At 43.6% G+C, this 141662-nt stretch overlaps 7 protein-coding genes across 10 annotated transcripts in view; 3 read left to right on the forward strand and 4 right to left on the reverse strand.

Annotated features, from left to right (window-relative positions):
* Positions 1-5976: 5976 nt before the first annotated feature.
* LOC111153756 (ATP synthase, H+ transporting, mitochondrial Fo complex subunit G) lies at positions 5977-13012 on the reverse strand. Its single transcript, XM_022512974.1, has 3 exons — positions 12848-13012; positions 7431-7591; positions 5977-6182 (listed from the first exon to the last, which is right to left on the reverse strand). Exons 1-3 carry the CDS (start codon positions 12897-12899, stop codon positions 6084-6086), a joined length of 312 nt encoding a protein of 103 aa, XP_022368682.1. The 5' UTR covers positions 12900-13012; the 3' UTR covers positions 5977-6083.
* A 3116-nt stretch (positions 13013-16128) lies between these two features.
* Positions 16129-56625, reverse strand: LOC111153725 (ubiquitination factor E4A). Its single transcript, XM_022512907.1, has 20 exons — positions 56576-56625; positions 50340-50501; positions 44959-45132; positions 44274-44386; positions 43102-43254; positions 42418-42577; positions 41965-42167; positions 41569-41760; positions 40335-40668; positions 39267-39387; positions 36752-37056; positions 34932-35064; positions 33744-33931; positions 31142-31242; positions 30913-31026; positions 27194-27368; positions 22326-22506; positions 21730-21877; positions 19389-19546; positions 16129-18252 (listed from the first exon to the last, which is right to left on the reverse strand). Exons 2-20 carry the CDS (start codon positions 50458-50460, stop codon positions 18123-18125), a joined length of 3204 nt encoding a protein of 1067 aa, XP_022368615.1. The 5' UTR covers positions 50461-50501; positions 56576-56625; the 3' UTR covers positions 16129-18122.
* Positions 56626-62176: 5551 nt separating this feature from the next.
* Positions 62177-70720, reverse strand: LOC111153842 (CD3g molecule). Its single transcript, XM_022513108.1, has 7 exons — positions 70622-70720; positions 65384-65407; positions 64697-64918; positions 63967-64098; positions 63304-63347; positions 62841-62924; positions 62177-62202 (listed from the first exon to the last, which is right to left on the reverse strand). Exons 1-6 carry the CDS (start codon positions 70674-70676, stop codon positions 62859-62861), a joined length of 543 nt encoding a protein of 180 aa, XP_022368816.1. The 5' UTR covers positions 70677-70720; the 3' UTR covers positions 62177-62202; positions 62841-62858.
* Positions 70721-71968: 1248 nt separating this feature from the next.
* Positions 71969-77356, forward strand: LOC111153823 (CD3d molecule). Of its 2 annotated transcripts, XM_022513076.1 has the most exons (6): positions 71969-72162; positions 74199-74411; positions 74847-74978; positions 75275-75318; positions 75537-76428; positions 76638-77356. In XM_022513076.1, the coding sequence occupies exons 1-5, from the start codon at positions 72108-72110 to the stop codon at positions 75600-75602; spliced, it is 510 nt and encodes a 169-aa protein (XP_022368784.1). In that variant the 5' UTR covers positions 71969-72107; the 3' UTR covers positions 75603-76428; positions 76638-77356. The 2 variants fall into 2 exon arrangements, with proteins under 2 accessions (XP_022368784.1, XP_022368785.1); XM_022513077.1 differs by lacking the exons at positions 74847-74978; positions 76638-77356 and having other exon boundaries at positions 71993-72162; positions 75537-76064.
* Positions 77357-80858: 3502 nt separating this feature from the next.
* Positions 80859-93803, reverse strand: LOC111153962 (CD3e molecule). Of its 2 annotated transcripts, XM_022513318.1 has the most exons (8): positions 93740-93803; positions 93517-93628; positions 91390-91413; positions 89763-89780; positions 85467-85682; positions 84338-84505; positions 83738-83784; positions 80859-82852 (listed from the first exon to the last, which is right to left on the reverse strand). In XM_022513318.1, exons 2-8 carry the CDS (start codon positions 93563-93565, stop codon positions 82796-82798), a joined length of 579 nt encoding a protein of 192 aa, XP_022369026.1. In that variant the 5' UTR covers positions 93566-93628; positions 93740-93803; the 3' UTR covers positions 80859-82795. The 2 variants fall into 2 exon arrangements, with proteins under 2 accessions (XP_022369026.1, XP_022369027.1); XM_022513319.1 differs by lacking the exon at positions 89763-89780.
* A 28609-nt stretch (positions 93804-122412) lies between these two features.
* LOC111153959 (myelin protein zero like 2) lies at positions 122413-131028 on the forward strand. The gene is made up of 5 exons (XM_022513315.1): positions 122413-122778; positions 123832-124001; positions 124482-124692; positions 127854-128001; positions 130965-131028. The coding sequence occupies exons 1-5, from the start codon at positions 122724-122726 to the stop codon at positions 131026-131028; spliced, it is 648 nt and encodes a 215-aa protein (XP_022369023.1). The 5' UTR covers positions 122413-122723.
* Positions 131029-136173: 5145 nt separating this feature from the next.
* LOC111154024 (myelin protein zero like 3) overlaps positions 136174-141662 on the forward strand; it is a 22405-nt gene continuing 16916 nt past the window's right edge. For both annotated transcript variants that reach the window (XM_022513372.1, XM_022513373.1), the window contains exon 1: positions 136174-136246. In XM_022513372.1, coding sequence (XP_022369080.1) covers positions 136174-136246 — 73 coding nt within the window. The remainder of the gene's footprint in view (positions 136247-141662) is intronic.

Here is a 141662-nt window from a genome sequence, read left to right on the forward strand (position 1 = left end):
AGTGAGACTAGCCAAACTTCGTTGTTTTCTCCAGCTACACCAGTGCAAGGGCAGAACACGTAGACTTAGCCGAGGATGTGGTTTGGCAAATGAGCACAACGAAGGGAGTGAGAGGCAAGGATGTTGGGGGGTATATTCACGGGCGTGACCGTGGAATATATGTAAGGTGGGTGAGGAAGAAAAGAAGGACATCAGGATGGTGAGGGAGATGGTAGCATCCACTTATCGGTGGTCACAGGAATTCCAAATTAATGTATGAGGGGAAATGGGCTGGCAAGACATAGGCAGTCAGAGAGAGGGATGCATGAAATTCAAACTATGGAGTGGTTGAAAAGACTGGTAATGACTTGGGAATGAGTGCCCAAGGAAGGGGAAAGATCTAGTCAATGGACTTTAACAAGAACCAGGAGGCTGGTTTGTTGGATCATTTGTGTCAGTGGTTTTCAGACTTTAGCCTATGTCAGAATTACACGAAGAGCCAATAAAAACACAGATATCCTACCCCCAGAGTTTCTAGGTCTGAGTCTGAGAATTTTTTTTTTTTTTTAAGATTTTATTTATTTGGGACGCCTGGATGGCTCAGTTGGTTGGATGACTGCCTTTAGCTCAGGTCATGATCCTGGAGTCCCGGGATCGAGTCCCGCGTCGGGCTCCCAGCTCTGCGGGGAGTCTGCTTCTCTCTCTGACCTTCTCCTCACTCATGCTCTCTCTCACTGTCTCTCTCTCAAATAGATAAATAAAATCTTAAAAAAAAAAAGATTTTATTTATTTATTTGTCAGAGACAGAGCGAGCGAGAGTAGGAACACAAGCAGGGGGAGTGGAAGAGGGAAAGCAGGCTTCCCGTCGAGCATGGAGCCCAAAGTGGGGCTTGATCGCAGGACCCTGGGATCATGACCTGAGCCGAAGGCAGATGCTTAACGACTGAGCCACCCAGGTGCCCCTGAGCCTGAGAATTTTCATTTCTAAGTTTCCTAGTGATGTTGCTGCTGCTGTGGTCCGGGGACCACACTTTGAAAGCTACTGATCTATGTGTATGTTGAAACTGCCAATTATTAAGATCTAAGTAGTTCTGTAGAATGAGTGAGCAGGGAGGAAAAAAAACTGTCAAGAAATAAAGAATGGGGCGCCTGGGTGGCTCAGTCAGTTCAGTGTCCCGCTTCAGCTCAGGTCATGATCCCAGAGTCCTGGGATCAAGTCCCACATCAGGTTCCCTGCTCAATGGGGAGCCTGCTTCTCCCTCTGCCTCTGCCTCCTGCTCCCCCTGCTTGTGTGCATGCTCTATCAAACGAATGAATAAAATCTTAAAGAAAGAATGATTGGGGTGCCTGGTGGCTCAGTTGGTAAAAGCGTCCCAACTCTTGGTTTTGGCTCAGGTCATGGTTTGGGGGGTCGTGAGATAGAGCCCCGACAGGGAGTGGGGCTCTGCTTTCAGTGGGGAATCTGCTTGAAGATGTTCTCCCTCTGCTGTACCCCGCCTCCTGCTAATGTGCGGGCTCTCTCGCAAATAAATAAGATCTTAAAAAAAAAAAAAAACCTTAAAAAAAATGAAATAATGATTTGGTGACTGATGAGCTGCAACTGTTAGGGATAGTCGAGCAATCATGTGATTAAAAGCTGGCTTTTATGGGGCTGGTTGGAAACTGGGGGGCTGAAGCAGAAGCTGGTAGCAGCATGAGATTAAAACAAAGCTACAGGCTTCATGGCAATGTTTTGTTGCGGTAGGTTTACAGGTTGGTGAGTTCCTGCTAAGGGACTCTGGAGGAACTGCTGCTGTAGTTACCTTGAGTGATCACAACTGGCCCAGTTCATTTCTGGTAGAAGTAAAAACTATACTATTTAGGAAATACTAAGTGTCACAAAGCTGGATATCACTTTACTTGAGATTAGGCGGGATGACAGCTGATGGGACAATAAAGCTTAAGTAGCTTGGTAGTAGGGCAGGTGAGCCTGCGAACAGATAGAACAGTAATACAGAATGGAACTGTGGAGATGCTACACAGGGAGGTCTCCAAGGTGGTCAGGCATGAAGTCAGGGCATAGATGACAACATGGGGTCATTACCTGGGCCCAGTTTGGGGTGCCACTTACTACTCATGGGGTCCTAGCCAAGTCATTTAATGTTTCTGTTGAATTCCTGTCAAATGGGCGTGTCATTGATGCCACATAACTCAGGGGAAAGTCAAGGATGAAATAAGTCCGTGCATATGGTTTGAAGATGTGAAATGCTGTACAAACATGATGAAAGTAAATTGCATTGAGCTGTCCTTAGAAATGAGAGCAGAAGAAACTTAGGAATGTAAGAAAGGAGTGGAAAAGAAAGGAGAAACTGTTATCCAAGGAGAGCGCGAGGTACATAGAACAAAGAATTAAGTGTGCAATGTGGACAGTTTCACATTCAATGTGGTCCCTTATAAAAAGGGTCTAATATTTATTTTTAGATTTTATTTGAGAGAGAAAGCAAGCTCAAGCTGGGGGATGGGCAGAGGGAGAGGGAGAAGCAGGTTCCCCACTGAGCAGGGAGCCCTGTGACAGGCTCAATCCCAGAACCCTGGGATCATGACCTGAAGGCTCTGGTATTTATTGACATTCATGTGGAGAAATTTTTTTACATAGTTGTTTCCTCAGAAATCCTACCTTTAGGGCGCCTGGGTGGCTCAGTGGGTTAAGCCGCTGCCTTCGGCTCAGGTCGTGATCTCAGGGTCCTAGGATCGAGTCCCGCATCGGGCTCTCTGCTCAGCAGGGAGCCTGCTTCCCTCTCTCTCTCTCTCTCTGCCTGCCTCTCCGTCTACTTGTGATCTCTCTGTCAAATAAAGAAATAAAATCTTTAAAAAAAAAAAAAAAAGAAAGAAAGAAATCCTACCTTTAGACCATAGTTGCTGACATACATGAGTAATAGGCTTGAACTTGAGCGGCTGTCCTCTCCCCTCTTTGTTGTCACCTTGTGCTAAGAATGTCTGGGCTTCTACATAGTGAGCAAAGGGCAGGGGGGGGGGCGGGGGCGGCACCTGTGCTCTCAGATGCACCCCGTGCAGGTTTCTGTCCTGGCTTCTGTTACCTGGAATTGAAAGTGCCTGTGCTGCTAGACCAGACAGACGGAGGGGAGAAATTGTGCCTTGTCAAAATCTTTCTATAGTTTTCCATGCACTGGCCTTAAGATAGCCCAATCCCTGGTATGGCAGAAAAGACACTTCATGATCTGGTCCCCATTCTCCGACCTTACATCACTACTTCCACCTGGAGAGTCAGCCAGATGTATGTTCCTTCACAACCTCCAATGTGTCTGATTTCTTCTGACTTGATAGCTTTTTTTAAGATTTTATTCGATAGAGAGCCAAAGAGCACAAGCAGGGGGAGCCGTAGAGGCAGAGAGAGAAGCAGGCTCCCCGCTGAGCAGGGACCACCCCCCCATGCAGGGCTCAAACGTAGGACCCTGGGATCATGACCTGAGCTGTAAGGCAGAGGGGTAACGACCGAGCAAACGAGGCACCCCTGACTTAATAGCCTTGACACAGGCTGTTCTACCTGCCCAGTGTACCAGGTTCTATTCTTGGCTCTTACTCTTCTGATTCACTTTTTTTTTTTAATTAAAGATTTTATTTATTTGACAGAGAGAGAGATCACAAGTGGACAGAGAGGCAAGCAGAGAGAGAGAGAGGAGGAAACAGGCTCCCTGCGGAGCAGAGAGCCCGATGCGGTACTTGATCCCAGGATCCTGAGATCATGACCTGAGCCGAAAGCAGCTGCTTAACCCACTGAGCCACCCAGGTGCCCCCTGATTCACTTTTGACATTGGTTCCTCGGACAGCCTTCTTTGAACCCCCTTCACAAGTCTGGGTCAGACTCTTTCGAGCATGCCTTCCACTTCCCTCATTATAGCACTTTTCACATTGTAACTGCACGCTTAATTACCTGTCTCACCAAACATTGAAACAGGTAACATTCAGTCTTGTCCATGAACGTCTGTCTCTACTCTCTAGCATAGTGCCTGGATTTAGGAGTTACATGAGTATCTGAGGGATGCTGAGGTTGTCTGCTAATGACTCAGCACCCACAAATTCAGTAAAAGCCAGCCTCAACGGTTCTTCACTAGGAGAGAAAAGACTTTTGGGGTTCAGGAGGGCAAAAGGTAACTGGCTAGTGAGGTGAAGTTGCCACTTTGAGGAGCCCCCTGCTATTCTAACTTAAGAAAATACTGTACATGCACTATTAACCACCACACACTGGAGATGCGCTGGATGGCAGAGGAGGAAGTTGCAGTGGAGTGAGTAGTAAATGTTTATTTTGAGGACTTTTTGGGGGTGACCAGATGGTTACCAAAAAAATCACATGTCATGAATCAACTAGGCCTTGTAGGTTATTAGTGCTAGCTGATCTCATACCTTTAAATTTAATTCTCACTCTATGAAATAGAGAAACCCCTGAAGATTACTAGGACTGTAGTAGTAATTTTCAGTCTTTTGCTATGCATATTTTAAGTTACCGAATGTCTTTTGAAGAGGTAGTTTCAGTTTTGACCACCTGTGATTACTGCAAACAGCAGTAAGTTAGGCGTGACTTCATTTCAGAAAAGCAGCAGCTGCTGTGGAGACTTTCCTGCTGATCACTTAGGAAAACTTCCCCTGATTAAACTAATGCAGTGGTTTTCTAAGTGGATAAATTTGGGACTGACTGGATGAATGTTCAGTACTGCTAAAGGATTTATACTGTACCGTGAGCCATGCTTTTCCAGTGTGCAGCTAGCCTTTGGTCGCCGGCTGGTGACGCATGTCTTGCCCTGGCTGCAGGGGTTATGATGGATTTAGAAATGTACCAATAAACCATTCAAAGATGGTAAAATCCCTAGAAGAGCCAATGAATGATTAAGTCTCTCCTACATCCTCAATAATAACAGCACAAGAAGACAGATAGCAAGCATTTGTATTTATTTCAGGACATAATGTGCTATTTAGAACAATGGAGAATACTAAAATTTTTTAACTATTTAAATATCCATAGGGTATTTTATTTTTGTTAAGATAGGTTCTAAAAATCATGAACTGGACAGATTAATAATTTAACACACATCAAAATTAGATTTAAAAAGGAGGTGGTGGGGGCGCCTGGGTGGCTCAGTGGGTTAAGGCCTCTGCCTTTGGCTCAGGTCATGATCCCAGAGTCCTGGGATCGAGCCCCGCATCGCGCTCTCTGCTCAGCAGGGAGCCTGCTTCCCTCTCTCTCTCTGCCTGCCTCTCTGCCTACCTGTGATCTCTGTCTGTCAAATAAATAAATAAAATCTAAAAAAAAAAAAAGGAGGTGGTGGCTATTAGTAGCTCTGTCCTGGTGTTAAAGATGGTATAAAGATACTTACTTAGAATACCACAAAGTACTCTAACATTTATAAATGCAGGTGTTATCAAAAGGTTTATCTCTGGGGTGCCTGGGTGGTTCAGTCGTTAAGCGTCTGCCTTCAGCTCAGGTCATAATCCCAGGGTCCTGGGATGGAGCCCTGCATTGGGGTCCCTGCTCTGCAGGAAGCCTATTTCTCCCTCTCCCACTCCCCCTGCTTGTGTTCCCTCTCTTGCTGTGTCTGTCAAATAAATAAATAAAATCTAAAAAAAAAAAAAAAAAAAAATCTCTGTAGCAAAAAGAAACCATCCAAATTTTATTATTTATATTATGGACATGATTTAACTATATCACTATGGCATGTGGTATTACTATTTTTCTTACTGTAGCAAGTCGTAGTTTTCCCAAGACCTTTTCCCTGACTATTCTGGAAATAAAATAAATTTATCATGTATTTCAAACCTTCAGGTTAGAATGTTATCCTCATAAATGTATTTGCCAGGTTGGTATATTCACATATATCCTTTCCGATTTTAGGCTAAGCAAAAGACATGCCCTTAGAGCTGTATTAATGTATTAAAGCAAGACAATCCATCTTATTATCAAGAGAAACTGTAATCCTTCCATGTAGTGTCTGATAGAGAAAACACTGATTTTTACACATTATCTTCTTTTATTCAAGTACCAGTCTGATCACACATGGTCCAAGAACCCTCAAATAATAAGCCACATATAAACAGATGTTAAAGATTGGTCTTCAAACATTATAGCCAATGATGCCACGCTTGCCTATGATCTCGCCGACATAAAACCACATCCACACCTCGGTGGCCACCAAACCATTCAGCAGAGCTTCCTGAAAAAAGCAGCACAAATTTTAATGTACATTGTTTTTCTTATGTATTTAAAAGTACTCTTCTCCAGGATCAAGTAACAGAGAATGTAAGGATGCTATTCATTTAGAGAGCAGTTTTAGCCAAAGTCAAGGTTTACTGATGTTAACTTTGTTCAACTGCTGAGACACTTGCACTTTCATTTATGTAAGGTAAGTAGTCCAGAGCTTATAAATTCTTTCAAAGCATTCTTTAAAGACCTGAACTGACTTAACCCTTTCATTATTAGTTTATGAGACACTTTATGAGCCCTAGAACAACCCACATCCTGGAAATAGCTGACACATTTAGACAGGGCATTCATATGAAAGGATGGCCATAGTAAGGTAAGTCTCTGAACAGACATTTCTGTCTGGCCAAAGAGAATTCGTTGACAGATGAAGAGCTCTGTCTTCCCCTTTCTTCATTTATTATTTGGTTTAACTCTTTCCAAGTATTCAGTAAGGACTCAGTTTCACAGATCAATGTTTTACCGCCCTGAAAAAGCACGCTGAGTGCAAGTGCAACTAAAGATCTTGAAACTCCAGTTGAAGTACTCCTCTACAACAAAACCAGGCCTTTCCTTTTGGTACTTGGATGTGAATTTTAATTTTCCCCTTCAAACTAGACCAGAAATACTGGAGGTCTGAAAAACAACTGTATTTTCCAGGATGTAGATTCTAAAGCCAGAAATAATTTAGTTGTTTGGCTCAAACAAGCAAACATAAAATCCAAGTTCCAGTTCTTAACAGCCTTTAGATTTTATCTTAATGCAATTCAGTAACCCTTCATATTACATGATATGCTTGCTAGGTTTTGATATTTTTATCTTCATGAAAGTGTTAGCTGCCTGACAGTCCAAGGGATCTTTTGGCTAAACCGGGAGTATTTCCAGGCCTTCGGATGAAAAAAAGTACAAAATCAGCAAAGTAAGCCATCCTATTTTAGTATACTAACCAAAATAGGAGAGGGAAAAAAGTTGCCCAGAAAAAATGCTCCTTTCTTTGTTATAAGACTAACAGGAAACAAAGACATATAATAGCTGAATTATTTCAACCCAGATGACATTAGAAAGGTAAGTATCTTTCTCAGCAGGCAAGAAAGAAATTATCTTTCATTATGTAGGTTTTAGTCTCACTGGAAAATACATATATTAATCAAAACAATCAGAAAAATCCCAAGGGAAGACATTTTCAGTTACGCACATACGTTTTCATTTAGCCCATAGTTACCTTAACTGTGAGCTGTTTGAAGCTACCAGTTTGAGCACTCTTGACTATTTTTTTCAAGCTCTGAATAGCTGTAGGGATCTCAGCAGGGGTTGGAGGAACCAGCTCAACTTTGGCATAGTGCCAAAATGTGGCCAATCGAGGCTTCGAGTAAGTCACAGCAGCTGGAAAACAAAACAAAACAAAACAAAAAACCAGGATGAACTCACAAGAGACCGAAAGAAGCAGATGTGTGGGCTGGACACAAATATTTATTCATGCATCACATTCATTCACTGCTTGTACCAAATGTGCACCCGGTGTGAAAAAGTCAAAGCTGCTCCCTGGTAACAAGAGGCTTTTAAAGATGCAGAACACCTGTGTCACAGGGACGTTTCAATCAGGCAGGAAGCTGTAAGCACATTCAATTATGTCAGGACTTCACTAGTGGCCAGCCAGTACGGTTACTTCATTTACGAATGGCAAATCTGGTTAACTGTAAAGTTATGAGAAGTTGGATTCAGAAGCAAGAAAACAGCAGCAATGTAGCTGTATTTTCTTGGTAGAGCGAGCAGAAAATTTGGAGGGAAAAAGTGTGGAAGGGGAGGGAAGGAGCTACACAGAACAGCATCCTTAAGAATAAGATTAAAACTTGTCAAAATGTTGGCTACAAATCCAGATGGAATTATACCAATTAGTGCCCATTTTTGGTATCCTCATCAATATGTGAATTAAATCTTTCCTTAACAAAAGCCCAGCTGCTCCTCCTTCAAAACAGTACAAATAATAAAAATAAAACCTACATGTATTGTTCAGAGCAGCCAAACTCAAATCTGTTACTCTGGTGAAATTCCTCAAGGTAGTTACTATTTCAGAGAAAAAAAAATTCTTAATAACCCAAGTAGATGTAAGATTATGGTAGTGATTTCAGCAAGAGAAAGGCATTTTTTTTAATTTTTTTTAAAAAGATTTTATTTATTTATTTGACAGTAAGAGAGCACAAGCAGGGGGAGCAGCAGAGGGAGACGGAGAAGCAGGTTCCCTGATGAGCAAGGAGCCTAATTCGGGCCTCGATCCCAGGAACCTGGGATCATGACCTAAGCCGAAGGCAGATGTTTAAGGGACTGAGTTACCCAGGCATCTCGAGAAAGTAATTTTATAAAAAAAAGTTACAACAAGACAAATGTGATAGAAACAGCACACATGCATGAACATCCATAAACTGTCTACTATTCAAAGATGGGGGGGGGGTGCCTGGGTAGATCCTGCAGTGAAGTGTCTTTCTTCAGTTCAGGTTATGATTCCAGGGTTCTGGAATCCCGCACTGGGCGCCCTACTCAGCGGGGAGTCTGCTTCTCCCTCTGCCCTGCCCTCATGCTTGTGCATGTACTCTCTCTCTAAAATAAATCTTAAACAAAAACAAAAAATTAAAACAAACCCCAAAACACGGCAAAGATGGATTATCCAAGGTTTTTGGTACTTCTATTATTAGCTTCCTGGATTTGGGTATTCACTACTCTTAGAATCAATATCTGCATCATCCTTTGTGCTCAGGGCCATGGGTAAATCTTTAAGGAGACACAAGTTCTACGTAGAACTGACAGTGCCTGGAAGATGGGGCTATCACACACAAAAAAGTGGGTTCTATCACAGAGTACAAAATCTTGTGTAATTGTCTTTATAGTTATCTTCAACACAGATATTTCATCCTTTAAAAAAAACCAGTACTTTGTACACAAGTACTATACTTTAGTTGGTAAATTTGTTTTTCAGGGAGTACAGGTTAAAAAGTTTCAAACTGCTCTATGTATGTACAAGGGATGAATAAAACAGAAGTAAATGAATGGTGGATGATGGGAGCCAGGTTTCTCACTGTAAGAAAGTTACAAATAGGCAAGAAAAGAAGCAAGAATAAATCCCATAATACCGGATTAGAGTTGAAGACATTCATATGAACTCACCTGTAGTTCAATATATATACAGATGGATAGATACAGAAACAATCATGTATATGCATACATACACATGGGTTACCATACACACACACCCTTAAGAGGCCCTAGAAGTGATGACATTCTAGCAGTCTAGTAGCAAGAAAGATATTCATTACCTAGATCTTAGTTTCAAAGTACGTTATCCAACAAAAGAAACTAGGACTCCTTGGAGAAATGGCTGATTCTAAGGCTGGGCAGGAAAATGTAACATGACTTTGAAGGATTTTGTAGTACAAGAAAGGCGGTACTCAATGGGACAGAGGAGCCAACCTAAAAGGGTTCTCAATGGCCAAGGCTGCAACAATTTGAACAAAATGAATAACATACTATTGAAGGTAAGAAGGAGGAAATAAATGTACATGAGTCCATACATGACTGAATAAACACACAGGGAAGAACAAATCTTTCTCATAGAATTCCATTTAATTATATGTAAATACTCCTTCCTACAGGAGATGGGATCCCTGCTGTTGGCAGCTGCTCCCTGCCCCCTCAGCACACACCACTGAGAAGACTTGGTTACTTGCTTCTAGGGAACAGGTTATGGGAAGGGAAAAAACAGTAACTTTACAGTGAGAAACCTAGCAACACCACCATAATCAAATGATGAAAACTATTTCACCATTGATGTTACACAGGTATCACGTACATCCTGATATGTGATTATAGCACTTCACTTTTGTAATATTCTTTCTCAAAACCCATAGCTCGACTAATCATGAGAAAAATACCAGACAAATCCAGATTGGAGAACATCTTTATAGGACACCTAGACAGATATCTATAAAAATACTTAAAAAAACTGTCAAAGTCATGGAAAGTAAGAAAAACTGTCATTAAAGTGTCAGTCAGAGGAATCTAGGGAGATTAACAACTCAGTATGATGTGGAACCTGGATGGGCTCCTGGAACAGGAAGAGATTAATGGTAAGACTGGTAAAATCTCAATAACGTCTCAAGTTTAGTAACCATGAAAAAAATTTAAACTCTTATGACTTCTTTGGGGAATTCTGATGATAAAGTTACTCATTTCTGTTAGCTTCTTTGTGCCCCCAGGTGAATCAGCAGATATAGTCAGTAATTTTTTTTTAAACATAAACTCTCTCTCTATATATAAAAAAATAAATTCTGTGCTGAACATGGGGCTCGAAATCACAACCCAGAGATTGAGAGTCATGCTCTACAGACTGAGCCACCCAGATGCTCCTATAGTCAGTTTTTTTTAAAAGATAAGATTATGTATGTATGTATGTATTTATTTATTTGACACAGAGAGAGAGAGAGATAGCCAGAGAGGGAACACAAGCAGGGGTAGACAGAGAGAGCAGGCTATCCATCAAGCAGGGAGCTCGATATGGGACTCAATCCCAGGACCCCGGGATCATGACCTGAGCCTAAGGCAGATGCTTAACCAATGAACCACCCAGGCAAGCCCCCCCACTTTTATTTTTTTTTGAAGATTTATTTATTTGATACAGAGAGCGCATGGGGTTGAGAGTGCACATGGGGGAGAGAGTGCACAAGCACGGGAGCAGCAGGCAGAGGGAGAAAGAGAAGCAGGCTTCCCCTGAGCAGGCAGATGCCTAACTGACTGAGCCACCCAGGCACCCGGGTAGTAGGTTTTTTTTTAAAGAATTTTTTTTTTTTTTAAAGATTTCATTTATTTATTTGACACAGAGAGAGAGATCACAAGTAGGCAGAGAGGCAAGCAGAGACAGAGAGGAAGGGAAGCAGGTTTCCTGCTGAGCAGAGAGCCTGATGCAGGGCTCCATCCCAGGACCCTGAGATCACGACCTGAGCTGAAGGCAGAGGCTTTAACACACTGAGCCACACAGGCGCCCCCAAAGAATTGATTTTTAAGTAATCTCTACGCGGAGCTTGAACCTGCAACCCAAAATCAAGAGTTGCAGGCTCCACTGACTGAGCTAGCCAGGTGTCCCAACTTTTATTAGACATTTAACATTCACATTTAATACACTGAATTATGTTACAAAGCAAAATATATTTCACATTTAACAGCCTGGCCCCAGCTGAGTAGTTCTGAGTACTTCTGGAAGAACAACAACTGTTACTTTTAATTACAGTAATACAGGAAAGAGTTTGCTTCTTAATAAAATTTCCTTTTGGTATTACTCTTCTTTTGCATTTTATTACTAAATTAGTTTGCAATCCCACCACCTCAAAAATGTGAATGCCATGCCCCAGGGGAAAAAAAATTAATCCGAAACTTAAAAAAAAAATGTTGCTTCGAATCACCCACAAAAGTCTAAAGGATGAAGCCACAATTCCATCTCTTTTTATTCATGTAAAAAAGTGTAGAGCTCTATCAAAACAGGTACCGTGATGATCTTATTAACACTGCAAACTTAAGCTCTTTAGGAAAATGTGTAAATTAGTCGACTGTGGGGTTGTGTAGGAGGAGAGGCTCAAACATTATTGTATTTGGCACCCTAAGGCCTTCAATAATCCACTGGCTGCTGATAGGAGCAAAGGAAGAAGATAAATCGATCACAGTAAAATAGGTTCAAAAATATCACATAATTCAGAAAATTCTTTCCACTCCCATTTCAGAATCAAATTTGAGTGAAAACTATCTAGAGATACGTGCTTCAACCGCTCACCAGAATATAGCACTCCAGAGAAGACGCTCCCCTCATTTTATTTCATCTCACTTTGGAAATAAAATGGAAGAGCTTGCTACCCTGCAGACAACTGCGGTATTTCCTGACGGAAGAGGCTACTTCTCAGGGCTGTTGACTATTCAGGGTCGTTCTCAAGTACAGCGGTCTGCCAGTAAGACATCGGTTTTTTTTCAAACTGAAAAGCTCCATGAATATTAACGCTAGAATGATAAAGATTACTGTTCATACACCTCCCTTTCTATGTTTGTGGGAGCAGGGATACTCGTCCACAAAGTCCAATTCCACCTAAAATTTCCATTAGATTAAAGAAGCATTTCATAATCTGGCCAGGACAGAAGGCAAAGTCGACGTTCAAAAAGCATGCCTACCACTAAAAACCTATGTAGACTTCCAGATACCCTATTTGAGAACCAGACAACCTGGTGCAGCCGAATTTACGGTACTTTCACCTGCCTCTGCCCTCCCTTTCCCTCGTTCGGCCGCAGGGCCCTACCCTTGACACCCACACGCCTCGACATCTAAGGGGGCGTCATGGCGGCAGTGGAGGGCGACTCCAGCCTTCCCACACAGCCCTCCCCTCCTTCACTGTGGCGGTTAGAATTCCGAACTTCTTGAGTGTACTGAGAACCCCAGCTGCAGGCCAGGCGGACGGAAAGGCTAGAGGAGTCACAGCCTGGCCCCTGCTTTCCCCCACGAGCCCCCGAACACCGGCCGTCCCGCCCCGGCTTCCACGGGGCCCTCGAGGCACCACCGCCCGCGTCGTCCCCTCAGACCCTCCCGCTCCGGCAGTCCGCCGCCGCGCTCACCGTTCACCAGCGCCGGGGCCTTCTCCGCCAGGTTACGGACAAACTGGGCCATAGTTCCAAGCTGGAAGGTCCGGCGCCCCGGACGGCCGCTGAATGTCACCCCCCCCCCGGAAGGACCCACCGCAGGACCCCGTTCCGCTTCCAAGGTCAGGCCTCCTCTTTCCGCGCCGGTCCAAACTATTTAGGCGTCCTGTTACCTTTCCGGAATCTAGCTAGCCACATTATTGTCTTCAGCCGCGGAGGAGAAAGAGCAGATGAAAAGGTGAGGTCAGAGAACATGTGGAGAGCGGTGGGCTTCGGCGGAGGAACAGGCATCTCTTGGGGCAGCCGCTCACAGAGGCCCGGAAGGCCGGCCCTCGGAGGGCGGGCGCATGCGCTGTGGGCCTCCCGTGCCGGCCTTGGCGCGGGCCGGATCCGGAGTGCGTGGTGTGTTGGCGACTTTCTGAGAAAACGTGGGAAGTTAGGCTTGGAAGGCGTATGTAAGGTTTTCCTAGGCCAGGACGATCGTTTTATAAGGGCAGACAGCCCAAACATGTGGAGAGTTATGGGCAGAGCCGGCGCCACTTAACCTCTCATGTGATTCAGTCCTTTGCTTTTCTTCAGCGGATCTTTCCTAGTCCCGATCTCCCCTTCATTTTGTATCGGGATCGGAGTCCAGTCCCTCTAATTCCCTAGTGAGTCGCAAGGAACTATGGAGATGGGAGCAACAAAACATTTACTGAGGGAGGGCCTCCAGTATGCCAGGCCTTTTGGAATTTAAGAAAGCCTGTATTAGGCAGTGTCCCCCATTTAAGACTGGGATTGATAAATGGCCACGTAGCTAGTGAGGGGCAGAGTTGAGATCTGACAAGATTGCCGTGTAAACAGGTAAGAGGCGAATGCGATTAGGAGTGGTGGTGATCTGGAAAGATTTCTAGGGAAGACGTATAACAGAACAGCTCTGTACTACAGGGTTGAAACTTTAATACGACTGGGAGAAAAGATTTATCTAGGGAAGTGGCATTTGATGTGAGAAGCATAATTATAAGTAATGTACCCTGGAGAAGCCTGAGCAAATCTGATTGATGAGATAGTCAGGTGGAAAGAAAAATTGGGGGTGACATCAAGGAGCCAAGAGCATCGTTTCAATGGCAATGATTCAGGTGCCAAGTACTCCAGAGAGAAGTCACATTAAGGCTGGGAAAGTTAATTTACCAATATGGAAATATTAGCTACAGCAGTTTCCGAAAATTAGGATAGAAGCCAGAGTATGTCTATAAAGGACTGTAAGTCGGAAAACCAAATGAGGGGTGATTGTGTGGGTCAGTCCTTAGGCATCTGACTTGATTTCACCTTAGGTTATGATCTCAGAGTTGTGCCATGAGCCCCCCGTTGGGCCCTGCGCTGGGCTCAGCCTGGGCATGGAGCCTGCTTAAGATTCTTTCCTTCTCCCTCTGTGCCCTCCTCCACTCAATAAGACCAAGTAAGGATGTGGAACTTAAGGTGGACGCTGAAGATAGAGAAGGAGGATTGATAAAATATCTGAAGAGAGAAGAAAGAAGATTGGGGGGATCAGCCTTGGAACCGTGGGGCCTCTTCACAGATGGGATGATGGGAGAGAAATCTGAAAGTGGAAGTTCTGAAATATGTATCTTTCTATTTAAGTGGAAGGCAAGATCTTCAGTGAAGTTCAGAAAGATTGGCGGAAAGGTTCAAGTTTGGATTGGTGCTGAGTTTCTGGACACACAGGGTTGTTGGGCAGTGTTAGCAACCACTGATTTGTGGTCACAGCACTCTAAAGATTGTGTCATTTTTCTCCAACAGTGGTCTACAGCTTGGATACTGGAACAGAGAGGAATGACTGGGTCAGTCTAAACTGAGGTCTCACAGGGAAAGGGTACAGAAACTAGGGGCAAGACAGGGAATGTGGGGGCACCTGGGTTGCTCAGTGGGTTAAAGCCTCTGCCTTCGGCTCGGGTCATGATCCCAGGGTCCTGGGATCGAGCCCCACATCGGGCTCTCTGCTCAGCGGGGAGCCTGCTTCCCCCTCTCTCTGCCCGCCTCTCTGCCTACTTGGTGATCTCTGTCAAATAAATAAATAAAATCTTTAAAAAAAAAAAAAAAAAGCAGTAAATGTTAAAAAAAAAAAAAAAAGGAATGTGATAATGAATGATTAAAATGAAAGACCTGGGGTTTAGGCCAGATAAAGAAAAGCGAAGCCGGACATGAACCGATGAGGAAAAAATATGCCCAAACACTCTTCTGCGTAACTTGGGTCCAGAAGCCTGGTAAGGGAGGTTAGCTCAGCCGGGCGACCCACATTTGATACCACCTTAAAGAGAAGTGAAGGTCAGAGTCCTCTCAAATTTCTGAGAAACTGCCACTAGCTTTTCATACTGTAATGAAGGAAGTGATAACAAAGGTTGTAAGTCATGTGTTCATTTATTAAATACAAGCTTTGAACAAACACCCCCAGGCAAGTTTGACAAGAAGTAACCTTCCTGGAATGTTTCAAAATACAGTTATGTTGATCAAATTTTATTTCAATCAACCTTTTTGTTGTTTTATTTTGTACTTTTTTTTTTTGTCTAGGTTTTCCTGTGTAGCAGTCAGAGCATGTGCATTATTTCCTCACATGACACCAAGAGTGCAGCATCAGCCTCTCTGGCTTGTAAAGGCACCCAGTAGACTTAGGCTCTGGGCAATGGCTGCTTAGCAACCAGCATCAAATAAAGTAATGAAGCTTTTGTAGACTGTGATACCAAATAGCAACTGGCACCTTCACCTGCACCATTAAAAAACCTTTAATGTTTGTTTTTACATATCCATTACAAACTATACTAAAAAAAAACAAAACAAAACCCAACAACAACAAACCAAGATTGCTTGATAAAGCCTACTTAAATAATTTTCCAAGTTGAGTTATCACCCTCTTGATAAGCAATACCAGAGCTGATAAAGAGTCTTCATTTTCCTATCATACTCCAGCAAAGCCAACACATGAAACTGGGTATATCAGAAAGTCTGCTCTAATAGATTTAGAGCTGTTTCTGAGTTCCAGGTAACAAAACATCTCTTTAAGCTTCTAAGCGCATATACACACCATGGTGTATACCAAGATGATAATTTTTTAGTCTAATTTTTGGGATGTTCTTAAATTACTTCAAGGAAAGAAAAAAAGGCACAGAGGACACTTGGTTTCCTTACCAACAGTGGCCTTAAGCTATACACTTGCCTTTGTGATGAGTTTAAAGATACTCAGCAGCATTAATGGTGCCGTAGCCATTCATAAAAAGTTTCAGGAAAAAAAAAAAGCTTGCCAGGAAAGGCTTACAATCTGAAGACCACAGAAGTAGAATACAGACACAGATACAAGAGGCAGCATAGAGGTTGTTAACTAGAAAGCTGCTGGGAACAGCTGCCTTCTGAGGTTTTGTGCCCATTTTCCCTCCAATTTCCTCCTATAAAACTCTGGTGTTTTCCCCACTTAAAAAAAAAAAAATGGAAACATCCCATTAGATTGGGTTTGGAAGATAATTTTAAGTAGACAGAAGCTATTTTATACACAGTTCATTCTCAGAAAAGTAAAGGAGGATAATAAATATGAAATGAAGCTCATTTTAAGAAAATAAACAAATCCTGGTAACCCAAGCCTTAAAGGCCCAGGTGCACATTGAATTAGTATCTTACATTCCGGCATTTCTAAGAGTCCTAGACTCCTTTTTCATTTATAAGCACAGCAATAGGCAACATCTACTTTATACCTAGTGTGGGATGCCCTGTGATGTGAGGTTTTCCAAGTGATGCCATCAAAAGCACATTAAGGACTGCTTATAGCAACTCGTGCTAGGATATCCTAACACTACCATCTTACTTGAAAGAGGCCATGGTTAAAGATGAAAGTGCCCCTGTTTCTAGATCCTTTCACTTCCCTTGTCACTTACGGTATCTTTAGGCTTACAGGGATAGCCACATAATCCAAAGGAGAATGTGCCCCACTTAGCAGTTGGTAAGCTGTGCAACTGAGTAGGGAGTGCAAGCTCAACTTGCAAAAGTGGGGCCCATCCGCCTACTAACTCCAGGGGGCCATGTGGATATTTAAAACAGCTGTGGAAAAGGTTGTGCTCAAATTCCTACTTTATTAATTGATGACCTAAGGCTGAGTTAGACGCAGCTCTTGGAAGTTAGGTCACAAGCCCAAACAAACATTAACTATATACATGTTATAGTCTCAGAATTTTGTCTAGAGTGTGTCAGTAAACATGGCCACACAATGCATACATCTTACCATGGAAGAGACAATATAAAGTTGTACTCAGTTTACACTAGACCAATATAAAAATGCACATGGTGTCTATATATACTGAAATATATTGTTGATAAGAGTGTCTCAAAATGACATCTTTCATAGTTACAATATTTGTTCCCTAACTTTTCCACTCAAGCCTAGTCCTTGTGGCAACAGATTTCCATAAGATAAAGAGGGCCAAACAGCCTTCTTTTTTCTTTCACCTCAGAATTTTCTGAATTATCAAATATTCACGTTTGTCCTACCAATCCTAAAAATATTACGAAGCTAAGTTTTTTGTGGTGATGACAGCCCTAGGGGAGAATGTTTGTCCTCCACTGGATCTCTGAGTGATGAGATAATGCAAAATTAAATACTATCAACAGAAACTGCATTAAGATTCCTTTTTGAAAATCTCATCTATTCTATTCAAAAGCCCACTCAAACAAATCAAGTTATCTGCTTTTGTGTGAAAGGTTATTCTGTAATATAGCAGAACTGTAACAAGAAAAGGGCCGACATCCAGGTCATGAAGACCAGTAAATACCTCGATGACACAGGACTTTCTGATGGTGTCAGCTGTCACCAAAATATGTGACATCATATACTTAAAAGCTGGGCTCACCAAAGGTATTTGAGCAGTTCTTGACAGAGCAACAGTAAGGTGGCAGGAAGGTTTAATAGTTGAAGTTAATATAACTTAAGGAAGGAAAAGAATGAAGAGTAGGAAGAGAGAACAAAGGGTACAAATGAGTGGTCATTTCTAAACTTGGTGCTGCTCTAATCAGCATAATTTCCTGCAAGCCAGGAGAGGATTGTAAAATTCTTAGGAATAAATCTAAATTGTCATAATTTCAGCAAGAGCAGTTCTCTAGTTAAAAAAAGAAAGAATCAGAGAAAGAGAGAAAGAAAGAAAGAGAGGAATGGAACCAAAAAGAGAGAAACCACAAACAATTGCTTATCTACATTCTGGGGTTGGTTGTTTTTGGTTTGTTTAGTTCACAGTATTTATTCAAGTTGCTCCTTTTGTTGTTGTTTCCTCTCTGCAAGCCACCGTTGGATTTTTTCTTTTAGTTCTGTGTTTGGCCGGATCTGGTCCATGGTGAGGGGACTACGGTTAAAGGGATCGGTTTGGTCACTGGGACAGAGAGAGAGAAAGGGAAAGTGGTTATTTCTGTAAGTTCGAACCGCCAAAGCCCAAGCTAGAAAAGCGGGCCCATCTCCCTCTGAGAATGAAGCCAGACGTGCTGTAAGTCTGAGTCAGGCGCTGCCTTGAGGTTAGAAAGAAGGAGACAAGAGTGATTCAGGAGGTTCCTAGGTTCTGCAGATTATTTCGCTACTTTGTCTCTCTGTCCCTTAACAAACTTGATTTTCACATTGCTACTCAGATCATACTTGGCTGGACTGCAGAGAGCCTGCACACTCACGTCAGCGTACAGAGCTGCTGGTAGTGTTACTGACAGTCTCTCGAACAATCTAAGGCGTTAGGGGATAAAGCTTTGGAGAATGACACCTGATTCAGTTAGCTGACTGCTGCACAAGTAAACGCAGATTATGGCTTCCTGACAGGTAAGGGGGTTTACAGTATACTTCAAGAGCTGATTCTATCTTCTATCTGTATCCTGAGGCCACAATAAAATATAAATTCTCACTGACATTTTGGAAAAGAGAGACTGCCTACTACAGCATTATGTGTGTAGTGAATGCTTAATACCAAATACCACAAAGTAGAAAATTCCCTTTCGCAATGTTTAAAAAATTGTATTCCCTTAAATTTGGGTCAACTTATAGAACTTCATTTTAAATAGGAAGAGCTTCTCAGTATCCATGTCAACCTAATGAAGCAGGCCCCAGCTGGACTCGCTGGCCACCGTGGCTAAGTGAGAGAGCAGCAGAAGCTGGCTTAACCTATGCATGATGGCTACAGCGTACACCGGACTTAAACAAAACAAACTTCTCATATTTTTACACCTTAAACATAATTAAAACAAGTTCAAGTCTTCAGGTTGCCATAATTTATAACATCTGATAGAAATGATTTCTTCAAGGAAGGAGCAGGTAAGGGGTTAGGGCCACCATTTCTCAACAAAGTGTCTTGTTTTGGATGTTTTTAAATCCTTAACAGTCAACTGATATACCTCTCCTGAAATGCCTCCCTAACTCATTTATAAATCAACAATATGAATCACATCCTGGGTGTATTAGGAACTGGGGAAAAAGGAGAGCAAACACACACGTCTATAGTCTTGAGGCTGCTCTTTGGGGCTTGCATACCTGAGCAAATGTCTGGCAATGGTGGATCTATCCACAGTGACTCTGGAGGATGGCAGCACCACAGGGTCAGACATGAGTGTGCTCATGATGGGATCCAGGAACTCATCACAGGCATCTGCGTAGGTCTCCTCCTCCTGTTGTTGGAGGTCAGCTAGAGACTAAGCACAAACAACTGGTCGTTAAGGTGAATTCACAGAGCAGCTGAATTCCAAATATTCAGTGACTATAACCTTAAAAGGTCATTGAGGACCCTTTAGAGTAACAATGGCAATTATCAGCCTTTTTTTAAAAAAAGATTTTATTTATTTGACAGAAAGAGACACAGTGAGAGAGGGAACATAAGCAGGGGGAGTGGGAGAGGGAGAAGCAGGCATACCCCTGAGCAGGGAGCCCGAAGAGGGGCTCGATCCCAGGACCCTGGGATCATGACCTGAGCCGCAGGAAGCCGCTTAATGACTGAGCCACCCAGGTGCCCGGATTCTCAGCTTTATTTTCTAAAGAGGCCAAGGACGTTATAAAAGGAAGCTGAACATTCAACCCCAACTCCCAAACCTCAGTGTGGCTCAGCGGCTGGCAGTCATGACCAGAGATGGGTTTAAGTGTTAACAAAGAAACATATCACACACAAGATCCTCCTGACAGCAGTCCTACTGTAAATGTCATCATTGCAAAGGGGACGGTGGTAAGAGAGTTATTTGCAGAGCCACTCATGCAGTCAGTGTATGAAAAGCAGCTTCTGGTTTTAGGTACAAACAGGTATGGGAGGAGTTTAAAAGTAGCTTCAACATTTTGATCCCTTCATGACTCTAGTTCCTCAGGGACCCATCTGGCTAAGCTCTAGGCAAGATGGAGCTCAACTCAATAAAAAAAGTAGTTCAGTGAAGGGAACATGCATGTTAACATGCCTGCCTCTCTCTGCCTACTTGTGATCTCTGTCAAGTAAATAAACAAAATCTTAAAAAAAAAAAAGAAAATCTATACAAATCAAAAGACTAAAAACAACTGATCTTGAATTCTATCTGAAAAAGTTCTGCGTTAACAATATAGATTTTCAAGTCTATTGGTAACACTGTGCAGAAAAGTTTTCATAGAAACAGTCTACAAAAGGCTGTATATTCTTCTCTCCTAGTAGAAGCTTCTTTTTTTTTTTTTTAAAGATTTTATTTATTTGACAGAGAGAGAGAGATATCACAAGTAAGCGGAGAGGCAGACAGAGAGAGAGAGGAGGAAGCAGGCTCTCTGCTGAGCAGAGAGCCCGATGAGGGGCTCGATCCCAGGACCCTGGGATCACGACCTGAGCCGAAGGCAGAGGCTTTAACCCACTGAGCCACCCAGGCGCCCCTCCTAGTAGAAGCTTCTTAAATCATTTTCTGTTCTTCTGTTTTCACGTTGAAAAGAGAATTAAGAATATGGCAGTGATGATACGATGATATGATACGGTGATGGATGGAATTCTTTAATTACTGTCTTGTAAACCTGAAACTAACACTGTATGTGAACTAACTGGAATTCATTTTTTTTTTAAAGGTTTTATTTATTTGACAGAGAGCGAGAGATCACAAGTAGGCAGAGAGGCAGGTAGAGAGAGGGGAAGCAAGCTCCCTGCCGAGCAGAGAGCCCGATGCAGGCCTCCATCCCAGGACCCTGGGATCATGACCTGAGCCCCAAGGCAGAGGCTTAACCCACTGAGCCACCCAGGCTCCCAACTAAGTGGAATTCAAATAAAAACTTAAAAAAAAACCCCCAAAACCCAAATAAGGCAGTTCTAGTTATTCACTGAGCAGGAAGAATCATCCGTTTATATTTTCTCAAGGCAATATCCCCCCCTTTTTTTTAAATTTATTTATTTATTTGATAGATCACAAGTGGGCAGAGAGGCAGGCAGAGAGAGAGAAGCAGGAAGCAGGCTCCCATTGAGCGGAGAGCTGGATGTGGGGCTCAATCCCAGGACTTTGGGATCACGACCTGAGCCGAAGGCAGAGGCTTTAACCCACTGAGCCACCCAGGCGCCCCAAAGCAATACCCTTTTTAACCCTTGAAATAGGGTAACCAAGGACGCCTGGGTGGCTCAGTTGGTTAAGCCGCTGCCTTCGGCTCAGGTCATGATCCCAGCATCCTGGGATCGAGTCCCACATCGGGCTCCTTGTTCTGTGGGGAGCCTGCTTCTCCCTCTGCCTCTGCCTGCCACTCTGTCTGCCTGTGCTCGCTCGCTCTCTCTGACAAATAAATAAATAAAATCTTAAAAAAAAAAAAAAAAAGAAATAGGGTAACCAGCAGAACAGTTGAGTGAACACAGTGATTTCTACTGAATAAGTTAATAAACAAATCCTCCTTGCCTTACCTTGATTCTCTCTGCTAAGTTGCTGAAAGCCACAATCATATTCCCGGGCTTATTTATTTTCTTGAGGACTCGGACTGTCTGTGCAAAGAGAGTTGGGGAATAGGAACGTCCATCCTTGGGCACCGTAGCACAGAAGTTCTCCTCATCCCTGGAAGGTCAGCATCAGAAAGAAACTGAGCATCAGAGGAAAGGTCCTGAGGAACAAGGTTCCCCATCACTTACATGCCATCAATGTTCTTTTTTTTTTTTTTTTTTTTTTAATGTTCTTTTGATATAGAAAGATTTCTTCTAATTTTTAGGAAGGAAGTCTATCAAGTATTCTGTAACCTTAAAAAGAATACTGCTTTTCTAAACACTGGTTACAAGTAGTAAAGTTTACCTTTGCACAGATATAGGCAGAATGCTGAAAATTTTAAACAGTGTCCCAGAGGTCAGACAAAATTTCATGATTAAAACTACGTAAAATTCTTTCATCAACCAACTAGAAATGAACCATTTCTTTTCTATTTCCACATAATTACCAGTCATTCCATTATCCAAACCCCAAATTAAAACATCAGCATTCCCTCTGGCTTGCCCAATTAAATCTCAGGTACCCAAGATTTAAGTAGATTGTGCAGATATCTGATACGAGCTGCTGGGGTTTGAAGTCAAATTCACTGAAGTCCTTGACTTTTAAGGCCCCCATCTTGGGGCCAACCAGGTGCTGCAGGAAGTAGTTCAGCATGGAGATGATGCGCTCAGCCAGGAAAGGATGCACAAAAAGTGATTTGATCTCTAGAAAAAAAGGCAGTCTGTGAAAGCTCAACCTATAAGCCATCTTTTACTTATTATGTCTTAATGTTTCACTTGGAGACCTCTGGGGAATATTTTAAAAATTATATGAGTAATACATTTTCATTGTAGGCATGTCACAAAACATTGGTGAGCAAAAACAAATTATCAAACTACCACCCAGAAATAAACACTGTTAACATTTTTAAATACATCCTTCTAGCTTTTCCATATTTACAAACATACATATTTTTATTTATTTTTTTTTAAGATTTTATTTATTTATTTGACAGACAGAGATCACAAGTAGGCAGAGAGGCAGGCAGAGAGAAAGGAGGAAGCAGGCTCCCCGCGGAGGAGAGAGCCCGATATGGGGCTCGATCCCAGGACCCTGGGATCATGACCCAAGCCGAAGGCAGAGGCTTTAACCCACTGAGCCACCCAGGCGCCCCCAAACATACATATTTTTAAAACAAAATGATGATCGCATGTATATATTCTGTAACTTACTTTTTCATTAACCATATTATAAATATCTCACCATTTTGGTAAATATACGTCCCTGTGTGACAACGTGACACGACAGCCAGTGGCTGGCCTGACGTGTCTATTTAAATTAATTTCAAAATTCAGTTCCGTAGGCACACTGACCTCACATCTCAAGTGTTCAATAGCCACACATGGCTAGTTTCTACAGTATGAGTCCAGATTTATAAGCTTTTCCATAAGACAAAGTTCTGTAGGGTAGCAATGATTTGTACTTTTTAAAAAGAATTTTCCTCTTCTTCCTCCTCGATTTGCATTCTTTTTAATGGCCACACAATTTCCAAATGTGTGTTACTTATCTTTATTGCTAGATGTTATTTTTACTGCTAGACATTCTATTATAAACATCTCATATCTATTTACACAAGAAAGATTTTATTTTATTTTTTTAAATTTGTTTTTTGAAGATTTTATTTATTTATTTGACAGACAGAGATCACAAGTAGGCAGAGAGGCAGGCAGAGAGAGAGGAGGAAGCAGGCTCCCTGCTGAGCAGAGAGCCCGATGAAGGGCTTGATCCCAGGACCCTGGGATCATGACCTGAGCCGAAGGCAGAGGCTTAACCCACTGAGCCACCCAGACGCCCCGAAAGATTTTATTTTTGAGGAAACTCCATACCCAGCGTGGGGCTCACACTAACAACCCTGGGACCAAGAATCATATGCTCCACTGAATGAACCAGCCAGATGCCCCACCATTTCACTTATTAACTTCACTATGTACATATTTTGTAGACTTATTACTTCCTTACAATGATTTTGTAAGGAATTGCTAAGGGCACAGGACGTAAACTCCAAAAATTAAAAAAAAAAATACATTAACACATGCCTTGTGTTGGTAAGTTAGTTTTAGTTTTAGTCAGTCTATTGACTCCACTACTGACGAGAGTTTAGCTCGAATTTCCTGTCCTTCTCTTCCAAATAGAAATTCCAGTATCTAATCAAATCTTTGGTTAAATAATTTAGTTTATGTCATGAAGACTGTAAAAATATCACTCACAGCAGAGCCACATAGTATCCTAATGATTACATATATAAAATAATATATATACTAAAAAAAAGGATTTATCTATTTGAGAGACACAGAAAGAGCAGGTGTGCGAGTGGGGGGAGGGGCAGCGGCAGAGACTCTTAAAGCCAACTCTCCACTGAGCACTGAACCCAATGCGGGGCTCGATCCCACAATCCTGAGATCATAACCTGAGCTGAAACCAAGAGTTGGATGCTCAACCGAATGAGCCACTCAGGCACCCTGGTAATATATATACTTTTTAATGTAACTTTGTAAAAATCTGTTTGCTTATTTTCAGAGTACCAATCACTAAATCTTTCTAACCTCTCCACCAGAAATGTAAAACTCTCGAGAGAATTTTTTTTTTTTTTTTTAAAGATTTTATTTATGGGACACCTGGGTGGGTCAGTCAGTTAAGCCGCTGCCTTCAGCTCAGGTCATGAGCCTGGGATCGAGTCCTACATCGGGCTCTTTGCTCAGTGGGGAGCCTACTTCTCCCACTCCCTCTCTCTGCCACTCTGCCTGCTTCTGTTCTTTCTCTCTGTCAAATAAATAAATAAAATCTTTAAAAAAAAAAGATTTTTTATTTGATACAGAGAGACACAGAGGGAGAGGGAACATAAGCAGGGGGAGTGGGAGAGGGAGAAGCAGGCTTCCCACAGAGCAGGGAGCCCGACGCGGGGCTCTGTCCCAGGACCTGGGAATCATGACCTGAGCCAAAGGCAGACGCCCAATGACTGAGCCACCCAGGAGCCCCTCGATAAGATCATTTCTAGCAGTTCCGTACTTTTTGGAAATACTCCTTCTGGAAGCTCCCATCTGTCACTCCAATCTGGACTCCTTGCTCTATCAGCCTGTTGCATGGTGGTCATACAAGCTCCTTTTACCACCATCCTGGACACTTTGTCTCCTATGGGATTCTACCTTCCTCCTCTGGATTTACTCTCTCACTTTGATGGAATATATCTTTTTTTTTTTTTTTCAAAGATTTTATTTATTTATTTGACAAACAGAGATCACAAGTAGGCAGAGAGGCAGGCACGGAGAGAGAGGAGGAAGCAGGCTCTCCGCGGAGCAGAGAGCCCGATGTGGGGCTCGATCCCAGGACCCTGGGATCATGACCTGAGCCGAAAGCAGAGGCTTTAACCCACTGAGCCACCCTGGCGCCCCTGGTTTATATCTTTTTAACTTCTCAAGGAACGGTACACTGGAAGTAAATCTGATGCCTTCATCCCTGAAAATGTCCTCATGTTCACCTTCAAACAGAAATGACAGTGAGGCTGGTTATGGCATTCTGGGCTGAAAAACTATTTTCCATGAGGAGTGTGCTCCAGCTTCCAATGTCACTGTTGGGAAAATCAAAGACATTTTATATTTAAAACACTGGACATCAGCTGACTTTTCTCTGGGACATTTTAGGGTCTTCTCTTTACCTTGATTTCCTGAAATGTCACAAAGTCACCTCAGAGCGAGAGTTTAAAAGGTCCTTGTGCCAGGCACATTGTGGCACTTTCAAGTTAGAGGCTTTTAGTCTTTGAGAATTTTTGGTATTGTTTCTTTGATAATTTCCTCCACACCATTTTCTCTTTTGAGACTTTCTGGATTGATCCTTTGTTTTCTTATCCTTTCCATTTTAATCTCCATCACTTTTTCTTTCTTTCATGGAAGAGCTCCTTCATGTGATCTTCTAACCCTTCTATTGACAGGTAAAAATTACTTAAATTGTATTTTCAGTATCCAAGATCTCTTTCTTGTTCTTTGAATAGTACCTTTTATTGCCTCTTTGTTCTTGTTTTATGGATGCTAGATCTTCTCCTATTCCTCTGAGATTATAAATATCTCTTAAAAATGTTTTCATCCAGGGATCCCTTGGTGGCTCAGTCAGTTAAGCCACTGCCTTCGGCTCAGGTCATGATCCCAGGGTCCTGGGATCGAGGCCGCACTGGGCTCCTTGCTCAGCAGGGAGCCTGCTTCTCTCCTTCTCTGCCTGCCACTCTGCCTGCCTGTGTGTGCTCTCTCTCTCTGACAAATAAGTAAATAAATAAAATCTTAAAAAAAACTTTTTTTTTCATCCAATATCTGTGTTTCGTGTTGGAGGATTTCCTCAAATGTCTAGCGATTCTTGGTTATCATTTCATATGTAATCAATAAAAAATTATTAACGAAATATTTTACTTCTTAAAAAAAATACTAAGTCTTGGGGCACCTGGGTGGCTAAGTGGGTTAGGCCTCTGCCTTTGGCTTGGGTCATGATTTCAGGGTCCTGGGATCGAGCCCCGCGTCAAGTTCTCTGCTCAGCGGGGAGCCTGTTTCCCTCTCTCTCTCTGCCTACTTGTGGTATCTCTCCCCATCAAATAAATAAATAAAATCTTTAAGGTCGTGATCTTGGGGTCCTGGGATCGAGCCCTGCATCAGGCTCTCTGCTCAGCGGGAAGCCTGCTTCCCCCTCTCTCTCTGCCTGCCTCTCTGCCTACTTGTGATCTCTGTCAAATAAATAAATAAAATCTTTAAAAAGAAAAAATGCCTAATAACCACATGGGGCAAGTGGCTACCGAACTGGATACTGTAGCTTGAGAAGGAGTACAGGTAAGTGTCTTTGATCTACCACATTTAACCAGAGTTCAAGAATGTTTTTCAGGTTAATACACACACACACACACACACACACACACACACACACACTCTCTCTCTCTCTCTCTCTCTCTCTCTCTCTCTCTCTCTCTCTCCCCCAGATATATTTATATGGCTAACTTGTTCTCAAGAAAAATTACACCAACTTATGCTTTCTGGCAAGCTGCGTGAGGGTGAATGTTTCTCATTTCAACAGGCATCTTCTTTTTTAAGTAGGCTCTGTGTCCAGTGTGGAGCCCAACGCATAGTCTAATGTGGGCTTGAACTCATGACCCTGAGATCAAGACCTGAGCTGTGTGATCAAGAGTTGGATGCCTGACTGAGCCACCTGGGCGCCCCGGGTATCATCCTTCTTGAAGCTTCTCCAGTGGTTCATTTCCCTCTCAGATTGTGTAGAATACTATTGCCAGAGTCTGAATTCTGTTTCAGCTGGGCTGATCCCTCAAATGAAGCAGATCTTGACCACTGGATTTTTTGGGAACACAGTGCTTTGTGTCCTTACCTGATGTCAGAAAGGCAAGGGTACCAATTGTTTCATTGGACATGATGTTATGGAAACGTGCCAGCTGTCCAAACATCTGTAGGCCGGCCTCCTTCTCTCGGCGGGCTTCTGGAGTCAGACTATCCCATTCACCTCGGTCTTTCTCAATCTGTTGAATCTTTATCTTGCTCAAATACTACAGAAACCAGAGGTGAAATGTATCAGAGAAGAAAGTACAGTTGAAGAGAAGATGATATTTCAGTGGTTATATTAATTTTTTAATTTTTAGAATTTATTTATCTCAGAGAGCGTGAGAACAGGTGGAGGGACAGAAGCAGAGGGAGAGAGATCTCAAGTAGATTCTCTGTTGAATGCAGAGTGTGACGTGGGGCTCGACCCCACCACCCGAGACAAAATTAAGAGTTGGATGCTCAGGGCGCCTGGGTGGCTCAGTGAGTTAAGCCTCTGCCTTTGGCCCGGGTCATGATCTCAGAGTCCTGGGACTGAGCCCCGAATTGGGCTTTCTGCTCAGCAGGGAGCCTGCTTCCCCGCCTCCTTGCCTGCCTCTCTGCCTACTTGTGATCTTTGTCTGTCAAATAAATAAATAAAATCTTTAAATTTAGAGTTGGATGCTCAACCAACTAAGCCACCCAGGTGCCCCTTAAGCCGTTCTATTTATTTTTATTTTTAATTTTTTTAAAAGATTTTTATTTATTTATTTATTTGACAGACAGAGATCACAAGTAGGCAGAGAGGCAGAGAGAGAGAGAGGAAGAAGCAGGCTCCCTGCTGAGCAGAGAGCCCAATGCGGGGCTCGATCCCAGGACTCGGAGATCACGACCTGGGCCGAAGGCAGAGGCTTTAACCCACTGAGCCACCCAGGTGCCCCAGCCGTTCTTTTTAAAATCTAGTTTTTTATTTTAATTAAAAAAAAAAAAAGATTTTATTTATTTATTTGTCAGAGAGAGAGTGAGTAAGTGAGCAAGCATGCACAAACAGGGGGAATGGCAGGCAGAGGGGGAGGCAAGCTCCCTGCTGAGCAAGGAGTCCGATATGGGACTCCATCCTAGGACCCTGGGATGCTGACTTGAGCCAAAGGCAGATACTTAACCAACTGAGCCACCCAGGCATCCCTAAAATCTAGTTTAGTAACCAGGAAAACTGGGGACTATGTAAGAAATGTGAGCCTTTATTTCTCAGCATAGGGCTGAAGTTCCATATAGATTTGTTTTACTCATTCGTTCCATGTGAGTATTATGGTCTCTGAAATAGAAAGGAGGATAAATACTATCATGTCTGAAATCCAGGCAAAAATAAACAGGCTGAAATGAAAAAAAGGGACAAATCCTTCTTAAAAAATGAAAAACAACAAAAACAACAAAAAACAACCCCAAAACCTCCAAAAGTCCCAACAAAACCAAACCCAAAACTGCCTCTCAAAAAACAAAGCTCTATCAAATATGCAAGATGTCTGGAAGGAGAAGCATAAATATTAAAAACTGTCTACTTCTCATCATTCTTGCAGTCCTATGACAATGCCATCTGGTGTCATTCTTTGTATCACAGAGCTCTTGCTCAGAAGGGTCTATTTATTACAGGACTTGCTTGTGTTTTCTATGAAAGCCTATCTAATATCTAAAATCAAGAAGTATGGGACTATGAAAAAAGCAGGAACTCTCCTCACAGATTAAATACAAGTTGCTGGGGCGCCTGGGTGGCTCAGCCGTTAAGCATCTGCCTTTGGCTCGGGTCATGATCCCAGGTTCCTGAGATTGAGCCCCACATTGGGCTCCCTGCTCAGCGGGAAGCCTGCTTCTCCCTCTCCCACTGCCCCCTGCTTGTGTTCCCTGTCTCCCTGTGTCTCTCTCTGTCAAATAATAAATAAATCTTTATAAATAAATAAATAAATGTACGTACGTATGTATGTATGTATGTTACTGGGGGACTGCAAATCAATATGAGGAGCTTGTGGCTGTCCCACAGGCCACCTGCATGGCTTACCTGCCTCATGTCCCTTTGGGCCACTGCCTTAGCTTTCTTACACCTGTCACCGATAAGGGAACTTTTTTTCCTTAAGATTTTTTTTATTTTTTATTTTTTTAAAGATTTTATTTATTTATTTGACAAAGAGAGAGAAAGCACAAGTAAGCAGAGCAGCAGGTAGAGAGAGGGGGAAGGAGGCTCCCCACTGAGCAGAGAGCCCCATTTGGGGCTCGATCCCAGGACCCTGGGATCATGACCTGAGCCGAAGGCTGAAGCTTAACCCACTGAGCCACCCAGGTGCCCTTTTCTTAAGATTTTTTATTTATTTATTTGACACAGAGAGAGAGAGCACAGCAGGGGGAGCAGTAGGCAGAGGGAGAAGGAGAAGCAGGCTTGCCGAGCAGGGAGTCTGATGCGTGGCTTGACCACAGGACCCTGGGATCATGACCTGAGCCAAAGGTAGACGCTTAACCAACTGAGCCACCCAGGCAACCCAGGAAGTTTTTTTTTTTTTTTTTTTTTAAAGATTTTATTTATTTCTTTGGCAGAGAGACACAGTTAGAGAGGGAACACAAGCAGGGGGAGTGGGAGAGGAAGTAGCAGGCTTCCCATGGAGCAGAGAGCCCAATCTGGGGCTTGATCCAAGGACCCTGGGATCATGACCTGAGCTGAAGGCAGACGCTTAACAACTGAGCCACCCAGGCGCCCCCTAGGGGAGTTTTTAATATGAGCGAGAAGCAGCTCCATGAGGGACGAGTAAGGGTATGATGCACTGAAGCTGATGACAGGCACTCAGGTGAAGACTTTGGGAAACACACATTTCAAATGTAAAGATCTGAAAGCCTACGGATAGGTGAAGAGTACTGGTGACCTGCAGTGTTTATATGAAAAAAATAACCAAAACCAGAGATTTTTTTTCAAGTAGTGGCACAAAAATCGGAATCTTTCAGGAAGGGGATAAGAATCATTGCCTTAGTGAGTCACTGTTACTCATGGGTTGGGATGGAAAATGGTTGAAAGTCATTGACCAAACACGAGGTTTTAGGATTTCCTTCTGTGCTGCTAGCATGATTAATCATGCCGGTTTACCTTAGTTTTAGCTTTCTTTTCCACTTTTTTGCCAAAATATCACCCTCGTTTATGAGCCTTCAATGACCCTTGATACTGGGTCTCTAATGGAATAATATCAACCTCTGTAATGGCAAGGTTCATGGTACATTACTTCTCATAATTTTTTGGTGTCCAAACTGGTACTATGGGCATAAAGATTGGTCTATTCTTTTTTTTTTTTTTTTTAAGATTTTGTTTATTTGAGAGACTGAGAGAGCACAACTGGAATGGCAAGGGTCAGAGGGAGAAGCAAGCTCCCCCTGAGCAGGCAGCCTGATGTAGGACTCAATCCCAGGACCCTGAGATTGTGACCTGAGGTGAAGTCTGACTGAGCCACTCAGGTGTCCCAAGACTGCTCTATTCTAATTTGAAGGTAAAAAGTATGTATTTATTATTTGATAAGGGCAGTTAAATCTGTTCTAAAGAATTTTTATTTAAATATTTTATTTATTTGTTTGTCAGAGAGAGCGAGCGAGCACAAGCAGAGGGAATGGCAGGTAGAGGGAGAAGCTGGCTCCTCACTGAGCAGAGAGCCCAATCCAGGACTCAATCTCAGGACCCTGGGTCATGACCCGAGAGGAAGGCAGACGCTTTACCAACTAAACCACCCATGGATCCCTAAAATTTTTTAATTTACTTATTCTTACCTGTATGGCTTCATCCAGGAGGAAGATGGCATCGTTCATCAGCAGGTTAAGAAAGCGGAGGAAAAGCGGGGGATTCATGGCTTCTAAATTCTTAGAGGCATAGTCAGCCAAATCCTGTTAAGTCCCAGCCCAAGACAAAACCATTTTAGTACCAAACCACAACTCACGGGGGCTTATCTGAAGTAAAACTCAGAGAACTCAGCTTTGGCTTCACCAAAAACTCTCTCACCTTAATGCTCTCTCGATAGTTATCTGTTCCCCACATGTACCTTAGGATGGGATACATGGGACGTCGGTAATTAAACTTCTGTTCAAATTGATGGGGGTCTCCTGGAATAGGGTAAGAGCAAAAACCCAGAAAAGGTGGTGCTACTAGAGAAAGATAAGAGTTTATGCCTGGGAAGCCATTTTCTTTTATTCTGAATGTATCAAGACTACTGGTAAAATCTGCCCTGGGAGTTTACAAAGGCCCAGAATGACAGCCAAGTGTTTACTTATTTCCTTACTGACAGAATAAGAGGGAGACAGACGGGGCGCCTGGGTGGCTCAGTCAGTTAGGCATCTGCCTGCAGCTCGGGTCGTGGTCTCGGGGTTCTGGGATCGAGCCCCGCATCGGGCTCTCCGCTCAGCAGGGAGCCTGCTTCTCCCTCTCCCTCCGCCTCCTCCCCACAGCTTGTGCTCTCTCGCAAATAAATAAATAAATAAATAAATAAAATTAATTAAAAAAAAAAAAAAGAGGGAGACGGACATAAAAGATGCCACATGCAGAAAAGGACAAGGACCAAGTTGTCCACTAAAAGCCAGGGGAAACAAATGCTTCCATATCCAAATGTGAAGTCTTATCAGACTCTGAATGAGGCCTCCAAACTGACCATTGTGGCAGTGACTGCCATGTGCTGAACAGGATATTGAGTAACCTCCACGTTCCTCATAGACAGCATTCCAGCTGCAAGACGAACTGGCTCTTAGTTACTCTGAAAAATCAGGTCAGGCGCTAAAAACCTGAGGCTTATACTGTTTTGACCAATCAAAGGAACTGCTCCATCTTTGTAGCTTGGGTCATACAATGAAAGTAGAATATGGGATTTGGAATCAGAATATATAGGTTTTCCCTTTGGCTCCACTTATTCAAGTCTCTTAATATTTTTTAACTTCTACTTGCTCAGAAATAAACCAGGAATTAGAATCGCATGTAAAGGGTTGAAATGGTCATATAATGAGATAACTGCAGTGATTCACTGTGTGACTGTATATGTATCAAGAAGATTTACATGAACTATCTCATTAGTTGTCACTTCACCTTTATAGATGAGGACACTAAGGCTCAGAGGTGAGCAAGGGACAAAACCAAGACTCAAATAGGAAAGGCACTCAGAACAATGTTAAATATCTCTTTAAATGTTAATTGTATTTATCACCGGATGGTAGGACAACTTTTATTTTTTTAATTTAGAACATCTCTTAAAAGGGGTCTTGCATAAGTGCCTAACATTATTATTTACTGGTTGAGATGGGGTACAGTCTACTTTTGATCTCAGGGTGGTGAGTTTGAGCCCCATGTTGGAGATAGAGTTTACTTAAAAAAAAAAAAAAGAAAAAAAAAAAAAAAAAGATAGGGCGCCTGAGTGGCTCAGTGGGTTAAGCCTCTGCCTTTGACTCAGGTCATGATCTCAGGGTCCTGGGATTGAGCCCCACATCAGCTCTCTGCTCAGTGGGGAGCCTGCTTCCCTCTCCCCGTCTGCCTGCCTGCCTACTTGTGATCTTTCTCTCTGTCAAATAAATAAATAAAATCTTAAAAAAAAAAAAAAAAGAAAGAAAGAAAAAAGAACTGTCCCACTATTCAGCAATTTTGAGGCAGATAAAAATAAGTACTTGGGGTCGGGGTGACTAGGTGAGTCAGTTGGTTATGACCTTAGGGTTGTGAGACTGAGCTCTGCACTGGGCTCCACACTGGTGTGGTGCCTGCTTAAGGTTCACCCTCTACCTCTTCCCCTGCTCCTCCCCAACCCCCACTAAAAAAAGAAAAAAGACATAAGTTGTAACTGAACAGGGTACTTTGCTGGAACATAATTAAATCAAGCATATAATAAAATTGGTAAGAGTATGTGGGTCTTTTTCTTTAGATTTATTATTTTTTTAAAATTAAAGATTCTTTTTATTGTCAGAGAGAGTGTGAGTGTATGCACACGCACAAGCAGAGGAAGTGGCAGGCAGAGGGAGAAACAGGCTCCCCACAGAGCAAGGAGCCTGATGTGGGACTCGATCCCAGGACCCCCATGATCACAACCTGAGCCGAAGGTAATCACTTAACTGACTGAGCCACCCAGGCATCCCCATAGATTTTATTTATCTATTTGAGAGAGAGAGAGAGAGAGAGAGAAAGAGAAGCAAGAGTTGAGGGAGGGACAGAAGAAGGAGAAGCTGATTCCCTGCTGAGTGGACCCTGACATGGGCCTCCAACCCAGGACCCTGAGATCATAACCTGAGCCAAAGTCAACTGCTTACCAATTGATCCACCCCAGGCAACCCCCCCACCCTTGTTTTTCTTTTTGAGGTGAGACAGAATCAACCTGATTCTACCACTTAGTTGTATGACACAGACAAATTATCTTTTCAAGCATTCATGTCCTTATATATGTACAACAGGGATGATGCAGTAAAACTTGCCAGATGGTGACAAATTAATGAAACAATGTAAGAAAAGCACTTAGCATCAAGGCTGGCACATAGATATTCCATAACTGATGGCTGATGCTATTTTTCTGACATTAAATACTGATCAGGCTAGGAGACTCCACTAGGATCTGCTTCTCAGTTCTGGACTGCTTTACCTGTAAACTCAATGTCCACAAAGACCTTGATTAGAGCTTCTGCAAGGTGGGGTGCATAGGGAAAGTTGCAGAACACACGTTTCCGGTGGAACACACTGGTTACCAAGGGATTTGGTGTCTGGTCCAGGTGGGGCATCACTGCTTCCAATACCTCAGCCAGTTTGGCCCTTAGGTGAGGATTCTTCATTCTGCACAAAGGACAGAAAGCCAGTTGAGCAGGTAGAAAAGTTAACTCTCAAACTGATGACTATTTTCTCCACATGAGGAGCCAAAACACCCTCTACCACTGCTGGAAGAGGAAAGAGGGTTCTGTCATGTCCAGGTTGTCAGTTTCTGTGGGTAACGTAGGGTACAACATCATTCAACTTTTGAGATCACAGCCGGCCAAGTATGAGAATGAGTACTCAAGTTTCTCTATAATGTCTAGCCATTCTGTTTACTCTTCTATAATAATCTACTGTTTATTTGTTTATTGCTTACATTCCCTGACAGTTTCATTGAGAAGAAACCTGCCTTTCTAAGCTTCCTGAGGGCCAGGGTCAGGCCGCAGTTCTTCTACATTACTGACGCTGGACAGCACGTGTGCCTAATAAATCCTGGTTGACTCATGACTTCTCACTGGGTCTGCTCAGCTCAGGGAAGGACTGGCTTCTACCTACTTCTCACTGACACGGCTCAGGGCATTGGCCATCATTCCATTTGCACACACGGTTTCCTTTGGCCTGACACCAAAAATGCCAGGGAAGCAACTCTACAGGTCAGAGGGTATCTCTGAGAAAGGGGAGCAGAAGCTCTGAATGAGAAGATGAGATCTGAAAGCATTTACCTGTGTTTACTGCTCATGCAACTCAGAACGTTAAGGGTAAACTTTGTGACCATACAGAACTGGTGCACTGGTAAGGTTTTTGGCATTAAGGTAACTATTTTAACCGGCCACTTGCAGTGGAATTCCCACTGGCTCTCTCACAAGCACGTTCGGATTCTTTGTAGGCAAAGTCCTTGGCTTGTTATGCCTCTCAAGACGGGGGATTTCCAGCTACCCGCGAGCACAGTCAGGTGATACATTAGTGTTAACCCCACTTCTGAAGGCAAGCCCTTATGATTCAGGCTTGTGTGTTCTTGGTTGAGAAGTTTTCTGAATGCTCTGCACCTCTAAGTGGTATCAGAGCCAAGCTTCCAACACCTCACCTTTCTATGCTTCCAGTGAAAATCGTAATAAAGTGAAGAACATGTTCTAGGGAGTCGGCAGATGTCTCCAAGATGTCATCGGCAAAGCGGCGGAGAAAAATGAGGAAATCGCCCAAGTTATCTGCAAAAAATTCTGAAAAAGAAAACATTTACTGCAATTAGTGAAACATCTGACTTTCTGTATTAAGCAATATTGAAATTCCTCCCTTTTGCTCTACCTAATGAAGGTTAAAAAGTCCCAAATGTCTTGTAGGTACTAAGAATGGAGACAAGTTCATAAATGCAGACTCTCCTTTAAAGGTAAGTCAATTTTTCAGGGCGCCTGGGGGGCTCAGTCATTAAGTATCTGCCTTCAGCTCAGGTCATGATCCCAGGGTGCTAGGACCGAGTCCCGCATTGGGCTCCCTGCTCGGTGGGAGGCCTGCTTCTTCTCCCACTTCCCCTGCTTGTGTTCCCTCTCTTGCTGTGTCTCTGTCAAATAAATAAAGTCTTTGGAAAAAAAAGGAAGGGTAAGTCAATTTTTATTTCTATCCAATTCAATATGAAAACAGTAGAGACACAAAATACTGTTCACACACCAGTGCAACTTAAGAAGGTACACTGATAGGGGCGCCTGGGTGGCTCAGTGGTTAAAGCCTCTGCCTTCGGCTCGGGTCATGATCTCAGGGTCTTGGGATCGAGTCCTGCATTGGGCTCTCTGCTCAGCAGGGAGCCTGCCTCCTCCTCCTCTCTCTCTCTCTGCCTGCCTCTCTGCCTACTTGTGATCTGTCTGTCAAAAAAAAAAAAAAAAAAGGTACACTGATAGACATTCATTTCACACTCAAGGTTAACTGTGCATTAAATAACCCTTTAGATGGATAAAGAATCTTCAACAAAGAGGAATACATTAGATGACTCTGGTCATCCATCTCCAGGATGGTCCTTCAATTGTCTTTGCTTCCTGGTTTTCATGTCCTTGTGTGTCCCTCCCTACACTCTCCCAGAGCATAGGCATATAGGAGCAATGGTATATTATTTCCATGGTGAGGTTATAAAGCCTATAGCTTCCTTGCTCTCAAGGAAGCCAGCTGCCATACCACGAACAGTCCTAGGGAGAGATCTGTGTGACCTGGAAAAGAGGCCAGTAAACAAATGAGGTCTGCCAACAACCACGTGACCTGGCTTGTAAGCAGATCCTCCAGTTCTGGTCAAGGCCTCAGATTCCTGTGGCCCTGACTGACAGCTCGGCCACAGCCGCACGAAGAGACCCAGAGGCAGAACCATGTGGCCAAGCCACTCCTGGACTCCTGACCCACAGAATACGTGTAAGACGACATTTGTTTTAGGTGCTACGTTTTGGGATGATCTGTTATTTAGCAACAGATGATCAATACGGTGATCAAGAACATATAACCTGATTTTGATAGACGGCATCTGCCAACTCCTCACCGACAAACCTACATACACAATCTCCTTAACCATCAGGGGATCATAGTTTTTCTTCCCCTGAAGAAGAGCACAGGGAGAGTCAGACAGATAAATTTAGAAGACGGACAATGGAAACAACATTAATGCTAAAACTAACAGCTCTGAAAACCCTGGCTGCACTTAATCCTTTGAGGATTGTTTTCTGATACACACAGAAGTGGGGACACAAGGCCGAGGAAAAAGCTGTTGGTTCTCCCATCCTTTGACCAGTAGATATTATCTATAAATTTGAGTTATTTCTCCAAAAACAGTTGAATGATCATTAAGGATGGGTACTTTGACAGTTAAACTTCCGAAGTGACCCCGTGAAACTTAGTTATAAATAGGCAGTTCCCAAGGAAGAGCCCGCTTACCTGGCACATACGCCAAAGAGCTGTAGCCATCTGGCAAAGGAAAAGTTAGCTCGACTGGCTGTGAGCCCTCATTGCCTATGGCCAGCTGGACGAGCAGAACAGCCATGGACACCTGCAAGTTGAGACAGTTCTGTAGCATCTGGGGCTCCGTCATGGCAGTCTTGGTAGAAAGGTAGATGGTCATCAGCCGTTCAAACTGCTCACGAAGGTTGTCAGCGGCAGGGCTAGAAGTTTGCTGAGCATCTCGCCAGGCAACCTGCAGCCGATGCAGGTTCTGGTTGATTTTTACCATCTGATCGTGCAACCTGCCCCCAAGAAAGAAGAGACTGGGTCAGGAGGCTCATACAGGACAGGTGAGTACAGATTGTTCCAGAAACAAACCCTCATTTATTTATTCTAGTATCCTCTTTCACGATATAGGGAGCTGCGACTGTGGTGACACGGAAGGCACTCGCACAGCTTACTGAGAGGACAGGGGCAGGGGTTATAGCTCTGGGAAAACGCCACCAAGTATTTGACATAAATGACACTAACTACAAATAGCAACCTTCAGATGAAAGCACCATCCAGAGACCAGTAGCTTTCTTGAGGAGGGTGTAGACTGGGCCGTTACCATGTAAAATAAATAACGATTAGACAAAGTACAAAGACAGCCCAGTAGGATAGTCTGACACTGCACAGTTGCAATGATTGTACTTGGGTATATTGTATGGACAGTTCTTCTATGGTTAGTTGAGAACAAAAGCTCGAGGAGAAGGACTCTAAGTTAGTAACGACCACGTATAAACTGGTAGCCACCTGGGATGCAAACCTAAGAAACAGCTTCCAGTCCTTTGTTGTTCAATATAAAATTACATTATTCTTTACAAAGGGTCGGCCAAATGTTTCTCTAATGAAAGGGAGCCCCATAATTCAATGTTACAGATAGTTGTCTCTATGGATACAGTCCAAAGTCACCTTCTTTGGCCCTGTGGACAATGTCTACGGTTAGCAAGCCAATATGGGGAGTCTAGATGACACTCATTTCTACATCTGAATGTCGGTGGCTGAGCAGGTTAAACATATGCTGCGTTACCTATTGTGTCATTTAAAATGTCGATGACTGGGATAGAAAAACTAATAAAGACAGAATTTCATTTTTCTAGAAATTCACTGAGTTTTAAAAAATCCTCTGTGCCAATGTAAATATCCTGAGAAGACATTAAAAACTGCTATTCTCAGTACCTCTTCCTAAGGACTGTACCAACTTTTTTTTTTTTTTTAAGATTTTATTTATTTATTTGACAGAAAGAGAACACAGCGAGAGAGCGAACACGTGCAAGGGGAGTGGGAGAGGGAGAAGCAGTGCTGAGCAGGGACCCCAATGTGGGGCTCAATCCCAGGACCCTGGGATCATGACCTGAGCTGAAGGCAGATGCTTAAGGTCTGAGCCACCCAGGCGTCCCTGTAACAACTTCCTTATTTAAACTTGCAATCATGATCAGCTAAACCAGAGGACAGAAACAATCACAAAATGGTGTGTGGCCTGCCAGAACCAGAACTCTAGTTCTTAAATTTTCACGCTTCTAGAATCCTTTTGATCTTTGATACATAAATCTTTTGTGATCCTACTGATCTTATTGGTAACCCTGATAAACATTTCTTCTTTTTTTAAATTTATTTTTTTATTTTAGAGTGAGAGAGAGTGCATGCGCGTATATGCTCGAGCCCCGAACATTTCTTTAATTTTGTCAGTTTTGTCTCTGTACCATAGACTAGAGCTTGGTCTTTTTCATCAAGAGTAGTAAGTAATGAAAATTCAAGAGCAGACAATGAAAAGTTAAAAGAATTCCACTTTCACAGACCACTATAGGAAGATAGTGATATAAAAATTTGCCAGTTTAGGGGCACCTGGGTGGCTCAGTCGGTTAAGCGTCTGCCTTTGGCTCAGGTCATGATCCCAGTGTCCTGGGATCGAGTCACACATTGAGTTACCTGATCAGTGGGGGAATCTGCTTCTTCCTCTCCCTCTGCCTGCTACTCCCCTTGCTTGTGCTCTGTTAAATAAATAAAATCTTAAAAATTTTTTTTGCAAGTTTGGGGGCCCCTGGGTGGCTCAGTTGGTTGAGTCCAACTCTTGATTTTAGCTGTAGTCATGATCTCAGGATTGTAGGATGGAGCCCTGAGTCAGGCTTTACGCTTAGTGGGGAAGTCTGCTTGAGGATTCTTTCTCCACCCCTCCCTGCCCCTTCCCCTGCTCTCTCTCTCTCTCTAAAATAAATAAGTCATTTAAAAAATTTTCATGTTCAGTGAACAATACTAGTGTCTTTAATTTTAATTAGTGTAGCAAGTAAAAAATGAAAAGTAAAGTAAAGTAATCTGGACAAAGGTAATTCACATGAATATGACAAAGTGCATATAAAACCCCATTCCTTTTAGATCCTAATGGGAGCCTTCAGAATGAAGTGAGGCTCACTTTCAACCTTTTGGTTTGTAACCCCACGAAACAGTTTTTGAATGACATCAGAGCAGTTACCTGTGAAATCCTAAGTACAAGGTGTACTCGGTCAGGACAAGGTTCTCTGTCACAAGGTTGTAGTTCTGGGGGAACTTTGGCTCCTGCATAGCTGGGATCAAACAAGTCTCTTTGTCCAAACCTCAAAGAAGGTAAAAGGAACAGTAAATGACTCGCCCCAGACTTTTGTTCTGGGTATCCAGTGTCCCTTTATTCTAGCTTAACTTCCATACTGCTACAATGAGAGTTTTTTTTGTTGTTTTTCTAGTAATTTCTTTCTAAAAACAAATGTAGGAAACACTGTCGATATTGCCAAGTGATAACAGTGGATCATCTCTATCTATTTGTGATTTTCCAGATTTATTTCCTGTTGACTATGTATTGCTTTTAGGATTAGAAGAGTCATAAAACAGAGGAAATACACCAAAATTAAGAGGAGTTCTTAATTTTTTTTTCAAGAATGATTCACTTTGAGTGACTTGTTTTTTTCTTTTCACTTCTCTGCATTGAGTTTTCTCCGAACTGGCCCCGATATTTTTCCTCCCTAGACTCATTTCCTGCCAATTCCCATACTCCTTTCCCACCTAGCACTCCCACTGAACTTCTCACTATTCCCCAATAAAGCCTTTCACAGCTTTGTATCTTTGTACTTTAAACCCAACTCATCTTTCAAGACTCGGCCACAAAGACTTCCAACTTCTGTAGAATTTATTTTTCACTCTCTCCTTTGTGTCCCCATTGTTTAGCCCTATACGTATTATGATTATCTATTAATATATCTGCTTTCTTCTGGAGGCTTCGAGTTGAAAGACAAAACAGTGACTGTGCTTTATTATTTTTAGAAAGAATGAATCAATCAATACCCAAAGGCTGCTAAATTCAGAAAGAAAATCTAGCGAAAGCAGAGTATCTAAAAACTACCATTTTAGACATCTGTCTTCTTAAAATTTATACTAGCTTTGCTTTTTGCCTCGTCTTGAGAAAGAGGCACCTTTGTGAAAATGGATGTCTTAGATGTTACACACACACATACACATATGAGCACGCGCGTGTGCACACACCATCTTGAGAAGCCCAGTTCCCCCCTACCTCTCATGTGCACATTTTTAATTTTTCGTTCTTCATCATTCAACTCCTTCAGGGCACAGTAAGTGGGGTTAAAGGTGAGGAGCCGAGAGGATCTGGGTTTGCAAAACGGCTGGCATAGCTTCAGGAGAGCAGCACCCAGATTCAGAAAGAAGGCATCCGAGGCATACATTTGGAAGAAGATTTCTGGCATCTGATTGGCCCAAATCTTGGTGCGGCCCGCGTTTGCATGCAAACAGTTTCCAAGCCAGGACAAGATACAGTGTTTGGTTTCTGGAGAGAGCTGGAGTAAGTTCTTCAGCATCTGGTAGATCTTTTCATGGAACTGAGCCATGAACTGTTTAACCAGAAAACACAACCACAGAACATTCCAGTTTCACAATCCTCATATTTGTTTCTCCCAAACCTTAGCCATTGGCAATTTCCAAAAATATCCTAATCCTAATCTTCTCTCTCACTCTCCCTTTGCTTTATACCCCAGTTCCGATTAAAAAAAATTTTTTTTCTGGGCATTTATGAGAGATTGATTCCCCGACGAGCTGCCAAACTGCAGATAGCATTTACACAGCTTTACGGGTCAGTAAATTTTTGTCCGCAAAGGGCCAGATGATAAATATTTTTGGCTTTGCAAGCCATATGCTGACTGTGGCAACTACTCCAACTCTACCACTGTGGCATGAAATCAAGCCATAAACAACATGCGTATGAATGGCCAAGGCTGTGTTCAACAGAACTATTTACCAAAACAGGTGGCAGGATGGATCTGGCCACTGCAGTGATTTGCCAATTCCTGCCTAAATGGGTCAACCATTTACAGCCTCATGTTGGCCAGACCTCTGCTAGAATTCTCACTAAGAAGCCCAAATGGAGAGGATGTTGGTGGAAGGAAGAAAAGGAAACAAATTCGGTTTATATGCTGGAGTTCAGTTGGAAGATTTTAGGAGCCCAGGTTGTAAGAGACAGCTTGGCGTCAACAGCAGGGGCTGAGGGGAGTGGCTGGGCCCAGCACAGGGCAAAGAGCCGCAGCAGCTTATTCTTAAACTGTGCACCGGCTTCTCCTCTGTCCTGAGCCTGGGCTGAAAAGAGGACAATTTCTTTACGTGATTACAGTAGAAAGCCAAGCAGATTGATCTGCTTCCCCAAAGAGGCTCAAGCGGCCTTATCTGCATCTGCTTCCCGAGGAAACGCGACTTCACCTAGGATTAGGGGGCTGGGAGACAGTGGTAAACAGTTCCACCTGATGGATGTTGGCCTCTTGCACTTTGATCTCCTGGGGACTGGAACGAGATGGATTCAGGAAGTAGCCATGATTTTCTACTACACCTGGAGTCTTTAACAAGCAGGAGATATTCAGGATTACTCCCAGCAAGGTCTTCTGGTACATCTGCCCATTGCTAGGGTCCTTGGGCTGAATGTACTCTACAAAAACCTACAGGAGAAAACAAGTCCTACTTATTCATCTGTATGAGGAGATAAAGGTAGTGGGGTGAGAGGATCTCAAAAAGTTAAGTCCATACAACAACCAATGTATCTTTTTTTAATTCAACAGGTAATATTACAGCACGTTCAGGACAGGGACCCATAAAGCATTAAACCTCCAGTGCAAATGCGTATGTACCACTTTCAAACCTACCTTTGCCATATCCTTCTGCCTAGTGAAATAGAGAAGAATATCCAGATATGCATAAAATAGGATCTGACAGAGTTCTAGATCTTTTATTCGGCCCAATAAAACATCGAACACTGGAATCATGACTTCTGGAAATGTGCGCACTTCCTCATCCAATATCAAGGCTTCAATGACCTCTTCGAGAAACTCAGTTACATCTTCAAAATCTAACAGATGACAAATGAGAGGAAAGAAGCTTGTGGTGATTTTTATATGCTTTTACACGCAGGCTCTCTACCCTTCTCACACTTCTGATAATTCTACTGGTATTCAACCCCAGAGGTCAAGATATGAGCTCTCTTCCTTAATTTGTACTTCTGGAACCATAGTGACTCTGAGGCTTTCTAATGCAATTAAAGGACTTTTAAATTTGGAAACCAAAATGTAGAAACTCAGAGATCCTGCTTATGTACTCACGGGCTCCTTGGATGGCTTCCAACATCAAATCTACCAGCTGCTCATGAATGTTCTGGTCAACATAGATCTCTGGGGTGAGGAGGACTGTGCGGGTATTGGACACGGTGAGGTTCCGGCACTGCACTGCAAAGGGGAGCAAGTTCTCTGGAACTTTGGTAATCTGGAAACAGAATGAAGAAGAGAGGGGAGAGTCTAGCTCTATGACCTGAACAAGGGTGACCACAGCAAATAGAAGGAAAAAGACAATGTACACCAGAACATTACTGCTGTCCTGTGGATGCTTGAAAATTCGTATGAGTTCATTCTTTGGTGTTAAGAATCTCCTACCTGCTAGAATTCTTATCCTGAAGTGACCAAGCTTAGCGCACTCTGTTATTTACAGCTCAGTGGAAATGAGTTTATCACACCTTTTCCCCCCTCTCCCCTGACCTTTTTTAAGAGTATGACTTTTTAAGGTTTGTAGGAGAATAGGAAGCCCTGGTTAACTGGGGAAAGGGGTAGACCCCAAGCCACCGAAAATACAAACGAAAACTTTTGGCAACTCATAGTGCCTCTCATTTCTAGTTCCCACTATATTATGATGTATATAAACTGATATAAAAGACACTCATCCAACTCTCTGGCTTCCATGTTAAAGTCAAACCCAAGAGTACCACACAGTTCTCAATGGGAAATATTCCTTACCTCTTCCTTAGCTCTTTGGAAGCAGGAATAAAGGTAACAAAAAATGTGCCTCTCCCCCGCATCTCGATCAGCAGAGAGATTCAACGTCGTGGAAGAAGTCATGTTGATCAAGTGGCTGCCCGGGTCCTGAAGTAGCAAGCGAGCGAAGACAGCCTTCAAGAAACAAACGAGACGCTAAACCGCTGCTAAGTTAATCTTAGGACATCAAGATGTAGGTCATTTTGACACAGGTTACTGCCAGAGTCACAGGATGTAGAGTGAAGGGGGAACATAAGTTCCGCCCTTACACTTTAGAAAATATTAGGTATATAAACATAACTATATGTGTTGATCCTTGAACTCTATGGGTTTGACATGGATATTTATTCAATGAATACAGAACAGCACTGTAAATGCATTTTCTCTCGCTTCTGATTTTCTTTGTAACATTTTCTTTTCCCTAGCTGACTTTATTGTTTCTTATCCATAAGGCTTCCTGGCAACAGTACGCTATTAGTTAAAGTCTTTGGAGAGTCAGAAGTTATGTGCGGATTTTCGACGGACCCTAACCCCCATGTTGCTCAAGGGTCACCTGTACAGTTCTCCCAAATAGAGTTCAAGCTTCTAGTAAAGCCCCAGCATACATACAGTAAGTATTAAAACAGTATTTGCTGAATGGTGTGGAGAATCCGCGATTGAACTTATACATGGAATTTACTCCTCTGCGTGACTGCTGGCCTTACTCAGACTTATATAAAGATATAAAGATAATTTAAACACATAAAGTTAAACTACAAGTTGTCAAGTGTCTGTCCTACTAAAGTTTTAATCCTTTAATGTTCATTAGGCACTTACAAGGTAAAACACAGGTTTGATTTTGGGAAAGATATAAAGACATGAGCCTTGCCCTAGAGAACTAAAGGGTCTGATAGGAGAGATAAAACAGGTACATAAAAAAAGGCCACTACATGTGACAGAGGTGACAACTGCCATCCGAGAGGCACAGATAGGTCACTCCAGGAATTCAGATATGTGGCCATGGTAAATGAGAAGATCCCCAAAGAGGAACACCACAGACAATGTCAAGAGAGAGTTACGTAAGCAAAGTCGCAGCTGGAGAAACACGAGCAGGGCTCAACTGCATGGCTAGTCTGTGCTGAAGGCACTCTTGAAAGGAACATCAGAAATGGTACCTGCTCCACATTGTTCATATCAAGCCAGTCTTGATCTTCCAGGTCTACTGCCATTTCTTCCAAATACACACAACGGCTGGGGATGCCATTCCCACTTTTCAAGCTGGGGTCACCTGGGAAATGATTTTAATCTGGCAGGTTAAGGATAATGCTTCTGTCTTACACAGACAACCGATCTCGACAGCATTTCTCTTGAACTCCAAGTCTGATTCAGGTAGTATCAGGGTAATCTTGACACACAAAGTGGTATCTAAAGACTTAAGGTTTTTCAAAGAGTCAAAGAGCATGTCAGGTTTTGTTATAAACCTAACATCATGAATCCCAGACATTAGCACCTACTTTGGGGTCTAACCACAGATAGGACATAGAGGGAAACATGACCTGACACCTCGTCGGGCTTCCGTCTAAATGTTCAGGTCACCTCCGAGAAGAAAAAGGATTTGGCTAACACTCACATTTCCCTTTTGAGGTGGTAAAGGCAAGGTCAAGTATATATATAGTCTAGTCTGTACCAAAATGGTAATCAAAGCTGCACCTGTGTCTAAATACTATTTTTAGGTCACATCCACAGGGAGTACAGTGGGTTTGTTTAACCATTAGACACAGTAAGTTTCTAAGAGCAAGTTCCTCGCCCAAGCAGGAAGGGAAGAGTAATGAACAGACCGACTCCAGGTCTGTAACTCACTGTTGTCCAGAGTAATGAGGAAGATCCTTTGGATCATGTGATTGATGTTGAGTTGTTCACATATTTCCTGCTGTGAACGGAAGGAGCGGCTAATCTCAGCCACAGAGTAATCAAATTCATCCAGGCTTTCTGACACACTATTATCCGAGTCATCTGGGCTAGCTGGGAGTTCATCTGCCAGAAAATGTAAGCCATTAACAGTTAAACTCCTCTCTTTAAGAGAACCAAGTATATTATCAAAAATGATAAATGTTATCAAGAGAAAGAGAATTCTGGATGGGAAACAAGTTAATTATCTAATTAGGGAACATCTCAAGTCAGGCAACATCTTTTTTAAAAAACTGAGGTGTAACATTTAAAAAATGACGTATAACATTCTTATTAGCTTCAGGTATACAACACAATGATTTGCTATTTGTATATATTGCAAAATGGTCAACACAATAATTCTAGGTAACATCTGTCACCATAGTTATAAATACTGTTTTCTCTTGTGAAGAGAACTTTTTTTTTTTAAAGACTTTATTTATTCATTTGACAGACAGAAATCACAAGTAGGCAGAGAGGCAGGCAGAGAGAGAAAGGGGGAAGCAGGCTCCCCGCTGAGCAGAAAGCCCGATGTGGGGCTCAATCCCAGGACCTTGAGACCATGACCCGAGCCAAAGGCAGAGGCTTCAACCCACTGAGTCACCCAGGCGCCCCGTGAAGAGAACTTTTAAGATCTACTCTCTTAGTAACTTTGAAATATGCAACATACTATTATTAACTACAGTCACATGCTATTCATTATATCCCTATGGCTTATTATTTTATAACTGAAGTCTGATCCTTTTGATCCCTGTATCTACCCCACCCCGGGCAACCACCAACCTGTTCTCTGTATCTATGAGCTTTCTTTCTCTCTTTTTTAGATATCATCTATAACTGAGAACATTTGTTTGTATTTGTCTTTTCCTGTCTGACCAGTTTCATTTCACACAGGTCCATCCATGTTTTGCAAATGGCAATAGTATTCCATTGTGTGTGTGGTGTGTGCGTGTGTGTGTGTATCGTATTTTATTTATCCATTCACCCATCAACAGACACAGGCTGTTTCCATGTCTTGGCTATTATAAAAAATGCTGCAACAAACACAGGGGTGCACAGATCTTTTCAAGTTAGTGTTTTTGTTTTCTTTGTGTAAATACCCAGAAGTAGAATGTTGGATTATGGGGCACCTGGGTGGCTCAGTGGGTTAAAGCCTCTGCCTTCGGCTCAGGTCATGATCCCAGGGTCCTGGGATCGAGCCCCATATCGGGCTCTCTGCTCGGCGGGGAGCCTGCTTCCTCCTCTCTCTCTCTGCCTGCCTCTGCCTACTTGTGATCTCTGTCTGTCAAATAAATAAATAAAATATTTAAAAAAAAAAAAAAAGAATGTTGGATTATATGGGAGTTCTATTTTTTTTTGAAATATCTCTATAATGTTTTCCGTAGTGGCTACACAATTTTATATTCTCACCAACAGTGCACCGGGGGGGGGGGTCCCTTTCTCCACATCCTCACTGACACTTGTTATTTCTTGTCTTTTTGATAGTAGCCATTCTAATAGGTATGAAGTGATACCTCATTCTGGTTTTGATTTGCATTTCTTTTTTTTTTTTTTTTAAAGATTTTATTTATTTATTTGACAGAGAGATCACAAGCAGGCAGAGAGAGAGGAGGAAGCAGGCTCCCCTAGAGAGCAGAGAGCCCGATGCGGGGCTCGATCCCAGGACTCTTGAGATCATGACCTGAGCCGAAGGCAGCGGCTTAACCCACTGAGCCACCCAGGCGCCCCTTGATTTGCATTTCTTTGATGATGAGTGATGCTGAGCACCTTTTTGTGTACCTGTTCGTCAGCTATATGTTTTCTTTGGAAAAATGTCTATAGAGATCCTTTGCCCATTTTTAAACTGGATTATTTGTGTGTTTTTTCTTTTCTTCTCTTGAGAGTTGTATTGGGTAACATCTTAAGTACAGGATTTTGAAATCCCTGGCTGTAAATCCCACCACATTTTACAAATCAAAAATGTTATCCTCCTACTCCATTTTATTTTTTCACTCCATACTACCAAAAATAGCAACATTGCATTCCCTAGAGAATCTTAGTGAACAGAAAATTACCTGTAATAGATCAATATGCCTTTAATTATTTTAAATATATGGCTTTTTTTTCTGATTTTAAAGAACACATATATTTGAATAATTCCAAACTGTATAGGAATACATAATATAAAAAGTCTCCTCCGAACCAATTCCCTATGGACAACTATGTAAGTTAGCAAAGTGTTTCAGACTCCCCCCCCCCTTTTTTTTGTTGCAAAGTTTTTTAATAAGATTTTTCAATTAAAAAAAGGGGGGGGGGAAATCATACTATATATACTGCTTTTCAGCCTGCTTTATCAGCACCGGGGTGCCTGGGTGGCTCAGTGGGTTAAAGCCTCTGCCTTCAGCTCAGGTCTTGATCCTAGGGTCCTGAGATTGAGCCCCACATTGAGCTCTCTGCTCAGCAGGGAGCCTGCTTCTCTTCCTCTCTCTCTGCCTGCCTCTCTGCCTATTTGTGATCTCTATCAAATAAATAAATAAAATATTTAAAAAAATAAAATAAACTTAATAAGCACCAACATCCTTCCCTGCTAGGCCATTTATAGGCCTACCTCATTCTGTGTAATGGCTGCACTGTACTGCATTGTATGCACACACTCTGACTTGTGTAGCTACTTCTCAACTGATGAACATTGGGGCTGTTTCCAATTTTTCATGATTTTGAACACTACTGCACCGAATAAAACTCTTTTTTGTACGCCTGTGTGAATATCTCTGTAAGGTAAATTTGTAGAAGCAGAACTGCCAAGTTAAAGAATTTGCACATTTAAAAGTTAACATTATTACCCAATCATCCTCAGAAAGACTGCTCTTATTACAAACCTCTCAGCAGTCTGAGAGAGCACCTGCTCAAATCCTCACAAATTTCATAAGTAAACATATCCCCGTATTACTGGGCGGGGCTCCGATTGTTAGCAAGACTGGATTTTTAAAGTCATTTGATTGTTGCATATAAACTGCTTATCTGAGTCTTTCCTCCTCTAATTTGTTACTATTTCTTTTTATTGATTGGATTTCCTTACTTCTGTAAAAAGCAACCTTGCCTTAGGAGATCGTAGGAGGAAAAGGGGAGTGAGGAATAGGAATTATAAGGAAATGGGAAAATATGATTTATGAGTAGGTGGCTGAAGGAAATTTTGCTACACAGATGCTTAGTTCCTATCGCTCTCGGGTTTCAGAGGAGAACTTAACTATACAGGAGTAATGTGACAGAATGCTTGTCCTTCTGGCTGCCAGCAGACAGAGCTGCCTCTCGGAACGGAACTGATGCTGAAGGAGTCCAAGTGCGGTGCTGCTCACCAAAAGCCACATGCGTGTGCATCTGCTTCTCTCTACTGACAGTGATTATTCTGAAAGGCCAGGTAAAACACTCAGAGGTTAAGAGTTGCTTTAGTATGGTGAGTTTAGTCACTGTGAAGCTCAACACAGGAGGCCAAAGGTTTTGGCAGAGTTCTAACTGCTGGTGGAAAACAGGTTAGACCTGGTGGCATGCTAAACTCAGTGTAAACAAACGAAAACGAGGAGAAGCCAAAATAGTAACAGGAACACATGTACCTGATTTATCTTATCCCCCGGCTCGGTGCCTGCAACGCTCCCAACTCTAACCAGCCTGAAGTCTGCTGACAGCCAGAAGGACAAGCATCTGTCACTCTACTCCTATACGATTAAGTTCCCTGCTGAACCCTGAAAGCGACAGGTGCTAAGAACCTTTGTAGAAAAATTTCCCCCAACCACATACTCATAAATCACGTTTCCCCATTTTCTTATATTCCTACTCCCCATGCCCCTTTTCCTCCTACAATCTCCTAATGCAAGAATCTGGAAGAGATTTCAGACGGAGACCCAGAGCTGCCTCCTTCTATCACGGTAGAAAGTCAACGTTACATATACTCCCCCCTTGCTTCATCATCACCTGTCCACTACTCATCTGTCTTGCCCTTACCTCCTTTTTATTCAGTCCTGAAAAAGGAGCAAGGCTACGACTTAGCTATGTATACCAGTACTTACGAAATAAACAAAATAAAGGGAAAACACAAACATTTCTCCTTTCCAAAAAATACTATTATTCTCTTCAGAGGGAGAAAGGGAGCAATTTCTGGCTTGAAAGATTGTGACTACCCTCCAAAGACTAATAAACTGAGAAACACCATACTAATTCCTCTAGCCTATATGTCTTCTCACAGGAGGAAGTTAGACCCGATCTTAATTTTGGTCCTAAATGAGGACACCCAGTTTTCTGACTAGTGAGATATTACTGATTTCTTTTTTCACATTAAGGCAAAGGATCAGATTTTCTTTCCTTTTTTTAAAATTTATTTTTTATTTTTTATTAACATATATCGTAGTATTAGCCACAGGGGTACAGGTCTGTGAATCATCAGGCTTACACACTCACCATAGCACATACCCTCCCCAACGTCCATACCCCCCTCCCCCAGCAACCCTCAGTTTGTTTTGAGAGATTAAGAGTCTCTTATGGTTTGTCTCCCTCCCGAAGGATCAGATTTTCTTAGAAAGCTGTTCTAACAGCATTATGCTATGAAAGGGGCCACTCCATGGAATAGAAGAGGTATTTTGCTTGGGATCAACTCCGAAGCACCAAGCTTCAGAACAAATTTCACTTACTTGTCTACCAAAAAGCTTTTGTAATTCTTCCTTTTAAACATGTGCTTTCTACAGCTGCATGTAACCTGCTTTCTACACCTATGGCTACAACCTCAGCTTCCTGTGTTAAAAAGATTGATTGAAATGAGCTTTTGCTGGGGTGCCTGGGTGGCTCAGTGGATTAAGCCACTGCCTTCAGCTCAGGTCATGATCTCGGGGTTCTGGGATCGAGCCCCACATCGGGCTCTCTGCTCAGCAGGGAGCCTGCTTCCCCCTGACTCTCTGCCTACTTGTGATCTCTCTCTGTCAAATAAATAAATAAAATCTTAAAAAAAAAAAAAAGAAATGAGCTTTTGCTAGGTGATTTTTAAAATAAACAGCTCGACAGCATTGGGATCACGACTAGCCTCTGTTACGATGGAACCACCTGTTATCTGGTCCCCCCAGCTGGCAGGGGGGTGTGGGGAGTGGGGACAGGACTCGAAAACGAAACAAAGAAGAAAAATGAACAAAACCCCCAATTTATGCCCTAAATGAACAAAAAACCCGACCTGTGCCCCCAGGTTGATTCCAATTGCAATTACCGACCCTAAGACTTCACTTGGGGAGACCCTAATCTAGGTCATCTCCGCTGCTACTGGCTCCCCTACTTACCAGACTGCTGCTTCAGCTGCTCTTTTTGGATTGCCGCAAACTGCTTGGCATCAGCCAGGGAGCCAAAAAGAGCAGCAAAGGGGTTACTTGAGATGTTGTTGTTATTCTCCTGGTCTGTCATTTCACTTTAAAGTATCCTCCATGCAGACCTAGGGGGAGGGGCTGCAAAGAGGACAGGTATCAGACACAGAGGGGCGGATACCATGACAGTTGGGATTATACCTACAGTCGGTTCCTTCCCCATTTCGTAAACACGACGCATGTAAAAAGGCTCTGGGTAAGACCTTCCAATTCCTGTTCCAACATTCAAGGCATTTTTAGCAAAATGGTTACAAACCCACCAACTGGATAAGTTGGCTTGATTTGGGGGTGGCTAAAACCAAAAAGCTTTAAAAATGTTCAAGCTGGAGGGACGCCTGGGTGGCTCAGTGGGTTAAAGCCTCTGCCTTCAGCTCAGGTCACGATCTCAGGGTCCAGGGATCGAGCCCCGAGTCGAGCTCTCTGCTCAGCGGGGAGCCTGCTTCCTCCTCTCTCTCTCTGTCTGCCTCTCTGCCTACTTGTGATCTCTGTCTGTCAAATAAATAAATAAAATCTTAAAAAAAAAAAGTTCAAGCTGGAATGTATTTATCTGTTGACACGTTTCTATCTGTCATACCTTTAAAAAACAGGCTAACCAGAAAGAATTACTGCAGTCAATGAGGGAACTCATCTACTCATTGTAACAACAATGTGGCACTGACTGAAAAGTAATAGGATAACAGCTACACATTTCTTGTAAGTCTCTAGGGCGGCCGACTAGCTCTCATGCATCATGAACATAAGATGGCGCTTGCTCAGGCTTCTAGGACTTAATACTGCAGCCAGGAAGTCCTCAGCTACACATAAACTAACTGTAAGCCTACATCAGACATGGAATGGCAAATGAGGACAGGAACCTAATCAGCAGCGTGCTGTGGGTTTAAATATGTATTAGGCAATTTACCTCTACTCCGAGGCTTGTAACAATTGAGATTTCTTCCACTAAAAACCAAATGGTCTTTGCTTAATTCTAGATTTAATTTCTTTTTTTTTTAAGATTTTATTTATTTATTTGATAGACAGAGATCACAAGCAGGCAGAGAGAGGAAGGTAAGCAGGCTCCCCGCGGAGCAGAGAGCCCGATGCGGGGCTCGATCCCAGCACCCCGGGATCATAACCCGAGCCGAAGGCAGAGGCCTTAACCCACTGAGCCACCCAGGTGCCCCCTATATTTAATTTCTACTACTTATCTGATTTTTTATAATACTGCCGACACACACAAATTCCTTTTTAAATTAAATTTAATTTTTTAAAAGATTTTATTTATTTATTTGATAGAGAGAGATCACAAGTAGGCAGAGAGAGAGGAGGAGGAGGAAGCAGGCTCCCTGCCAAGCACAGAGCCTGATGCGGGACTCGATCCCTGAGATCATGACCTGAGCTGAAGGCAGAGGCTTAACCCACTGAGCCACCCAGGCGCCCCAAATTCCTTTTTTAAAAAAATTTTATTTTATTTTTTCAGTGTTCCAAGATTCATTGTTCGCACACCAAATTCCTAATGTGGAACAGGGAACAGGTATCTACCTCAAAGGTATTTAGCGGAGCTGACCGAGCCTGCATTTGCACCCGTCTGATTACACTTCCTCATTCAAGCACCAAGGGGACTCAGAGGCCCGACGGGATGAGTGCATGAGTGGAGTGCCCTGAAAGCTTTCTCCCCTTCCTGAACTTTTAGGGCCACAAGCACAGAAATACAACCCTGAAAAGGGTGGGGAAGAGACAAAGGGTATGAACATTCGGCTCACAAGGATACTGAACTGCTAAAAGGACAGAGGCCTTAAAGAAAGGGGAAGGGATATGAGGGAAGGAGAAAAAAAATTTTTGGGTCTACCTTTAATCTCCTGAGGTAAGACTCCCTACAGAATCGTATCAACAAAAGCTAATGCAAGTTGGAAAAGTTACCCTTATTTTTTGGAGGAAGAGAGACTCTAACACTTCTTGACAATTCTGAGACACCTCCACCAGTTGCTTCACGCCCCTTGGTTGTGTTTTCAGCCTAAGAGCTAATGGCTAATTATCTGTACTGACTTAGGCACACAGTCTGGTCTCCTCTCAGCATTGTTCTGGGCTTTACTGCTTAAGGAAATGAACTATTAGCTGTTGCTCTCTATATTTTATTTTTTGCAATGCATAGTTTAGTAAAGCTTAATAATCCAAAAATAAAAATAGCACATTTAGTACTGGAATTCACAACGCTCCTTGAGAGGACTTTCCCCTCACTTAACCACTGCATAAACTTAACTGTTACCCCTAGTTCACGTAGAGACGCTAATAATTGTCTCATTGTTGGCTGATCACCACCCTACCTCTAACCTAAGGTACCCCAAGGTCCAGAGGCATGCAAGAAGTATAGTGAGCTCTTGTCATTTTCTGTCTTTGAAACATCCTCTTTTTTCAACGTGACACCCTACATTTTTCCTTTGGGGATCCATCCCATCCTCTCCATGTGTTCAGAAGAGGATGGCCTCACTCACTAGCTCCAGGAATGAGCATATAAATCTGGCCTGGCCAAAAAGAACGCATCATACTCGGGCCAAAGTGACTGACTGAGGAGTGGGCACAAGACCGTAACAAGGCCTATCAGAATCAATGAACACCCAGCTTCTGGCCTTTGGCTGAACCTACAGAAAAGGGAACTATTTTTCCCTGCTTGGTAAGAAAGGGTAAGCAGGGTTAAGAAATAAACCTGGAATTGCCATCTTTCCACCATCTAGAAGAGGCCTAGCCCCAAACTAAGTCAAGATAGAGGAAAACAGTGTTGAAAAGAGAGAAAAGAGAAAAAGAGAGGAGAGTCCTATAGTTATAAAAAAAAAAAAAAAAAAAAAAAAAAAAAAGCCAACAGATTTCCCCATACTGTGTAAGCCAGTTTGAATGGGCTTTTAAAAACAGCCCGAGGGGCACCTGGCTGGCTCAGTCAGTAGAGCATGCAACTCTTGATGTCGGGTTTCTAAGTTGGAACCCCATGTTGGGAGTAGAGATTACTTAAAAATAAAATCTTAGGGACGCCTGGGTGGCTCAGTAGGTTAAGTGACTGCCTTTGCCTCTGGTCATGATCCCAGGGTCATGGGATTGAGTCCTGCATTCAGCTCCTTGTTCAGTGGGGAGTCTGCTTACCCCTATGCCTGCTGATCCCCTCCCCCTGCCCCCGCTTTTGTGTCCTCTCCTTGAGAAACAAATAAATAAATAATCTTGGGGCACCTGGATGGTTCAACCAGTTAAGCCTCTCCTTCAGCTCAGATCATGATCCCAGGGTCCTGGGTTTAAGCCCTGCACCTGGCTCCCTGCTCGGTGGGGAGCCTGCTTCTCCATCTCCCTATGCCTCTCCCCACCTTTTTTGCTCTCTCTCTCTCTCTCTCCTCTCTCTTTCAAATAAATACATTAAAATAAACAATACAAAGGAGATACCTTATCTGCACCTCTACAAGAGGTAGAAAGGAAGCAAGGTGAAAGTCAGGAATACAGAACATATGAAAAGATAGACTCCTAAGACTATCAAGACAAATAAACAGGATTTATGATAATAAATGGCATTATTTCCTCCTTTCTCAATATTACACTGTTACATTATAAAAAGAAGTTGGGGTGCCTGGTTGGCACAGTCGGTTAAGTGTCCAGTGCTTGGTTTCAGCTCAGGTCATGATCTCAAGAGTATGAGACGGAGCTCCATGTCAGGTTCCACACTCAACTGTAGTCTGCTTAAGACTCTCTTTCCCTCTCCCTCTGCCCCCACCCGCTGCATGCACATGTGCACTCTCTAAGACAAATAAATCTTAAAAAAAAAAAAAAAAAGAAGTTAGCTTCCCATTACATTTTATAATAGGATTTATAACTTGCTACGTTGTATTCCTAAAGCAGACCTCTACCTTGCTAGACAGTAAGCAATTTGAGTACAATTTCATATCTGATTAGTTTTTTTTCTGTGTCTGGAATTATATATCACAGTCACAAAGTCCCAAATAAATCTTTATTAAATGATTCAATCTTACATGTCATGACTCCTGACCTCCTTTGAAGGCACCCATGATCCTACTTCAAGGTAAGGACTTTACTGTGTGTCTTGGGTTGCAGTAGCAGGTCAAGCTTCTGGGTCAGCCACTTGAGGCTCTTTGGTATCTCAGGATGTGTAGAATAGAGAATGGAAATAAATCTCTTGTCATCTCTGCTATATGTCTTTTTGAAAAACAAAAAATTTCTGCCTACTTTACTAAGTTCATTCTTCTCATATGAACTTCAAATCTGTGAACAAACTACTTTCCTAGTCCAATACTGTGTAACCACTTATAGAAAAGTTTCACAGAAAAAGGGAAGAATGATCACTTGATGGGAACCTTTGTGGAGATGTCAGTACAGATACGTTCGATGGTCTCACAAATATAACAGTACCTAGATATCACCCACTCTAACAGGTCTGATGAAATGGAAGCCTGATTTTTTTTAAAAATTATATATTTATTTATTTGACAGAGAGGGACACAGCAAGAGAGGGAACACAAGCAGGGGGAGTGGGAGAGGGAGAAGCAGGCTTCCCGCTGAGCAAGGAGCCCGAGATGGGGCTCGATCCCAAGACCCTGGGACCACGGTCTGAGCCGAAGGCATATACTTAATGACTGAGCCACCCAGGTGCCCCAATATTTTGTCTGTTTTAATATTCAATGTCACCAATTACTTATAATCTCTTATTTTCCACTGCCATACAGATACAGCACCATTCTGTTGTCAGTCTTTGGGATGGTGCCACCATCAAACCTTAGGAGCTCTTGGATTTGATTACTTTAAAAAAAAAAGATTTTATTTATTTATTTATTTATTTGAGAAAGAGAGAGAGAGAGAGAGAGATTGCACAAGAGCATGAGCCAGGGGTTGGGGGGTGGGGAGGGCATTGGGAGAGAGAGAAGCAGGCTCCCCTAAGCAGGGAGCCCAAACTGGGGCTCCATTTCAGGACCCAGAGATCATGACCTGAGGCAATCTGACACTTAACCAACTGAGCCACCCAGGCGCCCCAGAGTTGATTCCTTTTTAATATGTCCTACTTAAAAGCACATTTCACTCTGATATACTCACTGCAAGGTTTTACAACTACAATAGCTATTTACTTCCAGTCCTACAAAATCCTCTCACCCTCCCTACTGCCATTGACTCTTTTGTTTATGAACAGTACTGCTAATCCCTAAGGACCATTGTCAGCTCTAAAAGAGGAGAGCAAACAAATGTTTTAACATCAGACTTGGTATTACTTTTAGGGAAATACGTAGAATACTTCGTAAAATTGGACTGGCAAAATCATGCTCTAGTGAATCATGCTTTTTAAGGTCTCTGTCCTGGTGAGACATTAAACTAAGAAGGAATTAAAATGTTTTCAATGTTATATGTTCCACCTCAAAATTCTTTCACATCTGGCTAGAATGGTAACAAATCCTAACAACAGATCACCAAGCTAGAAGGATCTCCTCAAGACAAAAAGCCAACAGCATTCTTTCCCGGGTCCCATTTTATCTCAGGAGGGTTCCCATAAGAGACCAAAATAATGAGACTAAACGAGTCCTTGCTCTGGGAGCAAAAAACTGATTCCAAAGAGAAGACCCATCAAATAGAAGCTCCTGAGCTGCGGTTACTCAATCTTATCAGTGTCCTCCACGACCTACTGGTGAGGGAGCACGAAGCACAGTGCCAGGAGAGTTTTGAGTAGTGAAATGATCACCTGCCTTAAGAAATGTCAATACCTTGCCATATGTATTCAACTGGTTTCACTGCTGCGAATCGTGCTTAATTCCCCCTTCTCGGACATCTGGCTGTTTGTTGTTTACGCTTTGCATTTCATCTCTCCAGGTTCCATAAGGGATTCCTGGCAAGGAGGGAGACCCACCCACTCGGCGCTCCTTCTAAGGAAAGGAAGTCAAAGATAACGCGAGGCCAGCATTATGGCCTTTTCCTGGAGGGGAATGGCAAAAAGGGGAGAGGTGCCAGAAGCTGGGGCACCGTAAAGGGGTCCCAAATCAGAAAGGGTCGAAGTTCACGAGGGAGAGGGTCAAGGGTCAGGAAGGCACAGGAGAAGCAATTTTGGAGGCAAGAGTGCAGAGACTTGGAGTGGCATTCAGCTAGGAGAAGAAAATCTCATCGCAAACTCAACGATCCCCTCCCGTCAAGTTATTTCCTCTTACCAGAGCCTGAAGGGCCAGCAGCGACGACACGACAAGTCTCAGGGGCCGAAGGGTTCCCACTTCCGACTCAGCACGGCAACCGGAACTTACGTCATGATCAGGCGCCGGGCCTTGTGGAATCTCATCCGGGCGCCGGAAACAGGGTGTGCCCCGCTGCGCTGGGAACTGGAGCGCAAACACCTACACAGCGCACGCGCTGGCTGGCTGGGCGGGGCGGAAGTGGCCGGAAGTGGCCTTGGGCTCCGGCTGGGCGGGTCGGGGGCGGGTCGGGGGCGGGTCCGGGGGGCGGGTCCGGGGGCGGGGGCATGGGGCGGTGGTTGGTTTGGAGTTTGGTGAAACACTAGGCCGTTTTTCCAAATCTGGTGTATTGCGAGAGGCCATGACTTGGTGATCCTGGGCGCTGCTGGCAACCTCTGTGGGCTTTTGCTTTCTATTTTTCCCTCCAGTGACATGCCTTTTTGAAGCAGGTTCTGTTACTCTTCATAGATTATCATTATCTCTGAGGCAACAGCAACAAGAATAACAGCAATAACACTAATAGAAAGTTTCGAGCTCTTATTAGGTGTCAGGCAGTGTGCTAAGATATGCTAGCGTTGGCTTTCAGTTTTATCTGTGAAGGGGTGACAACATGCATGCTATAAGGTTACTTTGAGGTATACAAAGGCAGTGAAAGCAGCATACTTTTCAAGAGAGCAAGTGAAAAGACAATTTATAGAATGAGACCAAATATTTGTAAAGCACATGTCTGATAAAGGATTAATGTCCAAAATATATAAAGAACTTCTACAACTCAACAACAAACCACAGTGTGATTAAAAAATGGGCAATGGTTGGGGCGCCTGGGTGGCTCAGTGGGTTAAGCCTCTGCCTTCGGCTCAGGTCATGATCTCAGGGTCCTGGGATCGAGCCCCGCATGGGGCTCTCTGCTCAGCAGAGAGCCTGCTTCCCCCCTCTCTCTCTGCCTGCCTCTCTGCCTACTTGTGATCTCTCTCTCTCTCTGTCAAATAAATAAATAAAATATTAAAAAAAATGGGCAATGGACTTGAAGAGACTTTCCTTCAAGGAAGATATACAAGTGGCCAATAAGCCCACGAAAAGATGCTCGGTGACACTAATGCAAACTGAAACTGCAATGAAATAATACCTCAAGTCCTTGAGGAAGTCTATTAACAAAAAAATTGGAAAATAAGTTTTGGTGAAGAGGAGGAGAAATAAGGAACCCTTAGGCATTGCTGATGGGATTGTAAAATAGTGCAGCACTTTGGGAAAATTTTGGTGGTTCCTCATATAGTTAAACAGAATTACTGTATGATACAGCAATTCCGCTTCTGGGTATATACCACAAAGGACTGAAGGCAGGGACTCAAACAGATATTTGTACATCAATGTTCATAACAATGTTATTCATAATAGCTAAAAGGGGGAAACTAATCAAAATGTGCATTGACAAATGAATGGATAAACAAAATGTGGTATATACATACAATTGACTATTATCTAGCCTTAAAAGGGCTGAAATTCTAATACATGCCACAACATGGATAAACCTTGAAAACATTATGTTGTATGAAAAAAACCAGACACAAAAGGACAGATATTGTATGATTCCACTTATATGTTGTACCTGGAATAGGCAAATTCATTGGGATAGAATAGTAGAATAGAGGTTACCACGATCTGGGGGAAGGGAAGAATGGAGAATTATTTTTTAATGAGTACAGAGGTTAAGATGATGAAAAAAGTTCCCGAAATGGTTGTGGTGATGGTTGCACAGCATTGTGATTGTATTTAATGCCACTGAATAGTACACTTAAAATATTTAAAATGGTAAATTTCATGTTATGTGTATTTCGCCTCCCACCCACCTATGCACCCACACACAGCAGTGCAATCTTTGAAAGCTTGTCTTATTCCAGCATTATGCTAGTTTCTGAAGATACATTAGTAAAAAGTACACAAGTCTTTTCCTGCTTGGAGCTTACAGTCTGGTGAGGGTGGAGTGGTAACTTAAAATTAATGGGCATGGAGTGCCTGGGTGGTTTAATCGCTAAGTGTCTGCATTTGGTTCAGGTTTTTGTCTCAGGGTCCTGGGACTGAAACCCACATGGCCTCCCTACTGGGCAGGAATCCTGCTTCTCCCTCTCCCACTCCCCCTACTTGTGTTCCCTCTCTCACTGTCTCTCTCTGTCAAATAAATAAATAAAATCCTAAAAAAAAAAAACCAAAATCAATGGGCATAAAAGGGATAATTCAAAAAGTAGTTCTGGAATGATTGGGTAGCTATGCAGTGTTCAAGTTAGTATGTTAGGCCTTTACATTAAAATTAATTCAAGATGGATCATTCATTTAAATGTGTAAAATGAAACCATAAAAAGTTCAGAGGAAGTCATAGGAAAACTTTTTAAAAATAATAATCTTTTAAAAAAAGATTTTATTTCTTTATTTGAGGAGAGAATGAGCAGTTGGGAGTAGCACTTCCCACTGAGCAGGCAGCCCAATATGGGGCTGGATCCCAGGACTCTGGGATCATGACTTGAGCTGAAGACAGATGCTTAACTGACTGAGCCACCCAGGTGCCCCGAAAGAAAAATCTTAAATTGGGGAAGACCTTTCTAAATAGGAAACAACCTAGAAGCTGCAAGAGACCAGTAAATTCTACTATATGCAGGTAAATAAAATGTACACAGAAAACCAATCATCATCAAGTCAAAGAACGAATACCAAAATTGGAAAAATATCTGCAACTAATATCACAAACAAAAGATCTAGTTTCCCACATATGTAAAGGGCTGTTGCAAGTCAATAAGAAAAAGATAAAAGAATATGACCATATATATCATGAGAAGGAAAAACACATGGTTCACTTCTATTTTTTTTTATAAGGAAAACATAAATTAAAACTATACTGAGATGCCATGTTTAACTTTTTTTTTAAAAGATTTATTTGTCAGAGAGAGAGAGTACACACAAGCAGGCAGAGAGGCAGGCAGAGAGAGAGGAGGAAGCAGGCTCCCTGCCGAGCAAGGAGGCCGATGCGGGACTCGATCCCAGGACCCCAGGATCATGACCTGAGCCGAAGGCAGCGGCTTAACCAACTGAGCCACCCAGGCATCCCAATGTCATGTTTAACTTATCAGATTGGCAAAGTTCAAAAAATATGGAGCAAAAAGCACTCTCAATTATTGTAATTGGGAGTAACCTCCATGAAGTGCAATTTGGCAATATTTAATAAAATTACAAGTGCAAATACATTATGGCTTCCAAATCTCATTTATTTGTATTTGTTATGAATTGTCCTAAGTATGTTCAAAATGACATCTGTCAGCAATAAAATTATGAAACTTTCGAAACTATAAAAGGAAGACAGGAGAAATCTTTGTGATCTTGGGTTTGGCAAAGATTTCTTAGGCATGATACCAAAAGGACAATCTATTAAAAAAATGGGTAAAATAAGCTTCATCAAAATTAAAATATTCTGGCTTCAAAAGTCACCACGAAGAGAATGAAAAGATAAGCCACAGACTGGTAGATGTATTTGGAAATCATATATGTAATAAAGGACTTGTATTCAAAATATAAAGACCTCTTTCAATTCAACAGTAAGACATACAATCAACCCAAATTAAAAAAAAAAAAGATTTAAAATAGACATTTCACCAAAGATAAAAGAATGGCGGACAAGTATATGAAAATTAGTTATTAGGGAAATGCAAATTAAAGGTACAATAAGATACCATTTTATACCTAGGAGAATGGCTATACTAAAAAAAAAAATAAGGTAACAAATATTGGTGAGGATTTGGAGAAATAGAAACCCTCATCCATTGCTAGTGGGAATGTAAATGGTACAGGGAATTTTAAAAAGTTAAACATAAATTTGTCATACAACCCAGCAATTCTTCACTCCCAGGTATCAACCCCAGAGAAATGAAGACGTGGGGTCCACAAAAAGATTAGCATGAAAATGTCCAACACATTGTATAATTAACAGCATATTGTATGATTCCATTTATATGAAATATACAGAAAAGGCAAATCTGACAGAAAAGAGATTAGTGGTTGCCTGGGGCTGAGATTGGAAACAGGGAATGACTGCAAACAGCAGAAGAAATCTTAAGAGGGTGATGGAAACGTTCTAATGATTATGGTGATTACACAGCTGGGTAAATTTTGTAAAAGTCACTGAGAACAGGGAAAATCTCTTAAAATGACTGAATTTTATAGCATGTAAATTATATCTCAATACAATTATTTTTATTTTTATTTTTTAAAGATTTTATTTATTTAACAGGGAGAGAGACAGCAGAGAGGGAACACAAAGCAGAGGTAGAGGGAGAAGCAGGCTTCCCTCTGATCAGAGAGCCCAACCAGTGGCTCACGCCCAGGACCCAGGGATCATGACCTGAGCCGCAGGCAGACGTTTAATGACAGAGCCACCTGGGAGCCCCTATACAATTATTTTTATTTTTATTTTTATTTATTTATTTTTAAAGATTTTATGTATTTATTTGACAGACAGAGATTACAAGTAGGTGGAGAGGCAGGCAGAGAGAGAGAGAGAGAAGCAGTCTCCCGGTGGAGCAGAGAGCCTGATGTGGGGCTCGATCCCAGGACGCTGGGATCATGACCTGAGCTGAAGGCAGAGGCTTTAAACCACTGAGCCACCCAGGTACCCTTTATTTTTGTTTATTTTATTTATTTTGTTATTTTTTTTAAAGATTTTATTTATTTATTTGAGAGAGAGAGAGCATGAGAGGGGAAGGGGTCAGCGGAAGAAGCAGACTTCCCGCTCAGCAGGGAGCCCAATGCTGGATGCGATCCCAGGTCGTTTAACCAACTGAGCCACCCAGGCACCCCCTATAAAATTATTTTTTAAATGACACTTACACAACGTTAGTCATTGCAGCATTGCAAGAGCAAAATATTGGCAGCAATATTTTGTCTATCCATGGGGGGGGTGATTAAATAAATCATAGCGAGTCTATGTCATGTGGTTGCATTTAAAAAAGACTGCTTTACTTACTGATATGAAATAATCTTAAGGTTTATTAAGTGAAAAGTGCAAGATGTATAGTATGACACCATTTCTGTGAAAAATAGGGAAGGGAAGAATAATGTGTACTTAAGAGTGCTTATGAAAAAAAGAGAGTTTGCTCATGTATGCCTAGAATACCTCTGATTTAAATACCTATATATTTACCTTATAAAGATACATAAGAAACTGGTATATTGTTTGTCTCTGGAAAGGACAACTGAATGGCTGGGGATGGAGGTGGAGGGAGACCTTTCATTGCATATTTGAACGATGTAAATTATGACATACAGAAAGTAAATAAAAATTAGAAGTTTAAAAAGTGATATTCAAATAGAGGGGGTTATGGGGCCTTTTCAATTTTCTTTTACAGGAAAATTACCTCCCAATAGGTGGCGCTCATGCAACACCATACATATTTTTACTTTCCTTTTAGTTTTATTTTGAGAAAAATCCATATTTGCTCTGATGGACTTTCTTCTCCATTTGTCACCTTTGGGAAATTTGAGTCTAGAATTAGGGCTGAAAGTCTCTCCACTAGGAGTGTTCCAAAGTCAATGCCATGTTTCTGGGATCTATCCAGCATGGAGAACACCTGGATTGAAAAAAAGAAAAATTGGGATTGGTTCAGAAAACCAAATAATGCTTGGGTCCTGTTTTCTTGATTGAAACTTTATTGATTGAATCAGAACTCCTGATTGCTTGATTGGTTGATTGAGAGGTTAATAGAGGTCAGAGGTTTGTAATGAATGCTGATTTTGCCCTGGGGGAGACACTTGAAATATCTGGAGATATTTTTGGTTGTTACATCTGGGGGTACTACTGGCATCTGGTGGAGAGAGGTCAGGGATGCTGCTGACAACCCTACAATGAACAGGATAGTCCCCTCACGACAAAGAACTATCAGTCACCTACCCTCCCCTAAGCTTATAGCTTCTTAGAAAAAGGAGATAGACTTGGCAACAGATGGGAAGGCAGGTAAAGGAAAGGTTTTGTTTTTTAAGAGAGAGCAGGCGCTGGGGGAGAGGGACAGAGGGAGAGGGAGAGGGAGAGGGGGAGAGAGAGAGAATCTTAAGCAGGTTCTGTGCTGAGCACAGAGCCCAGTGCAGGGCTCAATATCACAACCCTGAGATCATGACCCGAGCTAAAATCAAGAATCAGACACTTACCCTACTGAGCCACCCAGGTGCCCCAGAAAAAGTAATTTCTTAGAACTGGTGTAGAAGGACATACCTACTTTGAGTCCTGAGTTCAATTTTTCCTCAATCGCTTTCCTTGAAGGTGGCCATATTGGTCATTTTCCCGATCCCTGAGGGGCTAAAAAGAACAGCACAGTCATAAACTCATTTTCCCTCCTCATCTGTGAATTAATTTGATGCACATTTATTGAATGCTTTTCGTGTGCAAGGCTTTTGAGTGGGTGCTTCACGATCCTGGGGGTGGAAAGAGGACAAGGAGGTTGGAGGCTCTGTATACAGTTTCTTTGTGTGTCCCTCTCCCTGTTTCTTCAACTTTTTCTCACTGGATCCAGACCTTAGTCTCTCTCATTTCATCCATTCTACCCAAAGTGTGACTATGTAATCAATCTGTATGCCCTAAGCAATTCCTTGTCTGTATGGTCTCCTCTGAATAACTTGTCCCCCACCCCCAAATTGTACTATTAATTATAGTAATTATTCATTCCCCCCTCCCTTACCTGGTAAAGCTGGTCATTGGACAACAGAGTCTGCTTGTCTGAAGCTACCAAAAACAAACAAACAAAAAAACGCAAGGTAGGCTAAGAAATTGAGTTATATTCACACACTGGAGTACTAAACAGTAATAAGAGTGAGTGAACTACAACAAGGTGGAAAGATTTCACAGGCATGTTTTTTGACTAACAGAAGCACACACACAGGAGTACTTTTGTATGAGTGCATTGACATAAGGAATGAAAACAGGCAAAATTAATCAATGTTGTTACAAGTCGGGATAATACTGGTTTTGGGGGACGGGTAGAGGCTGGAATTGACCACAAGGGGGACATCTAGGGTGTGGGTAATACTCTTTCTTGAACTGGGTCTTGGATTCATGGGTGTGTTTGCTTGTTTAGCTGTATGCTTGCCATTCATGCATGTTTCTTTCTGTAGGTCTTAGTTCAATTAAAGAGTTTTTTTTAAATTCAGAGGAATCGGAGGAAAATCAGAGGGAGGTGGTTCTTGAGACAGGTAAATATGCTGTGAACACAACAGGGTCCTTTTCACCCAGTTGGGCTAGATGTCAACACGTGCCCACCTCATCTCTTCTATTGGGTCTACTTTGGTAGGAAGGAAAGAGGGTCCCCGGTGGTCTCATTTCTCACTGAGGAACATTCTTTTACCTCTGGACTGGCGAACTCCATCCTGTCCAGCAATGAAGTAAACACCGACAGCAAGGAAGAAAATGCTGACGATTTCAGCGAAGACAAAGCTGGATACAGTGCCTGCGTTCAGGTCAATGCAGTTCTGACACACTATGGGGAAAGGGAGGGACAAGTCGCCTTCAAGGTGTGAAAGTGGTTCTCCTGAATCTTTTTCTCTTGCCTACACGTGCTAATGCCTCCACCTAGGGTAGCAGACTCCTCTCTCTGTGCAAGGTATGTTAGGGGAATTGCCTGGGAAGATCCTGGGACTAAGCATGCAACACTTCCTGATATCCCCCCACCCCCCAGGCATTCTGGGGAAACCTATAAAGTCTGACCATCAGGAAATATGTGAAATAGAAGGAAGATCAGATCCCTTTCTCTGTGGTCATCTGCCTTCTACATTTCATTGCTGTTCACCTTGTAATCTCCTCTGTCTCCCTGAACTACCCCAACTCAGTTTATATGAATGGATGACGGCTCCAATCCATGACTGCCTATCCAGAATTAAACCAGGCTTTACAGGACCAGGTATGCTTTTCTAAGAAGATGAGGGAACTGTCTTGTTATATTCAAAAAGAGGCAAGCTGAGATTGAGAGAATGAGAACTGGTTAGCATCTATCCCCACACTCACCAGGGATAAGAAGCCCACCAGATTAGTGAGTACTGCTTAATTAGATAACAAACAAACCAAAGGGGATTACATACTTCTGTAATATACTTGGAGTGGTTCTGAAATGTTCTCTGATCCTTTACACTGATATATCCCTTGAGGGTCCTTGATACTGCTTCCCAGATTCAGCTTAGTATTATTCGAGGAATTTTCTTGTTTCCCGTCTTTTAACCATGTGATCTTTGTGTCATTTGAGACACAAATCAGATGTACCAAACCATCTTCTCGATTGTCATCCACTTTTATCACAGGAACTTCTGAAAAGGGAAAAGTCACCGTCTGTTAAGGATCGTTCCTCTGAAATTTTCCCTGCCTCGAGGTATCAGGACAAGACCATTGTAGCGGCTCTTCTCAAACTTTGATATGCACATGGTTCCCATGGGCAACCTAGTGAGAATTTCAGATTCTGCTTAGTAGTTCTGGGAAAGAGCTGAAATGGAACATTTCTAATTTGATGCCAGTGGTGTTGGTTCATGGGTCCCACTTTGAACAGTGCCTAGCTGCTGGGGTCCTGTTTCTACTCCAAGAATTAGAGAGCTAATTGCTTGGCTTCAGGAAAGCTGCCCAGAAAGATCATGACTGGCCAGTTGTTTGGTTGACTGCCATTATTACCCATCATTCCATCCCTTCTGTCACTCAGTCCTATAGGACTACTTGTGTAGGAACCATATTTCCATTAATTTCCTCAGACTTTGAGGATAGAAAGAAGCCATTCACACTACCTTGTTTCTTCTCGGCTGTAGTACCTATAGAGACAGAAGAGAGACAGAGGATTAGCTGGGTATAGAATTGTCCAGATGCCCTGAGGTAATCATTTCCTTGGTCATTCAAGGCCAAGATAGATATCCTAATCTAAGAGTTGGCAGTATCTATACTTACCTCCCTGGGTTGTAGCCTAAATCACCAAATTGAATTCAAGGTGTTGTATAATAAAGAATTTGTCTGGTCTTTGTCATGGATTCCTGGGAAGGAGTTTCTAAACCTTTGGAATTTCATGAGTGATAGGAGTGTCTGTGTTATTCTTGGTGGGCTTACTTATTTATTTATTTTAAAAGATTTATTTATTTATTTATTTGCGAGAAAGCATGAGAGAGCATATGGTGGGGGGAGGGGAGAGGGAGAGAGAGAGAGAGAGAAGCAGACTCCCTGCTGAGCATGGAGCTCCACTCGGAGCTTGATCCCACAACCCTGTGATCATGATCTGAGCCGAAATCAAGAGTTGGACGCTCAACCGACTGAGCCACTCAGGTGCCCCTTGGTGGTCTTTTGGACCATACATGAATTTGTGTTATGAGATGACTCAGGATGGGGCTGGTCAAGACCCATGTAATCTGGAATCTGAGCCTTGGCTGAGGAAGAGAGCTGGAGACTGAATTCAGTCACGTGGACAACAATTCAATCAATTATACGTATCTCGTGAAACTCCAGTAAAAACTCAGTGGAGGGGCACCTGTATGGCTCATTTGGTTAAGTGTCTGCTTTTGGATCAAGTCAAGATCCCAGGATCCTGGGATTGAGCCCCACATTGGGCTCCCTGCTCAGTGGGGAGCCTGCTTCTCCTTTTCCCTCTGCCTGCCTCTGCCCTGCTTGTTCTCTCTCTCTCTGAAAAATAACAAAATAAAATCTTAAAATAAAAACAAAAACAAAAACTCAGTGGAGGGGCCCATGTGTGGCTCTGTTGGTTGAACATCTGACTCTTGGTTTCAGGTCAGGTCATGATATCTGGGTGGTGAGATCAAGTCCCGTGTTGGACTTTGTGCTGGGCACAGAGCCTGCTTGAGATTCTCAACCTCTCCTCTATTCTCCCACTGCTCCCTCTTTCTCTAAAAAAACCCCCAAAAGTCAAGGGAAATAAAATTCTCAGTGGAGCTTCCTTGTTGGTGAATGTATTAATGTACTAGGAGAGTGATATATTCTGATTCCACAGGGAGAGGGCACAGGAACTCTGTGTTCAGGGCCTTCACAGACCTTACGCATCTCTTCATTTGGAAAAATGCTAATTTTATTTTTTATAATTAAACTGTAATAGTAAAGGGGCACCTTGGTGGCTCAGTCATTAAGCATCTGCCTTCAGCTCACATCGTGGTCCCGGAGTTCTGGGACTAAGCCCCAGGTTAGGGTTCCTTGCTCAGTGGGGAGCCTGCCTCTCCTTCTGCCCTCACTCTGCTCATGCTCTCTCTCAAACAAGTAAGTAAGTAAATAAATAAATCTATTTTTTAAAAGATTTTATTTATTTATTTGTCAGAGAGAGAGAGAGCACAGGCAGGCAGAGTGGCAGCAGAGGCTGAGGGAGAAGCAGGCTCCCCGCTGAGCAAGGAGCCCGATGTGGGACTCAATCCCAGGATGCTGGGACCATGACCCGAGCCGAAGGCAGCCGCCTAACCAACTGAGCCACCCAGGCGTCCCAAATAAATCTATTTTTTAAAATTTGAGCTGTAATAGTAAATATGTGCTTTCTTGAGTTTTGTGAGTTGTTGTAACCAATTGTTAAATCTGGGAACCCTCCAGGTTTGTACCCAGCTTGTCAGAAGTTTAGGTGGTATAGGAACCCCTGAACTTGTGCCTGGAACTCAAAGGGAGGGCAGTCTTGTTGGGCACAGTGCCCTTGACCTGTGGGGTCTGATGTTAATTCTGGATGGTTAGCATCAGGACTATACAGCAACATACATCAAAGTATTGCACGCATGGTCTGGAATGCTCTGCTTTTTTTAGCAGCTAACGCTCCATCAAAAGTGGGTTTACGTGAACTAAAGGCTTTTTGAGTATGTCCAAAATCCTCAGCCTTGGGGCGCCTGGGTGGCTCAGTGGGTTAAAGCCTCTGCCTTCGGCTCAGGTCATGATCCCAGGGTCCTGGGATCGAGCCCCGCATCGGGCTCTCTGCTCAGCGGGGAGCCTGTTTCCTCCTCTCTCTCTGTCTGCCTCTCTGCCTACTTGTGATCTCTGTCTGTCAAATAAATAAATAAAATATAAAAAAAAATAAAATCCTCAGCCTTGGTAATCCATTTTTTTGTAGAAACCCTGGACGTCCTGGGGTGGGGGGTAGCTATTCAATAGCCTTCAAATCTGTCTCAAAACTCAAGAGTAGTGGAGTTGCGTTCATTGTTGTACTACAAAGAAGTAGCACCAGAATTCAGTTCAATTGGATTGAATGCAAACATTTACCACATATGCTGACGTACCTGACGTGATTAGCTGTGTGAAAGACAGGAGTGGCGATACAAAGAACTAACTTGTTGCCTCCAAAGAGTTTACAATGAAGCAGGAAAAATAAACACCGATGTAATTAACATAATAGAATATATAAATTATCTTTAGTATTCATGCAAATGCGTTTGAAAGGGGCTAGAAGCTATTGATTTTGCCCAAGAGTCAGGGACAGGGAAAACTTAACAGAGAAAGTGACATTTGGTTGGAACTTGAATGATTGGGAGTTCGCTGGACAGAAAAAGGCATCCTGGGGAGAAGGATTTAGCTGAGCAAAGACACAGGTTGGAAAAGGACAGAGAGGTAGTGTGTCTAGAGGTGGAGTGTATGGTGGGGACAGATGAAGCATGAATCAAAGTATGAAGGGGGAAAAAAGTATGGAAACAGTTGGAAGGAGTCAGCTGTTTTAGAACTTCTTGCAAGACTGAAATGGTTATTAATTGTACTTAACAGAGTTTGGAACATGGTAGCTTTATATTTGTTGAATGAGTGCACGAATGGATGAATGAGTGAATTAAAAAAAAAAAAAGCAAGGCAAACAGTTAAGCAGATTTCTCACCAGTGGCCCTCCTTGACCACCTGATCACCATGGGAGGGACAAAGGGACCCCTTGTTCTAACTCAGATTCTATAGGAGAGAGGGTCCAACTGATTGCTAACATCCTTTAATTTTGCTTCTGTGAGTCTTCTTTCTTTTTAGGATTTGAGTGCTCATGTAGCCAAATTTCCTAGACTGACTGGTAAGAGGACAGAGCCCATAGGAAGGAGGGATCATCCAAGTTCACACAGCTCACTGGTGGCTGATCTGGACCCAGAGTTCAGGTTTCCATTGCTCTTTCTGCTATATCTAGCTGCTTCACACAGGCTTTCAGCCCTGCCCCTCCACGTGTGGTCTTCAGTGGCTCTTCTCCCATTTCCTGCAGAAATCATTCTAAACTCTCACTGTCCTCCTTGAGTCCCCCGCTCAGGAACAACAAGCTCAGTTTTAGCAAGTGGCATCATCTGCTACTTAGGTCATTGAGAACGTAGATGCCGTAATGAACCTTCTCCAGCTTCCTTCCCAACTACACACCTACCCATGGCCAAAGCCATTTGCACTTCCTCTCTCTTGCCTTCTCCTCTGCGTCCTTGACCTCACTCTCAACTCCATCCTTTCAACATCAATTCCAGGAACTTGCTCTACTCTCTGCGTTTTCCTTTAGCCTAGAAATGGGCTCACATTTCTCTCATACTCAAAAATATTTCATCTTAGATCCTATGTCCTTTTCTATTTACCACTCAAACTCTCTTCTCATCAAAACATCTTTTTTTTTTTAAGATTTTATTTATTTATTTGACAGAGAGAAATCACAAGTAGACGGAGAGGCAGGCAGAGAGAGAGAGAGGGAAGCAGGCTCCCGGCTGAGCAGAGAGCCCGATGCGGGACTCGATCCCAGGACCCTGAGATCATGACCTGAGCTGAAGGCAGCGGCTTAACCAACTGAGCCACCCAGGTGCCCCTCATCCAAACATCTTTAAAGACAGTCTACACTTGGTACTTTATCACCGTCCTCATCTTCTATACCCTTCCATTCGGTTTCCCCTCATACTACTCCAGTGAAAGGGTTATAAATCAATTGTGGCCTTTATTTTGTTAAATCCCACAGGCTTAAACTTTTAAATATATTCTTCTATCAGCAGGATGTCTCTATAATATTTCATTATTGGTGATTCTTTCCTTTTGGAAGTTCTCTGCTCCCTTGGTATTGCATCATCTGATTATTCCAGCTCTTTGATCATCCTCTTATCTCTTTTGTGAGATGTTTTTCTCTAACTACCCCTTATTTATTTATTTATTTAAAAAAATAAATTTTATTTATTTATTTGACAGACAGAGATCACAGGTAGGCAGAGAGACAGGCAGAGAGAGCGGGGGAGAAGCAGGCTCCCTGCTGAGCAGAGAGCCTGATGTGGGGCTTGATCCCAGGAATCTGAGATCATGACCTGAGCCGAGGCAGAGGCTTAACCCACTGAGCCACCCAGGCGCCCCTCTTACTACCCTTTAAAGGTTAATATCCTCTCGGTTCCATCCTCAGGCCCTCTTCCTCACATCTCACATAGTCCTTGTATGATTTCAGCAACTTTTGTGTTTTCCTCAGCGTGTGGAGAACCATCTCTAGTCCAGATTCCAGGCATCAACCCAGGTCATCCACTTCCCATTGTTTATGCCCAACAGAATATTCATCCAGGCGTCCTATATTGTACCTTACACTTAGTCTAGTGACACTGAAGCTTCTCTCTCCAATTAGACTATAAGCTCACTAGGGCAGAAGGTTCTTATCCTTCCTTATATCCTCCTAGCCTATCATGTAATAGGATCTCACTCCAATTTGTTGACCTGTTGGCCCTATGACCAACTGGGTGAGTGCCTTATAGGTCTCCCCCTAACTCCAGCTCTGAGTTAAGGAACACACACTTTTTCTTTTCAGGTTCCCAGCCTGTGCCCTTTTGGGCTACATTCAACCTAAGATGGCGGCATCCGGGTCTTCCCTCTAGCCAGTAAAGTCTGCTATTTTCATTTCTTAAGAGACAAGGACCCCATCTCTCCCACTGGACACTGCTTCTCTCTAGCAGAGAACAATAAGAGGCTTCATTTTGCCCTTCTTTCTCAGAATTCTACGTCTGAGGTAGCCTTGAGGTTAGAGAAACCAATACCCTTTCTTTCCCGGTAATGATCTCTTCCCCTGAGCCTTTCTCCAGACTACCAGAACCCCGTACCTTGAAGAAGAGTGACAGCCAAGATGAGGCCAGCCAGATGCTTCCCTGGCTCCATGTCAGTCTCTGTCTTTACCCCCAAAGAAGCACGAAGCAACTCCCAGCAGCCCACCAGCCTGCAGAGAAGCTCGTCTGGCTCCGCCCAGTACCGCTCAGCCTGGCGCCCCTGAGAGAAGGCTCGAATCCAGAACCACCACCCTCTACTTCAAACGTGGGCAGAGAGGGGCCTCAGAAGGTCTGCAGGTGCATATGTATCTTGCTTTCTGTGAAGGAATAGAGAATGGGAGGACGTGGGAGGGAAAGGGAGAGAGGACTGCTTCTCCATCTCGGAGATAGCTTGCACAGAAAAACCCCTTGGGTTCTGGGTAGGAGATGGGCCCCTTTCTTCATGAGAGGGGTAAACATCTCTGCTACCGCTTGTTGCTAGGATGTCAGTTGGTTGCTAGAAACTCATGAATTTAAGTGAGAAACCTCACGTGCTCAAGCCCTTATTCAGGCATTTTTCACTGCTCTTTGGAGACAAGATCATCAAAAAGGGGCCTGCCTGGATGAGAATAGGTAGGACAATTGGAACGAGACAAGCCATATATTTCCAGGCACCAGAGCCTGAACTGAGTTTCCAGGATCTTAGGCCCCTGGCTCCCTTAGCCGGTCCATCAGTGAGTCAACAAAAATCTACAGAACCTCTCGTTATGTGCCAGGCACAAGCCAGATGGAGATACAGAAGGGAGCAAGACATGTGCTATCTCTGCCCTCTGGTAAATTACAGTCCGACTCCAGCAGTGTAGAGAGTTTGGATCCCCATAGGCCACAGGGGAGAAAAGCCCACTTGTCTCCTGGTGAGTCAATCACATTGTTATTAATAACTATCTTTTATTGAGCAAATATGATATCTCATGTACCATGCAAACTTTTTGTCTGAATCCTGAATACGAAGAGAAATAGGCTCTGAAAAATTCCATGACTGGCCCAGGCCCAGTGGGTAGGCAGTACTGGAGCTGGGATTCAAATGTCCGGTTTAAAAGCTACTTAGTCTGGTGTCCCAGGCTGTCCAAGGAGGACCTTGGGCAGAGTCCCAAGAAAGACCAGAAATGGGAGGAACCTTGCTGGTATGGCTTATGGGAAACTCTGAAATTACTGTTTTACATCAGTGACTTGGGAAAGAACATCCTAAACCTTCTTTTACTTCCTAGAGGTCTAGACAACATTTTCCACATTCTCTGCTCTCTCTTCCACCTCACCCCCAAGCTCAGTGCTTGGAGATAGAACCATTTGCACCTGCTTCCTTTCTACCCCACCCCCAGTCTGCCCCTGCCCTGACAGTCTCCTCTGATCAACAGCAGAGAGCAGACAGATAGGCGTCTTCTGGTTCCTCCCCCACTCCTTTACTTTTTCCGGATACCCATGAGTCAGTTGGAGGAGGGTGTCTTTCACCCTGGCGGATAGTTCTGTGACCTGGGTCTACCTACTGAAGGAATTCTGCTGGAAAATGGAACACTGTAGGTTTCTGGCTGGCCTGATACTGGCTGTCCTTCTCTCCCAAGGTAAGGCTTCTCTAGGTGATGAGGACATCTTGGAGAAGGGACAAGGGAGGAACATTTGCATCTGGACTGGGCTCCACGTAAAAGTCCTTCTCAGTGCTAGCTTCACTTTACCAAGAAGAATTGTCGAGGAGAGTAGGGTTGGGATGTAGTACAGGGTTTGGGTTGGGAAACAGGCTCTTGGCTTTGAGTCTAGCTAGGCGTGTATGTTGGCCTTGAATGCCTCTCTAAGGGCCAGAGATCTGCAGGAAATGTGCAGTCTGCAGGGGCCTGAGCCTAGGGCTGATAAGGGAACACTATTTCTTCTAGGACAGAGAGGCTCTAGGATCTAGTACTTTTAGTGATTTGGCCATCATTTGCCACCATCAGGAGCCATGACCCTGTACTCAGGGGGATGCTTTAACAGAAAGTTGAGTTTAGGTGGAGAAGGAAGGAGGGCAGATCTGGGGTCATAAGATGATCAACTCATCTTGGTTCACCTGGTTTTAAAACCGGTAGTGTCTTGTCCCAGAAACCCCCTCAATCTCAGGCAAACTGGGACAAATGCTTTGGGACATCCAGGATTTCCAATGGAAACAGATCCTCATGGAAGTCATGATTATAAGATGTGATATAACCTTGGCCTGCGTGAGACGCACAAGAAACAGCTCTTTGGGGGATTTTCCAGAAGATGTTTTGTATTCAAGTTGGTAATGGAATATGAATTCAGGGAAAATCTGGACTCCACTTTTCCCTGGGATTGGAGATACAGATTCTCATGCCTCTGTGGGTTGTGGAGGTGTTCTCAGTCAAAACAGTTCAGTGGATCTAGAAAGGCCCTGTGCATACCTCCAGCCCTCAAACTCCCTATAAGCCTTGACTTGTGTGACGCACCAAGAATGAATTTGATAAAACAATTTTTTCTACCTCCTTACCCTTAAGCAAGGGTAGAACAACTAAAAATCTTTACATGGGATTTGCCCGGGCTCTCCTTCTGGATCACTGGGCTGGTAATCCATACCAGCTTCTCTCCTACCCCAAACATCACTGGTCCCAAGAAAGACGTTAGTGACGAGAGTCCATTTCTCTTGGTAGCTATGGGGGCAGGGGCAAAGTGGGAGGGAAGAGGATGAGAAGCTGAAGTGGGAGGGTTATAGATGGCTGGGAAGTAGAATTAGAAGCTTTGTTGGAGGGGTACGTACGTGGCTTAGTCAGTTCAGCGTCTGCCTTCGGCTCAGGTCATGATCTCAGGGTCAAGAGATTGAACCCCTCATCCAGCCCCTTGTTGAACCCCTCCTTGGGCTACCTGCTCAGCAGGAAGCCTGCTTCTCCATCCGCCCCTCCCCCTCTCCCTTTCCCCCTGCTCCTGCTCTCTTTCTCTCTCTCAAATAAATAAATAAAATCTTTAAAAAAAAAAGTTTTGTTGGAAAACAAATGTGGACATCTCCAGCCAAGGAACAGTCTTCTGCATTTCCATATTTCTTGAATATTTCAGCAATCTATACTCCCCTTCTACTTCTTTTTTTTTTTTAAAGATTTTATTTATTTATTTAACACAGAAAGAGATCACAAGTAGGCAGAGAGGCAGGCAGAGAGAGAAGGGGAAGCAGGCTTCCAGCCGAGCAGAAAACCCGATGCAGGGCTCGATCCCAGGATCCCAGGACCCCGGGATCACGACCTGAGCCGAAGGCAGAGGCTTAACCCACTGAGCCACCCAGGGGCCCCTCCCCTTCTACTTCTAATCAGTGGTCTGAACTCCTGTCCAGGAAGGTTCTTAGATCCAGTTGGCTCCATGATTTCCTCTTTGGCTCCATGTCCATCAGGGTCTGTCCTCTGCTGGGACTGAATCCTTGCATCCTTCCTGGCCCCTGTAGTTCATGGGGAGCCTCCCAAAGCCTTTTTCTTGTGACTTCTGTCTCTCACACTAGAAACCATAAATTGTCCTAGACTTAGAAAGTGGTCCTTTTAAAGTACAAACAGCAGAATAAGGCATCTGCTGCAGACCAAACAGCTGGCTGCAGTCATGGTTGGGTTTTGGGTTGCTGTTGTTTTCCTCGTAGGGAGCCCCTCCAAGATAACCGTGGAAGAACTTGAGGACATGGTGTTCCTGACTTGTAACACCAGCATCAGGCGGTTGGAGGGAACATCACCATTAAAACATGGTAAAATGTGGAACTTGGGAAAACGCAACCTGGACCCACGAGGAATGTATGTGTGCAATGGGACAGATGAACAAGACCACAAAACACCTTTTATGCAAGTATATTTTCGAAGTATGTGCCTTCTGGACCCTCTGGATATGAGAAGTTTGTAGCCAGAAAGGACCATGCTGGACCAACCTGTTCTCTAAACAAAGTGGGGGTCCCTCTTGTAATGGTATGAGCCAGACTTTGGAGCTTAACTAATGGAAAAAAAAAATAGCAGGGGCCTTGGGACTCAAGCAGTAGAGGCTGGGTTGGGAGAGCGGTTTGGCCCTGCAGCCTTGTTTGCATTCTTACAAAGCTGGTACCGCTTCTTGGCTCCTTTTCAGGGATTCCTTGGGATGAAGGGCGGAGGTGGATGTAGCAAGGGTATCAGCAGGCCTTTCTCCAGGGATCTTACTGAAGTTTGGGTCCTGGTGTGAGGTCCCGGGGTTGCCCTACGAGGCAGAGATGGTTCCCCGGTCTTGAAGGCTCTCCAGTTCTCCTCTCATCCCCACCCCCCTGCAGTGTGTCAGAACTGTGTGGAGCTGGACTCAGCCACCCTGGCTGGCATTGTCGTCACTGACCTAATCGCCACTCTGTTCCTTGCTTTGGGAGTCTATTGCTTTTCTGGACATGAGACTGGAAGGTTCTCTAAGGGTAAGTGGAAGGGGCAGAGTGTGCGTTCATGCGTGCACACGTGCACACGTATGTTGTGGATGTGGGTGTGAGTGCGGACCTGCAAAGAATGGGGCTGGCAGTGGGTTGTGTCTCCTCCTGGAGTCACTCTCGCAATCTCTAAGGATTCCTAGCTCTGGTTATTGGAAGACTTGTGCCCATATTGCCCATGTAGACTTCTGAGGGTACGACCAGCTGCTGTCCTCTTGTGGTGTTCATGGGGTCTCACTGTCCCCTCCTCCTAGGCCCTTGATGACTCTTTCCCCTATTTCTTCTAGCTGCTGACACTCAAGTTCTGTTGGAAAATGACCAGCTCTATCAGGTGAGCTGTGAGGGGAAAGAGACATGAATGGGAGGGAAATGGGAAGGGATGAAGAGGCTGTTGCTAGGTGTTCTGTGCATGGATGAAGGGTTCTAGCAGGGAACTCATCAATGGCAGGGCTGGAAAACTCAGGCATAAGCTCTCATCTCTGGGGCCTACTGGGGTCTTCCCTGGGAGAAACTGACCCTGCCTCACTGATTCCCCTTCTCACCTCCTAGCCCCTTCGGGATCGGAATGATGCTCAGTATAGTCATCTTGGTGAAAACTGGCCTCGGAAGAAGTGAACCTGACACCAGTGGCTTATGGGAGTATCGACTGTACCTTCTTCCCTTACTCAGCCAATAAAGATGTCTTCTCTCACTCAGCAGGTGCCTGGACTTTTCGAGGCTCTTGGACAAGGCATGGGAGTTGTCTTGCCTTGGCTGGACCCTTGCCCTCCCTGTCCACCTGTGTCCTTCCTTCGTTGCTTCCATTCCTCTGCCCCAGATGGACAGTGTGATGGGCTGTCTCCCACCCCATTCTGGCCCACTGGTGTTTCTGGCCTGTTGGGCTTCCTGGGGGCGGGGTCGGTTCTACCACACTCTCTCAGCTACTTGTAGCTTGCAGCCCCTATTACAACCCCTGAAAGGCTTTGGTTTCCTCACCACAGTTGAAGGCGATGTTTACAGACCCAGCCGCACTAAAGTTTCCATGACTTCATGAGCAGAGGAGGTGGAAACATCAAGGGCCAAGAGATCACTTTTTATCAAGACTTGGAGAGCATGTGTGACCAAGTCCCACTTCCACTAAGGGGCTGGCCTTGGCTTTATGACCCCTGTGGATCGGTAACCCTAGCTGTGAGGAGGTTGCCCCATAAGCCCATTAGGGACCCTTTCCTCCTCTATAGAAGGTACCACTCACCTTCCTCTCCTCAGAATCTGTCCCTGTTCCTCCCCTGCCTTCTGCATGATAAACTAATATCAGAAACTCTTCATTACCCCTCTTCACCCACTTGGAAAGCTGGAATTGGAGAGTGGACAGGAGCTTGGGATATTTTCAGTGGATGTCGTGTTCACTAGTGGGTTGGTGGTGGTTCTGAAACTTTGGGAGCCTGAAGGATTTATTAAAAACATAGACACTTGGTTCCTCGGGACGCCTGGGTGGCTCAGTTGGTTGGACGACTGCCTTCGGCTCAGGTCATGATCCTGGAGTACCGGGATCGAGTCCCGCATCGGGCTCCCAGCTCCATGGGGAGTCTGCTTCTCCCTCTGACCTTCTCGCTCATGCTCTCTCTCACTGTCTCTCTCTCAAATAAATAAATAAAATCTTTAAAAAAAAACATAGACACTTGGGCCCCACTCTAGGCACCTAGCCCTCAGCTGCTTCTGAAGCTTCCCCCATTCAGAGTCTCCAGTTTTGAGGAAGAGCTGAGGCCACGGATGCTTTTATGTCCTTTACGCTGTTCCTGTCTACCACAGGGGCAACCCCTCCTTTTGTTCTATGAGCTACAGTAACTGAAAGATCTTCGGGACAGTTTCATAAGAGTGGGACTTTCCAAGACCAGGGTTCAGAAAGAGGGAAAGAACGAACAACCACACAGCCAGAGATCTGGATGATTCTGCCCACCATCTTTGTGAGCTATACACAGATGCTGATTTTGTTAGAGACTATGAACTTCCAAGGTACACATGCTTCATTCATGGTCATGGCTTCTTTCTACCCTTTACATCCCTAGGACTGTAGTCCTCTGCAGCCTGCCTCCAGCTTTCCACATAGGATCCCTCCACCTCGGGCAACTTTCCGGTGACATCTACCCACCCAGTACTTATCTCCTTCCCACACCCTGCACACTTCCCTTCACCTTGTAGTCCTCGTAGGCTCTTAGATTCCCCCATACCTCTCACCAGTTCTCACCATTGCATGCACCTGGGAATCTCCAGAGCTCCTGATTATCTTGGATGAAGGCATTAGGACTTTCAAAGTGGCTTAAGGTGATTTCATCATGAAGCCATGATTGAGAAAGCTGCCCTAGCCCTTCTGGAAACTTGTGTCCCTTTGGTTCTCATGTGTGTGTGTGTGTTTTAAGTTTTTTTTTTAAATTTGTTTACTTGTGAGAAAGAGAGACAGAGAGGACAAGCAGAAGGAGCAGCAGGTGAAGGGAGAAGCAGGCTCCCCATTGAACAGAAAGCCTGATGCGGGGCTTGATCCCTGAACCCTGGGATCATGACCTGAGCTGAAGGCAGACGCTTAACTGAGGGAGTCACCCAGGCATCCCTCTTTTTTTGTGCTTTTAATAAATAGCTTCACTGGGGTGCCTGGGTGGCTTGGACAGTTGAGTGTGCGACTCTTGATTTTGGCTCAGGTCATGATCTCAGGGTCGTGAGATTGAGACCTGTGTTGGAGGTCGACACTCAGTGGGGAGTCTGCTTGAGATTCTCTCCCTCTCCCTCTCCCTCTGCCTCTCCTCCCTACACACACACACACACTCTCTCTCTCTCTCCCTCTCTCTCTCAAATAAATAAATAAATTAAAAAGTAAATTAAAAAAACAGCTTTACTGAGGTAAACCTATATGAATAAACTACATATATTTAAAGTATACATGTGATGTCTTGTCATATGTATATACTTGTGAGACATCACTGCAATAAAGGTAATGAACATATCAACACCTTGAACAGTTTCCTTGGGCCCCTTGGTATGCAATGCCCCCCTCCTTCCTCTCCTTACCCCTCAACCCTCCAGGCAACCACTGATCTGCTTTCTGTCATTATAGATTAGCTTTTGATTTTCTAGATTTTTATGTAAGTGTAATAATGTAACATGTACTCTTTTTTGGTCTAGCTTCTTATGCTTCAGCATAATTATTTTGCGATTCATACATTTTACTAATATTTTATTCCTTTGTTCTGCCCAGTAGTATTCCACTGTATGGATATACCACAGGCTATTTACCCATTACCCATTCACCTGTTGATATTCTTGTGGGTTATTTCCTGGCCTGGGCTATTACAAATAAAGCTGCCATGAATAGTCACATATAAGTTATTGTGTGGACGTACACTTTTATTTCTGTTGGATAAATACACAGGAGTATATGGACTGAGATGCAACTTTTAAAGAAAGTAGTCTGGTATTCTAGGTCCTTTGTAGTCCCATGTGAATTAGCTTCTTAGGTACTACAAAATGCCTGCTGGGATTCTGATCAGGATCGTGTTGAATTTATAGATCAACTTGGGGAGAATCGACATCTTAATGACATTGACTCTTCCAATCCATGAACACAGCTTTTGTCAGATTTATCCCCTAAGTATTTAATATATATATATATTTTAAAGATTTTATTTATTTATTTGACAGAGACACAATGAGAGAGGAACACAAGCAGGGGGAGTGGGAGAGGGAGAAGCAGGTCTCCCACCAGCAGGGAGCTGAAGGCAGACGCTTAATGACTGAGCCACACAGGCACCCCAGTATTTTTTATTTTTTGATGTTTTTTTATATGGTATTTTAAACTTTCAATTTCCAGTTGTTCATTGCTAATATATAGAAATACAGTTGTTCCGTATATTGATCCTGTACCCTGAAAACTTTGTAAATTCACATATTAATTATAGTAACATTTTTTGGTAAAGCCCACCTGAATTTCTACATAGATGATAATGTTGCTTATAAATAAAGACAGTTTAACTTTTCCATTTCCAATCTGAATGTATTTTATCTCAGTTCCTTGGCTTATTATGGTGGCTAGAACCTCCCCTACAATGTTGAATAGAAGGGAAGTGAGGATATTCTTGCCTTATTTGTGATCTTAGGGGGAAACCTTGTCTCTCATCACTGAGGATGATACTGGCCATAGGTTTTTCTTAGATGCTCTTAAACAGATTGAGGATAATGCGTTCTCTTTCTAGTTTGCTGGGAATGTTTAGTAAAAATAGTTGAGTATTGTCAAATGTTTTTTCTGCATCCATTGAGAGGATTGTATGATTTTACTTCTTTAGTCGGTTAATATGATAAATTACATTGGGGATACGATCTGTTACACCAATCCTGCATTCCTGAAATAAACTGTACTTGGTCATTATGTATTATTCTTTAACATACATATATTTTATATTTATATATATAATATTTATTTATATATATTTATATATTTATATTTTATGTTATTATTTATTTATATATAAATGCCTATTTGTTATTTATATTGATATTGATATTTATATTGATATTTATGTATTTTTAAAGTAAACTCTACCGCCAATGTGGGGCTTGAACTCACAGTCCCAAGAATGAGCGTTGCATGCTCCATTGACTGAGCCAGTCAAGTGACTGGCTTTTTAAAAAAAATATATTACATATATATTATTAGATTAAATTTGTTAAAATCTACTGAAGAATTTTTGCATCTATTTATAAAGGATATTACTCTGCAGTTTGTTTTTTTTTAAAGATTTTATTTATTTATTTGACAGACAGAGATCACAAGTAGGCAGAGAGGCAGGCAGAGAGAGAGAGGAGGAAGCAGGCTCCCTGCTGAGCGGAGAGCCCAATGCGGGACTTGATCCCAGGACCCTGAGATCATGACCTGAGCCAAAAGCAGAGGCCCAACCGAACGCCACCCGGCACCCCAGTTTTTTTTTTTTTCTTGTAAAGTTTTTGCCTGGTTTAGATATCAGGGTTGGTTATTAGGGTTCTCCAGAGAAACAGAACCAACAGGATATGTATGTAGGAGACAGAGGAGAGAGAAGGAAGGGAGGAAAGAGAAGGGAGAGAGAGAGATTTATTTTAAGGAATTGCGACTGTGAACATTGGCAAGTCTGAAATCGGCAGGGTGAGCTAGCAGGTTGGAGACCCAGGGATAAGCTGATGTTGCAGCTTGAGTCCAAAGGCAGTCTAGAGGCAGAGAGCTCCCTCTTCCTCAGAGGACCTCATGCTGGTTTTTTCCTGTAAGGCCTTCAACTGATTGGATGAGGCTCACCAACACACACAATGGAGGATAACTTGCTTCACTCAAGGTCTGCGGATTTAAATGTTAATCTCAACTAAAAAGAATACATTCACGACAACATCCAGATGCATTTGGCCAAACATCCGGGCACTGTGGCTCAGCCAAATTAACACATAAAATTAACCATTATGCAGGATGAGTTTGGCCTCCATAGAATGAGCTGGAACTCCTGCCTGTTCAATTTTCTGGAAGAGTTTGTATAGAATTAATATTATTTCTTCCTTAGATGTTCAGTAGATTTCACTAATGAAGTCTTCTTGGTCTGGAGTTTTTTTTGTGGCAAGGTTTTAAACAATAAATTCAATTTATTTAATAGCCAGCATCCAATTTATGTTACCTGTTTCGTCTTCGGTGAGTGCAGTGCCTTCTCCCCTGTCCTCAAGTTCTATCCACCCTTTCCTTCAAGGCCCACGTGAAGTTGCTGCATGTACTATGAGGGTTAATCACATCTGTTTTTCTGTTGTTCAGCCTTCTGCATACTTGGCCACTCTGCTGTAATCGCAAGCCCCCAAAAGCAAAAACCGTTTTTTGTTTGTTTGTTTGCTTGCTGGTTTTTTTTTTTTTTTTTTTTTTTGGTCTCCCCTGAGCTCTTAGCACAGAGCTGGTCTGCGACAGACAGGAGCCATGAGAAAAGCACTCGCAGAAGGAGTGCCTAAGTGATTAAATACAGAACTTGTAAGCCAGGAAACCAGAATGATCCTGGTCGGCACTGGCACCACGTAGCTGTTCAGAATGTTGGAGTTGGACAGTCCTGGCTGCTCATTCCGGCTCCCTCCCTCACTCGCTGTGCAACCTGGGCAAATAACTTAACCTCTCTGAGTCTCCGTAGCCTCACCTGTAAAATGAGGACAACATCTCTCTTGTCTACTTTGTGGAGCTGTTGTAAGGATTAAATGAGATAACACATGGAAAATGCCGAGGTTATTTCTAGAGGCTTGTCAGGGCTCACTAGACATTAGCTGTTACTGTTTTCCTCACCCTGAGCCATACCTCCCGTTCCTGGAACATTGTCAGGCGCATGTGGGACAAGAGGGCCAGCCAGCTGGTCAGCAGCTAGTGATGGGTAACATCACCATCTGCTTGTGAGCCTGCGGTGTTGAGTGCCTGGAGGGCAGGAAGTACCCTCCAGCAGGGCCAGCAAACCAGTAGCCAAAAGCCTGAGGCTGAGCATGCACAGCACGTGGCAGGCTGCTAACCATGAATGGCCTTTCCTGGCGGCCATGCGCATAAATAGCACTGTGGTCAGCTGGGGAGGTTTCTGGGTGCAGAGAGGGAGAAGGGGGCCCGCTGGGGCTTCTCACAGCTCTGGCCCCCGCTCTGTGCTGCAGGAGCACAGGGTCCCGGGTGGGAACCGGGCCCTGCTACTGGCTCCCGCAGCCCACATCCGGGCGTGCCAAACCGCAGCCACCTTCTGGCTACCGGCTGCTGCTTGGCAGCGGGGGAGGGAGGCTGTCGAGCAGTGCCCCTCCCTCTCCCCTCCCCACTCCCCTGGCCTGGGGCTCAGCCCTGCTTCCTCTCAGCAGCAGCTTGTGGAAATCTGGGTCCCACCCCACAGCCTCCAAGCTCCCATCTGTCGCCCACACCTGCCTTTGAAGGCTTCTGCTTCTGTCCTCTGTTTTCTGAACTGACCACCTCATCGAAGACCAATCAGTCACTCTCTGCCATCCTTGGTGTTTTTCTCCAATAGAAGTGAGTCAGAGGACCATTTCCCCCCCTTGTCTCTCTCTCTCTCTTTTTTTATTTATTCCCTAACACCCTCTCGAAAGACAGCGGGAGCTAATGCCCCCTCTGGCTGTGAAAACAGGTAGCACTTGCTTGAGGGATCATAGCAGGGCAACTGAGGCAGAGGACATGAGGAAACAAGGCAGCCTCTGAGGGCATCCCAGAAGAGGGACAGCAACTCTCTCAGCCCAAATACACTTTATTTCTTTTCTCTCTCAGCTGACAGGGAGCCTAGCGTATTCATGAAGGGGCCTGCAGGGAAGACCTGGGGTAGGAAGTAAGGGGCTGGCTCTGGGCCAGGGTCTGCGAATGGGGCAGGAGCCCTGCCAGAGTTACCCAGTCCATCCCCACAAAGGGGTGCCAAAGAGAGATCTGGAAAAATAGAGAGGTAGACGGAATAGTTAGGGACAGGGGCCATGTTCTGCCCAGGGAAGGTGGAAGGGAAGGAGCAGGGACATCTCCCGCAGGGTAGAAAGGAACAGGGGATGGTGAGGGTGAATGACAGAAATAAGTACCGGGACCAGAGGGCAGTCTGGGTGCGAGCGCGTGATATCTCACAGGATAATGAGGCAGAGATAGTCTAGGACTGCGTGTCAGCACAGGAGGGAGGATGGAGGAAGCTGGGGACAAGGGTGCACGGTGTGAGTTCTCCAGAAGGCAGAGGAACAATTCTCTTCTGGGGTCCAGGAATTACCCAGGGCACAGGGAGTAGCAGGCCCTGGAGAAGCCAGACCTGGGCCTGGAGGAAGCTGTGTCCTCAGGACCGTCAGACGCCTCTCTGATTCAGGCCAGAATACAGGTCCTGCTGGCCTTTCCGGATGGGCTGGGGTGGAACAGAGAGGTTGTGGTCAGCAGGGTGGGAGGAAATAGTTCCCAAGAATGGAGGGCCCCCTGGAGATCTAGCTTTAGAGTCCCAGAAAGGACCTGGCACTAGGAGTCAGGAGGCAGGCTCGAATTCTAACCTGAGCCCCCACTGAGGCCAGATGTGAACCTGTCACTTTCTGGGAGCCTCAACCTTCCCATCTCAAAAATGGGAATCTCAAGACCCCATCAAATGCCCCAGGGCACTTGTCAGGATGAAATGAAGTCACTTATAAGAAAGTGGCTATCACACTCTCAGTCAATATCTGGGAGTTTGTTCAGGTATGAAAGTCCTGATATGTAACAACTGGTAGGGCACACACACACACCATCCCACCTAGACAATCCCGGAGGTTCCCTGCCATGCCAGGCATTAACTCTTTAGTTGTCAAATCGAGAGGCAGTCTAGTTGGGGAGAGGCTGTGATGTCTGGCTGTGTGTGTGTTGGGAGAGGGGGGCAGGAAGCTGGGGGCTATTTACCAATGAAGAACTTTAATATTTTTACAACCCGTGTGTCTGCACCATTGCATGGAGTGGGGGGGGACCTCGGTCCTGAATTGACCATGTTAGAGTGTGTGGATATGGTATTCCCCACACTGTATCCCCACTAGTGGATAAGCCCTAGAAAGAAGGTGTCACCCCCCCCCCCAACATGCCTTGGGTGTAGAAGCCACGCAGCCTTGGAAACTGCCCTGCTCTGCTTGGAAGGAGGCAGATGCAGGCACAGGGTAGCTTGTCTGGGAGCCCTGAACGAGGGGCTTCCAAGTGTCCGGCTGGCCAGATAGACTGTCCCACTGGTCCCCTTCTCCCCTAGAAAGATCCCCTCCCCCTCTCTATCCCTTGGTACCTCATAGTCTGGATTGGGAACAGGTGGTGGCTTCTCCTTGTTTTGTCCTGCAGAGGATGGAGGGGAAATGATTAGTTCCCACAAGGGAACACCCATCTGGTGGCCATAAGATCCTGATTCGGGCGGGACGGCAACACCCTTCGTTTTCTCCTCTAGGCCTCTCTTTCTCCATCTTGACCATTCCATCTCCTGTTTCCTTTAATCCCGTCTCTAACCACTTCCATAGTCTTTTTATCATTTTATGACTTTCCTCAGCTCAAAGTCCTTCCATGTGTCCCTTTTCTATGGGTAAGGGAAGGGAACAGGCAGAAACTAAGATCCCAGAGTCTCTCTCCCCATAGACTGGGTGGTGGGGGGGAGGTGTGGAATCGGAATCTCATTACTCCAGAACACCCGCAGCCATACTGTTAATGTACTTCTTGTATCTCTCTAGGGCAGGATAGAGAGAAGCAATCTGAGATGTGATCCGCTTTGTCCAGAGGTTGGCCACACAGGAAATGTTCTATAGGAGCTGTCTTGAGCTGGCTGTGGACTCGCCACCCATCCTGGCCCAGGCTGGACATCCCCTTTGGCAAGATTCTCTTTCAGTTTAACTCTTACCCCTAGTCCTGCCACCAGCACCTTTTGCTCTCATCACGGCTGTGGCATTGGCCTTTCTATTCTTGCTCCAGTAATAGACCAGCAGCAGCACGCCCAGAGTGATGCAGATGTCAGCGACGATGATTGCAACCACCGCCATCAGATCCACCTCTATGCAGTTCTTACACACTGCGGGGGACAGAGATATGGGGGAGAGGACGAGAAATCATCGAGGAAAGAAGACTCAAGGATGGTAGAGACCAGCAAGGAACAAATAAAGGCGATTCTCCCTTTACTACTCACATGCTTGCCACGGCCAGGGCCGGACCTTTCAATGTTTGGAGCACCAAGCAAAGAGTGAAGGTTATGGGGAGAGGCTCTGGAGTTAGACAGTCCTGGGTTCGAGTCCCAGCTCCTTCAGGCACTAGTTGTGAGAAGTGTTTACAACTCACAAAGCTTCTGTTTCCCCTTGTATAAAATGGGAAAAAAATAGGGGTGCCTGGGTGCTTAAGTGTCTGCTTTCAGCTCAGGTCATGATCCTGGGGTCCTGGCATAGAACCTGCTTCCCCCTCTCCCTGCCCTGTGCTCATGCTCCCTCGCTCTCAAATAAGTAAGTAAGTAAGTAAGTAAATAAATAAATAAAATCTTTTAAAAAATGGGAATCAAATAGTACTTAAATCATGGTTGTTGAGAGGATTACGTGAAAAAAATCCCTGGCACGTGTTTGGTAAAGTGCTTGAAATTAATGTTGGCTATCATTATTATGCCTTAGTTTAGGATACTATCATAGCAGCTTTGCAAATCCTTCTGCAGAACTGATCTCTGAATAAAGCACCAGATAAAACCATATTGACGTGCCATAATTCTGGGTTCAACATAATGCAAATGACACAATCCTGTCTCTTGGAAATTTGTCATTTTAGATCGAGTGTGGTCTGGGCTTTCCCAGACGACTCCATATAGGTGTTTAATCCATATTTCAGAAAACACTGATGCTGTGAGGCCCCTGAGAGTCTCAGGATTGAGTATAAGAAAAGCACAAAGATGCCAGGGGACTGTGAGGTACGGTAGGGGAAATGATTGAGAATACCCTCTTGAAATGGCCCTTTCTAGGGTGTCCCATGGTGTTTGCTCTGGGGACCTATATTACCTCTTGCTTTCAGGTAGAGAGAGTTCTTCTTCGATTGGTCTGAAAAGCAGGTATAAGAACCACTGTCCTCCACTTCTGAAAATGTAGGCATAATGTACTGTGTTTCAATAGCTCCTTCTATTGTTTTCCCATTTTTTTCCCATTTTGTAGATTTGGGATCAACCTCCACAGGGCATGTCAGCACTACCATAGTTCCAGAGATGGAGACTTTATAACCTGGGAAACGGGAGAGAAGAAAAGAGAAATTGGAGAGAGAAACTAGTAAAATTTTGGCAAGGGCAGATTAGGAACAGAAGAACCAACCAGATGCAGAAGGTCATCTGTCATCCAGGTCTGAGATAGTCTTGTCAAAGGGGATCTCTACTGGCTAGGACATATGAAAGAGGGGATCTGAAGGAGAAGGGGAACCAGAGAACCTTTGGAAGGTGACTTCAGAGTTTAAGCATGGACATGGGGGCTTGGGAAGGGGAGGAGGGAAGTAAAGGAAAGCCTAGAAAAGTCCATTTGAGAATATTTCCCAAATAGGAATTAGAAGGACCTCAGTTCTTGGGGATAATCTCTCCCAACCAATTCCTTCTCCTTCGTCCACTCAACAGCATCCTCAGGGCCTACATGAAAGACAGAGAAACTTAGATTTCTCTGGAGGTGAACCTGTTGATTCACCTGAACGTGAGAAAAGGAAAGCACTGTAAGAAAATAACCTTGGCTTAAGTTTAAATTGTAGATAAAAATTTTCAAGTGGGACTAGACATTATCCCCAAGAACCTCCCAAGATGGCCCATCCTTTAAGGAGCCCCAAGCCTTGAAGGTGAGGTATGCTCATTGAGGCTGTTGAGTTTCATCACGTCAAAAGTGCCCCTTGATGTGCCCCTTGATCCCAGTCCGCTGAAGCTCAGAATGTCTTAGAAGCCTGAAGCTGAAAAATTCTAGAAGTCTTCAAGCTCAGCCTCTTACATGAGAAAGAACTGTATTCTGGGTAGACATGAAAGGGTCTTCTCAGAGATAGACCTTCACTCATCTTCGCAAGATCTTTGAGCCACTGATTCTTGGCCTTACCTATTTTTCACCATTCGGAAATTCTCTCTAATAATCAACAGAATCCCTCATAGTGGAGATCAAACGCACTTCTGTTTATTTTACACCACTTTTCTTTTACTGCCCTTGAATTAGGTAAAGGACCGTACTCATTTGAAGGGAATGGCTCTTCCAATAAAAACTGGCTTTACGTTGAACCATCTCCTACGTATAATCAACTCTGGATTATTTTTGTTAGAGGGAGGCACTATTGGTGTGGACAACTGAAATCCGCTAATATAATTTAGGGACCCAGGCATATTCCCCAGAGCAGGCACTGTTGTCCTGGGAGGTGCGGCTGGGGTACATCCTTGTTTTCTGGAAGACTTGTGGCTAGGACACAGGGTGGCACTAGGTTATGCTCAGGCCTGGATGTGGCAGCTGGAAGACAGGAGAGGTGGTGATGCTCAGAGACAGCCCTCTCCCCGTTGTGAGCTTTTCACCACAGAATGCTGTTGCGAACAGAGCACTGGACTGCATCCGAAGCCCTGTGTTTGAATCCCAGATCTGCCTTAGGCTGTGTGTCTGAGGACAAGTCATTGAATTTCTCTGAGCCTCAGTTTATTCATCTGGGAAATGGAGATGAAAAACCCACCTCACAGGATATTTGCAAGTATGAGATGGATTATGCTGGCAAAAATGAATGGTACATAGCAGATGCTTAAAGAAAAATGTCAGTTACTTTCTTCCTTTCCTTCTTGGAGTCCTGCTATGATGGAGAACAGAACTGAGTTCTGACCCAGTTGCTCAGGCCCCTTTCTGGCTGAGATCACACGGAATGGTAAACAAGTCATTCTCCAGATTTATCTATCTGCTAATAATAAGGGGTTGAGTATAACGACATAGGTAGTTGATATTATTTTGACTTAGAAATAATTTTCAATACTGCTATTTCTTGGTGATGTTAAAGAAGCCAGAAATAATAAATAAAACCATTTAAAAGTAAATAGACGGGGCGCTTGGGTGGCTCAGTGTGTTAAAGCCTCTGCCTTTGGTTCAGGTCATGATCCCAGGGTCCTGGGATCGAGCCCTGCATTGGGCTCTCTGTTTGGCGGGGAGCCTGCTTCCTCCTCTCTCTCTCTGCCTGCCTCTCTGCCTACTCGTGATCTCTGTCTGTCAAATAAATAAATAAAATCTTTTTTAAAAAAAGTAAATAGACATTTCACTCTGCTTGGTGTGTTTGTTTGAAAAAGAAATGCAAGGAATGCAAAGAAAATTGCTCAGGAGTTTTATCAGCACAGAATTTGGTAGCGAAGCTTAGACATACATGTTCAGACGAGGGCCTGGATGTCTGTGCCTAGAAGTAGTTCAAAAGCTCACAAAGACTTGATACACATCCAGAGACAGAGATTCATGATGGTTAAGAAAACGAACTTCAGGAGCACCTGGGTGGCTCAGTGGGTTAAAGCCTCTGCCTTCAGCACAGGTTATGATCCCAGGGTCCTGGGATCAAGCCCCTCATTGCGCTCTCTGCTCAGTGGAGAGCCTGCTTCCCCCACTCTCTCTGCCTGCCTCTCTGCCTACTTGTGATCTCTCTCTCTCTGTGTCAAATAAATAAATAAAATCTAAAAAAAAAAAAAAAGAAAATGAACTTCCGTATCAACTAAATCTGCATTTATATTTATCTCGGTGTTTGGACTATTTATTTTCTAAATCTTGGTTTCCTTGTCTGTAATATAGGGACATTAGGAGAATTAAATGAGAAATTTCAGGTAAAATATTCAGGGCGATAAATACCTAGAATATGCATGCTTAATAAACTCTACTGCTGGGACGCCTGGGTGGCTCAGTTGGTTGAGCAGCTGCCTTCGGCTCAGGTCATGATCCTGGCGTCCTGGGATCGAGTCCCACATCGGGCTCCTTGCTCATCGGGGAGCCTGCTTCTCCCTCTGCCTCTGCCTGCCATTCTGTCTGCCTGTGCTTGCTCTCTCTCCCTCTCTCTCTCTCTGACAAATAAATAAATAAAATCTTAAAAAAAAAAATAAACCCTACTGCTTATTACCTAGTTGGTATGCTTCCCATATAATAATAACGAAAATTCACCCATTGCTTCTGTATGTCAGATCATGTTCTAAGTGAATCACTTACTCCATCCTTAACACAACCTTACAAGCTAGGTGTCATTATCATTTCCATTTTATACACAGTGATGTTATAGCACAGAAGAGTGAAGTAAATTATTCAGATACTCAACGAATAAGAAGTTGATCCAGGATTCAAGTACGGCTGTCTAGCTTCTTAACCTTACACTACACAGCCTTAGCTCCTCTGCCTAAAATATCCTTCCTTCTAAAATACAAGTTTATCCTTTATTATTATTATATTATTATTATTTAGAGAGAGAGAGAGAGAGAGAGAGAGTGCATGTGAGCGGGGAGGGACCCTGATAGAGGCCTCGATCTCATGACCCTGGAGTCATGGCCCAAGCTGAAATCAAGAGTCAGACACTTAACTGACTGAGCCACTCCAGCATCCCAAAGCTTATCCTTTAACACTCAGCTCAAGAATCACCTCTGGGGAGGCTTCCCCAGCCCTCCTCCGTAGAGCTGTCCACTGCTATTTTTATAGCTTGTTTTACCCATGTCACAGCACGCAACACACTGTTATCAGTTATTTGTCTCTCGCACAAGACCATCAGCTTCTTTTTTTTTTTTTTAAGATTTTTTTTTTAATTTATTTGTCAGAGAGAGAGGGAGAGAGAGCAAGCACAGGCAGACAGAATGGCAGGCAGAGGCAGAGGGAGAAGCAGGCTCCCCGCCAAGCAAGGAGCCCGATGTGGGACTCGATCCCAGGACACTGGGATCATGACCCGAGCCGAAGGCAGCTGCCCAACCAACTGAGCCACCCAGGCGTCCCAGACCATCAGCTTCTTGAAGAAAGGGAATTAGTGATCACTTACTCATTCAAAAAATGTTTGCTGGGCACCTACTATGTGCCAGGCCCTGGACCAGGTAAATAAGACGCCATTTGTGCCTTCAATGAACTCGTGATTTGCATGAAAATTCAGTGGTGGCTCCCACCCTCACCCACATATGTTTTCTTCCCTGAAAGCATGCTCAGGGATCCATGATAGAGACAGACATAGGCACATTTCATACAGATCCTACCGATAGACAATCGTATTTTTCCTCTGGTAGTTCTGGTTCTCACTGTTTATTACTATGATTGTCCTCCATACCATTTTGTTCCACACTTGAAAAGGGATGGTGTAACCTTTCTTACCGGAAGGTTCCTCCATATCTGAAAAGGAAATGATAAGCCACTATTAGCTACACTTATGTCAGCTCCTGAGACCAGACCCTGCTCCCTTGGGTTAGGACCTCCTGAAACTAATGCAACATTGTGTGTCAACTCTATTCTAATAAAAATAGAGAAAGAAAAAGAAAAAAGGCTGCATTGTGGCACTGGATCAGCCTGTCAGCAATGTTTATGACAGGTGAAATGATTATGGACAAGTTTATATTAACTTTTAAATTCTCTTACAGTATTAAAATGTGATTTTCTGGGGAGCCTGGCTGGCTTGGTTGATAGAATGTGGGACTCTTGATCTTGGGGTTGTAAGTTTGAGCCCCACATTGGGTGTGGAGGTTTCTTTAAAAAAAAATCTTGGGGTGCCTCTGTGGCTCATTGGGTTAAGCCTCTGCCTTCGGCTCGGGTCGTGATCTCAGGGTTCTGCGATAGACCCCCGCATTGGTTTCTCTGCTCAGGCAGGGAGCCTGCTTCCTCTACTTTTTCTGCCTGCCTCTCTGCCTACTTGTGATCTCTGTCTGTCAAATAAATAAATAAAACCTTAAGAAAAAAAAATCTTAAAAAATTAAAAAAATAAAATGTAATTTTCTAAATTAACAAAAAAGAGGAAAACAATGGATATCCAAATTCCTCCCAGCTGTATAGGAAAAGCCATTTGGGGCCCTACACCCTACCTTAAACAACAAATGGCAATTTACAAAAATGGATCCTAAGTAGTAATTTTGCAATATCAATGATTACATCATACACCTTAAACTTACATTGTGTTATATGTCAATTATATCTCAATAAACCCGGGGAAACAAGAAGATACGTATTGCATGTAAATCAATGATGAAGAAAAGTCAATTCTAACTGGCAGAAGCATGCAGAAGAGATTAGTTACCCTTAAGCACACGAGTGTTCTCGACATAAGGTAACATTAAAGCATGCTGCAGGATAAAAAAGGAAAAAAAAAAGGATCTAGGAACATTGCCAGTGGGGCAGTGTCACAGTGTGTAGACGGGCCCGGTGGCCGCCTTCAAACACAAAACTGGGTCACTCAGCTCAGAGGAGCTGATTGAGCAGAAAGGCTTCCAATGTTGGGACATTCCTGCCTCTACCTCTCTGATCGGGAAGTCTGTCCAGGCCAGGCGCACTCACACTCGTGTGCACACACGAATGTACATGCACACACATCCAGAGCATTTGGACAAGTGACTCTAAAAGGTGCACCTAGATGATGCCCCAGAGGCTTAGTTCCCACGTCCCCACACATATGTTCATACCCTCTACAAAAGCCCACATCAAATACGAAATGCAAGCAAAAGGAACTTTTGGCACATTCAACTCAACAGTCTCGACTTTTTCCTTTTGAATGGTTAAGACTTGTATTTCCTGTGATCTCCATTGCTTATCCTCTTCTGGGCTGGAACTATCTCTAGACTGATCAGGAAAAGGCAAACGAGAACGTGGTAGAAACTCCTTTTATGGGTGTCTGGGGAAGCTCTGTGTGTGTGTGTGTGTGTGTGTGTGTGAGGGTGGTCTTAGAGAAAGCTCCGTTCATAAAAACAAAGAATGCCAGGTTGATTTCATAACAAGGAAAGAAAGCATATCTTACCTTCTTCCTGCCCCCAAGAGCCAACTAGAAAATTAAAAAAAAAAAAAAAAAAAAGGAGTTAGTAAATGTTGTGGGCCCCTGAAATTCCAAGCAGAGAAAGTGATGTGGTCTGGTCTCACCGTTTCTGAACACCGAGAGTCTTTCCCAACCATCCCCTGATCATACTCATTCCTGTACCCCAGGTAAGTGACCCGTACTGCTGGGTACGGACCAGGGGTTCCCGATCGGCTGGGACGAAATAAAACAAAGAAGCATCTAGCATTAAACATGAACACTCAATATTTGACACACAGGAGTTAGAAAAAGTTAAGGCTACTTTTTGAGCCACTGGAGAAACAGCAAAAGAATTTTGCAGCCAAGCCTCCATTTTGAAAATCAGACTGTGGAAGAAAAACAAGCTCTCAGTTAGGCACACACGTTGAGAGTCTCACTCTGTCTCAGGCTCCGGCTGGCCTGATTGTTCAGTTTTTCCATTTGTTTTCTGCTTGACCCAGAGACGAAGATATTTGACATTCCCCTTACTCATCAAGTAGAGCCTGTGTGTGGAAAAGCCTGGGCTCCTCACTCAGCAATACCTTGGATTCATTGTGATGACCAGTTTCCCTGATGTTGCCTCGAAGTTTTCCGTATACCTGGACCTCCCTTTTATCAACAGCCTCTACATGGAGTGAGACCCCTCTACCCGCCCAGTGCCCATCCATTTCCAGAGCAGAGGGGGCACATCTCATGATGCCAGATCTTGAGGGGTGCTTGGGACTTTGATATGTGGTCTTTGTCTCTCCACCTTCCCCACCCCCTCCGCCCTGGGAAAGCGTAGTTGATGTTATAAGCCTCTAAGAAAATGCCTGACCACTCCTTGCAGGGGTCACATCCTGACCCTTGACAACCTCAGAATGTTTTCCTTGGACCAGTCGCAGACAGAGAATCCCGAGAGCTTGTTAGCAATGTGAGTTGTAAGCCCCATCATTCCAGTCCTGCTGAGGTAGAAGCCACAGGATGCTGGGAGATGTGTGTGAGGCTTCCCTCCTGAGAGACGCACAGCCAGGCAGGAAGTGGAGACATTGGCGCCCTGGCTCTGAGAGAGGAGCAACAGCGATAGGAGGGTTGCCTTGTCTAAGCTGCTGAAATAAAACCATCCCGAGCCATTTTATACCATGTAGCCACGTGTAGACAGACGGTGCTGTTCCCCAGGTCAGCTTTTGCCCTTACTAGCTGTGTGGCTTTAAACAAGTTATTTACTATCTTTGTGTGTCAGTTTCTTTGTCTGTGAAGTAAGGGATGGAACCTTTACCTTCCAAGATGGAGGTAAGAATTCAATTAGTTGACACATGCAAAGAATTTTTTTCTTTATACAGTCTCTGGCACTTAATAAACGGCAACTTTAAAAAAAAAATCTTATCTCCTGGGGTGCCTGGGTGGCTCAGTGGGTTAGGGCCTCTGCCTTCGGCTCAAGGTCATGGTCTCAGGGTCCTGGGATCGAGCCCTGTATCGGGCTCTCTGCTCCGCGGGGAGCCTGCTTCCTCCTCTCTCTCTCTGCCTGCCTCTCTGCTTACTTGTGATCTCTGTCAAATAAATAAATAAAATCTTAAAAAAAAATCTTATCTCCTATGGGATGTGGAATTGCTTTCGGTTATTTATCAACTTATACTCTCTCTTGCTTCAAAAGGACTAACTAAATTAATTGAAAGCTCTTGGTCATCAGAAAGGGATTGAGGGTTACGAGGTGTGTATATTCTCAGGGATCAAGGATTCCCCTGCACAGTTCGAGTCCAACTATCTGCTCTCCTTAGAAGGAGGGGTGGAGATTAGCTCTTCTAATCTCTTTTGTGTTAGTTCTTAAAGCCTGGGTCATTCACTGATGAACGAACTTGTTCTTGGACGCAGAGAGACTTCTCTGATTTCAAAAGCTATGATCCCAAATGTTTTTCTTTGCTCCCTGAAGACTCTCTCATGCATCTTTCTCATTAGCCTGCAGTCTTAGATCCCAGAGCCCTAACGTCGCACAAAACATTCCTTACATCTTCTGGTAAATGAGCCTCTGTGGGACCCCTGGGCAGCATCAAGGTCGGCTGTGAGCCTTCCCACAGTCTGGAAAAATACCACCCTTTCTCCTTTCATCCTGCTTACCTAATAAGAGACAGAGTCCCAGAATTCTCCAGAGGCTCCCCGGCTGCATCCTTCTCTCACTGGACGGACCCTTGCTCTACCTAAGATGGCGGAAGCCGGCGGCTTATTACTTCTGAAAAAGAAACCAGAGGACTTTCCCAAAACCCCTGCTGAAGGTGAGGACCCTGAGGTCATTGTTCCCAACGCCGGGATGAAAAAGGGGACCCATTAGAGGGAGACTCACCATTTTCCGAAGCAGGCACCTAAGGCTGGGAGGGGAGGCAAGGTTCTGAACCCCACACAGGAAGTGTGGAGGGGCCTCTGGGCCTGTAGGGTTCTACGTCACTTGGAAACGTTCGAGGCAGAGGCAGCCACCTGGGTTGGCTGGGGAGCGATGGGCCCCATATCTTCCCATAGCACAAGTGACGGGGCTGTGACAAAACCTGGAGGGAGGATGAGAAATACCGGCAATTTCACTGTGCGGGGGCTGGTCCGGTGATAATGCCATGGCTGGGACTCCCTTCGCCAATATCCCGCCCCCCCAAATAAATTGTGACAAGGAGGGGGAGCACTGAATATTTGCTTTTTTTTTCTTTTTTATTTATTCATTTGAGAGACAGAGAGACAGACACAGAATGCACAAGCAGGGGAGGGACAGAGGGAGAAGCAGACTCCCCACTGGCCAGGGACCCCCCGACACGGGACTCAGTTCCAGGACCCTGAGGTCATGACCTGAGCCTAAGACAGACTCTCAACCATCTGAGCCACCCAGGCACCGGATATTTGTTTGTTTGTTTGTTTTTTTAAAGATTTTATTTTATTTTATTTATTTTTAAAGATTTTATTTATTTATTTGAGAGAGTGAAAGGGTGTGAGAAGGCAAGCATGAGCAGGGGAGAGATGCAAAGGGAGAGGGAGAAACAGACTCTCCGCTGAGCAGGGAGCCCACCTCTGGGCTCTAAACCAGGACGCCAGATCCAGACCTGAGCCAAAAGCAGATGCTTAACTGACTGAGCCACCCACGTGCCCCTAAAGATCTTATTTTTAAGTAGTCTCCACACACAACGTGGGGCTCCAACATACAGCCCTGATACCAAGATTTGCCTGCTCCAAGGACTGAGTCAGATGGGCGCCCCCTGGCTTTCTTTGTGGTGTGCGCATCATGGAATGGCAAGTTGCAGATGTCTCATTAACAAAGCCCATTGACTTGAAAATACACGTTGGCTTAAAACCATGAGATTCCTCCCCCCCCCGCCTTTCTGGCCTATAATATTTACAAAAATATATATGCCTTTTTACAAAAATATTTTAAAACACAACATTCAGTGTTGGAAAGGGTAAAAGGTGACAGTATCAAAATCCAGTGATTTCAGTGTATATTGATACAACCTTTCTTTCTTTTTTCTTTTTTTTTTTTTTAAAGATTTTACTTATTTATTTGACAGAGAGAGAGAGATCACAAGTAGGCAGAGAGGCAGGCAGAGAGAGAGAGGGGGAAGCTGGCTCCCTGCTGAGCAGAGAGCCTGATGTGGGGCTCAATCCCAGGACCCTAAAATCATGACCTGAGCTGAAGGCAGAGGCTTAACCCACTGAGCCACCCAGGCACCACTAATTTCTCATTATTTTATTTTTTATTTTTTTTTTTAATTTTATTTATTTATTTGACAGACAGAGATCACAAGTAGGCAGAGGCAGGCAGAGAGAGAGGAGGAAGCAGGCTCCTGGCCAAGCAGAGAGCCCGATGCGGGGCTCGATCCCAGGACCCTGGGATCATGACCTGAGCCGAAGGCAGAGGCTTTAACCCACTGAGCCACCCAGGCGCCCCTAATTTCTCATTATTTTAAGTACGCTCCCACTTTGCAAACTATTTTAAGATCTACTGGATCCAGTGTCAGGTGCATTCCTACAAGTGCTGTGGGAATGATAAACAGTTTGAGGGGCCGAGAAGTTTTCCTTGAGAAACTGACACCCAAGTAGAAATCTGAAGGCCGGAAGAGGAGTGAACCAGGTGGAGGGAGAACGGCTAATACATTCCAGGCAGAGCCAGGCGTGTTTGAAGCCCAGGTTAGGAAGACAGGCCCATTTGAGAAAGTACGAGTCCAGAAGGGCGCTAACAGAGAGAGTGAGGTAGGAAACTCTACAAGCGCCAGTAGGGGAGGGATTGTGAGCCATGTTAACAATTCTCAAGGGTTATTCTAAATGCAATGGGAAACAATGGAGAGGTTTAGAACAGGAGAACGATAATATCGAATTCTTTAAATTAAAAAACATCTGGTGGCACCTGGGTGGCTCAGTGGGTTAAAGCCTCTGCCTTTGCCTCAGGTCATGATCTCAGGGTCCTGGGATCGAGTCCCGCATTGGTCTCTCTGCTCAGCGGGGAGACTGCTTCCCCCACCCACCTGCCCGCCTCTCTGCCTACTTGTGATCTCTGTCAAATAAAAAATAAATAAATAATTTTAAAAACATCTGGGGTGCCTGGATCGCTCAGTTGTTAAGTGTCTGCCTTTGGCTCAGGTCATGATCCCGGGGTCCTGGGATCGAGCCCCACATCGGGCTCCCTGCTTGGTGGTGGGAAGCCTGTTTCTCCCTCTCCCACTCCCCCTGCTTGTGTTCCCTTTCACTGTGTCTCTCTGTCAAATAAATAAAATCTTAAGAAAAAACCAAAACATTTAAGTGAGCAAAGATTTTAATGACAGAAGGGCATAGAAGGGGATATAACGACCGGTCTCCTGCCCTTCCTCGCCTTGCCCTGTTCCTCTCCAGAGAGAAAACCATGCTTAACTTTGTGAACTGGTTTCTTCTGGTGGTTCCCTTCTTTTTTTTTTTTTTTTTTAAAGATTTTATTTATTTATTTGACAGACAGAGATTACAAGTAGGCAGAGAGGCAGGCAGAGAGAGAGAGAGAGGAAGCAGGCTCCCTGCTGAGCAGAGAGCCCGACGTGGGGCTCGATCCCAGGACTCTGAGATCATGACCTGAGCCGAAGGCAGAGGCTTTAACCCACTGAGCCACCCAGGCGCCCTGGTGGTTCCCTTCTTATCTCTGAACACACACTGCCACCGTTTGGGTTCTCTGGGAAACAAACTTTGAAGATTTGTGTGTAGGAGGCCCACCAAGAGGGTGCAGGGACAGCACCTAGAAGGGCAGGAAGCAGGATTGGGGGCTGTGGGGTGGGGGGAAGGTGAACTAAGTCAGGGTAGCAGCAGAGAGCTCGGCCAATCCCACAGAGAGCTCTCAGGCTGGGATGACCTCCCAGGATGGTCCGGAACTGAGGCAACGGGCACATCATCTGGTCTTGGATATGAATCATTCTCAGGAAGGGGGTAAGGACTTGGGCAAGGCAGAGGCTTCTGTTGAGAACTGCTGAGATGTGAAAGAGCTCACCTGAGAGCCCCCAGGGGACACAAGGCCCCAGAAGCAGTGAGCAGTCCTCAAGGGAGAGCCTGGACAGCACCACGGGGCACCCACGAAGTTCACCCCTTGCTCTGCCCTGGCCCACTTGCTGTCCGATCATTTCACTCTATCCTTAAACAGCCTTCACAGGACCCTGCTTGATCTCTTCCCAGAGAAGCTTGTATATAAATGGGAAGTTAATGGGGCTCATTAGGGTTCCACTATACGGCGGTTCTGGAGCCCCATCTGGTAGTCCTCACCCTCCTTTATCACCCATTCCAGAGTGCTCCCAGCCTCAGCTAGCACTTCTGCTAACCTAGGGGAAGATGTAGCTTGAGGAATCTGAGCCCCAAGAGCCTGGTGACCTGGCCTTCTCAGGCTGTGAACCCTGGGGTTTTGTATGAAGTCTTCCTGCTCCCTACAGCCCTGACTCCTCCTGATGATAAAGAAAGATTCCTTCTGCTGGGACAGTGAATCTTCTTTAAAAATTTTTTAAAAAATTTTATTTATTTATTTGACAGAGAGAGCAAGAGAACACAAGCAGAGGGAGAAGTAGAGGGAGAGGGAGAACTGCTCAACAGGGAGCCTGATATGGGGCTTGATCCCAGCACCCTGGGATCATGACCTGAACCGAAGGCAGATGCTTAACAAGCTGAGCCAACCAGGCGTCTCCCACAATTTTTTTTTAAAGTAAGTGCTACGCCCAATGTGGGGCTTGGACTCAAAACCCAACCCCAAGATTAAGAGTCACATGCTCTACTGAGTGAATCTTTTTTTTTTTTTTTTTTTTGGTCTCGGGATCTCTTGGCCATGATAGTGAGCAGGTGTAGCTTAATTCAATAGAACTCTTGCTGTGTAATGCTGGTGGAAGCATTCTACTTCTGGAAACCATGACCTCTAGAAACTCAGAGTCTAGAGTTATGGGGACAGGAAGGATGCATTTCCTGAATGGTTCCCTGGGAGTAACGGTAAGCGTGGATGCTCGTACTAACAACTCTTAGTTCCTGGATGCACATGTTATACTTCTTAAGGACACAGTACCGCATTCTAGTCATTGATCTAAAATGTATACGCATAGTGCTCCAGACCGCAGGGTGTCATCTCTGAGCTGATACCTTACCTATGTTGTCAAAAGGTTTTTCCATTGATCCATCAGCTGGCAGCTCCAGGAAGGTGAGGGATATGATAGTACCAGTGCATCCCATGGTGCCATGTCCATATACTTTAGTTATAAAGTGGGTCCCGTGGTCCCTAGTGATTCTATGCAAGATCTAGAGCTGATGTGACAGTATGTGAACTCTCCGATAGTAGCCTTTGCAGGCAAGAAACTCAAAACTCAAACCCACGCCCAGAATATGTATCAATTCCTATGAAATGAATCAAGCCTCTTCCAGGTCTGGTTTGGAGGGGACCCAATGTAATTAACTTGCCAAAAGTGGCTGATGGGTTTCCTCGAGGGATGGTCCCAAACCAGAGCCTCAGCGTTGGACTGTTTTGGAAGCAACTGTGGCTAGATCAGCCCCCGCGAGAGGGAGCGCCTAGTGTTGTATCCAGGTGTAACCTCCTCCATTGTCCCTGTAGTGACTACATTTATAACCTCATTGTCCCTGTTTTGGGATGGCTAAGGTCAGAGGCTAGTTGACTCTAGCTGGCTTAGTCATTGTCTTCTACTTGGTGTTGTAGTGCCTCTTCCATGATGGATGTCCTCTGGTGGGTGTTCTTTGACACAAAGACCTTCACATTTTATGATTCCCATAGGTTTGTATACACACACCTCTTCTCCATACTTCCTTGCCCCCAAGCTTCTAATCTTACTCATTCAAGGGGCCCTGGCCAATACATTAAGCCACTCACCACTGTCCATGAATCTCTTTATGTTGTAACACCAGGCCACTTCTCTTTCCACTGAAAGGAATGAGCATGGACAGTGCCAGAAGCTCTGCTTTTGGGGAGGATTTCCCCTCACTACTGTCTCTCAAGGGCACTTCTGAGTGCATTCAGGGCTGCAACAATTCATTCGGGCTTGCACCCCATACGGAACTGACTGACATTTGCCCTACCCCACTGTTCCTCTTTCAGCTGTTTCCCTGGAACCATTGGAATTCCGCAGTAAAGAGAGTGCCTGAAATCCTCAACCTCTTCATACAATGCTTTTCCCCATACCTCTAATCTTGCAGAAAGCTTGGTTCCTCTTCTCTCTCCTTCCTCAGGACACTTCTTTTCTTGCTTTTCCTCCAAATGTCCTTATCTCCTGGAGGACAAGAATCAAAAGTTTGCCTCCTTGTTCTTCATCGTCTCTTCTGGCCCATTGAATTTCCACTCTCCAGCACAAACAGAAAACCCTTGTGCAGATGCTGTTGGTGTCTAATGCCACATCCCCTTAGCCATCTATGACTGCAGGCGCCCCTCTGTGGTCACTTCTGATGCTCACTGATGTCCCATCCTAAAAGCCTGTGTGGGCAGGCACGGTTCTGAATGGGCAGGAGAGGGGAGGGGCTTATTGCTCCTAGAGGCAGCCCTGAATTAATGGGAGAGGAGATAGTGGATTATCACCTAACCTTCTATCTGTCAGAAGATTGATTCCTTTCTGAAAGGCATTCTACATGGTTTCTCGGAGGATCTCCTAAGATACTTTGAATCACAGGTGCCCAGAGTAGTAACCAGCTTAGGGAAACACTCTTCATCTGCTCTTTCCTTTCTTGTCTTCCTCTCCTTGCAAACTCATTTTGGCTTGATTGGATCAATTCTGTAATAAACAGCCAGTTCTTAAGTCCTGCCTCTGGCTTTCTCCCCTTCCTCTTTTGAGGTTTTGCCAACCTACCTCTCCAGCATTCATTCACATTCACTAGTGACTTAAGCACTTGGTTTGTACCTTTTCTCTCTGCCTTCAACATTTGAGTTATACCCAAGGGACCATCATCCTTCCCACTCTGGCTTCACACGTTCTTGACTTCCCCTGATTCTCTGGCCTTTATCTCCACCCCACTTCAAGTCCTCCCCAAGACACACTTGTGATTTCTTGACATCTGGAATCTCAAATTTTCTAGCTTCTTATTTTTTCTTTGTACTGTTTGCAAAATGTTCCATTGACTAGAGGTACTGTTATTTATTTAACCAATCCTCTCCTGGTGGTCGTTTAGGTTGTAGATACCTTTTATTGTTATTTTTTCAAATAATGCTGCAAAAAATTCATGTTTGCATATCTCTCAGCAAGCATATCTGTAGAATAGGCTCCAAGAAGAGAGATCACTGGACCAAGGGATATGTGCCTCTAAATTTTGACAGATATTTTCAAATTGCCCTCCCAAAAAGTATATGAATGTTATTTTTCATCATATTTTTGTTAATGCTTAGACTTTCTCTCTATATATATTTTTTAATTAAAAAAAAGATTTTATTTATTTATTTGACAGAGAGAGACACAGCGAGAACAGGAACAGAAGCAGGGGCAGAGGGAGAGGTAGCAGTAGGCTTCCCACCAAGCAGGGAGCCCCACACAAGGCTCGATCCCAGGACCCTGGGATTATGACCCGAGCTGAAGGCAGATGCTTAACGACTGAACCACCCAGGTGCCCCGAACTTTTTCTCTCTTAAAAATTTTATTTATATTTTATTTATTTTTATTTTTTTAAAAGATTTTATTTATTTATTTGACAGAGAGAGATCACAAGTAGACAGAGAGGCAGGCAGAGAGAGAGAGAGGGAAGCAGGCTCCCTGCTGAGCAGGGAGCCCGATGCAGGACTCGATCCCAGGACCCTGAGATCATGACCTGAGCTGAAGGCAGAGGCTTAACCCACTGAGCCACCCAGGCACCCCAAAATTTTATTTACATTTTAAAAATGAATCTATATTTTTAATCTAAATAACACAACAAATTAGTACTGAAAGACTCATAATGGAAACCAATAATCTCTTGCCTGCCTCTTCCACCCCTTAAACCATTTGGAGATTTTTGTATACGGTGTAAACTAGGAATTTATCATTCCTCCACAACTGTCCACTCTTCAACAAATGTTGCCTAAAATACTGAGGTCTGTTTCTTCGAGTTTGCATTTCCTTGTGAAGGCTCCCGTGTCACATAAAACTTAAATAAATCTGTAGGGTTTTTCTCCTGTTCATATGTCTTTGTCAGTTTTGTTTTCAGACTCAGCCAGGAACTGACAGGAGCTTTCGCTCACCTACACTCTGTTATAGGAACCAAGGGGAAGAATTTCAGGCTATCGCTGGAGCTTGCAAATTACCATGACGGACAGCTTTGGATTTTAGCTGAAGATCTTAGACAGAAGACACAGAGTGCCACTGGGGCTCCTGGGTGGCTCAGTGGGTTAAAGCCTCTGCCTTCAGCTCAGGTCATGATCCCAGGGTCCTGGTATCAAACCCCACATTGAGCTCTCTGCTCGACGGGGAGCCTGTTTCCTCCTCTCTCTGCTTGCCTCTCTGCCTACTTGTGATCTCTGTCAAATAAATAAATAAAATCTTAAAAAAAAAAAAGAAGAAGAAGAAGACACAGAGTGCCAGAGAGGAGCACAGAGGGATAGCTGATTTAAGATCTTATCAATATTGAGTGTCTTATAAATGCTTGGCATTTCGTGTGCCTTGTGACCATTCAATGCTGATCTAGTTGGTCCATCTCTTCGTATCAGCAGATACCTGTTCTACTCATCAAGGTCTAGTTTGTTTCACAAGCTCTCCGCTTCTCCACTTAATGTCATCTATCTTCCTTATTTGTTTCATTCTCTTGTTTTCTATAGCAGAATTGAATATTCTTAACAGTCTTAAGTGATAATAGCAAACACGTATTACAAGCTATGTAGTGTTTGAATGTTGGTGAAGTCTGGAGCCAACAGCCAAGAAACAATTCTTGAGACATCTTTGGTGCAAAAAGGTGATTTTATTAAAGCACAGCGACTGGACCCGTGGCAGAAAGTGCAGCTGCTCCAGGGCTTTGAGATGTAACTGATTTTATACTTGGGAGTTGGGGGAGGTAAGGAGAAAGGGAGGTTTTCTTTCTTTTTTTTTTTTTTAAAGATTTTATTTATTTATTTGTCAGAGAGAGAGAGGGAGAGAGAGCGAGCACAGGCAGACAGAATGGCAGGCAGAAGCAGAGGGAGAAGCAGGCTCCCTGATGAGCAAGAAGCCCGATGTGGGACTCGATCCCAGGACGCCGGGATCATGACCTGAGCCAAAGGCAGCTGCCCAACCAACTGAGCCACCCAGGCGTCCCGAAAGGGAGGTTTTCAAAAGAACTTTCCTATGCTAAAGAGGACCTACAAGAGCTCAGAGGTTGTGCCAGTGTCAAGTGCGGGTGGTTTTTCTCTCTAGCATTAACATTAAGACAGTTGGGAGTTTCCTTCTGGAAGTTGGGTTATTCATAAGAATGCTTATTATCTTGTAAATCAGCGACATTTGTAAACTGAGGGAGAGTCCTGTCTTGCAGGACTGTAACCTCTGTAAATTAGCCATTTGTTTGTCCTTCCCTTTGCTTTATGGCTCCTGAGAGTGCCTGAGGAATGTCACCCATATCCCATCTGGGGGGTGGGGATTTGGTGGGGGTGTCAGATTGTGCTTTGCCCCAGCTTGCCCTCTTTTTCTTCTTCTTCTTTTTAAAAAGATTTTATTTATTTGTGAGAGAGAGAGATCACATGTGAACGCGAGTGTGCACACACACACACAAGTTGGGGGAGGGACAGAGGGAGAAACAGGCTCCCCGCTGAGCAAGGAACCCCAGGTGGGACTTGATCCCAGGACCCCAGGATCATGACCTGAGCTGAAGGCAGAAGCTTAACTGACTGAGCCACCCAGGTGCCCCTCAGCTTGCCTTCTGCTCCTTCATCACAAGGATTCAGCGGCCTGTTTGAAGACGGTCCCACTGGTCAAATATGGCATAATTTGAGAATCAATAAGGATAATAATTATAATGGTTGATATGCATCAAAGATGTTTGATGACATGAGTTTATAATGGCACTACAGATAAACAAGGACAAAAACAAATCTTTAGCTGGTAACCATTGGACGATGTCAGCGAACCAACTCATGCTCAAAATGGGCCTTTCCTATAAGAACTATCCCACTGGGTGACTTTTAGAAGATGAGGAAGTTTCCCTTCCTAGGAGTCGTCTAGCTAGGACACGAAGCAGGAATGATTGAATATCACCATTTTGCAAGACCAAATGAATGACTCGATCCAGGCGCTAAGCACCCAAGACCATTAATATCACAAAAAGACAACCACACATTATGTACCTCTTTTTCAGAATTGAAATTCAATTAATTAACATATAATGTGTTAACTAGTTTCAGAGGCAGAGTTCAGTGATTCATCAGTCGCATAGAACACCCAGGGCGATAGGCACTTCTGGACAGAAGAACACATTACCAGGTGAGGTAGTCTCCCATACAAAAAGTTAATTCTGAATCTGAAGGAGCCCCAGCTGTCGTTTACATCATTGGTTCTGGGTGTGGTCAGCATCGCCTGAAATGCAAATTTGCAGGACTGCCCCAGCCGAAGGTGGGGCCCCAACAATCTGTCTTAACAAGCCATTCAGATGACTCTGATCCTGTTGGGAAGGACTGAGAATCACTGATTTAAACACAATGCTGATTTATAGTTAATACAAAGGAACATACTACACAACATTGTGCTGATAGGGGCAGAGAAATCCAGACTGTGGAAAACAAGTGACCCAGTTTCTTTACATTTAAATTGTATGGAAATAAAAAGAGATGAAGGGGAACCTATATATTTAAAGAGGACTGGGGGGGGGGGACATGTGAACCAATGGCAAATTTTGGACCTGATTTGGACCCTAATTCAAATAAACAGAATGTAAGATTTTAAAAAAGATTTTATTTACTTATTTGACAGAGAGAGAGAGGCAGGCAGGGGGAGAGGGAGTAGCAAGCTCCCCGCTGAGCAGAGAGCCCAACGTGGGGCTTGATTCCACGACCCTGGGATCATGACCTAACTTCAAGGCAGCCGCTTAATCGACTGAGCCACCCAGGTGCCCCCAAATTGTAAATTTTTAAGTAACATTTATGAGATCATTGGAAATTTAAAAACTGGTTATTTGGTATTTAGGAAATGTTAATTCTTCTTAGGCATGGTGGTGGTATTGAAGTTATATTTATGGGTGAAATGATGTCTTCAATTTGTTCAAAATTATATTGGATGGTTGGGTGAAGATATAAATGGAAAAAGGTTGACCATAGGTGGATGATAAGTGGGCCCAGGTGAGAGGTACCTAGGGTTCATTATACTATTTTGTCTAATTTTGTATATGTTTGAAAATTTACATAGTAAAAACTTAAGGAAAGAATTGCCTTTGACCTTGTCTCCATGTCTGTTATCCTTATTTTCTTTATCTGTAAAATAGAGTAGTGAGAATTACATGATACAGTGTGTTCAAATAGAGCTTTGGGAAGGTTCTAGTATTCATTGACTGAATTCTTTGAAGCTAGAAATGGCATCTTCTAATATTTTTTTTCAGTGTTAATAATATAACAGGTGCTTTCTAAGCATTTAGTTTCAGTATTCTTATTCAATTAAATCATTATTTACTAAATGAATGAATATATAGGTCCATCCCAGATTCTAGGTTTCAGACCCCTAGATCATTTATTTAGTAATTGTTGACCATTCATTCAATAATTAAGACATCTAGGGGCATCTGGGTGGTTCAGTGGGTTAAAGACTCTGACTTTGGCTCAGGTCATGATCCCAGGGTCCTGGGATCGAGCCCCACATCGGACTCTCTGCTCAGTGGGGAGCCTGCTTCCCCCTCTCTCTGCCTGCTTCTCTGCCTACTTGTGATCTCTGTCTGACAAATAAATAAATAAAATCTTTTAAAAAAATAATTAAGACATTTAATGGATGACTGAAAGTAGGAGACACCTTCTGACAATTATTGTTTAATGTTACATTATACATATTCAAATAGAATCTATTTTATATATATATCATATATTTATATCTATTCTATATTATAGATTATATTTGTTCCTCCTATATCATGACGGATCCTAGGCTGAAAACAGTGGAAGATGGGAAGCTCTTGTGCAGTGTAGATTTTTCTGACTTGACAATGATCTTCGTAGAAATAAGCAAAGTTTAAGCTGGGACTGATTTAAGGTCGTTACTCTTGGTGCTTCCTTGGGTTCCACCAGAGGGAGCTCCATACTGCTTAGCTTCCCAGGAAACTACACAGTAGTGCTAACTACGTGCCTAGCAGTTTTAGGTGCTGAGTTGCCCAGATGAGTAACACCTGGACTCTGCCCTTTATAAAGGGAGTGGAGACGGGGGACGCCTGGGTGGCTCAGTCGGTTAAGCATACAACTCTTGATTTTTGGCTTAGGTCATGATTTCAGTGTCCTGGGATGGAGCCCCACCTCGGGCTCCCTGCTCAGTGAGGAGGAGTCTGCTTGCGGATGCTTCCTCTCCCTCTGCTCCTTCCCCGCTGACTCCTGCTCTCTCTCTCTAATAAATCTTCAAAAAAAAAAAAAAAAAGTGGAGGCAGACGTATAAACAAGTAATGATGGTATAGCGTAGCAAGGGCTGTAATAAAAGGGTCGCGAGGTGTTAAGGAAACTATTGACTCCGACTGCAGGGGCAGGGAAGTCTTCATAGAAAGTGAGCTGAATTTTGAAAGGCAAATCAGGGTTCATCAGGTGGACACAGAATGGATGGATGTACATGCGGAGGTAAGACCAGCATGGGATTAGTCTGGCATGGCTAAGAACAAGGTTCAAGGAGACTGGAAAAAGGGGACGTGGGCTGGGTAGTTGGTGGGGCCAGATCATCAAAGGCCTTAATCCATGAATGGAGAAGAGCCACAAAATGGGTACATCAACTCAAAAACTGTACAAGAGATCTTAAGCTTTATGAGAGATTATACCCTTGTCACACTTAAGCACAAAATAGTTGTTTATTTTATTTAAATTTTTTTTTTTTTAATTTTTAAGTAATTGCCATACCCAACATGGGGCTCAAACTTATGATCCCGGGATCAAGAGTCACATGCTCTGGGGCACCTGGGTGGCTCAGTCGGTTAGGTGTCTGCCTTTGGCTTGGGTCGTGAGGGTCCTGGGATGGAGCCCCATCTCGGGCTCCCTGCTCAGCGGGGAGTCTGCTTCTCCCTCTCCCTTTGCTCCTCCTCCTCCCCCAGCTCATCCACTCTCTTGCTCTCTCAAATAAATAAATAAAATCTTAAAAAAAAAAGAGTCCCCCTGCAAAAAAAAAAAGTCCCATGTTCCTCTGACTGAGCCAGCCAGGCACCCCTAGGTCTTTCTTTCTTTCTTTCTTTTTTTTTTTTTTTAAAGATTTTATTTATTTATTTGACAGAGATGACAAGCAGGCAGAGAGGCAGGCAGAGAGGAGCAGGGGAAGCAGGCTCGCTGCCGAGCAGACAGCCCGATGTGGGGCTCAATCCCAGGACCCTGAGATCACAACCTGAGCCGAAGGCAGCGGCTTTAACCCACTGAGCCTCCCCAGGCACCCCTAGGTTTTTGTTTCTTAATGGGTCCTCAGGGACCATTTACACCCTTCACAAGATCATCATTCTCATGATTTTATAATCAGTGCCCCATTTAGTCACTCACTTTTCCCCACTCTCTTAAGATTTGATCTGTGTGACTTAACTGTGTGCAAACATCAAATTCACTCTCAAAAGCATGAATATTTGCCATGATTAAGGATCTCAGAAAACCTGTGGTTCAACCTTCTAAGACAATTCCAGAAGAGTCCTTCTAGATGTGTTTGGGAGGACGTCAGCGTCATTAGAAGAAAAGCCTGCACTGAGCGTGACAGCTTTAATGAATGAATGAATTTTATTTTGAAAACTGAAATATAGATGATACATGATGTTATATTGGTTTCAAATGTTTTCTTACTCTATTTTATTTAGTTTTTTTTTTTTTTTTAAGATTTCGTTTATTTATTTGACAGAGAGAGGCAGATAGGCAGGCAGAGAGAGAGGGGGAAACAGGCTCCCCGCTGAGCAGATGGGGGGGCTCGATCCCAAGACCCTGAGATCGTGACCTGAGCGGAAGGCAGAGCCTTAACCCACTGGGCCATCCAGGTGCCCCTTTAGTTTTTTTAACTGAAGTGCTGTTGATACCCAATGTCAGGGTGACAGCTTTAAATTATAATGTTTTTTTCTTTCTTTAAAAGAAAGACCCTTCCTCTGGTTACTTACTTGCTGCTACTGGGGTCTAGCACACAGAAACAAAGTTCTCCCTGAGCCTTCCCCGTTCAGAAGCTGGGGGCAGACCCCCCACTGAGAGAGACAGGAGTGATTTCCCTCTCTGGCTCTGACTCACCTGAAAAGACTCACATCCTGTTTGCCTGGGCAAGTGGCTGGCTGCCCTTTCCACCCAGAAACACTCCTGAACCGACAAGTCCAACCTGCTTGTTCCCTTCAAGGCATCAGGCGTCCTGGGAAGAGGAGGGGAGGGCAGAGGCTGAAATGGCTTCGCTAACTTAGCACCTTTGCTGATTTTCTGCATTCAGCAGATCTGTGGTGGTAAACAGTGGTCCTGAGCCCCGGGGCAGCTTATTAGTGAAGAACAACATGACTTTAATTTTGTTTATGACTAAGCTTGAAGGCAGAAGCACTTCAACCCGGAGCAGTAGACTCTTTGTGGGGCGCCTGTGGGTTAAGCCTCTGCCTTCAGCTCAGGTCATGATCCCAGGGTGCTGGGATTGAGATCCCTGCTCAGCAGGGAGTCTGCTTCCCCCTCTCTCTGCCGGCCTCTCTGCTTACTTGTGATCTCTGTCTGTCAAATAAATAAATAAAATCTTAAAAAAAAATAGAACAGTAGACTCTTCGAATGGAAAGGGCTGAAGGGGTTCCTGGAAGTCACCTGGTCCACTCCCCTTGTCTTATAAACCTGGAAACTGTGGACCCAAGAGTTTAAAATAGGGTGAATCTACCTCCCAGTGTCTCTGGGACTGTCGGGCTGTCTGCCCGTTTTTCCCATATAAGTAGCAATAAGGTCACTTTCACTCTCAGAAGTGTCCTAGTTTGGACGATAAATTACATGGTCAGCTACACACCCTGACTTAAAAGAAAAGAAAGGCTATGAATAGGTGGGGAGCAGAGAAAGAAAGGTGACAATGAGGAGACAGTATGAAAAAGGGGTAGAGGTGCATGTGGCTGGCTTAGTTGGTAGAGACTTTATTTAAAAAAAAAATATTTTTAAAAGATTTTTTTATTTATTTGACAGAGAGAGACACAACAAGAGAGGGAACACAAGCAGGGGAAATGGGGGAGGGAGAAGCAGACCTCTCACCGAGCAGGGAGCCCGATGCAGGGCTTGATCCCAGCACTCTGGGATCATGACCTGAGTCGAAGGCAGAGACTTAATGACTGAGCCACTCAGGCACCCCCAGAGACTGGGATTCTTGATCTCAGGTTCCTTTTCTTGAGCCCTACCTTGGGCATAGGCGTTACTTTTAAAAATAAAAGGGGGTAAGATGGTTAAGTGTCTGCCTTTGGCTCAGGTCATGATCCTGGGGTCCTTGGGCTCCTGGCTCAGTGGAGGGTCTGCTTCTCTCCCCACCTGTGCTTGGGTATGCACGTCGTGCTCTCTTTCTCACTCTCAAAATAAATAAATAAAATCTTTTTTTTTTTTAGATTTTATTTATTTATTTGACAGAGAGATCACAAGCAGGCAGAGAGGCAGACAGAGAGAGAGGAGGAAGCAGGCTCCCCGCTGAGCAGAGGAGCCTGATGTGGGGCTCGATCCCAGGACTCTGAGATCATGACCTGAGCCGAAGGCAGCGGCTTAACCCACTGAGCCACCCAGGCGCCCCTAAATAAAATCTTTTAAAAAAGAAGGGTAGAGATGAAAGTAAGAATGAATTTAGCATCTTTTTCAGTGATTCCATTGCTAAATTATATTTTCTTTTACGAGTTTTTGTTTCTCAGGTAAAAGAGATAATAATAAACATAAGGGCGCCTGGGTGGCTCAGCTGATTAAGGTCGTGATCTCAGGGTCCTGGAATGGAGCCCCACCTAGGGTTCCCTGCTCCCTGGAGAGTCTGCTTCTCCTTCTGCCTCCCCCACCCTTCCCCCTGCTCTCTCTCTCACTGGTTCTCTTTCTCTAAAATAAATAAATAGCATCTTTAAAAAATAATAAATATATATTTAAAAAATTTTAGCTAATGTGGGGTGCCTGGGTGGCTCAGTTGATTAAAGCATCCAACTTCAGCTCAGGTCTATGATCTCCGGGTGGTGGGATCAAGCCCTGAGTGGAGGCCCCAGGTTGAGGCCCCAGACAAGCTCCAAGGGCTCTGTGCTCAGTGGGGAGTCTGCTTGAGTTCTCTTCCTCTCCCTTTGCCCCTCTACCTGCTTATGCTCTCACTCTCTCTAACATAAATAAATAATCTTAAAAAATTTTTTCAGTTAATTTGGAATTTTCTGATTACTAGGTCTATGATTGAATTTGCCTGTTACGAGCAACTTGCTACCGATCCTTCATATAAGAATACCAAAGAAACAAAGTGGGCAAAACACTCAAAATGGTAGTGGCTTTCTTGGTAAAAAAACAACATGACTTTGGTCCTGTTCAGGAAGAAAGAATTTTTCCTCAAAACTTACGCTTCCGCCATCATCCTTAAAAGAACTTACTTCGGCTAAACCGAGATCAGTTTGCTCACTCACCAGTGTGCCGGGAACGCCTAGCCCGTGTTAACGTGCTGTGTTGGGTCAGTGAGATGGGGCACTGCTTTTCAGGAAGCTGATAAACTTTTTTTTTTTTTTAAGATTTTATTTATTTATTTATTTGACAGAGATCACAAGTAGGCAGAGAGGCAGGCAGAGAGAGAGGAGGAAGCAGGCTCCCCGCTGAGCAGAGAGCCCGATGCGGGGCTCAATCCCAGGACCCTGGGATCATGACCTGAGCTGAAGGCAGAGGCTTTAACCCACTGAGCCAGCCAGGCACCCTAGGAAACTGATAAACTTTTAATGGCTATGTGTCACGATGAACGGTTACAAATATTCTATAAGAATGTCACATCCATCTCATGGTTTAGAATTCTTTTTGTTCCACTGTACCTTTCATTAAAATGTAAGGTCATTGGGGTAGAGAAGTTTTTTTTGGGGGGGGGTCAGGTTTTATTTTTTTTAAAGATTTTATTTATTTATTTGACAGATAGATCACAAGTAGGCAGAGAGGCAGGCAGAGAGAGAGGAAGGGAAGCAGGCTCCCTGCTGAGCAGAGAGCCCAATGCGAGGCTCGATCCCAGGACCCCCGGGATCATGACCTGAGCGGAAGTCAGAGGCTTAACCCACTGAGCCACCCAAGCACCCCTTGGTCGGGTTTTATTGACATAGCTGTAGAAAAGCATGTAATCAGACGTGTGTAGCCTGATGTGGATATCCCCACGGGATGAGAACCAGGGGAGAGAAACAGCAGTTCGAGGACCTCAGGAGCCATACTCATGCTCCTTTCTGGTCATGGTCCTCACCCCAAGGCTAACCCCCATGCTGCCTTTTACCCCCATAGATTAGTTTTGCCAGTTGTTGAGCTCAGTATAAATGGAATCATATAGAGAACATTCACTGGGTTTTAAAAACACGTGTGTCCATTGACCGTCTTTACAGAGTGGGTTATTGAAACCAAAATCCAGATTTCTTTAAAATAAAAGATGCGACAGGACCTTAAATAAAAGATGTGGTGATGGAAATGTTCTGCCTTTTGGCTGAATCGATGTCAAGATCTTTGTGGTGATGCTGTGCTCGAGTTTTGCGGTGTGTCACCATTAGAGGAAACTGAGTCACACCATCTTTGTTATTTCTAACAGCAGATGTGACTCTACGAACATCTCAGCACAAAAAGCTTAATTAAGGAACATATTAAGAATCATTTTAAAAGTTTTAGATTTTTCACTTTCATTTTATTTTAAAAAATTTTAAATTAAAATTAAATTTTAATTTAAATTAATTTAAAATTTAAAAATTTTAAAACATTTAAAGGAATGACGTGCTAGGCCTGCCCTTTTCCTGGCAACATCTGGCTGGAGCTGGGGAGCAGCTGTGTCCCTGGACCAGCACGTGTTCTTTGTGGTTTGCCACAGTCCCTGCTGGCTTCTGATGGTCTCATCCTTGGTCAGGTTCACTCATTTGTTACCTGCTCCTGCCTGGACCTGGGTCAATGCTAGACGGAGGGGGGAGCTACAAATGGTTTCCCCCCTTTTTTTCAGGCATGTGTGACTTCAAGATTGAATTTCCTCAATCTAGTTCGTTATGCAGATTCTAGGCATTAGCTTGGTCTGTTTACCTTCGTCTCACATCTCCGTAGCGTTGCTGGGAGGGGCTGCGTGGCGATTTGCGAGCCGCTGGACGCTACTGACCATCAGAATCGCCATCGCGTAATCTTTCTCCGTGACATTCTCTTATTTTTAAATTTTCTAGTTCCTTAGCAGGTTCTTCTTCCATCTGGCTCCCCCAGCTGGCAAACCCATAGATTCATCCCTTGGACGCAGCGTTTTCTAACCCAGTGCTCAGCCCGCTCTGGAGTACGACCCATATGTGGTACTATCGCCTGTGCTTAGTACAAGGCTGGCACCATATGCTGCCTGCGGAGCGATCTGCGACACCCACACTGTTCTCTACCCTGATGACGACAGTCTTCTGAGCGTGGCCTCAGATGCAGCGGCCACGTCGAGTTCCTTATAAGAGATTTAGACATTTAGTCTCAGGTTTTGTGTTTTTCTCCTTGAGGGCCTACAGTTTCCAGGTGGTCTGCAGATACCACTTGGAGAAGCACTTTCCTCAGGTTTTTCATGCACAGAAAATTCTGGAAAGATGAATAGGTGACGTGTAAAAGAAAAAAAACATTTTTTTTTTTGCTAATGTATTAAAACCCCTGAGAAGTACTGTAGCTATAAACAGACAAACCCAAAGTTTGTTTGATTTCATTTAGCCTTGAATTTCCCCTGAGTATAGAATCTTCTTTTCATTCAACACCTGCTAACACCTGGAGGAGGAGTGGTGTTTGTTTGAATGATCATTTAGGGCATGTTCGTAGTAGTGACATATTACCAAGATTTCTTGCAGTTCTAAGAGTCGGACTCCTGATCCTCTGCTCTCTGTCTCCCTTCTCCCTGGAACAGACACCATCCTTCTTATTGCTTGATTATATATGCTGTGCTTCTCTGGCTGGGATGTCATCTTTTTTTTTTTTTTTTAAAGATTTTATTTATTTATTTGACAGAGAGAGATCACAAGTAGGCAGAGAGGCAGGCAGAGAGAGGAGGAAGCAGGCTCCCTGCCGAGCAGAGAGCCCGATGCAGGGCTCGATCCCAGGACCCTGAGATCATGACCTGAGCTGAAGGCAGAGGCTTAACCCACTGAGCCACCCAGGCACCACCCCCTTTTTTTTTTTTTAAGATTTTATTTATTTGAGAGAAAGAGAGCGAGCACAAGCAGGCAGAGGGGCAGAGGGAGAGATAGAAACAGACTCACGGCTGAGCAGGGAGCCCGATGCTGGGCTCGATCCCAGGACACTGGGATCTTTTCTTTTCTTTTCTTTTCTTTTTTTTTTTTTTTAAGATTTTATTTATTTGACAGAGACACAGCAAGAGCGGGAACATTAGCGGTGGGAATGGGAGAGGGGGAAGCTGAGCAGGGAGCCCGATGTGGGGCTCCATCCTGGGACCCGGGGATCTTGACTTGAGCCAAAGGCAGACACCTAACTGAGCCACCCAGGCGCCCAGATGTCATCTTAAACCCAGTGTGTCTGCAACTCCCTTTTCCGCTCGAGGTGATTGCTGAAAATAGTAAAGAATGAGAGGTGGGTATGAAGACCCAGGGCAGAACAGTGCTGAGGCTGTGGCCAGAGGAGAACAGAATTGCTGATCCTGATTTCAAGTCAAGACTTGCGGCGAGCATGTTTGGGAAGTCTCCACGTGGAGGGGTTCGGTAAGCAGGCTAATTGCAAGTTCAGCTTTCTTCCGGGAAGATTCGGTCTGTTTTTTTTTTTTTTTAAGATTTTATTTATTTATTTGAACAGACAGAGATCACAAGTAGGCAGAGAGGCAGGCAGAGAGAGGAGGAAGCAGGCTCCCTGCTGAGCAGAGAGCCTGATGTGGGACTCGATCCCAGGACCCTGGGATCATGACCTGAGCTGAAGGCAGAGGCTTAACCCACTGAGCCACCCAGGCGCCCCTCGGTCTGTTTTCAAAGGTAAAGCATGCTATCTCCACAGTGTTTATGGAGCAAAATATTTGAAGGTGTTAGAAAAGGTGAAGCTTTTTCCCACTCAGCCTGGCACAGTGTGGCTCGCGTGGAGACTTTTTGTTTTAATTAACCAACAGATTGTTTTCTACCCTATTACTGTTATAATTCAGTGGGTGCTTGATGCAACCACTTTTGATTATCTATCCTTAAATCTTTAAGTGGGTGTAAAACCCGTTAATAATGTCTGTTACCTTTAGGAAAAGTAAAGCCTCCTTAGCATTACTGACAAGTCCATATTGCCTTTCTCTTCTATTCATATTTAAAATTTCCATTACTGGGGCACCTGGCTGGCTCAGTGTGTGGAGCGTGTGACTCTTGATCTCAGGGATGTGAGTTCGAGCCCCACAGTGGGTGTAGGGATTGCTTAAATATGAAATCTTTAAGAAAATCAAATCAAATTTCCTTGACATATTAGAACTCACCCTACATTTTCAGAATTTAACCGAGAACCCTCGTAATACAATGGAGACAAAAGAATCTCACCTTCCATAGCTCCTTTCCCGCTGTTCTGCTCTTAAATCCTAAGGTTGCTTTGTAGGACCACAGGGTTTGGAATTAAAACCCAGCTACACTTGGGGTTCCTGATTGGCTTAGCTGGTTGAGCGTCTGATGAGCGTCTGACTTCTTGGTTTCAGCTCAGGTTGTGATCTCAGGGCTCTGAATTCAGTGGGGCATCTGGTAGGGATTCTCTCTCTCCCTCTGCCCTCTCCGCACTTGGGTGTGTGAGCTCTGTCTCTCTCTCTCAAATAAATGAATAAATCCTAAAAGGAAAAAAAAATACCTAGCTATACTATCTCCCAGCTACATGCGTTACTAAATCTTCCAGGCTCATTTCCTTAGCTGTGAAATGGGGATACTAGGGGCGCCTGGGTGGCTCAGTCAGTCAAGTGTCTGACTCTTGATCTCAGCTCAGGTCTTGATCTCAGGGTTGTGAGGTCAAGCCCTGCACTGGGCTCCATGCTGGACATGGATCCTAGTTTTTAAAAAAAGAAGAAGAAAATAGAAGAAATAGGAATATTAATAAAGCTACATGATAAGTGATGGTTCTTGCTATTACCACACTCCAGCCTCTACTGGAAGTTCCTACACAGGCCATGCTGTTTCAATCCTTTATTTTTTTATTTGACAGAGAGAGAGAGAGCACAGGCAGGGGGAACAGCAGACAGAGAAAGAGGGAGAAGCAGGCTTCCCATTGAGGAGGGAGCCTGATGTGGGGCTCGATCCCAGGACCTTGGGATCATGACCTGAGCTGAAGGCAGATGCTTAACGGACTGAGCTCCCCAGATACCCCTCAATCCTTTTTTTTAAAATTTAAATTCAATTAGTCAACTTACAGTACATCATTAATTTCCAATGTAGAGTTCCATGCTGTTTCAGTCCTAATGCCAAGATGTTGGCCCAGAGGGCCGCCCCTTTTTGTTAAGTGGATGCCAGCTATTGTTGAAACTTTTCAGAGCAGACTTCCTTAGTGCTCCCAGGAGGAGTCTGTCCTAATTCCTGTGCTGTCGCTAGCACCCGGCTTGGACCTTATCATTGCAAAGCACCCCGGGACTGTGACTACTTGTTAAAAGCCCGAAGGCTCCTGGAGGGCTAAGATCTTATCTTTTGCTTTACCTTTGGATTCCTAGGAACAGCACCTGACTCTTAGGAGATCGGCTCTGGCGACAGCCTGAAGTTAGGTGGGCCTGGTTCTGGATTCTGGATATGTCACTAGGTGGGTCCCTGACCTGTAAGTCTCAGAATTGGGCAAATTTCCTCTCTCATTCCTGTCACCAACTCTGGCAGACCTCCTCCTTTCTCTTTCAGATGTCTGCTTCTCTATCTTCTGTCTCACTCGGGGGCAGTGACTGGTCTTTCCTAGGAAATATATGAAGGAGAAGCCATTAGGTGAGAACTCCCTCAAGAGGAGAGAGAACTTTATAAGCACACACACACACACACACACACACACACACACAGAAGAAAACTCCTTCAGTTTTTGTTCCTGACCCTTTTACCTCAAACTTAGCCTTCTCTGGGCCCATTCTGGGGTTCCCCTTCTTTAGGCCGACCACAGAAATTATCTTCCAAACCATCACATCTGAGTGTCAAAGGGGTGCTGTGAATCATCATAGCAGGGTAGCAGGCATAAACCAGGACACTCCTAAACAACCAAAACATTCTTTTTCTTTTTAATTTTAAAAAGATTTTATTTATTTATCTGAGAGAGAGAGAGAGAGGTGAAGTGGGGTGAGAGGGATAGAGGGAGGGGGAGAGAGAGAGAATCTCAGGCACACTCCCGGCTCGGTGTGGAGCCAGACTCAGGGCTCGACCTCACGAGTCTGAGATCACGACCTGGGCTGAAATCAAGAGTCAGAAGCTAAATCCATTGAGCCACCCAGGTGCCCCTTGAGTGATCTTTTTAATACATAAGTCAGATCAGGTCATTTTGATTGAAAGTTTTCAGTCTTTCTACTGTCTTCAAGATAAAGTCTAAACTCCTTAACCCTTATCAAGAGCTATCAAGAGTCTGGCCTCTGATTAGATTTTCAACTTCACCCCTGGTTAATAATTTCTTTTCTCTCTACCTGCACTGGGCTCAATAGATACTAGGAGGAACAAATCTCTCTGAGTCAAAGACTGATGCTTCATGACTGAGCCACCCGTGCGCCCCTAGAAATATCCTTTTTAAAAGATTTTATTTATTTACTTGAGAGAGTGAGTGAATGAGCGAGGAAACTCGAACAGGGGTGGGAGGAGGGGGGAGGCAGAGGGAGAGGGAGAAGCAGGCTACCCGCTGAGCAGGGATTCCCCACATGGGCCATCCCAGGACTCTGGGATGGTGACCTGAAGGCAGACGCTTAACCCATGGAGTCACCCAGGTGCCCCAGAAATATTTTTTAAATTAATGATAATTTCTTTCTTTTTTTGTAAGATTAAGAAAAAGGTTTTATTTATTTGAGAGAGAGAGAGAGAGGGAGGGCACAAGCAGGGGGAGCAGGAGAGGGAGAAGCAGGCTTTGCCACTGAGCAGGGAGCTGGATGTGGGGCTCGATGCCAGGACCGTGGGATCATGACCTGAGCTGAAAGCAGCCACTTAACCCACTGAGCCACCCAGGCGCCCCATTAATGGTTATTTTTCTTTGTTAGAAGCTACCAGTATTCTAAGGAATGATGTCTAGATAAGCATAATGTAAATGAATAATGAATAATTAAATAATGAATCTCCAACACTTCATAAACATTTACTTAATGTTTGGTCAAAGAGGGAATAGATTTTGCCAACATCTCACTATGAAGATTTCAAACATGCAGAGAAGTGGGAAGAATTTTACACTGAACACCTAGCTTCTTCAAGTAACATTTTATTATGCATGTTTTGTCACACATCTGCTCCTTCCTTATCCATCCCTTCATCTACCCACCCATCAACACATCTTACTTTTCTGATGTGGGAAGTCTGCTTGTTCCTCTCCCTCTGCCATTCCCTCTGTTTGTGCTCTCTCTCTCAAAATAAATAAATAAAATCTTAAAAAAAATTAAATGGCAGACAACAGGACACATTCCACTGTGTACATTGATGAGTCTGATATTTGTTTGTAATTTTTAAAAAATATTGGAATAAAAGTTTCATATAATGAAACACACAAAATGTTAAATGTATACCATTCAAAGAGATTTTTCAAATGCACAAGTCTGTGTAACCCAAACTCCTATCAAGATGCAGAACATTAATATCACTCTAGAAATTTCCCTTGTGCCCCTCCTATCAACCCCTGTCCCCACTTTCCCAAGGGCAAACACTGTTAGGATGTTTTCCACCAAAGATTAGTTTTGCCTGTCCTAGAACTTCACATACATGGAACCAAAGAGTAGGTACTACTTTCTATCTAACTGATTTTGTCAACATTGTATTTTTGAGATGTATCCATGTGGGTGAATGTATCAGAAGCTTGTTTGTTTTTACTGCTGAGTAGTAGCCCATCCTATGAGTATTCTACAGAAGTACCCATTTTTCTGTTGCTGGATCCCTGGGCTGCTTCCAGTTCGGGATGACAGATAATCTTAATTTTTTTAAAAGATTCTATTTATTTATTTGACAGACAGAGATCACAAGTAAGCAGAGAGACAGGCAGAGAGAGAAGGGGAAGCAGGCTCCCTACTGAGCAGAGAACCCGATGCGGGGCTCGATCCCAGGACCCTGAGACCTTGAGACCTGAGCTGAAGGCAGAGGCCTTAACCCACTGAGCCACCCAGGCACCCCTTAATCTTAATCTTAATAAAACAGATAATCTTTGTCTTAATAGAACTTCTACAGATATTCTCATATAAGTCTTTTTGTGGCTATACACCTTCATTTCTCTTGGATTAATACCTAGGATGGAATTGCTATGGTGGTTAGCTTTATATGAAACTTGGCTTGATGAGAAACTCTCAGACCTCCTCCCAAAGTGGTCAAGAGAGCAGTTTGCAATATCGTAACTAAGTCTAATCACAAACAACCAAATTTGCTGTTTTTGATGGGCACCGAGCGTAGAGCTGTATATTTAAATACAGTATTTCATCAGATTCTTACACCCAGCCTTCTGGGCAGGTAGTACTGGTCTCACTTTGCATATGACACGGTCGAGGCACAGAAAGTGAAACACCTGCCCAAGGCCTCACAGCTGGTCAGCAGCCAAGCATGCATTTGGGTCCAAGCCTGTGGGATTCCAGCTCCGGCCTCCTGTCTCCCACTACATAGTAATAAAAAAACAAGTGGCTGGATCTTTTCTTGGGAAATGAATTCATTTCCTAAGAGTGGAAATTGGGCGTGGTAACCAGAAGATGCTATATTCATCAGTAAACATGACACAGGTATGAATTCTCACCCATGATTTCGATGCGGTACCTACGGTGAACTGGGAGGTTCTTCAGTTATCTTCAAAGACATCCATCTCTCCAGCCCCGTGCAAATCCCTCTAGCAGCTCTTCAGAGTAAAGGAAGGGTTAAACTTCACAGTCGCTTCTGTGGGCCGATTAATAAGAGCAGGATGCCCTCCTCTATAATTAGGAAAGGAGCCCAAGGCTTTACTGGGGAGTATCTAAGCTGCAGTGATGGGGTGGGGGTGGGAGGAATGGGTTGGGGGGGGAGGCGGGGGAAGAGATAGGAAGGCATTTCCTCCCATGGTTCCCCCCCCACCCCCGCCCATGTTTTTCTAAGCTATTAGAGCTCAGTCTCAAATCCAGACTTGGCTTTGGAATATCTCTAGGGAGAGCAAGTCAAGAAGGAGGACCAAGGGGAACATACCACTTCTTTTGGGCTGAGAGCCCCCCTCTCATCGGGGACTCTGACATCCTAGCTCTCCCCCGACCCCCCATCTTTGAGAAGCTCACCAGAAGTTTAGAAAACAAAAAAAGGAAACAAAGGAGTTATGGATTGGCCCTGCTGTTGGTAAGGGTGGCTGGGAGTCCCTGCGTCTTCTGCAAATGGGTATTAAGTTGGGACTTTTCATTCTGGCTCTTAGGCCAGGGGGTGTATGAGAAAGTTGCTAGAGTGTGTGGTGGTCGAGGTCCCAAGGCTTTTTCTCATTATTTTTATTGGTCTGGTAAATATCAAAGTAATTCCACCCTTTTTGGGTTGTATCTTAGTTACCTCCAAATGGTGTATTTGTCAGGATTGAGTCCATACTCCCTAGGATGGAGAATGAGGACCGTCAATATCTGGGCCCAGCCTCTCTTTCCAGCCTCCTGACCTGCCACTCCTCCCTGAGCACTGGGTTGAGAAATCATTTGTAGGTCCCGTGGAGACCATATTTCCTGCTTACCCCCCTTCCGTTTGTTTCAACAAGAGAACCTCTGTTTTTCCTCTTTCTCCAGAATTCTCATTTATCCTTTAAGGACCCATTTCAGGAGTTCTGGGTGGCTCAGTCGGTTAAGGTCTGACGCTTGATGTAGGCTCAGGTCATGATCTCAGGGTCATGAGATTGAGCCCCACATCGGGCTCATGCTGGGTGTGGAGGCTGCTTGGGATTCTCTCTGCCCCTCCCTCCTCTCTCTCTCTCTCTCTCTCTCTCTCTCTCTCTCGTCACTAATATGGTAATTATTTGTTAACATACACACTGTACCTCCCAATCTTCTTTGGACTCCAATTTTTCTCCCCAGGCAGAAATGTCTTAGTCTACTTTATGTCTTGCCTGACATAGAATAAAAATTAAATATAATCTTTCCTAATAAGGAAACATGCCGACAGGAAGTTTTGAGTAAACAGACACTTTATCTGAACCACCCAAGAGCTAAATCATTTGTTTCCCTTGGTGATTTCATCTTGTGAGAAAAACCACATTTTTGCCTTGGATGTTAACATGACAACTTTTACAAATACCGAGTTGTCCTTCTTGACTTTTGAGCCCCCCAACCCCGGTGCGTTTCCTCCTCCCCAGTGGGTTTCTAGGTACCCCATTAGAAATATTTTTGGGAGCACCTGGGTGGCTCAGTTGGTTGGGCATCTGCCTTCAGCTCAGGTCATGATCCTGGAGCCCTGGGATCCAGTCCCGCATCGGGCTCCCAGCTCCATGACCGTCCTCTGACCGTCTCTCCTCTCATGCTCTCTCACTCTCTCTCGCTCTCTCAAATAAATAAAATAAAATCTTAAAATAATCTTAAATCTTAAAATAAATAAATAAAATAAATAATAATAAAATAAATAAAAAAATAAATAAAATCTTAAAAAAAGAAAAAAGAAAAAAGAAAAAAGGAAATATTTTTGGGAAACATGTAGGCTGTTGGGACAGATGAGGTACTTTCAAAACCATTGGTACGCCATCTATTTTAACAAAAATCAGGATTTTTCTCTGGAAAAGTTTAGGAAAAAAGTGATGTTTCTGGAAACTTCTCTCTTCTTCCTTTTCTCCCATTTGCCTAGGGACTAAGTGCATTTTAGACCTTACCTAGAAGCCTCCAGTTTTGATCATAGCCCCGCTGATGGGCACCCTGGGGACTCAGGGGCAAATGTCCTTCTTAACTCAAGTGTTTTCTTGACAAGGAGTCTAGCCATTGGTCTCCTCCCTCCCCTCCCAAGGAGGGGAACTGGGTGACTCTGGAGCCACTCCCGTTCACTGAAAGGAAGGAATTGGGCGTTGCTGGGCACAAAGCCCGGAACTTGAACTCTGCTAAAGAATGGGATCTGGGCGGCTGCTGACCCTCAGAGCAGGGCTGGCAGCCAGCTCCCAGGGCATCTGGCTACCTGGGGGAGAGATTCTTCTGCTCCGGACAACAGGCGGTTTGTTCAGGCTGCCTGCCCTGATTCCTCCCCTGATGCTTTTCTCTGTATCCTTGAGCTCTTTGGTAACTCTACCTCTCACCAAATTTTGCAGTTTGCTCTAGACTTCAAAACCTCAGGCTCTACCTACCCCCTTCCTTGAGAGCTGCATTTCTGTCCGCAAGTTAAAAGCCAACAAAGAGGATCACGTTTCCTTCACCCCTTTTCTTTCAGGCTCCTGCAGCTGAGCTCTACAGACCTACATACCCCAGAGTCTCTATTTTATCCCATCACCATTTTTAAGATTTTCCCCAGCATGCTGATTTTTGGTTGTTCTCTGACTTAGAAGCTGACAAAGGAGCCACTCTATTTTCAGGAACACTCACCTTAATAAAACATTCATGCTAAGACACCCCTGGTCTTCATTTGGGGTAGCACCTGGGTTTCTTTGTTCTAGCAACTGTTTTTTGTTGTTCACTGTTTTTCTTTCTCTCTTTCTCTCTCTCTCTTTTCCTTCCTTCCTTCCTTCCTCCCCCCTCTTTCCTTCCCTCCCTTTCTCCTTCCTTCCTCTCCCTTTCTCTTTCTCCCTCCTCTCCCTTTCTTTTTCTCCCTCCCTCCTCTCCCTTTCTCTCTCTCCTTCCCTCCTCTCCCTTTCTCCCTCTCTCTCCCTCCCTTCCTTCCTTCTAGGGTCATGACATCTTTCTCCTGCTACCTTTCTTTCTTTCTTTCTTTTTCTTTCTTTCTTTCTTTCTTTCTTTCTTTCTTTCTTTCTTTCTTTCTGATTTTATTCATCTGTTTGACACAGAGAGTGAGACAGCGAGAGAGGGAACACAAGCAGGGGGAGTGGGAGAGGGAGAAGCAAGCTTCCTGCCGAGCAGGGAACCCAGTGCAAGGCTTTATCCCAGGACCCTGGGATCATGACCTGAGCCTAAGGCAGAGGCCTCACGACTGAGCCACCCAGGCGCCTCTGCTTTTCTTTTCTTTTTGGCTTTTCTTTTCCACTTCTGTAATCTGCCTCTCCCTTGGTGGAATTTTCTTCCCTCTTTATGAAGTTTTATCTTTTCCAGTCAGCCTGTCCCTTCCTCCATTTTCTGGCCACTTCCCCGCTCCAGGGTTTAACAGGAATCCTCAGTTTCTGGGTTGCTAACCCGGGGATTAGGGTAATTCTTTTCTGCTCAGGGTTAGATTCCTCCTCAAGCTGCTTCTTCATTCAAGGTGTAACCTTCGTTTGTCTTCTGGGGCTGTTTCGAGACCTGCTTCGTTGATCTGTCACAATTAGCCACCCTCTTTCCAGACAAGGAGGCACCTTTTCTCATTTAAATTCCTCAGCTCTCCAGATTTTTTAGGCAGATGGCTGCCCTAAAAATGGCAGATGAAATTTGAGGCACAGAAAAGTTATTATGAAAACTTTTTCCTTGAGAGTCCTCTGCGTCCATGGTTCACGCTGGGTGTAATTTTGCAGGAAGAGCATTAGACTTAAGAGTCACAAAAGTTCTGGTTTTTACCAGCTGTGCAACATTGGGCAAATCACTTACCTTCTCTGGGCTCTTAGTATCCCCTTAACAACACTTCATGGGAATATTGGGGAGGTGAACTGGGTTGAGCTAGTAGCTTACGTGGGCAAGGTTGTTGTCCTGCTTCTTCTTGAAGTTCTTCAAAGTGAAGGCATCATTAAACATGGAGATGTGTTTGGACCGGTTTATTTTAGGTGGGTGTCTGGAGAAAGCTACAAACTAGAAAAGGCACAGAGATCCTTGTGCTAATGTTCGACTAAAAACTGAGGGCATAAAACTGGAGGACTTTTTGTCGGAGAGGGCCTTAAGGCATTCGGAGTGCTTTGGAGTGGGGAATCCGGTCTAGGCTCCCATGGCCCCAGGGAGGTGCTGGGGAAGCGGAATCATTGCGAGGTGATTTCAACAATCACTTCCCAGGTCGGCGGGAAGCCTGCTTAGAAAAAACCGGTGTGTGTGTGGGGCCAGACCCAAAGCAGCCTGGGACGTTCCAGATTCGTATCACATCCTCTGGCTGGTTCTGAGGCCATCCAGAGGCCAGAACCCCATCAGAGGAACTGGAAAGTAGAGAGTGGACTGCAGGGTTTGGAACGAAGTGCGGACTGCCTGTAGCACAGAAGGCGGGAGGGAGGAAAGGAGGAGGGCAGTAGGGAGCTGAGGCCCCACCTGTCATTCCAGCAAAGTGCGGCAGCGGCAGCGGAGCAGGGGTGAGTCAGAGGCACTGGCGCTCAGCCTCCCAGTAGGTGAGGGGCTGGCTCTTCTCTCCGGGGAGCAGCGCAGTTCTGTTCTTACCGGAGTGGCCTTGGCAGGCTGCTGGAGCCCTCGGTCTGCCCGGTCTGGTCTCCGCGGCCAGGGCTGGGTTCCCTCATGTATGGCAAGAGCCCTTCGCGTGCTGGGCTGCTTCTCCTTGGCATACAGCTCACAGGTAAGGGCCGGCGGGCTTCTCTCAGCCTCTGCTCCTTCCCAGCCTACCCCAGAGAGTTAGCTAAGTGTCTCCGAAGTCGCAAGAGCTTTGTGGGGGAGCCTGAGCCACAGTGGCTGTGCGTTCTGGTTTTGACTTTACTGGAAACTGAAGTTGGTGGGTTGTTTTTGGAGAACTGATTTTGGACAAACAGGTTTAGGTGTGTTTCGGCGGCTGGTGATTCCCGCACAGAGAGGGCTTTTTAATCTCAGGTTACAAGCCTTTTTTCTTTTTTTTCCGTCTGGCTGCTCTCAACCTCCCACTGCAGGCAAGACTTGGCACCAGGATTTCTGTGTCTCATCGGGGACTCGCAGCAGCCCTGGAAAAGCAGAGAATTTAAGGAGAGAGGACCCTCCCCTCCCCCTCCATAATTTTGAAACTGCCCCAACGTGCAAGTTCTCAGTGTAAATGTCATGGTAAAAAAAAAAACAACAACAAAAAAACACAAAAAACAAAAAACAAAAAACAAAAAAAAGCCATGTGGTATAGACGTTCCAGGGGTGCAAAAGCAGAAGCTGGCGGGGGTTGATGAACTCAGTTTCCGCAGAAGGCTACCAACAGTACGACCTCATGACGTAAGAAGGACCCTGTCCGGAAAACTTCTAGGGGACCATGATTCACACTCTACATAATGTTTAATCTGAATCCAAGTCTGATTCATGTTATGATTAGTTTTGATTTGTTTGTTTCTGTTTTCAATTTTATTTACCGACATCTGTAGTTCCTTAGAACAGCTTGAAGGGGGTACCCCAAGGCTGGGGTATGGTGCCGTGGAGAAAGTGAGGGCACTAAGAAGGCTCGCTGAATGGTATTCTTGGTTGTTCTACGGCATGGGAAGGTCCCAGGGGGCATGGGAAGGTCCCAGGGGCACGTAGGTGGGAGTATGCAGACTCAGGATGAAGTAAGTTTGAGAGCTGGGGCATCTCTGGTTTCGTGCCTCACTCGGACATTTATTTTGACAGTGTCCCCAGAAATTCTCTTAATACACATCTTCCCTTTTTCTTTTCTTGGCGGCGGCCCTTTGGCCAATAGCTGCGGTGGAAATTTACACCTCCCAAGCGCTGGAGGCTGTCAATGGGACAGATGTTCGGTTAAAGTGCACTTTCTCCAGCTTTGCCCCCGTGGGTGATGCTCTGACGGTGACCTGGAACTTCCGGCCTCGAGATGGGGGGCCTGAGCAGTTTGTAAGTAGATTATTGTCATTGGCCAGGGGACCTTGGTTGGGAGAATAAGCCAGTTTGTTTCTCCTCGCCCTCCCTTTGCTTTTCTTAGCAACAAGTGCAGGGCAAAGCTGAGAAACAATTCTTGGGACAGAGACAGAACTGCGAGGTCCATTAGTGGGAGAGCAAGATGTTCTTTTTTTTTTTTTTAAGATTTTATTTATTTATTTGACAGCAAGAGAGAGCACATGCAGGAGAAGTGGGAGTGGGAGAGGGAGAAACAGGCGTCACGCCAAGCAGGGAGCCCAGTGCTGGGGTCCATCCCAGGACCCGGGATCATGACTGGAGCGGAAGGCAGACGCTCAACGACTGAGCCACGCAGGCGCCCTGAGAGCCGGAGATTCTAGGCAGAGAGCTGCAGATGGGGCAGTGAGTCTGGCTAACTCCACCTCAGCCTTCTTGCCCACGTATTGAAGAAGACTTCTGGCTGCTTCTGCCTTCTAGGTATTCTACTACCACGTGGATCCCTTCAAACCCATGAGCGGGCGTTTCAAGGATCGGGTGGTGTGGGACGGGAACCCTGAGCGGTATGACGTCTCCATCATCCTGTGGAAGCTGCAGTTTGATGACAATGGGACATACACCTGCCAGGTGAAGAACCCACCTGACGTTGATGGGCTGATAGGGGAGATTCGGCTCAGCGTCGTGCACACTGGTAGGTTGTGTGGGGTTGGTGGGGAACGGTTTGGGGAAGGGTGAGAGCATGTTGAAAAGAGGGGGGTAATCTTTTGTGGTGGCTAAAAGGGTGGAGAGCGGGGCTAGCCCTTCAGATCCGCAATCTACAGAGGGAGATTGAGGAGTTGAGGGGTAAAAAGAGAAAGGTTTTGTTTGGCTGTGGAAAGAAACAGAGAGTTAAGCAAACTGAGGAGGGAATCTGTTACAGAAATGGCATTGAGACTGTAAAACGGAAAGGAAGCAATTCTCTGGTAAAAGGCTAACATCAGATCCGTTCATTCACTCATTTATTCTCCAGATATATATTGAGTACCTATTCTGTGTCAGGCACTGTCCCACACTGGACCCACACTAGCTCATTTTTTTTTAAAGATTTAATTTATTTATTTGACAGACAGAGATCATAAGCAGGCAGAGAGGCAGGCAGAGAGAGAGAAAGGAGGAAGCAGGCTCCCCACTGAGCAGAGAGCCCGATGCGGGGCTCGATGCGGGGCTCGATCCCAGGGCCCTGGGATCATGACCTGAGCTGAAGGCAGAGGCTTTAACCCACTGAGCCACCCAGGTGCCCCAACACACTAGCTCATTTAACTCATAGGACCATGCCAGGCGGCACATACCAATATCGAAAGCTTTCCTTTATTAAGTCCTGCGACATGCCAGCGGTTTTGCATATTTCCATCTTTATATATCACATCAGTTTATTGTGCTCTCAGTGCTCTCCATTTTACTAATGAGGAAACTGAGGCTCCCAGAGATTAAGTCACTTGTACAGATTCATGTAGAACTCAATCCCAAGCATCTTTTAACTCCAAAGCTGTATGAATGCACCGTATCGCTTGCAATCCTGTAAAGGCAAACCCGGGAACCGAGCCAGATAATAAAAAGCAAAGACCATAAAACTTCAGAGCTGTAAATCTGGGTTTGAGCCATTGTTATCATTTACCAACTGTCAATAAATCTTTCCTTTCTCTCCTTACACTAAGAATAATAGAGTGAGGATTATGGTGAGGATAAAATGAGATAATAGATGTAATAGATGTAAAAATTCCCTAGATTCTCACCTGCACTGAATAAAATATGTTTGCATTGAAAATGATAATAGTGACCACAGATTGAGTGTTTATTACATGTAGACACACCATGGAACAATTTATACAATTTTTTTTTTTAGTTTACTTATTTTAGTGGTTACTACACCCAATGTGGGGCTTGAACTCACAACCCTGAGATCAAGAGTTGTGCACTCTTCTGACTGAGCCAGCCAGGCATCCCAGGAATAGATTTTTTAAAAATAAGAACTCAAGAAATGGATATTGTTACCCCTGCTTAATACCTTGAAGAAACTGAGACTCAAATAAGTTAATTACCCCAAATCACACAGCTAGTAAATGGTAGAGCTGGTATCTGGACCTAATTCTGGTGCATGCTCTTAACCAACACATAATATTACTACCCAAAATATATAAGCCTGTAAAGTGGTAGGGTTTTTCCTCCTTTCATTCCTAGTATCATCCTTGGGGCCCCATCAATAGAGCTCTGTGACCTTGGAGAAGTCATTTGAATACTGAAAGGAGTAATAGAATGTCCTGGGACCTCAGTTTCTGAATTCATCTGCATCTAACCTGCATGAACAGGTTAGACAAGAACATGTGGTTCTTAAACATACGGTGATCACTGCTCTGAGAATCTAATGAAATCTGCAACTCTGCTTCCCACAAAAATGTACACATACACATAATATGACATGGGGTTTTTGGACTTGTGGCCCCCCTTTCTCCCCATCCTCCTTCATGGACTGCAGGCCAGGAACCCCTGGGCTAGACATTTTTCTTTTTTTTAATTTTAATTTTATTTTTTATTTTTTTAGACATTTTTCTAATGTCTTTTCTGGCGCTGAGGGTTTACTGAAGTTTATTTATTTAATTAAAAAATGATTTTTTAAAAAGATCTTATTTATTTGTTTGACACAGAGAGTACAAGCAGGGAGAGCTGCAGGCAGAGGGAGAGGGAGAAGCAGGCTCCCTGCTGAGTAGGGAACCCAGTGCAGGGCTCTATCCCAGGACCCTGGAATCATGACCTGAGCTGAACGCAGATGCTTAACCAGCCACCCAGGCAACCCTTTAAAAAAATATTTTTTAAAAAAGATTTTATTTATTTATTTGACAGAGAGATCACAAGTAGGCAGAGAAAGAGGGGGAAGCAGGCTCCCCGATGAGCAGAGAGCCCGATGTGAGGCTCGATTCCAGGACCCTGAGCTCATGACCTGAGCCGAAGGCAGAGGCTTAACCCACTGAGCCATCCAGGCGCCCCTAAAAAAAGATTTTATTTATTTGACAGCACAGAGGGAGAAGGAGAAGCAGACTCCCCGCTGAGCAGGGACTCAGGTCTCCATCCCAGGACCCTGAGATCATGACCTGAGCTGAAAGCAAATGCTTAACGGACTGAACCACCCAGGCACCCTGGGTTTACTGAAGCTTAAATCAGAAAACAGACTAAGAGCCAAGAGACCCAGGCTTCACAGATTCTGCCTGGTTTAGGGACCTTTCCCTCTGGGTTCCCTCTTGCATCATTTTATCTACTAGACTATAGTTACTGATTAACTTGCCTATCCTCCGGGTGGGCAAGAGTTCCCTGAAGGTAATGCCTTTTTTGGCTTTGTATTTCCATTGCAGTGTCTGAACATAGTAGGTCCTTAATAAGCTGGAATCAATGACTGACTGAATGCCAGAGGTGAGAGGAAATCGAGGAGAAACGGCTCTGGGTTTGATGAGGTCAGCACTAACCTTACCCCACAAAGTGGTTCAACTGGCTCGGTGGTTCTGGAAGTTTCAGGCTGCATCAGAATCACCTGGAGGACATGTTAAAACAGATTGTTGGGCCCCGCCCCGCCATTCAGCAGGCGCCTGATAATTTTCATTTCAAAGTTCTTAAGAGCACTCTGCTGCTACTCCTGGCACCGTAGTTTGAGAACCACTAAAGTAATTCATGTGGCTTGCTTATTGTTCCTAGAGGTCACATGGTCATACGGTAGGAGAAAGGAAGATTCCATTTAGTGGTAAAAATACATCCTTCTTCGCACTTTAGGTTTCATCACGTCCCTTCTCTTTTTAGAAACATGAGATCCGCCTTTTCTCCTTACAGTCCGCTTCTCTGAGATCTATTTCCTGGCCCTGGCCATTGGCTCTGCCTGTGCACTGATGGTCATAATCGTAATCGTGGTGGTCCTCGTCCAGCATTTCCGGAAGAAACGATGGGCTGAGAGAGCTCATAAAGTGGTGGAGATAAAACCGTAAGGCTGGGCAGTTCTGGGAAGTCTTCTAACACTCTTCTATCATGACTCTTGGTATTTTAATGATTGTTGAACAGATGTTCTTCCCTCTGAGTAAGTCTTGTAAAAAATTTAAATTCACAGGATGGATAAATTAGGGGTGTGATTTAGTAACTTTACAAAAGCTTTCTTTTTTTTTTTAAGATTTTATTTATTTATTTGACAGAGATAGATCACAAGTAGGCAGAGAGGCAGGCAGAGAGAGAGAGAGAGAGAGAGGGAAGCAGGCTCCCTGCTGAGCAGAGAGCCCGATGCGGGCCTCGATCCCAGGACCCTGAGATCATGACCTTAGCCGAAGGCAGCGGCTTAACCCACTGAGCCACCCAGGTGCCCTACAAAAGCTTTCTTAATGTTATGGAAGATTTCGTTATAGGCTTTATTATGGAGGATTTGATATTATCAGAATCTGCTTACATAAAACTTTTCTAGGCAATTCCTTACTTTTAATGTAAAGTGTACATTTGTGAGGATCACTGGGCAGTCAGCAGGGGTCAAATCAGTGTCTAGGAAAGGCAGCCATGCTGATAGAAGGTGCTCAATAAATTCATAGTTTTTGAGATGAAATTGACCTATCATAAATATTCACCTTTTTAATGTTCACAAAGTTGTGTGACCATCACCACTAATGCCAGAATTTTCAGCACCCTCAAAAGAAACTCCATACCCATTAGCCATTACCATTGTCCCCTCCACCTGCTGGTGGCAGCTACTAATCTTTCTGTGGATATGCATATTGTTCAAAGGTGAGGAGAATGTAGAGTGCCCCCCAAGCTGAGGAAGCACTTTGAAACATTAATGAAGTAGGCAGCCCCATACAGAATACACCGAGTTTTATGTTGAGTGATTACTGAAGGGGGGGTCGAGAGGACCGCCATCTGGACAGCTGCACAGGTAGTCTCCTCAGAAGTCCCACATTTTAGTTTGCTGGTTTTATTTATTTGTTTGTTTGTTTGACAAAGAGAGCACAAGTAGGCAGAGTGGTAGGCAGAGGGAGAGGGAGAAGCAGGACCTTGGGATCACGACCTGAGCTGAAGGCAGACACTTAACTGACTGAGCCACCCAGGTGACCCTCATTTGCTGGTTTTAAAGGAGCGGGACGTGTGGGGGAGTGTCAGATACACGTGATTGGTTGCTAACGTTTAACAGACTTTCTGGCACCACCTGTGCCTCTGTAGAAAACTCTGTTATCTGCACCAGTATCTTAATGGGCCCGTTGAAATCCAGAACAGGCTCCCTGGATATTCTGGTTTTGGAATGTTGAGTATGGAGTTTTCACATTTAACTTTTACATTACATCTTATACATTACTCTAGAACATGTAGCCATGAAGAGGTCATCAAGGAGACTACAACAAGATGGTGGGTCAAAGATAGAGTCAGCATGGCCAGCATTCCTACACCTACTCCGGACATTCATGTAAATGGATGATCATACAGTGTGGCCTCTAATTTCTGCTTCTTTGATTTAGCATAATATTTTAGGTTCATCCACGTAGAGCATATAGTAGTAGGAGTTCTACATTCCTTTTTATGGTTGTATAATATTCCATTGCATGTACATACCACACTTGGTTATCCATTCAATTGATGGACTTTTAGTTTTTTTTTTACTTTTTGGCCAATATGACTAATGCTGCTATGAACATTTATTTATAAATTTTTGCATAGACATGTGTTTTCAACTCTCCTGGGACTGGAATTGTTGGGACATATGGTTACTGTATGTTTACCTTTTTGAGGAATTGCCAGACTGTCTTCTAAAACAGCTACATCATTGTATACTCCTACCAGCAACATAGGAGCTTCTAACTGGTCCGTGTCCTTGACATCACTTGTTGTCTGACCTTTAGATTATAGCCACCTACTGGGTGTAGATTGGTATCTCACTGAGGTTTTGATTTGCATTTTCCTAGTGACTAATGATGTTAAGCATCCTTCCATGTGTTTATTGGCCATTTGCATATCTTATTTGGAGATCTATCTATTCAAACATTTTGCCTATTTACAAGTTGGGTTTGTCTTTTGTGGGTTGCCTTTTCACTTTCTTCTTCATGTCCTTTGAAGCACAGAACTTTTTAATTTTGATGAGGTCCCAATCATCAATTTTTTTCTTTTGTTGCTTCTGCTATTGGTGTCATACCTAAGAAACCATTGGCTAACCTAAGGTCCTGAAGATTTATGATTATTTTCTTTTTTTTTTAAGATTTTATTTATTTATTTGACAGAGATCACAAGTAGTCAGAGAGGCAGGCAGAGAGAGAGGGGGAAGCAGGCTTCCCACTGAGCAGAGAGCCCGATGTGGGGCTCGATCCCAGGACCCCGGGATCATGACCTGAGCTGAAGGCAGAGGCCCTAACCCACTGAGCCACCCAGGCGCCCCTTGAGTTAATTTTTGTATATGGAGTAAAGTAGGAGTCCAAATTCATTCTTTTGCATTTGCAGTTTTTCAGTTGTCCCAGCACTGTTTGTTTCTTTTCCTAAAGAAATATTTACTGAAGTAAAAAGAATTGATTTTAAGATGCCCAATGAAGCCAACTCTGACATTAGAGATTGACCACAAAGCAATAAAGATGGCTTTTAGGTCAACACAGAACTTTTTCTTTTTTCTTTTCTGAATAAGGAATGGAATTAGAGGCCGGATACTAATGATAAACTAAGGTGTCTGCTTTACCTCCTTCAGGTTCCCATCTAAAAGTATTCTGAGGCATGTAGAAGTTCAGAGACCCAGGGTCATGTGGAGGCATGTGTATTATTAGATAGATGGCACTAGTGGCATAGCTTTCTGTAAGCTTGGATCTGTTCCCAGATGCAGGTAACACTTTCCAAAATATGGGAGAAAATACATCGCCCGGAGCTTGCTTTCTAAGACTTGCCTCCTTTGCTTCTTATCATTTTCACCTGATATTGGTTTCTACTTCGTTACAGAAAAGAAGAGGAAAGGCTCAATCAAGAAAAAAAGGTCTCCATTTATTTAGAAGACACAGACTAACATTCTTAGATGGTGAGGCTCATAAATGAGTTGATTTCTTTCCTTAGCTTTCTCATCTGGCCCATCTCTAATGTGGATCTCCCAGATTTTAGGACTGTTAGGTATTTCCTGCATGAAACTGGAGGAGCCGGGTCAGGGAGATATAAGTCTTCTACTAGTGTTATGGACAGCTTCCTCTTTGGGTTTTGTGCAAAGGATGAGGCTGTTAGACCATACGGCCATTGATGATGGGAGAATTATAAGATTATTCAAGGGTGTGTGGGTATGTTTACCACGACCAAGAATAATTCACTTTCAACATGTAAATAAATCTTTATTTTTTTAAATGAAAGAAGTGATATCTGCTTGTTTCATTTTGTTGTAAACCAATCGTGCATCAAGAGAATGACTCAATAGATATGTCTGACATTTTGACAGAACTTTTATACTACTTGGAATTGATTTCAACTCCATTCATCTAGTTATTGGAACTATGAATCTAATTTTAGTACTGTATAGTTTTATTTTCCCGTTTTCAGGGTTTTTTTTTTAAAGATTTTATTTATTTATTTGACAGAGAGAGATCACAAGTAGACGGAGAGGCAGGCAGAGAGAGAGAGAGGGAAGCAGGCTCCCTGCTGAGCAGAGAGCCCGATGCGGGACTCGATCCCAGGACCCTGAGATCATGACCTGAGCCGAAGGCAGCGGCTCAACCCACTGAGCCACCCAGGCGCCCTTTCAGGGTTTTTAAAAAAGATTTTATTTATTTATTTGACACAGAGAGAGAGAGAGGGATCACAAGTAGGCAGAGAGGCAGGCAGAGAGAGAGGGGAGAAGCAAGCTCCCTGCTGAGCAGAGAGCCCCATGGGGGGCTCGATCCCAGGACCCTGAGATCATGACCTGAGGCGAAGGCAGAGGCTTAACCCACTGAGTCACCCAGGTGCCCCCGTTTTCAGGTTTATTATGCTTAAAGGGTAGGATGATTTATTTTTTGTATGATCAGAATTTTTTCTATTTTCTGAAGTAAGTCCACTATTATTATTTGCAAAAAGAGTCACATTTTTGTAGCCTAATGTTCAGGGAAAGACCTCAAGGATTTATAAAACAGAATATGGAAAGAAATTATTCTGTTGTAAAACCAGAAGAATTTGTAAAACCAGAAGAATGTGATATCAGAGAGAGATTTTACTGAGGGAGGTTGCCTTTTTAAAACCAAGCAGATATGGTTTTTATAAAACTTGGATCAACAAAACAAGAAACAAACATCATCTAGGATACCAAAAGGGTCTAATGGTCAGGGTCATGGAAAATGAAGATGGAAATGAAAAGAAATTTAAGGAACTAACACAATCAAGTGCAGTGTGACTGGATGTCCTCACTGGATGGATACTAGGTTTGAACAAACCAGTTGTAAGAAGATTTGGGGGGGGACAATGGGAGTCTTTGAAAAGTTTGAATATGGATAATATTAGGGAATTACTGTTAATTTTATTAGGTATAATAAAAGTATTATGGTTACAGAGAAAAATGTCCCTATCTTAAGTATACATTTATATGTAATATACATTTATTAGATATAAATTTATATATGCTTATATGTAACAAATTAAAAACCAAATAAATATATGGCAAATAATGCAAAAAATGCTTTAAAATTAGATGATGGGTAAATTCTAAACACTGTCTTTTCTATTTTTCTATGTGCTTGATTTTGTTTATAATAAAAGAGGACAGAGAGAGAGAGAGAGAGAGAGAAGGCATGCATGTGTGTGCGTGCGCTACGGGTCTTCCAAATATCCATGGAAGGCAGAGGCTATGAATTCACGATACTGACACTGGGAAGTATATAAGGATCAGAAACACATTTTAAAAGGTGAATTAGGAGGAGAACAAGTACATTAAGAATATTTTCCTTCACAGGGGAGAACATGCCTAATAATATATATTTAGTTTGTAACTCCAGGTACCTCTCTGCACTCTTCCCAAATGTGTTATCCATTTAAGCTTTTATATTTCAGGAAGCTGAAGATTCCCAAGAACAAGAACCCTAGGATAAGTTGAAGTTAATGGAAGATTTCTTTGGCTTTTCCAGTTGTGACCTGGCTTCCAACCAGCTCTGCTGTACATAACCATCTCGAGGAGCAACATCTCTCTGGAGCTGGCAGATATCAAACTCACACACAAACTATTACTAAGTTTTTTTTTAATTTCAAAGTGCAAATATTTTTCAAATGCTCATTATTAACCTTTTGTACTAAGAAGCTATATTTTTGCCCTTAGACACTCCTTGTGGATGATTAATTGTACACACATACATTGGTATCCAATGAGATGAAAGCCAATGTGTCTGTCACGACATTTCCTTTAACATGTTAGTTTCTTTAGAGTACTATTTTTGCTACTAAAGTTAATGTGTTTACTCTTTCCTTTTCACTTTTAATTAAAAGTGAGCTAATTCTCCCAGCTATTTTTGATTGATTAACAGGAAATCTTAAATTCAAACTGTTAAAGAACAGTTTGATTTTTTTGTGGCTATCCTTAAGGATGGGACACATCTTGTTTTATTGACTTTCTTTCAGTATCCTAGATGATGTTTGTTTTTTGTTTTGTTGATCCAAGTTTTATAATAGCACAAATCTAAATTACAGAGTAGCTAGAAAAGTTTATAAATGCTTGTAGATTGACAAGTGCCACCCCAGGATGAATTACTTGTCACCTTTTTTTTCTGTGTTGTGAAAAACAACCCATAGTGCAGGTTTTTCATGAGTGGTGACTGCTGCTTAGCTTACTACTACTCAGTTATTTTATAACAACTGAGCAAAATCTATGCTCACTTGAAGAATGGAATCATTAAGCAGTTACATGGGAGGATTCTGAAATAGTAAATTATGACTGTAAAAATTTAGGGCTGGTGAAAAAAATCAACCCTAAGTGATGATAATTTTGTACAATGTTATATAAAAAGCTCTGAGAACTGTATGATATTACTTATTTTCTCCTTTTCTTTATCTTATTTTATTTTGCTTAATTTACTTCCTTACTTTGTGGGAGGGAAGATTTGGTATGGGACAAAGAAATACCAAAACTAACAATATGAAACTAACTTTGTTTTTTCCTTTATACTGTATAGAAAACAAACTTTCTACGTGGGCTTCAGAAAGAAGAGTGCTTTTTAAAGTGTTTAATATCCCCAGTGTCTTTCCAAACCCAAGTTTAGAGCAGCATTTATTCAAAATGTACAAAACTTCTGAAAGTTTAGTTGCCCTTCTCCCCCATCTTTATAGTCTAGTATTTTCGGGTTTTACTGACTGGGACAAAAGTGTTCTTTCTTTTAACAAACTGGAATTTTCAGGTGGGTTACCTGTATTTAAACATGCTGAACTTTGATTTTTTTGAGTATTTTTAAAATAATTGGTACAATTTACACATGAACCTTGATTCTGAATTCATTCCGTACCTGTCTTATTTTGTCTATTACACTGAAAAGTAGTTTTAATACTTAATTTTGAAACTAAAAGTTAGATTTAAGGTTTATGCTATCTTTAACTCACATTTTCTACTTTTCTCCATAATTCAACCTTTGAAAATAACATATTTTTTCCAAACAGTTGGCTTGGATGATATTCCATAAGTGTAATGAAGAAGTGGTTAAAAACTCATGGAAAGTCTTTTCCAGTAAAACTTGTAGCTTGTGTCTTGGCTAAATATTATTCAGGGGTTAATATGACCCTGTTGTTCAGTATCTTCTTCCTAAAGATAACTTTTGTATTGTAATTTATTTTTTATTGTGCCTTAAACACATATGTAAATAACCTTTAGTAATAAAGAATTATCAGTTATATAATTTGCTTATATACAAATCTAAATATTTAACACAGCAAGTACCAAAAAAAAAGATGGTTATATATTTTATCTTCACTGAGGAATTTTCTTAGAGGGAGCCTGGAAGTCAATAATGGATAAAATTAGTTTATACTGGATAAATGTGTATTCCACATTGCTTTGGACAACCAGGAATTGGGCACAACAAATTACTTAGTTTGGGAGCTCTTCTGAAGGAAGGGTATCATCTCTTCTGCTCGGTACCCTTACGTTACCTTCTCAATAGAGAACATCACTAGCTCTCAAGTCTGGTAATGGAATGGGAATTGAAAAATGAGAGCTTATTAAACTTTCCCAAAAGCTGAAGCATACTTCTGTTCTCCTCGTTTTCATTAAATACACGCAGATTCCGAGAGGATAGGTTGACTAATGACCGGAGCAGGGTACCATCCCATCTCTTTTTTATTAGAATGGGACACTATTACTTCATTTCACTCCCAGCACTGTAAAAACATTACTTTCTCACTTTTCCCACCAAAAGAATTCCTTTTTTCCTCTATTATATGTTGTAGTCATTTCATCATTGCCACTGCGAACAGCAGTTTAATAATAAAATACCCAATTTAGGGGCACCTGGGTGGCTCAGTGGGTTAAAGCCTCTGCCTTCGGCTCAGGTCATGATCCCAGGGTCCTGGGATAGAGCCCGGCATGGGGCTCTTTGCTCCGCAGAGAGCCTGCTTCCTCCTCTCTCTCTGCCTGCCTCTCTGCCTCCTTGTGATCTCTGTCTGTCAAATAAATAAATAAAATCTTTTAAAAAAATACCCAATTTACATAGGTACTGAGCTGGATGCTGTGATAGCTAAACACAAAACAGGAACCAGAGACCCTTGACGTACACATTGGTCACGAAGGCCTAATACCTATTTGTTGACTGATCCTGTATAATCGCTTAGGTCTCTTCTAACTCTAAATTTATAGAAACCTATTTTGAGATAGTTCAAATAAAATAATCTGTAGGGAGTAAAAAATGACTTCTGAGGAGAGTCTGAGGATGAGACTCGTACGACAGAATTCCATACAAATAAATTGTTATTTTTCCAAAGTCTGTGGCTTACTTCATTGTCAAGCAAAAGTGAATAATTGATTCCTACTCGAGGTTTAAAAAAAATCGCGGGTCGGAGCAGGTTCAGGTGTGGCTCTGGAAAGATGCCACGTTGCTATGGCAACTTCGAGTCGCCATTTTAAGTGTTCTTGCACCTCCCGCCCTGACGTTACTTCCGGTATCACCTGTGAGGTTACCGGGAGCGGTAAACAAGGTGTGCAAGCATCCAGAGAGCTGTCGGGATGCAGCAGAGCGGAGCGGCTGGAGGCCGTGGCTGCGCTCTGTTCCCACTGCTTGGCATCTTGTTCTTCCAGGGTGAGAGCGCCTGCTGGGTCTTCCAACTTCCGGCGGGGGGGGGGTTAGGGGAAGACGGTCGGTTTTCCGGTTCCGGTGGGGGGGGGTCTCAGGAAAGCCCCCATACCGCTTATAGACCTGCAGGCTGTGGGACGGTGTGGGCAGCGCGTTCTCTTGTGTTCACCGCCCACTTGAGGGCCGTTGGCAGCTTCTCAGTGCTTTCCTGAGCCCGGGGGAGCTCGACCACCTTGCGTGACTGCTTTGTATTCGGGTGATCACGGCGGGCTCTGGCGTTGTGGGGACCCCGTGCTATCTTGTGTTGAGTTACCAGCCGTCGTCTCTGCTGTGGTTTTGTGGGCTGTATGTCCTGATTAAGAAGGGGCAGTTCTAGCGTTCAGGAGTTCGTCTCAGTAATTTTGCGAAAGAAAATCGTGACTGTTGGTACTTTTATTTTTTGTAGGTGATTGTTAGGGCCTCGGAAGTAAAATGTTTATTCGTCCCAGAAAGGGGTGTGCTGTGATTTCGTTACAGTAGAGACGCATTTTGTTGAGGAAAAAGCAACTGCTGTAGCATTTTACTAATATTTTTGAAATACAAGAAAGAGCCTATCAACTCTGTTAAAAATTTTAATCTATTAACCAATTATCCTAAGTACAGTTTTCACACTATGGCATATTCTTAGAGTTTGGATAAGTTTTGCTCTCATGCAGTTTTAAAATTGCATGAATTTCAGCCCAACTAATTACCTTCATTTTAGGGTGCAGTTATGGATTTGTGTGTGTGTATGTGTGTGTGTGTGTGTGTGTGTGTTCTCAGGAACTTGTGTGTTAATAGAGCTACAATCAGAGTGAATTGTTAACTTCATAAAATGTCCCTGTGGGTAAGTGGGAATTTCTGAAGAGGGCCTTTGACATAAAGAGTTCATTTGTTCTAAATCTCAGCGGGTAAGGCCAGGAAGTTACTTATTTGATGACTAATATTCATGTTGCCAGCACACTCCCTGATCCCTCCCAGAGCTCTGTCATCACAAGTGTCCAGTTTTTCAGCTGATTCTTTTGCAATATAATATTTAGGCTGACCTACCATCACTCCGAATAATTCCAGTTTCATCTCTGTGTCCCTCTCACAAATACTCAAATATTGTCCCATTGAGGAAAAAAAAAATGCTAGAAAGGATAGGTGGTTTCTTAAACTTGATGCCATTTCATGTTGAAAAGCATCCGCCAAATACAGCAGACCAAATAATTCAAAAGTAAAAATTTATTTTATGACCCATGTGTACTTGAATTATTTTTTGTCTTAAAAAAAATAGCAGCTTTATTGAGATAGAATTCACATGCAATACAACTTTCCTATTTAAAAGGGAAAATTGGGTGGTTTTTCATATATTCACGATTTATGGCATCACTACCACAGTCAATTTTAGAATATTTTCATCATCCCAAAGAAAAACTCCATACACAGTAATAGTCACTCCCCATTCCTCCCTTCCTTCACGCTCTGACAGATACCAATCTACTTTCTGTGGCTATGACCTGTTTATTCTGCACATTTCACATAAATGGGATCATACAATATATGTTCCTTTGTGGCTTGTTTCTTTCACTTAACATGTTTTCAAGGTTCACCCATTTTTTAAATGTTAGGCAATAGACTTTGGGTTTATACCAGTGTTTATTTGCTTTTCCTCTTCAAAGATAGCACCCATTAAATGATTAGCCTGTCTGAATTCTCCAAGTTATAAACATGGTCTTGTTACATCAGTTGTCCTAGTGCATAGAAACAACAGATCAGGTAGCTTAGGGTTCTTATACTTAACCTCCATTTAAGTATGCACTTTTATGAACCAAATGTTGACAGATTGTATTTTGGAAAATTAGGTGTACAAAACTGGGAGTTTTGTTATATTTTTTCATTCCTTCTTTGTATAAAATTACATATATTTAAATGTGATTTTCTTGTTTTCCTCCAAAATTTAAAAAATTGTTAATTATTATTATTAAAAATAATTATTATTTCTATTGTTGACTATTTTGAATTGGCAAGAATGTTTTTTTACTCAGGAGAAAAGATAAATATCCCAAAGGACATTAGGCCTAGGATGAAAAAAATTTTTTTATTTTTAAAATTTATTTATTTTACAGAGAAAGATACAGTGAGAGAGGGAACACAAGCAGGGAGAGTGGGAGAGGGGAAGCAGGCTTCCCTGCTGAGCAAGGAGCCTGATGTGGGGCTCAATCCCAGGACCCTGGGTTCATGACCTGAGCCGAAGGCAGACTCTCAATGAACTGAGCCACCCAGGCACCTGTAAGACGAAAATTTCTAAATGAATGTAACAGTGGTTTAGTAATTTTTTTTCTTATTTATTTTTTTTCTTATTTTTTGAGTGGAGTAGACAAATTATTTTACATTTGTTGATTGTAAAACACTTTTTAAAAAAAAATCTTTTTTTTTAAGATTTATTTATTTATTTATTTATTTGACAGACAGAGATCACAAGTAGGCAGAGAGGCAGACAGAGAGAGAGGAGGAAGCAGGCTCCTCTCGGAGCAGAGAGCCTGATGTGGGCCTTGATCCCAGCACCCTGGGATCACGACCCCAGCTGAAGGCAGAGGCTTTAACACACTGAGCCGCCCAGGCGCCCCTCAAATACATAAATCTTAAAAAAAAAATTTAGTTTCAGATGTAATAAATGTTGATTTGTGAAAAATAAATTACCTTTGACTTTAAGATCTTACCTTAGCTTAAATTAAGAGTTGGATGGTTAACCGACTGAGCCACCCAGGTGCCCCAAAACACTTTTAATTTCAGTATAATATATATATAGAGAAAAATGAACATATTGTAATTGTACAGCTTAATGCATTTTTAGAAACTGAACACACCTGGGTAACCAGCACCTAAATCAGAGTATAGGATGTTTCTGGTATTTCAGAAGCCTTCCTTATACTTCCTTCCAGTCATTATCCATTCTCTCCCAAGGGGAACCAACATCCTGACATGTAGATTAGTTTAGTTCATCCATGGATCTTTTCTCTATAAATTTAAGACCCACTTATCCAGTGTTTAGATTTCAGCAAAATGACTTTAGATATTGATAACTTTGTGGCAAAATTATGCTCATGAATATGAAATTCATATATATTAACAAGAAGTTGGTTGGTAGGTAGATTTATTAATGGTGTACTAACTCTGATTCAGTAACCAAGTTTTGCTCAGAACTTGAAGTTTTTATGCTTATTTTGCAATAATTTTTGTTTCATAAAAAGGAAACTTGGTTTGGTTCAGTTTAATATTTCTGAGCATCCACAATGTGCTAGTTTCTATTTTGAGGAGCTCAGGGTCTATTGGAGAAGATAGACAAGTCAACAGATTATTTTATTTTTTAAAGGAAGAGATTTTTTTTAAGATTTTATTTATTTATTTGAGAGAAAGAGAATGAGAGAGAGAGCACGAGAAGGGGAGGGTCAGAGGGAGAAGCAGGGAGCCTGATTGGGGACTTGATCCCAGGACTCCACAATCATGACCTGAGCCAAAGGCAGTCACTTAACCAACTGAGCCACTCAGGCACCCCAACAGATAATTTTAGAATCTGGTACTAAGAAATGTGGAAGCACAGAAGAGGTGCCCTGAATCTGCTGTGAGGATACAGGGAAGACGTCCTGGATGTGCCACCAAAGTTAAATCTTGAAAGAAGAGGTTAGAGATAGGGCATGAGTAAAATTCCATCATAGAGAGGAACATGAGCAAGGCATAGAGGCATTAAATAATTTTCCAAGCAAATTTTCTGAAACTTTTACTTCGATTGGGTTAACTCAAATCACATGTGGAGTTTGTATGCGTATGTAACAATCAGTGTGCTGAGTTAGCTAGAGGATGTTAATGAGATTCTGACTTATAACTGTGACCTATACATTTCTTCTTTGCTCTAAACCGGGGTTGGCAAACTTTTGTGAAAGGCTAGAGAGTAAATATTTTAGGCTTTGCGGGCCATATGATATCTGTTGCAACTACTTAGTTCTGTTTGAGTAGCACAAAAGCAGCCATAGACAACACATAAATGAATAAATATGGCTGTGTTCTAATAAAACTTTATTTACAAAGAGACATTGGAGGCTAGATTTAGCTCAGGGGCCATAGTTTGCTGACCTTTGCCCTACACCAACTCTCCGTTGACATTATCTCTTGGCTATCTCAAAGGCACATTAAACTTACCCCAAATCAAGCTCATGTTCTTCCCTGCCCTGCCTGGTACTTTTCTAGTCTTTCCTATGTCAGTGAATGTTATCACCAAGTCAGAAACCTGGGAGTCATCCTTGATACCTCTGTCTCCCTGACATTCCACATCCAATGTACCACCAATTCTTGATGATTTTACTCTAACTATTCTTAGTTCTTTCCATGTCCACTATCACCAACTTAGTTCAAGCTTTATTTCTCATATGACTATTGTAGTAGCCTTCTAAGTTTTCTCCTTGTATTTACTGAACACCTCCTAAGTGTCTTCCCTAAAGTGATCTTTTAAAAATGAAAACTTCATGTCTCTTCTCCCTCAGTCCCACATTTAACTATTTTCCATGGCTTTCCCATTACTCTAAGAATAAGGGCCCATATCTCTGAAGTTCTGTGTAATCTGCCTCCCGCTTACCTCCAAGCCACATCTTTCTTTCTCTCATGCTTTTTGTGTTGGAGCCATACTGCCTTCCTTTTGGTTCCTTGGCTGATTGTGCTCCTTCCTGGCACAGGACCTTTGCATATGCTGTATTCTCTGCCTGGAACGCTCTCCCTCTCCTCACCTTGTCACCCTTCCTTCAGAGCTCAACTCAAAAAGTAACTTTTACAGAGAAGCTTTCGTTAACCAATCCCTGCTCCTCTCCATAACTGATGAAGTTCCCATAGTCACTCTTTGTCTTTGCTTCTAGTACTTATCAGATTTGTAATTATACATATGTCTTTGTGATTATTTGATTAATGGGTTGAGTTTTTGCTGTATTTCAAGGTCCAAAGTTGGGAGTGTATTTATTTTGCTCACGTTTAATTCCAGGCTCAGAGGGTGGCACAAAACAGATCCTCAATAACTATATGCTTGAAGAATGAGTGAATGAATAAGAGTATTGTCATGGAAGCCTGGGGATAGAGAAAGAGAAGAGGAAGAGGTCACTGCGTCAGAGAGATCCAGTAAGATCAGGGTAGAAAAGTAACCTAGTGGAGTTTTTAATCCCTTGGGTTTTGTAGTGTTTTTTTTTTTTAATATTTATTTATTTATTTGACAGACAGAGATCACAAGTAGGCAGAGAAGCAGGCATAGAGAGAGGAGGAAGCAGGCTCCACGCTGAGCAGAGAGCCCGATGCGGGGCTCGATCCCAGGACCCTGGGATCATGACCTGAGCCGAAGGCAGAGGCCTTAACCCACTGAGCCACCCAGGCGCCCCTGGGT

Source organism: Enhydra lutris, unplaced genomic scaffold (genome assembly GCF_002288905.1).
Source record: "Enhydra lutris kenyoni isolate GAN:26980312 unplaced genomic scaffold, ASM228890v2 scaffoldscaffold34, whole genome shotgun sequence".
NCBI lineage: Eukaryota > Metazoa > Chordata > Mammalia > Carnivora > Mustelidae > Enhydra > Enhydra lutris.

Bases quoted from the DNA above. Each gene is read 5' to 3' on its own strand.
- LOC111153756 (XM_022512974.1), bottom strand. From the start codon at position 12,899: ATGGCCCAGTTTGTCCGTAACCTGGCGGAGAAGGCCCCGGCGCTGGTG. The intron at 7,592-12,847 runs GTGAGCGCGGCG...TTTGTTTTCCAG, and splicing joins GGCCCCGGCGCTGGTGAACG to CTGCTGTGACTTACTCGAAG. The intron at 6,183-7,430 runs GTAACTATGGGC...TGCTTTTTTCAG, and splicing joins TCAAACAGCTCACAGTTAAG to GAAGCTCTGCTGAATGGTTT.
- LOC111153725 (XM_022512907.1), bottom strand. From the start codon at position 50,460: ATGACAGACCAGGAGAATAACAACAACATCTCAAGTAACCCCTTTGCT. The intron at 33,932-34,931 runs GTGAGGTGTTGG...TCCTTTGTGCAG, and splicing joins TTCACTGGAAGCATAGAAAG to AATGAAGAATCCTCACCTAA. The intron at 22,507-27,193 runs GTAAGGACACAA...CTTTTTTTCTAG, and splicing joins CCTTGCCTTTCTGACATCAG to AGATCAAATCACTTTTTGTG.
- LOC111153842 (XM_022513108.1), bottom strand. From the start codon at position 70,676: ATGGAGCCAGGGAAGCATCTGGCTGGCCTCATCTTGGCTGTCACTCTT. The intron at 63,348-63,966 runs GTAAAAGAATGT...TGTTTTTGGTAG, and splicing joins TGGAGTTCGCCAGTCCAGAG to CTTCAGACAAGCAGACTCTG. The intron at 62,925-63,303 runs GTAAGGGAGGGG...TGTTCTTTTTAG, and splicing joins CCAATGACCAGCTTTACCAG to CCCCTCAGGGATCGGGAAAA.
- LOC111153823 (XM_022513076.1), top strand. From the start codon at position 72,108: ATGGAACACTGTAGGTTTCTGGCTGGCCTGATACTGGCTGTCCTTCTC. The intron at 72,163-74,198 runs GTAAGGCTTCTC...TTTTCCTCGTAG, and splicing joins GGCTGTCCTTCTCTCCCAAG to GGAGCCCCTCCAAGATAACC. The intron at 74,412-74,846 runs GTATGTGCCTTC...ACCCCCCTGCAG, and splicing joins TATGCAAGTATATTTTCGAA to TGTGTCAGAACTGTGTGGAG.
- LOC111153962 (XM_022513318.1), bottom strand. From the start codon at position 93,565: ATGCAGCCGGGGAGCCTCTGGAGAATTCTGGGACTCTGTCTCTTATTA. The intron at 84,506-85,466 runs GTAATATAGGTC...TGTCCCCCGCAG, and splicing joins TCTCTACCTGAAAGCAAGAG to TGTGTAAGAACTGCATAGAG. The intron at 83,785-84,337 runs GTAAGAGTTAAA...CATCCTCTGCAG, and splicing joins TGCTGGTGGCAGGACTAGGG to GACAAAACAAGGAGAAGCCA.
- LOC111153959 (XM_022513315.1), top strand. From the start codon at position 122,724: ATGTATGGCAAGAGCCCTTCGCGTGCTGGGCTGCTTCTCCTTGGCATA. The intron at 122,779-123,831 runs CAGGTAAGGGCC...TTTTCTTGGCGG, and splicing joins TCTCCTTGGCATACAGCTCA to CGGCCCTTTGGCCAATAGCT. The intron at 128,002-130,964 runs GTAAGGCTGGGC...ACTTCGTTACAG, and splicing joins AAAGTGGTGGAGATAAAACC to AAAAGAAGAGGAAAGGCTCA.